Below are 144,179 nucleotides of genomic sequence, written 5' to 3'. Positions count from 1 at the left end.
ATATATAGTAGATATATACCGTAATAGAAGAATTCTAAGGGAAAAAACAATGAACACCAGGAATTGCAATTAGGTGTTGATCAGTTCAAAAGTGCAGCATCTTTCAATGGGTCTGGTCTTTGAAGATACTCAGTGCCCAGTTACCTGTCAAACTACTTCTCTGGAGAAAGTGGGCATGGGCATAACACCAGAAGGAGCTCATCTGACCTTGTTCCCCTAAAATTCGTCTCAAACAGGGGGGGAATGCATTCTACTACGCTGCCACCACAAAGTGGAATGCCTTACCAAAAGCCATTAAAGATGTCAACTCCCTACCCAAACATAAAACTAACCTAAAAGAATGGATAACCTCGAAATAATTGTACTGATACTGTATGTACTGTATTATATGTCTTACTGATGAATTGTGTACAATGGACCGCAAAGGAAACAAGAACCTGTTTTTTTTTTGTGTTATAGCATAACTTTTGACTGCACTACTTGCACTGTTAACAGTCTTGTTGATAAAGTATTCAATCAAAAACACGTTTTTTTCTTGTTTCCCGCCAGACGAAGTGACCATGGAAGAAGTGGGTCAGTCCTCTCAGCTGAGGGCGGGGGAGTGCATCATCATCGTGGTCGTACTGATCATGTGGGCAGGTGAGATCCGGAACGTTCCAAGGTCAACCAAGGTCACGCACGCGCACACATACTGCACAACTCTTTACTCCAAAGAGGGTGAATGGTTGTGGACGTTCGCCATTGGCCTTAAAGCTCCAGTCCGGGATATTTCTCGGAATCTCCATTAATAAATAGATATTTTATTCATGTGGACCATGGAGTCATAGGTTATGTAATACCGACTGGCATCTTCCCCATTGTTGGAGAAATGCTGTTGAAAGGACAAAACGTAACTCAGCTACTGTAGTTAGCATCTTATGTGATTGAAAGACAAACTATATCAAGTATACAGAAACAAAAACGGAAGAGTAGGGCAACAGATGAGAGCCAAATTCAGATATTTACATACCACTCCATATCAGTAGACAACCTTATCAGTTGCTTTAAAAAAAGAAAGTACTTAAAACAAGAAAACATCTCCTTAACTGCTGAAAAAGCAGGTATGAAGAATCCCGTGGTATGAAGAATCATGTCATCACAAGTGGAGGAAGGCGTACATATTGTATTGACTGTACTTGGTATAATATTGGTCTATAAAGCAGTGGTTCTCAAACATTTTGATGACAGGGACCCCTAAATGAAAATGCATATGGTCGCGGCCGGACCCCCCGTCTGAAAATACTTTGTGCCAGGGCGGGACCCGCATACAAGATTTGTGTAGTTAAAATGTTTCAAAAGATGTTCACCTTTTCACCAATCTAAAAAAAAATAGCAGATCTACAAGCTCACAACACATTACATCGCATCACTTTGTGAGCTTGTAGATGGGATAAATATCCGCTGTACTGTACTGTATATAGGGTTACAGACAGTGGTTAAACTGATTTCCGATGCTATATTAACTCATTTTGCTGGGGACCCCCTGGAACCCCCTCAAGACTTTGAGAACCATTGCTATAAAGTACATTGTAAATGTCTAGCATTTGAAACTAACATGCCCTGAGCCATATGGTTAACACATTGACTGCCAGAGTTTTTTCAGAACAGTCTGTAGCCTCTGCCAGGGTTTTGAACGATTTTGGTACCTGTTCGCGTAGCCACAGATTTTTTTCCTCCAGTATGATTGATCCCCAGATGGTTTCTAATCACAGATGAGATTAAGGTGTGGTTTCACAAATGTCAACGAGGTCATTTTGACCTCGTTAACATGTGTTGTCTGATGTTTGAATATAGCTCAAAACCAGTAGTTTTAAACCAAAAAACAATGTGAATTGTTTGTCCTTTTGAATTTTAACATTGAAGTGAATGGAGCAGCAAATCTTTGAACATTTTTAGCTCCTAATCTGTTCGAAATTCGAAAAGGGTTGAAATTATTAAAAAAAAAAAAAAAAAAAAGTGGGTCCATTAGAAATAATGTGCTCGCAGTCCTGTTCCTCTCTTTCTCTCCCCAGGTGTCATCGCCCTGTTCTGCCGTCAGTATGACATCATCAAAGACAACGAACCCAACAACAACAAGGACAAAGCTAAGACCTCCTCAGAGTGCAGCACTCCAGAGCACCCAACGGGTGGGCTGTTGCGCAGTAAGGTATAACCACCCCTCCTCTCCCCTAGGGGTCCCTCCCCCAACGGCGCCGGGCAGGTGAATGGTCCTGGGCTCTTCTAGAAACCTCAGCACTCTCATGCTGTCATCTTAAAGGGATAGTTCACCCCCAAAATGACTTTTTTTCTATCGATTACACACCCTATGAAGCCTTGAATTCATGGCGATTTTTTGTTTTTTGTCGCATTACTAAGCCAATAATTTGATGACCGGCGGTGGCTGCGGTAGGAGACACAAAGTGTCAACTTTGAGTCTCCTACCGGAGACATTAGCATCTTCCCGCCGGTCATCAAATTATTAGCTCAGGAATGCGACAAAAACGAAAAAATCTCCATGAATTCAAGGCTTCATGTGGTGTGTAATTGATAGAAAATAAGTAATCTTTGGGTGAACTATCCCTTTAAAGGACCATACCTCTTCTAGAAACATCATGCACTCTCATACTGTCACCTTAAAAAGGACCATACCAGTGTTACTAATATCATTGTCAACATTTCTCTCCAAATTCTTCTTTTTTTCAGATATTGTGTTTGTTTACGCTTTGTTCTATTAGCTCAAAATCGTTAAAAGCCTTCTTCAAGCTAAACTTTGAGTTTGAAATGTAGCATTGCTTTTTTCCTATTTATCTTTAAGCGTTCTTGGGTTCATGATAGGCGCTATATAAATTCAAGGTATTATTATTTTCCAGACATATTGAATTTGAATATATATATATATTTGAATTAGATCAAATAAATGGTGTAGTGACTTCCACAAGGGTTAAAATCAACTTCAAAGTTTCCACACCATTTCACTGTGAAGGACAGTGAATGCCGTTTAAAAATGTACAGAGATACACAGCATTTTTTTTACCATTTACCATACACTTATGTAAACACCATTTCTTGAAGGCAGGGGCAATCTCTGCTAATGGCTAGAAGTCTAAATTAGACTGGTGTGGTCCTTTAACTTGTGTTTCACACGATTCGGTAACAATAAAACATACAACCATTTCAACATTGTTGTCCTAAAATCCACAGCAAAAACAAAGTATACAGTGACTGGTCATGGTCATCATAGTTTATCTTTTGATCAAGAGACAGCCCTGAATCTGACAGGCCTGTATATCATATTCATTTGGTGTGTTAAAATAAGAAAATAAAAACTCAGAACTAGCTAAACTGTCATACAGAAAATAAAAATGAGACGTAACGATTTGCTCTTGGCTATGTTCATACTGGCAGCCCAAATTCGGCCTATCCAGATTGGAATCAGATTGTTTTTTATCATGTCTGTGTCTCAGTCTGGGCACTCAGGCACTGAAGCCTGATGCACACTTCATTGTAAGAACAGTGTCGATCGCCAGAAATAGCGACGCAACTTATTGTGAGCTTGCAGATCGACTGTTTTCAGAGTAAGAGTAAGTTAAGCATTACTCATGCCTATGTCATTATGTGATCTGATTTGCAAATAACAGTGTGGACAATCAGTCCTAAAGATCGTGTTTGGGAAACAAATGGAAAAAACCTTGTTCCACCACGGTCTCATCACCCATCGAATAGGTAAAACATCTGAAAAAGAACATCCTCATGCTCATTGAAGAACGACTAATAATTCCACCAATCCTCCCATCTTCCTGTCTCTCATTGTTGTCATCTCCCTCTTTTCTTCTAGGACAACGACAACAACAACAACAACAGGATGCCGACGATCAACTTTATCGAGGTGTGACCGCAAGCAAACGCCTTCTCTTCATCCAAAAGACTTTGTCTTCTCAAACAAACAGGCCCCATTTTTTCAGCCCATATCCGCTCGCTGAGCTGAGGCTGCTACTCTGGGTGTGACCCCCCCCCCCCCCACACACACACACACACACACACCCCTTTTGGCACAAGGCCTGATGCTGAGACAAAGCCGCAGGACTCCGGGGGCTGGCTATGACCGACGCTGGGCCAAAGTACAGAGTCTGCAGAAGAGAGACGACTGGCGTGCCTCCACCATGCTTAATCACTACCACGGGTCGTCAGAGATAAGAGGCCAGGTGGCTCCAATTGCGGAGAGACCGCAGATAAACAAACCCCCGGGACCGAAGCCAGAGACCCATTCTTTCTCTTTCTCTCTCCCCTGTGCATCACTTCTTTCTTCTCTGCTGTCTCTCTCCATCTTTCTTCTCCCCATCTCTCAGTGCGATCAATGAACACAAACCAGCCCATTTCCTACTTCTGTAATAGTTTACCACGGAGCACCACAGAGGTCTGTCCACTTTGCAGAAATACGCCCCTGTCTAGTGTACTGTAATGTCCCCTCAACCTCAACTCGGACCTTGTTTTCTTCACAACATCCTATTTCATCTGTTGTACAGTATAATCGTATCCTCACTTTTGTACAATTTCTCTAGTTTGGTCAAATTACTTTTAAAAAGGTCAGTCATTCTAGTATGGTATATCATTATATTTTTTTATATGGATTCTTTTGAGAAGGAGTTGTACCATACTGTGCTGGTACTTGGTTTTTATAGATGTCCTCTTTGACATCCTCTGGGAAATGTTTTCATTCTGCAAGCTCGTTTTTTCCCCCCTCAGGGAATGTAGACTCCACTTCGCTAATTCAGGAGCCATCTCTGACATGAGGCACGATCAACATAGAGCAGCATCAACAAGGATGTACTACCAGTACCATCGGTCCGGCACCACCAGTATCGCCAGTACCACCAGGGCAGAAACATCTCACTTTTCCTGAAAACTCAAAGCTCATCAAATGTGACGGCAGAAGGTCGCAAAGCCCGATTTATACTTCCGTCATATGATAGGCACACATACAAGCCGATCTACGAGCTCACAACGTGACGCATTGTGATCTTGTGGATCAGTAATTCATTCTCAGCATGCAACACCGTCATACGATGGAGTATAAATTAAGCATAAGTCCAAGGCGACTCTAACATTAAACATGCCTACAATAGCATCCTCATTGAGATCAAATTTGGAATTATATTGTTTTATTTGCTTTTTAAATTGGTTTCTAACTTATTTAATGCTTATTATTGATCTGCCTGTAACTTAACATTCCACAATAATTGAAAAAAAGAAAGAAAAAAAAACATCTATGGTGAACCCTTTACTATTTCCTTGTGTCTTGCTCCTTTGTAGTGATAAGCGTTTGAGGAGGCCAATTAATCGGGTGTGGTCATGTAAAAAGTGAACTGTTGGACTCACGTGTGTGAAGTGGACTTCTTGTCAGCAATAATGGCCCTCGGTCAAAGAAGGAAGCAGCAGAAAAACTCAATGAAGTTTCAACCCCAATTACCCCTTTTTTGCATCTATCCACCAAACCTGGCTTCCCCGCATGTACCGGCTTAATTGGGCACAAGAAGCAGCCTTACTTGACGCAGGGCAAACTAAGATTAAGACAGCGGGAGGTCATATTGGGGAATCCTAGGGCGTCTTTCTCTGAACTTTCACTGAAAAGTCGAAAAGACAGTACCGATATCTTCTACGAGGTTTCTGGAGAGGGGGGAGGCTTCACGAGGTTTCTTGGGCCCAACATTCAATGCTTCAATGCTCCCTTTCAACGTTGTCAACAGATGTCACCCCGACAGAAGGGCTTCTACCAAGATGTATTTTCAACTCAATGTCACCATTAGTGCTGACACTCCCTGTCCTGGAAGCAAAATACAATGTTAGTTAAAATAATGCCATATAGTATTGTGCACTGTATGTTGTATGAGGACTTATACTGTGCAGCTTCTGAATGGGCCAAACAAACCCTCCCCACTAATGTGTATTATGGCGGTTAAAGGGTTAAGCTTCATTAAATAAAGAAAACGTGTTTTTGAGGGCTGATTCAAATACAATAGTACTGCCTTAAAGATATCAAAATCTTCCACTTTAGTTTATAGTATGGAATGCCAGAAGCCCAATGTCTCACTTTTTCCATTGTATTCTTTGCATTTCCACCGATGCTAAGCTGTCTTTTTGCTAATAATTGTGAAACATACTAGTGATGACAAGAGTTGAGGTTATTTGCAGATTTGGATGGTTGAATGCAATGTTTCTGGAGAGATTGCTTTGGGGGGCATTGCATTTCAACGTGTAAATACATTTTTATATCGCCATTTTTGTTTGGTGGTGTGAACTCAGAAAGCTTTGGACAAAAAATTGAATGTGAAACAAGTACCCTGGACCGTCGCCTATCGTAAGAGGGCACTGATGAAGGTATATATTTGTAGACAAAGTACTTGGGGCCCATAAAAGTGTGGTTTCTGAGAAAGCTACAAATTCAGTTATTCATAACACTGACATACTCTACTTCATTCTGCTCTATCTAGTATGGAAAGCATTTGTGAGGATAATCTTGTTTAGGGCCGCAGGCTTTATAATCCACCATGAATCTAGCGTGAGAAATTCACGTTCACATTCAAATCTGTGTTGAAATGCAGTATGATTTATGCATTTGTTATTCTACGTGGATCTCATTAAGCACATGCATGAGCACGCGTGTGTGCACGCTAACATCCTGGCCTGCTAATGTGCAGACTTTAGCGTGTGCGTGTGTACTGTACAGTACATGAGTGGGTGGCTAGAGGGGGGGGGGGGGTAGAGATGAGAGAGGAGGTGGTTCTGGTTGAGAGGAGTGGGCAGAGTGATGACTAATGAAATAGCAGGCTTTTATCAGTCCCTCTCTCTCGCTCTCCACTGCCACTCCTAATGAGAAAGAGTGGAGGAACGCCGATTTCATTTCTCCCATAAGTGCGGGTCCGTGTCAGAGACGGGAGTGGGTTTTACGTAGAGAAGGAGGGAGGGCACAAGAGCCAGGGTCAGGGGAGAGTTAGAGAGCCACGCGGGGCCCTGTGATTAATTAACATAGACGTGTGACTGTTCCCTAGACAAACTTGGAGGTAAATGACGTTCTGCTGCATTACCCGGAGTGATCAGCACTTCACTGAAAACTTTTGTGCTGAAGGTTGAAACCATTTGTCCCTGGGACCACTGCACCCCGATCGATCGGCGTCCATCCATCTACACGCAGTAACAGATGATCTCTCCTCCTTGAATGATTCATTTGAACTGCAGCCATGGCTTCTGTTTGCCAGCATTATTATTTTGCCAGCATTATTATTTCTCAACGGCAATTCCGCTACACATTTTTCCTCCGCTCTCCTACGACAGTTGCCGTTGAATGAAAACGTCCACATCTCAACTTTAAAGCCACAGCTCTTTAAAGCTCCCCCTTAGCAACATTAGAAGCTCATTTTGAAAGCCTAATCTAAACGAAGCTCATTCTCAATTAAGAGAAACTAATTTACCAATTATTTAAGACAGTTATCTGTTGCCATTTTAAATATCACATTATTTAATGTTATCATCATTGTAGGGCTAATGTTAAACATATTTCCTTGTTTTGCCATGCAGGGGTGTCTAACTTTGCCTCTAGAGAGAAAAGGTTTCTGCATCAAGGCAATATTATCACACGCTTGAGTGACTATTCCCTGGCAGGGACTGGATTCCAGCTGCCTCAGCTGGGTAGTAAACATGACTCCTGATGGATGTTATTTCAATAAACATGCAAGTTTATTATTATTTCTTTTTACCCCATTATCCAGCAGCAGCACACCAATGTCACAGAGTGAGGATTATATTTGTGGAATTCAACTAGATATTTTACTCTGCAGGCTGCCATGAATGTGGCCTGTTTATATCAACTTCTCCTTATCGTCCAAGCTGTTCGTAAGCTTACAGTAGCATATCCTATCCATTAGACATTTCTTAACACACAATATAAACCTTAGTGCTGAAATGCAAAAATGGAGGTGAAAAACTTATATTTTCTCAATAACAAAAGACATTATGGTGACGACTGTAAGAACTTAACATTCCACTTTGGGCCCTGTGGCAGCAAGCCATGCTTTTATAAGATACTGACAATTTCAGCCATCTTTGATGACTGAGAAGCTGCAGACATTTCATGCATTGTTTGAAAGATGGGTTTTTCCCCCGATAGAAAAAAAGACAAATCACAGCGGGCTTTCAAAAAAGAAGTATACACAAATTGGAGTTTTCAGATTCAGAATGGTAGCCTATTATAGAGAACCTAAAAACAGACCTAGACTAGGTTGTGTAGCCTACATCATCATGTAAAGAATGCAGATATACAGAGAGAAATGTTTCATATTACGGGAGTACGAAAAACTAGATTCACAAAGAAGCATGGTTGAAGCCTTATTTATGCTTTGTCGTCCGACCATGTTGTGGTCGCAAGCTCACAATGCGTCGCATCTGCGACACATTGTCAGCTTGAACTTTAGGCTATTTTTGTGGTGCGCAACACCGTCGTAAAGGTCCTTACACACCTGGAGCGTGACGAATAAACAATCTGAAAATGTGTCGTAAGTATTTCACATCCAACTATTACATTTGCTGATGCCTCATTCATACAGGTTGATGCCTTTATTCGCGGTGAAAAATCGACCTGCTCTGGAAAAATAATTACATCACTTTATCGCCTCGTTATATTCGCATTCGGTGTGGATGTAGGCCTACTTGTGGCACAACAGCAGTTTAAATTAATGCAAATTAATCGCACAAAATAAACGCTCCCGGTGTGTAGACGGGAGCATAAATTAGACAGTAGACAAAGAAGAACTGCTCTATCCATACCATCATGTGTGTTAAGTATAGACATTGCTGTAAGAGGGCTAGCATGGTTCAACTATTATGCACAAGGTTACACAGCTTCAGTTATGAAGAATATGGTGTATGCTTTCTTGTGTATGCTTAAATCAAATAAATATATATAAAATATTTTCCACTAAGATTCACTGTGCTTTTGTTTATTTTATTTTTTTTATCAATCGTGGCTTTGGCCTATAGAGCGTGCCAAAATTCCTGAAAGGGGCGTCAACAAGTGTCTTTTGGTAGCTGTCGACATCTTTGAGGGGTAAAAACCAGGTTGACTTAACATTGCCCAATGCCACGCCCAATGCCAACGCCCCCGTGGTGACGACGTGTTGGCACGCTCTATAAGAATAGGCTTTATTTAGAAGAATAATGTGAAGAACAATCAAGAAAAGGAACACTCCCACTAAAACTGAACTTTATTTGAATTTTCCTCTGAATAATTAATGCATGTGAATCTCAGGCTTCGCCAACTCTCACTTTCCCCATTGAAATCTCCCATGCAATATCCCTTTGAGTTATTGAAGTCGTGTATAGTTCTGATCAAGCAAGACATTAATCCTCATGAAGAATCCACTCAACAGTCGCGTTTAATGTGGTGTCAACAACCTCCATAATAAAACGTGTCGGGACTCCCAATGTCCCAAGATATCGATGTTCCACATAGCATAATCCTACAAATGGCTTTGATCTCACTCAATTCCCACACTAGATTATGTTTACAGACGTCTCTCCAATGTACGCATCAATACGAGTCCAATCCCTGTCCTGATCACATGTTTGAGCAGCACAGATGACAAGTTGACAAGCATTTTGGTTTTCACCTCTCAAACACACCACTATAAAATTCATATTGCAAGACAGGCAAGCATGATCATTTTATCATTAATTTATTTCACTCACAATACCATTCTCATGAGTGGTAAAAGTTACTGGATGAAGCATGATGTATACGTCGGCAACAAAATGTGAGCTTGTAGATCTGCTATTTTCAAATTGCCAAAGTATGCATATGGGTCTGAAGCGGTTTTGTAATAATAATTTAAATCTACAAAGTAACTTCAGTTTTCAAATAATTATAGTGGCGTAAACGTACAATGTTTGCCTTTGAGATGTAGTGAACTGGAGAAGTAGTAAAATTATTGAAAATTGCAAGTACTCCATTAAAGTAAAAGAAATACCTCAAATTGTACTTAAGTACTTGAGTACATGTACTTAGTTACTTTCCTACAGGGTAAACTGTTGCAGCGTTCTATGTCCTTTGTTCAGGGTTGACTGCAGGTGCGGTGGTCTCAAAAATATAAAGGAAACTGTAAAAAAAAAAAAAAAGAAAGAAAAAAAGACTCACTCGCTGCATAAACTATAAGGAAGACTCCTTAGACAGAGACTAAGAAAATTGTATTTCTTTTATTTGTACATGCTCATAAAGTGTTCTCTGCTCAAAGTGAGGGGTGCAAAACAATAGCAAACGTTTCGGTCCTGGGACCTTCCTCGTATAGCACTGATGGTCCCACGACCGAAACGTTCCCTCACTAGTTTGAGCACAGAGCACTTTATGAGCATGTAAAGATAAAATAAATAACATTTTCTTAGTCTTCCTTAATAGTTTATGCAGCAAGCAAGTCTTTTTCTACCAGTTTTCTTAGTTACTTTCCACCACTGATGGCGAGCGAAACCATTGTATGAGGGAGCATACAGTAAACTGGGCATGGGTCCCATAGCGCCCGTCTCCAGTACACGTGCTGCACACAGCCTGCACCACCACAAGGCCCTTGTGGTTGGCTGGCCAGAGACATGGTTGCCCCAGTAACTGTGGAGACAGGCTTTTACTTTAAACAGCCTGCATTATTCAGTGGACGAGGAGGCCACACTGATAAGACCTTCTACGTGGCTTCTGAGTGCAGCCGGTTTTTCATTTCTGACCACCTGGTGTATGCCGTAAGACTGGGACATGCATTCGCTTTCATTACATTGTTGCTATTCTATTATTTCTTCTCTGATTTGTCTCCACTTTTATTTTTGTGAAATGGCTTTGTGCTGTTGTTGGCTGGGAAGGTGCTACTGCACGGTATATAATAAAAATCTGCGGGAAGAAGCAGAATGCAAAATATACATACTGTAAATGATGACAGAGTCAGCTTTGTGAATAAAACATTTTATAGAAAGAACGTAGATCAAAACAAGATTAAAGAACTCTCTGGGCAACACACAATCTCAAACTCTAGGGACAGTGTGGGGTCTCAACGAAAAACACACGCTCCCCCCGAACCCCCTGAGTTGCTGTGAAGTTCCACATGCCGCAGCTAAAGCTGCACCACTGTGATAACGCAACCAGCAGAAACTAGAGCTACAATGACAGATGTGTTCCGTTTGCCCTCAACAAAGTGTTAACATTTGAATTAATAACGGTGTTGTTGCCTAGACCATCTCAAAAGAGACCAAGGCCGATGCTTGTCTAGAACAGACCCGAGGCCAAAATTGGTCGAGAACAACTTCGAGAACAATAATAACTTTCAGATGTTTGATCAGTTTGAAACATTAACAATCTATACATATTTCTCTCACAAATAAACGTATTACGGCAGCACAACACTTATATTAAAATAAACAACATACACAAAAATAGTTCAAACATGCATTTAAGCCACACATTATTAAAACAAGAGCAAACTAAACTAAAATAGTGCAAAATGCTAACGCATGCATTTAATCCACAAGTATATTAAAACAAATAATAACAAAATCCACAAAAACAGTGCAAACAAAAGAGTCCTGAAATGGACTAGTCTGTACACTAGTGAATAACTGGAGTCCTCCAAGTCCGTGGGACTCCGGAAAAGCGTCGGCCAGTCCTCAAGTTCTGGTCCTGCCATTCACCAAGAGAGACTACAGGAGTCCTCTGTTCAAATCGCCTCCGGTACTTTCTGAAAATAAGCATATATTGGAACTAGAGCAGGACTGCCTTCTAACAATACTTCCATGAGCCAGGCCCAAAATTGGGCCAAGCTTACCAAATGGGTGGGCCAATCTTGGTGTGATTTTTGACCTGCTACAGCAAGTCAATCTCTAGTTCACAGTCTGGCATTATGACTATTGCATCATAACGGACCATACTGGTGGCCTGGCATTTAGCCCATTTACTATGCATCACTGTATAGTTGACATTACTGTCGGATGCCGACAATTTCCCAAAACATACAGTGCCGTAGTCCCTTAAAAATGACATCTACCATGTTGAACATGAGTGTGTCGGCTTCAGATGCATTATGATCCGTGCGCAAGATGGTAGCGTGCCCTGATAGTGCCAGACCACCTGATTCGGATGCTATCAATGCATTGAATGGGAGATTATCACGTTTTATCAGACCATTGAATGGGCGAAGTAGGCAACCTACTTACGTGATTTATCAGACCATTCGTGATTTATCAGACCATTCATTGGGTGTTATCAGACATACTGACCTACCAACGGAGATGAAATAGTTCAGTTTCGGTTTTGGTTTTGGTTGTTTTGGTTTCGGACCATGACGGAGGCGCGCAGTCTCAGGCGAGCTGGAGCCCCGCAAAGGACCACCGAGGGAGCTAAAGCGACCGAGTTGCCGTCCTGAGCGGTGCGACGCTCGCCTGAGCCTACTCAGCGCCGTTGGAGTTATGTACCGATAGGCACAGAATCGTAAATATTGTTGTGGGGACTGCTCCTGTTTCTTTGTCCGGTTCAGAAGCATTACAGTTGCTCTTGCTAGCTGTGTTTTTTCCCCCCGTATACTTCATCATCATAATCAATAATTGTGATTAACAATCCAGAGATTACAATATTCAGGAAAAATATAAGGATGACCATTTTAGTCACAACCCCACTCTGATTGAAGCTTGTGTGTACATCAATTCCAGGAGTTACATCAGAGAACGCAGACAAGCCGTGTTGCTTTTCAGACACAGTTACTTTCAGCTCAGAGCCACTGTTGCCAGATTTTGCGAGAGAAATAAGCAACAAGGTCTATGAAAACAAGCCCAAAAGAAGCGACTGGGCCACACGAGCACTTTACACATATACATTGGCTATTTGAAAATCACACGACACGTTGTGCGCTTGTAGATCTGCTATATTCAAAAGAAAACCTTGAGGAAAAAATTCTGGTATGGGGGTCGTGCCAGGGGGTCCTTGACATGACAATGTTTGAGAATCACTGGTTTAAACAACATTAGGAAACCCAAATACGGAACTACACTTTAGTAACAAGCCCAAAAAAGAAAACCTAACCCGCAACTACCAATATTTACAAGCGACTTTAAAGAAAAACAAGCCCAAAGTCTCTTATAATAAGCGGACATGGCAACACTGCTCAGAGTATCCAGTAGTGATGCAAATATGTAGACAACAAACTCAGCCTCAACAGCCTGCAACTCAGCCCTGATGACATGTGCATAACGATAACTTTCCTCAGCGAGGTGAGGATCCCGGTTTTCAAAAATTATGAAAATAGCAGATCTACATGCGTCGAATGGAGGTGATGTGAGCTTATAGATCTGCCATTTTCAATATTCATCGTCCAAGGAAGTATATATATATATATATATATATATATATATATATATATATATATATATAGGGCCTAAGAGGGTAAAAGGAGATGGCAGGGCACAGTCTACGGCAAATTGCCATCATGGATTAATAAAGTTGTATTTGGTAGGGTGCTGCGGCCACTGCAAAAGTCAAAAAAGAGGAGCTTATGTTTCAATCTGGAGATCTTTACCAGGACATGATGAATTTATTCCAACAAACATGCTACATTCATTGCAGAGACATCATTTTGTGGCATGCTGTGGGTGAATAAACTGCTCTCAAAACAACCCTAAAATGTTTGCACATAGTTTTGTGGTTACTGCTCCTAGACACTGATGCATGCGGTTATAAATGGTGAAAGTCAAAGCCATTTAGGTGGACTAAAACTATAACTACAACCTTTCATTCAACTTTTCCCCCCCATGTTGGTTTAGAGCACCACTATCTAAACAGCAGGCATGGATGGTCTCTAAGATGAGAAAATATCAGTCCTAAATAAACAGAAAAGGCTCTCACACTGACAAAAAATGTTGATATCAGTGCTACTCCTACCATGTGATGTTTCTAATTCTCATAAAAGGAAGGCAAGCGTGTACGTACAGTAGAAGGTGTGTGAGGAGCATGTCTATGGACCACCTGCCCAGACTACCATCGTACTCTCTTTGAGTTGGTGTTTTCAGTGTTGCGAGTACAACTAATATCCTACTCAAACAAATTCCCATCTATTATACTGACCACTTTCAACTGTTGGTCTGGATTGGAACAATGAAACAATTTATGATGCAACCCTTATATCTAAAGCTACTACCAATCCAAGTTGGCAGTATGTAAATCCATACCATCATCATCAGAATTATTTTATTTGGCAAATACGCTTTCACAGAGAGAGAATTTAAGATTTTTTAAAATAAATACCTGCATGTGAGGTCAGATGGATGCTGCCATCGCGTGCTGTCAGAACGTGTCTGTCCGGCCACACGGGTCATCAGGTTCTGCAGCTCGGTCTTTACAGGTGTGACTGAGCCTAATCGGGAATAAGAACAAAACATAAACATAGGTACACGTCAAATTCAAAAATAGCAGATCGACAAGCTCGACACACGTCACGCGTTTCGAGCTTGCGGATCTGTTACTTTTGATGCTTTTGGGTGACACTGTAGTGTGTGATCGAGTAGGGAGTTAATTTACAAAGAAATGTACGCGCTGCCATACCCCTTATGCCTAAACCTTTTTGGCATGTTTTACTATTTTGGAAAACATTTTAAAATAGTTAAAATAGCCGATCTACATCGCCACGGTGTGAGCTTGTAGATCGGCTATTTGAAAAATTAGGGCCAAGATAGGGCAGAAAAGGTTTAGAATATGGAGATAGGAGGTTTCTGCTGACAACAGCGATATGAAGTTGCTCAGTTGATGGATAATGACATCTGACTTAATCACCTCATCCCACCAATGGTAAAATAAGTCACAGCAATATGGGAAGATGTGTATCATACTACTCACTTTTTTCATCATCAGGACACTCCTTCATGTGTCTTCTGACCATGGAAATGTAGACACGCTTATGCTCCTCGTTTTCAACTGTTGGTCTGTAAGAGTAAAAATGAATTATGATGCAACCCATACCTAACTTCCAATCCAAGTTGACATTATGTAAAATACCAGAATTATTCTATTCACCAAATATGCTTTCACAAATGGGGATTTTGACTTGGTGAGGTTGGCGCATTGCAGTGAAGAGTAACATTATTATAAATAATTACATTAAGTTATCAGATTAGACAGATAAGAAGGGTAACAAACTAAAGGAAAAAACAGCATAAGATTGCTTAGTACACGACAAGCCACCAGAATAGCTTCAGTGCGTCTTAGCATAGACTGTACAAGTCTCTAGAACTCTACAGGAGGGATGGAACACTACTAACCCAATATGCGAATGGTTAGGGTGCAGAACACATGCACTCTTTGGTTCGATTACCGACGGGCCGGACCATTTGCTGCATGTCACTCCCCTACTCTGTCTATGTGTTTCCTGTCACTCTACACTATATCTGTCAATAAAGGCTGAAAAAGCCAACAAAATGACTAAAACGTGTATTTGCATGAATAAATATGATTGCATTTGCTCATATGATATATGGATGAAATAGTATGATAATAAAAGTATAGTAAAATAACCTAGGCTATCATTGTGGCAAACAAGAGGGACAGTCAGTGACTACAGTGGTTGCATTGGGTTGGCTTATGGACATACAGTACACATACTGTATCATTCACCTCATCAAATGTTTTTGCATTTTTTATCTCACCTAACATCTTTAGTTTATTGTGGAGGTGGATCAATGTGAACCATGGTCACACTGCTCCCTCTAGAGGATGATCAGAGAAACCACAGATGTACATTACCTTGATATGGATTTGTGAGCAGGTTCTTTCTTGGTGGGTTTTGTGTGCGCCGAACTTGTAACTTTGTGTTCTGGCTGCTCTGTCTTGATCCGTTTGTGTTGGTGGGTTGTTGTTGTTGTTGTTGTGGCCACATGATTTAACACTCTTGGACGTAAGGCACCGTTCACTTTTTTCAGACAGATTTCAGCGTTGTTCAAGTTGATCCCACTGTTATAAGAGCGGACCTTCAATGGCGTGCGTGTGTTCACGTTCAGTTCAGACTGAGTGAACTTCACCTTAGCTGTTGGTCGCCGCACTTTTGTCTTAGACTTGTAGGGATGATAGGAGGTAGGGGGGGTCGATGACAGGACATCGGCCTTTGGTGGACGAACTCTCATGGCTGGCTTTACCTAAAAAAAAATATGGAGCACAAAACAAAAAACATGAGGGAGTGCACACATTAACAACCACTGTGAAATTTGAGCACTCTGACACTGTGTTAACGCGCGGAAATCTACAAATGTAAAACCATGAAAAGAACTAGGCCTTGCTAAAGCATCTCCTCTACTCTCAGTCCATTAGTTGGGCTCCTGTTTGGGGAAGAGGAGGGAGGGAGTCTTCTTTCTGGCTCAGGAAAATCTTCTCATGGAGAAGCTCAGGATGGATGCGGTGAGCCTGTCCCAACTGCCCCAACTTGACGGATCACTCAAGGGAACATCACGTTGTTCCCTTGAGTGTGTCATTTAATCAAATCTTTTTGGTGTCATTTAATCAAATCTTACTTTTCTGTTTCATGAATTCGGCTGTCAGTGGAGGGAATTGCAACTTAGAGTTTGGTTAGCCTCTAGTTACTAGTGGCAAAGGGGGCGGGGTGGCGGGTTACCTTGCTTACATTGGATGAGCATGACTTAGTTTGAACCAATGAAAATATTGTCTGGATTGTATGAAAAATACTTATTTGATGTGCCAGGGGGTACTGTAACCACCATAGTGAGATATGGAGCAAGTGAAAAATAACTAATCCTCAGCATGCTCTGCTTTAGGCACATTCGTCAAAGCTTTGGAGGAATAACTGTCAGTCAATGCAGAGGCACACAGAATAATGACTGAGGCAGTGCTGGAAGCATCAGCATCTAGGGTGACACGTGGATTCAGTCTCTAAAGGCTCTTGCAAGGTCTTCCTGTAGTCAACCAATGGTTTATGTAGGCTACCATTCTTTACCTCTACTCTCTTGAAGGTAACCTAGAGACCAAACTGAGATGAGATTAGGAACAGACAACTTCTCTGGTTTAGGTATGCTCTCCATTATTAGACTCCAATATATGACACTGGATAATTCCAAACATTTCTTAATTCCATTATAGCAACAGCCTGGGCCAGATACACTACAAGAGCATGGTCGCATATAGGAACAGATTTGCCTACTTTTCCCAATTTATAACAAATAAACAGATTCATTTTTAAGCAACTGAGGCATAACTTTAGCACTAAATTCTAAGCATGTTTTCAGGACCTGTTAAACTGTAGAACCAATAGAACACATTTTGAGATTGATTTTCAACTGTCAACTAACGTTAATAGGACATCAGCCCATAACTCAAAGATGAATCCATAATCCGTGGTACAATGGTGTCGCTGGCCAAAAAGAACAGTCTATGAGCTCAAATTAATGTTAAGAGATCACTCCATACAGTTGTTGGGAAAGAAAGTAAGACACTTCCAAAACGTAAACAGCACCTCAGTCTAGCTCATTCTAGCCCTGTACGTGACAGTCATGGATGAACTTTGTGTTTGCTTTTTCTCCCTTTTTGACCCGTACATCTACATTAACGTTCAGATTTCAAATATGAAGTGCTTACCCTATGGCCACGGATGTTACAATTATGTACGACCCCTCAGAAGTACACGTATCTTCCGAATTGTTCAATAAAAAGCATTTTAATCCGATTGGTGGCCATTTTCTTTATATGCTTTCAATTACGCGACTCTATCGGTTGGGAGGTGTATTGCACTCTAATACATTATAACTATATGAGAAAATGGCCAACGGTCGGATTAAAATGCTTTTTATTGAACAATACGGAAAATACGGGTACTTCTGAGGACCCGTACATAATCGTAAAATCCATGGCCATAGGGTAAGCTTTTTATATTTTAAATCTGAACGTTTAAGTAGATGTGCAGGCCAAAAAGGGAGAAAGTGCAAACACTATGTTGAAGTTCATCCATGACGGCCCGTCTTGGATCCATGGCTAAGCTCATTCCAAACGGAACGTCTGTAATGCAGAATGCAGATAAATGGTACGTTTACCGATAGATAGACTCAACTTTAACACAAGTTAACTTTCGCCGGATTCTGCATTAAAGCCTGCTAAATGATATCAGCATAATAAAGTTAGAAAACTGCGAACCAACTAGTTAAAAATGTAAAATAATTACCCGTTTCAAGTTTGAACGTTTTCCCACGTTCAAATTCACCTGTCGTCGCTCCCGAGGATGTGACGTCAGCGCGCTGCGCGTTCACATAACAATTAAATTTCAAAATGAAGGCGTGTCAGCTTTGTCCTATGTGTACAGTTTTGCGTCAGTATTTGTCAGTGGTGGAAACTAGTAACTAAGTACATTTACTCAAGTACTGTACTTAAAGGTAGGGTAAGTGATATTTTTTGGTTAAAACAAAAAGTATTTTGTTAAAAGGTTAAAGCACTATATTATGATAGTAATCATTGCTATAGAGTGTTTGTTCAGTAACAGATGTCTCCCCGTCTCTCCAGCTCTTTAATAAACAGAAAATACATTTTCCGGTAGTTGTCAAAATCTCAGTCAATCAGGAGAAAGTAGCCATTTTTAAGCTTAATTTATATAGTGTTCCAGTTCCAATTTTGCCTGCTCATTTCTTTGTCAGTGTCATCACTTCCAATTCCACTTGTTTAATCTATATCCTGATTGAGTTCTCTATCCTTGTAGCTGTCGCCATAAAAGGGTTGTACTTTTTTTAGTATTTTATTTACATTTTGAATGTGGTTTATATGAGTGAAACACTGTATTGATTATTTGTATATTACTGCAGTGCCATCTGCAGTTCAGGACGTGGTCACGTAGTACCAATCACTGAACATTGGGTTCACCTGTTATACCTTAGACTTAGTTAGATCAGTACCACTGAGTTGCTGAAGAGGGAAGGAGCTCTCCTTCAGCTAAAAAGAGTTTCTAAAAACTATAGCAAATCTAATCTCCTAGATATCTGTGCAGAAGGCGCACACGGTATGTTTTTTGTTATGTGTTTCCTTTATATAAAATGTCATTATTGTTGTTTGTATTGGATGTGTTTATGTTTATGTGAAAATGGACATTTCATTGATAATATGGACAAACAATTCATTCATGGACACTTAAAAAGACAGTATGATTGTCAACATGGACATTTATATTTCATGATGTTTATAATTCATTGTTTAAAAATATATATTTTTTTTTTGTGTTACAGTTTTTCACGTTGTCTACATGGGGATACAATAAAGAGCCCTCGTGAACTACACCAGTGAAGCATGGTTTATTCTGCCTCAGAACAATATCATTTAGGAACGGTTATAATCCTGATTGGATAAAATTGGAAATGAAACTGAAACAAATGCATTTTCTGTTTTATAAAGAGCTGGAGAGACAAGGAGACTCCTTTTACTGAACAAACACTCTCTAGTTAAATAGAGCTATTTAACACTTATTTTAACCAAAGAAAATCACGTACCCTACCTTTAAATACACTTTGAGAAATCTTTTTAGTCTTTCCAATTTTCAAAACTTTTCTTCTACTCCACTACATCTCAGAGGCAAATATTGTACTTTTTACTCTGATACAATGATATGAAAACTTGAGTTTCTAGTTGCTTTGTAGATTTTTTAATATTACAAAATACAAACTACTTCAACCCTGCTAAAAAATACTTTGGCTATTTGAAAATATCAGATCTACAAGCTCACAACACATCGCAAAGCGACGCATTGTGAGCTTGTAGATCTGCTATTTTCAAAAGATTGCAATACATTGTATACATATAATACCCTGTGAAATGAGGACATTCTGCATAATGAGTCATTTTACATTTGGTACTTTAAGAATATTTTGATGCCAATACTTTTGTATTGTATTTCATATACAGCATAATTTGGGGAGAAATAAAAAATCAACATAGGCTATTTTAGTCCTTTCTATGCCAATGCTCTGCACGTGAAGTTTTTGAATGATTCATAGACTCATTGAGGAGTAGGATAATATAATGTTACAGTGTAAAATATAATTGATTGGATATGAACGTTATTATTCTATTGTAATGCTCTCTCTCCAGCTCCATATCACTGCATGTCAGAAATCTAGACTGGCAAAGGACAGAATTTGGCTACAAATGCCCCTGTCCAAGGTGCTACAGTAAGTGGATGCCTGAAGATGGTGCATGCAAGTGATGACAGTTGCCTACAGGTATTTCTTTCTCATTTTGTGGCATTGGTCAAATCTAGGAATTGTGTACAGTCAATTGTGTATCATCAGCCTGTCTTCCTGCAGGGAAAATCAGTCTCCTATCCAAGGCTCTGGTTACCACTAGCTAGTCGTTTAACTTCTCTAGCTTGCATTGGCTGTGCAGATTGGTGGGCGCACTGGGCGGCAGCTACAGTAACTGGGATAGACTCCTGCAGATGAATAAGTAGTATGCTCTGTTACAGGCCAACAGATCGTAAGAATATGAATAAATACAACCTACTAATAATAATGATGGGCACCTTGTTGTAAGAGCCAGATCAGTCTGAGCAAACACAGTCAGAAGGCGGTCATCAAATTATTGGGGTGGGAATCTCCATGGGGTGACTAATCGATAAAAAAAAAGGTTATTTTGGGGGTGAACTATCCCTTTAAACGAACACTGCAGATTTTACAGTGTAGGTTGAGAATCCCAGCTCTGTATGGATGACTGTCACAGCCAGCAATATTTAGTTTTTTTTATGTCCACTGAAGATTTGGTGGTAAGTGTTTTAAATAGAAATGTAAGCTGTCATGATACAGTAGTTGATGACTTTGTTGACTGGTGTTTTTACTGCTAAACATCCAAATACTAGGACAAGTTAGAGCAGGGGTCTTCAAGTTTTTTCAGGCCAAGGACCCCTTAGCAGAGAGAGATGGAGATGAAGCAGGGACCCCCAGTACTACATCGTATACCAGGTGTGGGCAGCATTTATTTCCAGAGGGCCATACTGACTTTGATAAAGTGAGTGAAGGGCCACACATTGTACAATTGAAACTTAAAACACATAGATAGTGCTGAATTATGTTAAAACTGCATGCATTTGGTAGATATGCCAGACTATCTTTACAATAACTTCCCAGAATGCAGCAGAAAAATGGCTGTTCGTTATCTGATTAGGAGGAATGGAGGTGCTCATTCAAACAAACATACTCCAGAGAGGAGAGAAGCTCCAAGTTCCACTCCAAGTTCTCCTAACAGGTTTTTGGGGGGACGATTTTGGCCTCCACACTTCCCTCCACACAATGGTGAAAAAATACATTTACTAAGTCCAGAGCTCGATGAATGTTAGGGACCAAAAAATGTTACACTACAAAGTACTACCAATCAACTCTAAATTGCCTGAAACGTACTCCTAACAGGTTTTTGGGGGGACGTTTTTTTTTTTTGCCTCCTCACTTAGTGCTTTTTTCGGATTTAACTTTCGTTTCGGTAGTGACAAACTTTCGTTTCGGTAGTGACATAATGGTGAAAAAAAAATGTACACTACAAAGTACTACCAATAAACTCTAAATTGCCTGAAACGTACTCCTAACAGGGTTTTTGGGGGGACGATTTTGGCCTCCACACTTCCCTCCACACAATGGTGAAAAAATACATTTACTAAGTCCAGAGCTCGATGAATGTTAGGGACCAAAAAAAATTACACTACAAAGTACTACCAATCAATTCTAAATTGCCTGAAACGTACTCCTAACAGGTTTTTGGGGGGACGATTTTGGCCTCCACACTTCCCTCCACACAATGGTGAAAAAATACATTTACTAAGTCCAGAGCTCGATGAATGTTAGGGACCAAAGAAAAAGTCACTACCAATCAACTTTAAATTGCCTGAAACGTACTCCTAACAGGTTTTTGGGGGAACATTTTTTTTCCCGTTTCGGTAGTGACACCATTGTGTCACTACCGAAACTGAAAAAAAATGACTAAGTCCAGAGCTCGATGAATGTTAGGGACCAAAAAAAAAGTCACTACCAATCAACTTTAAATTGCCTGAAACGTACTCCTAACAGGTTTTTGGGGGAACATTGTTTTTTTCGTTTCGGTAGTGACACCATTGTGTCACTACCGAAACGGAAAAAAAATTACTAAGTCCAGAGCTCGATGAATGTTAGGGACAAAAAAAAAAGTCACTACCAATCAACTTTAAACGTACTCCTAACAGGTTTTTGGGGGGACGATTTTTTTTTTGGCCTCCTCACTTAGTGCTTTTTTCGGATTTAACTTTCGTTTCGGTAGTGACAAACTTTCGTTTCGGTAGTGACATAATGGTGAAAAAAAAATGTACACTACAAAGTACTACCAATCAACTCTAAATTGCCTGAAACGTACTCCTAACAGGTTTTTGGGGGGACGATTTTTTTTTTGGCCTCCTAACTTAGTGCTTTTTTCGGATTTAACTTTCGTTTCGGTAGGGACAAACTTTCGTTTCGGTAGTGACATAATGGTGAAAAAAAATGTACACTACAAAGTACTACCAATCAACTCTAAATTGCCTGAAACGTACTCCTAACAGGTTTTTGGGGGGACGATTTTTTTTTTTTTGGCCTCCTCACTTAGTGCTTTTTTCGGATTTAACTTTCGTTTCGGTAGTGACAAACTTTCGTTTCGGTAGTGACATAATGGTGAAAAAAAAATGTACACTACAAAGTACTACCAATCAACTCTAAATTGCCTGAAACGTACTCAAAACAGGTTTTTGGGGGCACGATTTTTTCTTTGGCCTCCTCACTTAGTGCTTTTTTCGTTAAAATATTTGCATATTAATATTAGATTTAACTATAAAAAGTGCTCCACGGAGCACAATTTAGGTTAACAAGAACACAGTATTATGGTATGTAAAGCTTTCTTTTTTTAAATAACAGTACTGTATGTCATTTTGTTTAAACTAACGTATTGCATGACTTCATGTATAGGACACAGTGTAGAATTACTTTTTTTTCATAGGAACAGGCCATGTGATGTAGTTGGCAGGGTTTTACTGAAGAAAAGGTGAAATTGAAAAAACAATTAAACAAATGATCATACATTGATGATGAAGTGCACATTAACATTCGAAGAGTGGGCATTCACGACTACTGGATTTTAATAATGGTCAACTACTAACACAAAGTAGTCGACTAGTTGTGGAGATATATCATATATCTTTTTTTTTCATCCATTAACACTTAACAATTGTCATCAAAAACTTCTCAGATACAACCAGTAAAGGGTTAAATAATCACAATTTAAGGAGTTATGTCTGCTGTTTGAGCGCCCCACACTGAAGGCACAACAGAATTTGACAACTATGATTTGGTTGACAACAATTACCCATGGATGTATAAAGAGAACAATTGTTTCAGGGCCCACAGCTGCATATTTGCTGTAGATATACTGCCCTGATTTATAATTTATTTTAAAATAATAATGTATTATTATTTTTGGTGAAATCCCTAGGCCACACTCACAATGACAGGATCAAAGTTTATTTTCCTTTATTTCTCCATAATGCCTTAGGTACAACAAAAGCGTGTCACACACCGACTTGGGCTGGATAGCCGAAACGTTTGTTGTAACTTAAGGCAGAAAGAAAATAAAATAAATGTTGATCTTGTCATTCTGAGTGCAAATCTTTGAATATATACATTTTTAACTCAAATCTTTGCTTCTGGGGGTGCCTGGAACCACTGATATTATAGCAACATAAGTTTTTCAAAACCGTTAGGATTTAGAAGACATTTGTAGAATCCCCCAGAAGCAAATATTTGAGTTAAAAATGTTTCAAAGATTTTGCACAAATTTTCATTTTTTTAAAAAATTAGCAGTTCTACAAGTTGCGAGGCGTTGCGAGCTTGTAAATCTGCTATTTTTGAATAGCCAAAGATAATGCTGAAAGTGGTTACACAGATGCGCTCCCGGTCTTAATGGGTTAAAACACCTCTGGAATTTATGTTGCTTCATCTCGTTGTTCGATTGCAAAATGTACCTGTAAATTACTACACTTATGAATACACTTTTAACCTGTAAATGCAATCAGAGGGACACTGCAGGGATTTGAACCCTGTCCTAGTGAACCAGGAGAGCCATACCAGTGTCTTTTACCTCTTGACTCATTTACAGGTTCAAGAAAATCACACATAAACTTTCACACTCATTTATATTTAAACTTTTACCTAAAGACACACAAGCTCAAAACATGAGACGTGTTGTGAGCTTGTAGATCGTTTATTTTCACTATTAAAAAAAACCCTATATGACTCAACATTTCTCAGAACTTTGAACATTCATATAAGAAATACCTTCATATGTCTGTTCACTTTTTCAATGGAAACCAGGTGAGAAGGTCATGATCCATCACTGGTAAATAAAATAACATTTTGCTGTTCCAAATTGAATAAATCTCACGTTAAAAACCCTTATATGACTCAACTCAAAGACATTTCTAAGAAAGAAATACCTTCATATTTTCAATGGAAACAAAGTCAGAAGGTCAGTCCATCATTGATAAACATATTATAAAAGTTTATCTATCACTGGTAAACATATTATAACATTTTACTGTTTCAAATTGGAGAAATCTCACTTTAAAAACCCCTATATGTATAAACTCAAAGACATTTCTAAGAACTTTGAACTTTCATCTAACAAATACGATGAGAAGGAAACCAGGTGAGAAGGTCATAGTCTATCACTGGTAAACACAAAAGTGTACTGTTCCTAATTGAATTAATGTCTCTTTTAAATCACCGATACCAGTGATTCTCAACCATTTTAATTTCAAGGATCCCCAGTTTGACATGCATTAGGCTACGGACCCCCATTTAATGGCATTTATACCTCTGGGAACCCAATTCATATAGTAAAATCAATGTTAATTTAACTCTGAGAGTGTACAAATGGAACCAAATGGACCCGTTAGGGTCCATTTGGTTCCATTTGTACACTCTCCATTTGTGCTTCCTGGGATGTTGTGTCATGGACTGTACCATTACTCAGGGACACTAGGGGGTGCCAAACACTACAACAATATAAAGAGCTGTACCATAACCATCACACAGCATTAGTGTAGGTAGGGGTGACAAATAACACACCAAGGGATACAATTGACTGATGGGCAGAACACAGACATTTCTCAGAACTTTGAACTTTCATCTAACAAATACGTTTATATGTCTGTTCACTTTTTTTCAATGGAAACCAGATGAGAAGGTCATAGTCTGTCACTGATACACATATTATAGAAGTGTACTGTTCCTAATTGAATTAAGGTAATCAGCAGGTTGCTTGTCCCAAACACCCCGAACTTGCAGTGTAGTCAAAAGGTCACCGGTTTGATTCTGGTTAAGAAACTTGAGCCACATGGCTGGTCTCTGCTCTGCCCTTTGCTTTCCTCTGTCCTTCTCTACTCAATTGTCGGTCTACAATGACAAATAAATCACCTTAAAATATAGTGCATAGCACTGTCTATACTTTGTCGTCAAAAGAAAACAACATTGTTACACTGTGTTGTTAAAAGATAACTTACAGTATACAAGTTTGTACTTGTATAATGACAAATAAAACCCTTCTTGATTTCTCCAGGTTTAGGGTCCTGGGCTCACTGAAATGGTTAGAGCATTGGTTCTCAATAATATTATGATATATTGTTGTGGTGTTTGGCACCCCCTAGTGTCCCAGTGTAATGGTACAGTCCATGACACAACATCCCAGGAAGCAGGATCCACTGCAATCCACCACAAACAAACATTACTACAGAGTACTAGATCCCAGTCTATTCAGCCAAAACCAGAGCAAGTCCTTGCTGCCATTTCTGTTGGTGTGCCAGGCAAGCATTGTCTGTAAGTGTGACTATTGATTATTAACTCCTTAGACCTGTATTAGTTCATTTTGTTGTGTGAAGGTGATTTGGGATGTATTCTTACAGTATGCTTAGATTTTACACAGCCATACAAATGTCTTCTAAATCCCAACAGTATTCTGAAAAAAACGTATGTTCCTAAGTGGTTTTCAAACTTTTTCATGTCAAGGACCCCCAAAATGATATGTATTTGCCCGCCGACCCCCATCTCAAAATGTTTTGTTCCAGGGACCCCCAGAAGCAAAGATTAGAGTTACAAATGTTGGCTTTAAAAAATATATATTCAAAGATTTGCACAAATTTTCACGATTTTTCAAAAATAGCAGATCTACAAGCTCGTAGAGTGCTGCAATATGAGCTTGTATTTCTGCTATTTTTGAACAGCCAAAGTGTAAAATAATGCTTTTTAGCTCAAATGAAAAAGTGACACAGATGCGTTGCGTTCCAGGTCTTAATGGGTTAATCAGTGTTATTTTTCTCTTGAGAGATTATTGTAGTATGGGATTTGGTACAGTTCATAATGCCTGTGAAATTAATATTTACCTCATTGCTACAGTTGCCTACATATCTTTACCATAACCATAAATGTATCCTACATTTATATTTACATTTACTTACCTCTTCTCATTTTTATAAGCAAGCACTCCGTGTTTCACAGCTACATGCACCTTAAGTCTTCAATAAATATTTTGGAGTTGAAGCTTACTGTACATCCTGACTCTCATGTCCTGTGAATGGAGTTTGGCTTGCTGTCTAATTGTGGTTGCTACACCTCAAGGAGGACGGTACAGTAGGCCTGTCACAATTAATAATCGTCTAATCGCAATTATTTTATATAATCAGAATTATTTTTTGCATAATCGTCATAATCAATTCCATGTTAAAAAATGTAATATTTAAAAAAAAATGTCAAAAAAAGTGGAAATAGCAGATCTACAAACGCGATGCGACGTGTTTTGAGATTATAGATAGGCAATTTCCACTATTAATGTTTATTTTTAAATATAAAGTAATTAAATATGTGTAAAAATACTTTTGTTTACGAAGGCTAAAAGCCAAACAGAATTTTAATTTTTATTCATAATGTTCTATACATTTTTAACAACAGAAACACAATTAAATCGTTAATTGCAATTATGTGAGTGACAATTAAATGTCAACTTAAATGTGTAATCGTGACAGCCCTACAGTACAGTCTGTGTTTCTGGTGAGTCGTATTGTTAGGAACAGTAAACCTTTATTATATGTTTACCAGTGATAGACTATTTATGACCGGCTTCTCACATGGTTTCCATTGAAAAAGTGAACAGACATATGAAGGTATTTGTTAGATGAATGTTCAAAGTTCTGAGAAATGTCTGAGTGACTGTTGAGTCGTATAGGTCATTGGTTCTCAAAGTGGGGTCTGGGGACCCCCAGGGGTACTTGAGAGGGTTCCAGGGGGTCCCCAGCTAAATGATGGACAGGAACCAAATGGACCCTTATGGGTCTGTAACTCTGAGAGTGCACAAATGGAACCAAATGGACCCTAATGGGTCCATTTGGTTCCATTTGTACACTCTCAGAGTTAAATTAACATTGATTTTACAATATGAATTGGGGTCCCAGAGGTATAAATGCCATTAAATGGGGGTCCGTAGCCTAATGCATGTCAAACTGGGGGTCCTTGAAATTAAAATGGTTGAGAATCACTGGTATAGGTGATTTAAAAGTGACATCAATTCAATTAGGAACAGTAAACTTTTATTATGTTTACCAGTGATAGACTATGACCTTCTCACCTGGTTTCCATCTAAAAAGTGAACAGACGTATGAAGGTATTTGTTCGATGAAAGTTCAAAGTTTTTAGAAATGTCTTTGAGTTTAGACATATAGGTTTTTTTTAAGTGAGATTTCTCCAATTTGGAACAGTAAAATGTTATATGTTTACCAGTGATAGACGTGAGGGCTGTCACGATTATGACAATTATGCAAAAGTAATTGCGATTATCTCAAATAATTATTGTTTTGACAGGCCTAGTGATAGATAAACTTTAAAATATGTTTATCAATGATAGACTGACCTTCTCACCTCGTTTCCATTGAAAATAGGAAGGTATTTCTTATATGAATGTTCAAAGTTCTAAGAAATGTCTTTGAGTTGAGTCATATAGGGCATTGGTTCTCAAAGTGGGGTCCGGCCGGGGACACCAGGGGGTCCTCAGCAAAATGTGTTAATATAGCATCACGATAATTCTACCCACTTTAAACTTTTGTACTTTGGCTATTCAAAAATAGATGTAGTGTCAGGGCCCCTGTAGCAACTCATAATGTAATAACGGCTCATAATGTAATAATGGTTCATAATGTAATAATTTAAATGTAATAAAAACTCATAATGTAATAATCAGCTCATAATGTAATAAAAGAATTAGCGCATAACGTAATAACAGATTTTTCTATAATGTAATGTGGGAATCTAGGTGACTGGTGCACCCACTGCACCTGACCACCATGACCAGGAAGTATAAAAGCCAGCTCCTCCCAGTAGAGAGCCATTTGTCTCTGCTGTAGGCAGCATGGTTCATGCAGGGAGAAGGAGAACACATGGTAGGCCAAAAACTGAACCTTGTAGATCTGCTACTTTGTGCGACCCTTTTGTTTGTTGTAGCTCATGCTAATGTTTAGCTTATTGTTTGAGCACATGTTACTACTGGCTTTTGTTTGTTTGGTTGCCTATTTTCTGTTGAGCACATGGAGGCTTCCCATTCTCTTTAGCACTTTAATTTAGCCAACAGCATTGTGTTTTATTATCTTATTTTAATGCATTTATTTATTATTTCAGTTTTACAAATGAAGTGACCTCCTGGTGGTGTCTGTTCTATCTGCCCTACCTGGAGACACGGGTAAAGCAGTATACATTTTATGCATTGCCTCTTTGTGGATTTTAGTGTATTTTAGTTTGTAACATCACTGTCTTTTATACAGCAGCTCTGGTGTTGAGGTTGCCCCCTCGCCTTGGCCTTGCATTGTGTGCACCATTACTGCAACACAAAGTAGGTTTTAAGCTGTTTTGTTCTTTTAATGATTTGAATATAATGTTTTATAGTGTGATACTAGGGCTGGCAACTAATGCGTTTTGTTTGTCTCCTTAAAGGGACCACACCGGCCACTGTTTTCCACTGTTAATTTACTCTTTTTGTTTTGTTTGTTTGAGCCATCTAGCCAAGGTACACTGTAGGCATAGGTTTTAACATTTATCCATATTGGCATATTTTAACTGTTTCTCTGTTACAGTTTAATTCATGTAACCCTGTTCAAGGCCGGGTCCGCCCTGCTGCACACGGCTCTCCTCTCAGCTTGGGACTGCACTGGGGACCCCTTTGGTTTTATTGGTGTGTATTCATATAACCTGGCACTGCATGTTTTGTATTTGAGTTTTGTATTTATATTGCATAATTTCTTTGAGGCCTGTCCCCTTTTCTTTTCCCCTAGTTATTTTGGTATTCACTGTGTGCACCCGCCCTTCCTTATAATGTGAGAGGTAACTGTTAGATTGCCATTTTAATACTAAATACCTTGCCTTAAATACCTTAATTGTTGTCCTAGTTTGTAATAGACAGTGATGTGTTTTGTAATTTTATGGTAATAAAGTTGTTATATTTTTCCACAAACTGCCTCTAGTAAAATAATTGTTCCTGTTTAAGGGAAGTTGAACAGTATAAGGTTTAGGGGTTCCTCCTGCCTCCTCCACAAGCAGGAGGTGGCGTAGTCAGGCATATCACAGTGGTACTACTCAGTTACTACAGTAATAATGTGTTACATTATAAATCTCACGTGGCCGCTTATAATGTAATAAAAGTTCATAATGTAATAATGTCTCATATTGTTGAGAAAAGTAAAGTGTTACATCATAATAATCATTATCAGTATCATGGTCAGTATCATGGTCAGTATCATGGTCAGTATCATGGTCAGTACCATGGTCAGTACCATGGTCAGTACCATGGTCAGTATCAGTATCATGATCAGTATCATGGTCTGTATCATGGTCAGTTTCATGGTCACAATGATACTGGCCATGATGCCGACCATAATTAACCATGATACTGGCCATGATACTGGCCATGATACCGACCATGATACTGGCCTTGATACTGACATTAAACTGACCATGATACTGACACGATACTAACCATGATACGTATATGATACTGACATTATATTGACATGATACTGACCATGATACTGACCATGATACTGACATTAAACTGGCCATGATACTAACCATGATACTGACCATGATACTGACATTAAACTGACCATAATACTGTCATGATACTGACCATGATACTGACCATGATACTGACCATGATGCTGACATTCTACAGACCATGATACTGACCATGATACGTACATAATACTGACATTATACCGACCATGATACTGACCATCATACTTGCCAGGAAACAACAATTTGAACTGTTATTGTCTCCGCCAGGCCGAAAGGCATGGCTAGAGAGTATGTTTTACCCCTGTCTGTCCGTCCGTCCGTCCGTGTGTCTGTTAGCCCGGCCGCTGCGAAACTGTGCACACACACTCCCTGGATGCCAAAGCCGAACATCTGCCCCAAAATTTTCAGATTGTCCTGTTATAGCGCCACCAGGAGGCCGATTTGTGCAAAACACATTTTTGGATATCACTCCTACAGATTTTGTCCAAACCTCACGCAAATCGGTACACAGTATCTATATAGTCATGTGATCAACACGGGTCTCTCCGATTTTTATATTCTATCCTGATTGGTTAAGATTGGCTTCCAAAGTTTGCAGGATTGGTTCGTTTTGAACAAAATGCCTCAAATCATCAACGCAGTGTGCGATTGCCGTGAAATTTTGCGCACACCTTCCCACTAGGCCGAGGAAGAAATGGCACCCTTTTCACATTGGCCTGTTATAGCGCCACCAGCAGGTCTAATTTAGAAAAACACATTTTTGGAACAAAATGCCTCAAATCATGAATGCAGTGTCCGATTGAAAGGCCTAAGAAGAAATAGCACCCTTTTCACATTGGCCTATTATAGCGCCACCAGGAGGCCACAATAACCTCCCTGACCTGGCGGAGACCTGTGCTCCGGGGAGCACTTTTTCTGGTTACATTATGCAGTGTTATTACATTATGAGTGGCTACGCAAGATTCTTAATGTAACACATTATTACATTATGGGCTCATGATTTTATTACATTATGAGCTGATTATTACATTATGAGCTTTTATTACATTTAGTTTATTACATTATGAGCTTTTATTACATTTAGTTTATTACATTATGAGCTTTTATTACATTTCGTTTATTACATTATGAGCCGTTATTACATTATGAGTTGCTGTAGCAACTCATAATGTAATAACTGCTCATAATGTAATACATTTACAGTAATAAACCGGGCTAACGGTGCCAGAGATTAGCTGTTCACAGACGGACGGACGGATGGACGGACAGGGGTAAAACATACTCTCTCGCCATGCCTTTCGGCCTGGCGGAGACAATAACGGCTCAAATTGTTGTTTCCTGGCAAGTATGATGGTTAGTATCATGGTCGGTATAATGTCAATATCATGTACGTATCATGGTCTGTAGAATGTCAGTTTCATGGTCAGTATCATGGTCAGTTTAATGTCAGAATTATGGTCAGTATCATGGTCGGTATCATGGCCAGTATCATGGTTAATTATGGTCAGTATCATGGTCAGTATCATGGTGACCATGAAACTGACCATGATACTGATACTGACCATGGTACTGACCATGGTACTGATACTGACCATGATACTGACCATGGTATGGACCATGATACTGATACTGACCATGGTACTGACCATGGTACTGATACTGACCATGATACTGACCATGGTACTGACCATAATTAACCATGATACTGGCCATGATACTGGTCATGATACCGGTCATGATACTGACCATGGTACTGATACTGACCATGGTACTGGTACTGACCATGGTACTGACCATGGTACTGACCTTGGTACTGACCATGATACTGACCATGATAATGATACTGACCATTTGTGGTATTGCTCTATGACCATACTAGCGGCCAGGCATCAGTGAATCAGGCACGGAAGCAGCTATTCACCTAGAAGGGCAGAACAATTGATGGACTCCCCCCAACACGAGCTGCACTGATTCAACATACAAAGAGGGCAGCCTACCAAGCTGGCCACTGCTGGGGACAGGCGATGGTTGCAGCCCCTGAACTCCCATCCCCAGGTGAATGGGGGTGGAAGAGGAAGGAGACAGGTGAATGCAAATAATTTAATCCGCTTCTTTACACTTGTAAACCTGTGATCTGACAATAAAGCTGATTCTAATTTTGACAGGAGGATGGGAAGTGCACTGGACCACACAGAAGCGAGCCTGGCCTGTCGGGAACTCTTCCGCTGTGGTTGCAAAAAGGGATGCAGTGGACAATGCAGATGTGTTAAGACAGCACTTCAGTGTACTGCCCTTTGCTACTGTGGTGGACTGTGCAACTAACATTGTGTAGATTATCTGGCTTTATTGAATAGACCCCTTAACAGACGACGTCACACTGCTAAGAACCAATATGTGCGGAACCAGTATGTGCGCAATGAAACCCATTCTATCAGGTCTCGCTAGGACGCACCTCACTAGCCAACACACAAGAGGGGGTTGGGGTGTATTTGCGCTGGGTGAAACCAGCGCAAATAATTGGTCTATATGCCATTATGCTATGACTCATGAGTACTCTGTCTTTGTTGTGTCTTATAGTCCATTTAAAATAATTATGCAATGCGACTACTAATAAAAGAGTGAAAACAGTGAAGTACTGCATTCTTGACTCTCACGTGTCAGTTTGAAAACATGTAGGCTACTGTACTACATCATTACATATTTTGATGGGTTTACAATTATTGAATTAACTGAATGCCAGATATATGTAGTTAGGTAGTAGCATGTTGTAAATAGTACCACTGTATTCCTCATCCTTGAAAATGTAGGATTAGTCACCAGAATCAAGATCCTAGGTGGTCTAGCACCTGAGTTATTGGTAAAATGACAGCAGGTGGTGGCCATTTTGGAAAATGGCTGCCATAGTTACCACAGGACAAAACTGCGATGGCCCTATAGCCAAAAATGTTCCTTATGGCATGCCCTAACGGTGTGCCAAATGTCATGCTTTTATCGTAAAGTGTACGATTTTTGCTCGAAACGGCCGGACTAATATTGTGTTGAGTTTATGGACGGTTAGCTTGGTTTGTTATCAGTTCATGAAATACAGATTGAAAAGTATTATAAAAAAATGACAAACATCACTGAGTGTTAATTAGGTGTGTAAGCCTATTAGTGATCTGTTTAATGTTTTGTTTCAAATACACTTTCTTTTCTCTTTTTATCCCACGATTTTTGTAACCCATTTTTTTTCACCCAGTGCCAATTGACTAAGCTGTAATCCTGGGCACTACTCTCCCTCTGCCAGCCTGGGGGAGAGCCCCGAACTGAGCTCAATGAGCTTGTAGAACTGCTATTAAAAAATATATGTATTGAATATGTATATTCTTTTAAAGCGAACATTTGTAACTCAAATCTTTGCTTCTAGGCGGGGGTCCCTGGAACAACATGGTCTCCCCTACGTCCGTGTTCAAATACATATCACTTTGGGGGTCCTTGACATGAAAAAGTTTGAGAACCACTGATATAGCATCATTTTTTAAAACAATTTGTAGACTCCCTCAGAAGCAAAGATTTGAGTTACAAATGTCCACTTAAAAATATATAAATATATATTCAACAATTTGCACATATTTTCACGACAAAGATAGCATATCTACAAGCGCATAGCCAGCCAAGGATATGAAGACTGACAGAGGAATTCCCCCAATCACATGACACCCCTCTACTACTTGCCCCGCCTGTTCTCTGTCTCTGCCACATTCTCTGCTGTGAATCCCTATTCCCACAGAACCAACCTGGCAACCTGCACTGCAGCTGCACTGCAGGAGAGATCACTGAGAGTGACAGAGTCACAGAGCCCAAACAAATTAATACTAATCTAAATACATATGGAAGCCACACAAGACAGCACACACACCTTGCCCATCATCTCAGTCTTGCCAGAGGGCTAAGCGTTCCTTTCTGATAACATTGGTGAGTTGCTACAAACTTTTGTTAGCTACTTTAGCAGCTAAGCAGGTGTTTTGTAGTGATACAAGGACAGGACCATTGCTAAAAATGCATTGCTTGATTTGTTTACCTCTTGTTCAGCATAAGGTATATTGAAGGACTTTGAATGAAAGAAATGTATTTCTGCAACAAAGGAATGTGGTGCTATGGATAATAAGAACAAACTAAACCAGAGTTGAGTTTGCTACTCTTTCTGTAAAGTGTGTTGAAAATGAAAGGTTTGAATTGTACATAGCAAAGGAAGGTATTTGATATGACTGTATTTCATACATTATGGTTAAAAAACACGTCATTATAAGCACTTGAAAAAGGTTAAAAAACGTGTTTCATGAGTTTAAAAACAACTGCTAAAAAAGAAAAAAGACAAGTTCATTAGAATAAGTGATGATGTCGAAGTCATCTGCCTTAATTCATTGTAAAGTAATTATAGTAATGCTGACTGATCGTCAAAGCCATGTTAAAAAGCACTTTCAGTACAGTTTGAATGTTCTATTATTTAAATTTGGAGCTTAAGTGAGCTAGTGTTATGATAGCCACCTGTTGTTCTTACACACAGTATGGGAAACTAACAGAGTCTTTTATTTGTTTTTGTACTGTCTTGCCAGTTCTTACGTTGATCTTTGGATCGTAATCAATTTCAAGTTCAAGTCTTATATCTTTCGGTGGGGACCGCTACACACAACTTGATGAAATTGTCTGAAAATTCCAATGCACTGCATGATTCTTTGATGCCTCTTATTCCACATGATGAACAAGAAAGGCAAAATGATTGGTTCTCAAAGGTCAATAAATATAAAGATGGATTCATTAAAGATGTTGATGCCTGGTTCTCAGTAGCCAGAGGACCCCCAAGCCAACCTCAGCTAGAGGCTCATGACAGGCCTACTGAAAGGCCCCAGCAGCAGAAGTAAAAGTAAAGCAAGTAAAAGTCTGGAATTCAAAATGTACTCGAGTTAAAAGTACAGAAGTATTGGCATCAAAATGTACTTTTTGCAGAAATGTCCCATTTCAAGTTTTCAAAATGTATAAAAATCTTTTGAAAATAGCAGATCTACAAGCTCACAATGTGTCGCATCGCGATGCATTATGAGCTTGTAGATCGGCTATAACTATTTTCAAAAGGTTTTTATGCATTTGAAAACTTGAAAAGGGACATTCTACATGAGTACTTTTACTTTTGGTACTTTAAGTACATATACTTTGGTACTTTATGCCATTACTTTTTTACTTTTACTCAAGTCAATTTAGAATTCTGGTTTTACTTACGTATTTCTATATTGCAGTATTGATTGTTTTACTTAAGTAAAACATTTGAGTACTTTTTCCACTACTGGTCTATCAGGGGCGTCAATTGGGTATAGCAAGGTATGGCATTATTTTCAATCATACATGCAAGCATTAAAAGGATATGCTGCTTGCTATTTTCCAAATTGAATAGTTACAAGACATGTGCTTCATAAAATAAAATCATGAATGTGATCTATGTCTACAGCATTGATTATTATGTTATTAAATTACTGTAAAATAACTACAAATTCAAATTAGAACAAAATGATGGCTTTCACAAGGTATTATATTCTCCACAACACTTGTATTCCCTCTATCTTGACAAATGGTATATTCCCCGGTTCAGTAGGTCAGCACAGGTTAGAGAGTTAGATCCCAGTCTATTCAGCCAAAACCAAAGCATTTAAAACCCTTGCTGCCATTTCTGTTGTTGTGCCAGGCAAGCATTGTCTGTAAGTGTGACTCTATTGATTATTAACTCCTTAGACCTGTATTAGTTAACTTTGTTGTGTGAAGGTGATTTGGGATGTCTTCTTATGCTTAGATTTACACAACCATGTGGGCTACGTAAGTTGTTGTTTGTGTTATTTTTCTTTTGAGAGATTATTGTTTAATGGGATTTGGTACAGTGCCGTGCTGTCTAATTTGTGGTTATGACGGATATGTTGTAACTAATCAACTGCACCACAAATGATCTGTGTTTATTAGTATGGACTATAGTTATTAGTATGGACTATAGTAATCTCCCAACTTTATTCTTCTTCTTCTTTCTTTCTAGATAATCTGTATTTTGCCGCGCTACTCCTCCCACAGTTTGTGCCTGAGAGACTGCACAGTATGCTTATTTAGTCTGCCGATCACATAATCACCTCTGTGTCCTGTATAGACCACCATCGAAGGCCGGTCTCTTGATGTGGGACCTGAGACGAGGGCGTGGCTGCACGTCATTGAGCTGGACGTCTAACGATGACACACGAAAGAAAAGGACGCCTGAGTATCACTTCTGTTTGTAATCTATGTAATATCTGTTTGTTTATGTTTGTAATATATGTTTCATTTTGTTGATTTGCAGTGACCTTTGGAGTTGCATCATGGCGAGGTAACTACACAATCCAAACCGCACACACACACAGGCACACCGGAAAAAGTGGAGTGGATTCCTGGAGCTATCCCCCCCCCCTCCTCTCTCACACAAACACGGTGTACAGCTGGTTGCCTCATTCATTCATTCGCCACCACGGTAAAGGTTGTGGGGCATTTTTATTTTGTCTTTATTTCATTTTGGTTAACCAAGGTTTCAATACATTTGTGAATAACCTGTTTTGAAGGAACAGTGGGTTGTGAATAGTGACTTTCTGTGAACTGACACTGAACTGCGTGGTATTGGACAAACTGTGGACTGGATTGGGGATTATTTTACAATACAAAGTCAAACTGAGGTTTTTTGTGTCTGTGTATTTCATTCATTCTGTTGTTTATTGAGTTGAAGGTATTCTTTTGTGGGTAATCAATCCCTGGTTTCAGGTTTTAAGGTTCATTTGGTTCTACTAATTGTGCATTTAAATCCTGTGTAAGGTTGGCTTTTAAAAAAGTGTTTTTTTTGTCCAGACTGGACTAAATTCGTGTTAGGCTTTGGCCTAACTGGCACCCCAAACAGTAATATCAAAGCTAAACCGTTACATAAAAAGTGGCACCCCAGATGTTTAAAAGGACCTCAATCTCAAGCAAAAACAACTGAGTTCACAGGTGCAAAACCGGATCATTTTCAACAAACAAAGGAACAAACAAGCAAAACTGTGCAAACAAGCTCAGTGGGAAATAACAATTTTATTTATTCAAACGCGATCAAAAAGGGAACATTTGCAATTTCAAAATGGAAAAGTTTGATGGAAACTTGTGGGTCTTTGATGAAATAGAAACTCAGCACCCGTGTTGGTGTCAAACCCACCACCCTCAAACAAATCATCACCACCACCACCACCCTCAAACAATGTCAACTCAAGCTAACCAGCCTCAAATATATGAACCGGATGGAAATTCACCTGCAGTAAGTGAAATAAATCAGATCAATGAACCGGATGGAAATTCACCTGCAATAAGTGAAATAAATCAGATCAATGAACCGGATGGAAATTCACCTGCAATAAGTGAAATAAATCAGATCAATGAACCGGATGGACATTCAACTGCAATGAGTGAGCATGAACTGGAAATTGAAACGCCATACTGAAGTTCTGAGGGTTGTAAATACTGCTCTGCCCCTATTGTACACAATTTGGAACACACTCAATCATCAGTAGCAACATGCTTGAAAAATCTGGAGACCATGAATACAGAAATATTAACACTACTTCAGTGGCTGGAACTGCTGTTCAAACCACACTACAAACCAGTTCTCCTGTCATACCACCTACTGCACCATCTGGTAAGGCGCATCAACATCTGCAGTCCACGCTACGCACTGGTGGAGGTACACGTCGGGAGAACGTACAAGGTGACCTGCGAGGAGGATTTATGGGCAAATCTCCCATTAAACTCCAATTAACCACCTTTGGACAGCGTGAGGACACCTCAGATCTATTGCGTTATTTGGAAAAGTGCCGTGACTTTCTCGCCATGCAGCCCCTGTTGGATGAGGAACTCATTGTGACACTCAGGAATGTGTTTCATGGCACTGCCAGAGACTAGTGGGATGTAGTAGGCCAGGAGACCAACACCTGGGCGTGTTGGTCTATGAGGACGAATTGGCTGAGAGTTCGAACCCGAGTACAGGGTGAAGACGAAAGCCTTAGACATTTTGCCTATATGTACAGGTCTCTGTGCCAACGTTGGCAGCCTCAGATCAGTGAGGAGGACGTCATTAAACTCATTTTAGAGAATGTGAATCCTAAACTCACAAGCCAGCTGCGAAGCAGTGGAGTGAACACGGTGGATTGCGTTGGTTCGACTTGGACAACAACTAAACAACAACTTTATTTTGACGCGCTATTCCTCCCACAGTTTGGGGCTGACAGACTGCAGTATGCTTATGCAGACTGCCTATCACATAATCACCTCTGTGTCCTGTACAGGCCACCATCGGAGGCCGGTCTCTTTGATGTGGGACCTGAGACGAGGGCGTGGCTGCACGTCATTGAGCTGGACATCTGATGATGACACACGAAAGAAGGAAAACGCCTGCGTATCACTTCAGTTTTTAATATATTGTAATATATGTATTATCTGTTTGTTTATGTTTTTAATATATGTTTCATTTTGTCTCTGTTGATTTTCAGTGACCTTTGGAGTTACATCATGGCAAGGTAACGACACAATCCAAACCCCTACCAAAGTGTGTATGTGTGCGCGATTTAGTGTTGACTATAGTAGACTATAGATCTTCCGGGTTTCTTCTTCTTTCTTTCAAGATAAAGTTTATTTTGCCGCGCTACTACTCCCACAGTTTGGGCCTGACAGACTGCACAGTATGCTTATGCAGACTGCCTATCACATAATCACCTCTGTGTCCTGTACAGGCCACCATCGGAGGCCGGTCTCTTTGATGTGGGACCTGAGACGAGGGCGTGGCTGCACGTCATTGAGCTGGACATCTGATGATGACACACGAAAGAAGGAAAACGCCTGCGTATCACTTCAGTTTTTAATATATTGTAATATATGTATTATCTGTTTGTTTATGTTTTTAATTTATGTTTCATTTTGTCTCTCTGTTGATTTTCAGTGACCTTTCGAGTTACATCATGGCAAGGTAACGACACAATCCAAACCCCTACCAAAGTGTGTATGTGTGCGCGATTTAGTGTTGACTATACTGCCCTGCCAAGGCAGAGAGCAGTAACTACGAAAACAAAAATAACTGAAAAATGGGTTTAAAAGTGATTCAACTGGTCAGCCAAATGAGATATTGGCATATAAGTGATATTACACTAATTGTACATCTGTTCTTGAGGTAATTGTTTATCCCCCAACATCACAACGGCTAATTTGACCTTTGGGCAACCCAAAGAAGTCGGTGTGTCCAAAAACGTAGTTACTGCTCTTTGGCTTGGCAGGGCAGTATAGTAGACTATAGATCTTCCGGGTTTCTTCTTCTTTCTTTCAAGATAAAGTTTATTTTGCCACGCTACTACTCCCACAGTTTGGGCCTGACAGACTGCACAGCCTCTGTGTCCTGTACAGGCCACCATCGGAGGCCGGTCTCTTTGATGTGGGACCTGAGACGAGGGCGTGGCTGCACGTCATTGAGCTGGACATCTGATGATGACACACGAAAGAAGGAAAACGCCTGCGTATCACTTCAGTTTTTAATATATTGTAATATATGTATTATCTGTTTGTTTATGTTTTTAATATATGTTTCATTTTGTCTCTCTGTTGATTTTCAGTGACCTTTCGAGTTACATCATGGCAAGGTAACGACACAATCCAAACCCCTACCAAAGTGTGTATGTGTGCGCGATTTAGTGTTGACTATAGTAGACTATAGATCTTCCGGGTTTCTTCTTCTTTCTTTCAAGATAAAGTTTATTTTGCCGCGCTACTACTCCCACAGTTTGGGCCTGACAGACTGCACAGTATGCTTATGCAGACTGCCTATCACATAATCACCTCTGTGTCCTGTACAGGCCACCATCGGAGGCCGGTCTCTTTGATGTGGGACCTGAGACGAGGGCGTGGCTGCACGTCATTGAGCTGGACATCTGATGATGACACACGAAAGAAGGAAAACGCCTGAGTATCACTTCAGTTTTTAATATATTGTAATATATGTATTATCTGTTTGTTTATGTTTTTAATATATGTTTCATTTTGTCTCTCTGTTGATTTTCAGTGACCTTTCGAGTTGCATCATGGCAAGGTAACGACACAATCCAAACCCCTACCAAAGTGTGTATGTGTGCGCGATTTAGTGTTGACTATAGTAGACTATAGATCTTCCGGGTTTCTTCTTCTTTCTTTCAAGATAAAGTTTATTTTGCCGCGCTACTACTCCCACAGTTTGGGCCTGACAGACTGCACAGTATGCTTATGCAGACTGCCTATCACATAATCACCTCTGTGTCCTGTACAGGCCACCATCGGAGGCCGGTCTCTTTGATGTGGGACCTGAGACGAGGGCGTGGCTGCACGTCATTGAGCTGGACATCTGATGATGACACACGAAAGAAGGAAGATGCCTGAGTATCACTTCTGTTTTTAATATATGTATTATCTGTTTGTTTATGTTTTTAGACTATAGTAATCTTCCGACTTTCTTATTCTTTCTTTCAAGATAAAGTTTATTTTGCTGCGCTACTACTCCTACAGTTTGGGCCTGACAGACTGCACAGCATGCTTATGCAGACTGCCTATCACATAATCACCTCTGTGTCCTGTACAGACCATGTGGGACCTGAGACTAGGGAGTGGCTGCACGTCATTGAGCTGGACATCTGATGATGATACACGCAAGAAGGAAGACGCCTAAGTATCACTTCTGCTTTTAATATATTGTAATATATGTATTATCTGTTTGTTTATGTTTGTAATATGTTTAATTTTGTCTCGCTGTTGATTTGCAGTGACCTTCAGATTAATCAAACTGTGTGATGAAGCAAGGGAAAGTCATTCATCATTGGTGGTTTTGCCATTACCTGAGGAGGAAATTGCAAGGCAAAATTCATGGTTTCAACCAAAAATGTATATTCTGGAAGGTTTTGTACAGGATGTACACCTGTGGCTATCAGAGGTGAAACAGCAAATGCATGTCATTATTCAGAAGGAACTACCAATACATGTCACTGTTGAAAAGGAGCCACAAACACCGGTCACTGCTGAAAGTGAAATGTGGAGTGCTGTACATTCGGATGACATTGGACCCCATGACAGTATATCAAATGTATCAAAATCCACACACAAATCCACTCCATCAAAATTATCTTCAACTTCATCTGCTCATCATAGCTCAGGCTGAAAAGGTTGCTCTCATGGAACAGGTGGCTGGCTTACACAAAAATATGAAATTGAAGCATAACAGGGACAACTCAGAATGCAAAAGGAGCAACTGGAAATGGAGACTCAGCTGGAAGCAGCAAATGCAAAGGCCCATGTACTGGAAACCATGGGCCAAGGAACTCATCAAGAGTGTCAAGTGGGACAAACTCAAAGAAAGGAGCTGCTGCTCCAAAGGAAACAACCCCATTCAACCCAAATGCAAATACATACCTACCTACCTAAAAAGGAAACAATGGAAACCACAAAGCCTCCCTCCCAGCCACAGGTTGTGAGACCAAAACAACCACTTCATGAAAAATCTGCCAAAGCTCATTACATGACTCCTCTAATGCAATACTCTCTCCCCAGGCAAAATGTTCAAACCGAAAATATAATAAACCAAAATGTGCAAACTGAAAATGTACAGCTTCATGGGAAAAAGAATGTTCAAGGTCATGTCACTCACACTACACCCCCTGCAGGTGATATTTGTAATGTGCTACGAAGACAGAATGAAAAAACTGCTTTACTGGTTAAGCAAAATCTGTATTCCACTTTACCACCAAGAGACATTCCAGTTTATGATGGTGACCCATTGCAATATGAAATGTTTATCAGGGCATTTGAGAGAGGAGTGGAGAAAAAGACTGACGATTACAGTGACTGCTTACATTACTTTGAACAATATACAAAAGGCCATCCATACAAGCTCGGATAAACCTGGAGGAACAAGGCATGCAAGCTACAGGAGAGGCATGGACATCGTGCTAAGCTTTCTGACCTTGTACAATTCATAGAGAGACAGGTAAAAAATACTGTCTGACCCACTGTTTGGAAACATACAAGATGCTAAGCAAACTACAACTGTCAAAACCTCAACCATCATCAAACCAAGAGACACAAGAGACATTCCAAGAAGCAGTTTTGCCACAACAGTAACACCCATAGAAACGGCAGTGCAGTCAAATGGAGTGGAAAGAAGTGTATTCATCAGCTATCATAATGATTGTCTTTTCTGCAATAAAAGTGGTCACACATTGGAGCGGTGTCCACAGATGAAATAGAGAAGACACAGAGAGAAGATGCACTACTTAAAGGAAAAGGGAGTCTGTTTTTGGCTGTTTGAAAAGAGGACACTTAAGCAGAGACTGCACAAGTCGTTTAACCTGTGATACGTGTGAACAAAACCATCCTGATATACTCCACATTGAAGAAACCAGTGGTGAGCTGTGGATTTTTGAACTAAGGGTACTGTATTTTATGACGTCACGTGCGCAGGCATGTGCACATAGCCACTTACTAATACTGTATTCAACATGTGATTATTAATGTATTTATATTTCTTATTATTTTGTTGCATTGTTAATTTGTTGTTTTTATTTTTGTTTCAATTAATCAATTATTTTATTTTCCTTTTAGTTTTATATAAAAGCCCTTTACATAGACTCACCCACAGATAAGCAGTTAAAATAATCAGACAACTTGTCTTTGTCTTGTCTCAGAGAACTGGGTGCTCTGCTAAGCAATCCCCTTCACACTCTGCAGTGCACATTCAATTCAAGTACATGGCTTTTCTCCAGTAGCCTAATGTTATGCAAAGCAGCCAGGTAGACGCTATTGAGAATGTGTCGCCACTGACGGCGCTAACCTTCAGAGGCTATTGTTTAAACTTTAAGGTGTTAACGACCGCCCCTGACGGTGAGTGCATGTTGAGCACGCGCGAGCCCCCAGCCCCCACAGTCTCATAACTAAGGGTACGCCGTACCCGCCCGTACCCCCTAGAGCTCAACCCTGGAAGAAACGGAAAAGAAATCAATAGGAAACAATGCTGTCGTCTTACCTCACACATGTGGTCATATTGGGGCCGGTGATGAAACCTCCATCTTCTCCATAGTACCCGTTCAAGTGAAGAGCCACAGGGAGACAGTGTTGCAAACATATGCATTTTTGGACCATGGAAGCACATCCACATTCTGCACTGAAAACTTAATGAGAAGGCTAAACATTACCGGACAAAAAACTAATATTCTTCTCCGCACAATGAACCAAGTGAAGCCTGAGACCAGTCACCATATCTCAGGTTTGGAAATAGCCAAGTTGGACAAAAATGATTTCATTCTCCCTAATGTGTTCACTCATAAAACCATGCCTGTCTCACAACACAATATTCCAAAAACAACAGGGCTTGTCACCATGGCCTTAGTCTGGGAGGGTTAGCGTCGGAGCTTGGACAGCAGGGGCGCGGCCACTGCGTTGTGATTCAAATCAACAGCCAATGAAGAAAAGGGGGCGGGATCCACATGCAGTGGGTGATGCATCTAAATAGGATCGACGGGAAGCAATTTCCCCTTGAGAAATTTCGGCCGCCATTGTTGTGTACTGCTGTTTGCCTCTCGTCGGACTTTTTAGACGAGTTGCACAGCTCTCAGACCGGTAAGAGGCGTGTCCGCTCAGATTCAGAGCGTGACGTACATCCCGCCCACAAATACCAGGGCTGTGGCCCAGAAGTTCCTCGCCAGAGCTGGCGAAAACTTCTGGGAACTCAGATTACCATGGCCTTATTTGAAACATATCAAACTGCAAGAAATAGACTCTGGTGTTGACCTACTGATTGGCAGAAATTCTTCAAAGTTATTGGAACCTTTTTGGAGGTGGTTAACAGCCAGGCAGATCGACCATATGCTGTGAGGACCCTATTGGGGTGGGTCATCTATGGTCCCTTGATAGGAGACAACAATGTCAGGGATGAGACTGGCTGCACTGCTGCGGCTGTCAATCATATCATATATCCAGAAAAACAATCAGGACTTCAGTGAAAGAACAAGCAAGGAAATGGAAGCCAAGTCAGGGTAGGATGAAAGATGGACTACTGCGTGAAACGGATCTGTTACGCAAGGTGGCTTGCCTCCCACAAGAAACGTTGGTGGTTATGTCCTCATACCCTTTCGCCATGGTCTGGAACAGCAATATTAAAGGTTACATTTTATTTTTCTTTCAGCTAGTTCCCGTCATGGCTGCACCTTCCTCGATCATCACCTGCTTGTCTCTCTCAGCACACCCTAAATTTGCTATTTGTCTTGCGTTTCAGCATCCTTCTCCCTCCGCCTCAGATAAACCATCTCTACCTCACCTCTCGCTTTATCCACCTCTCTTGCTTTATCGTCTAACCTTCTAACCTGGGCTTATACTCAAATGTAGTCATTTCTGTTCTCATCCCTCCATGTTGCTTCTAATGAGAATCGTAGCATTTTCAATCCGGCCGCCTCTAGTTCTTTGCCCTCTACTAACATGACCACTTGCCCGGTGATTTATTGACTATGGTTCACATAATTTATTTTCTGATATTGCACTAACATGTTTGTGCTGTCTTTTTCAGGTCATGTATGCCAGGGATGTGTGGTTGGAGGATGGAAAGGAGACAGAGGGTACAATTCCTAATAATTGGATCGACAGGGGTAAGGGAACCATTAGATGGCCAAATGCCAAACAAACACAACTTACAAGATGAGAAAGGACCCCCAGGAGGACTGGCTGACGTCCCAGTTAGTCAAGATAAAGATGACTTCAGGCAGGTTTTTGGATCATTTACTCAATAATTCAAGTACAAATAGTTGAATCAATGTTTACAGTTGAATTGTATAACTTCTAGTTAAAGCTTGTGAATGTGACAACTACAACCTGACCAGCCAAGCAGAGGAGGAAGAGGAGGATGTGGATGTGGTGATAAGAGGGAAGAGGAAACCTGTTAAAAGACAAGATGATGACTGATGTAGAGTTCATATGTTTCTCAAGTAACTAAATATGAAATGTGTTAACAGAAACTGGGCCTCACATTGTAGACCATTCATGTTTTATATGACGTTTTGGAGCATTATGGGTAACTTTCTTCTATAATCAATTTATAAGTCCATTGTCAGAAATGACAATCAAATGCTTTAATAAGCCGTATAGGTGCCCTCCTTTCCTATCGCACCAAGGAAGTTGCAGTCCAGCCAGGACAACAATGTGTTACTCAATGCTTGTTGAGTATTGATGTCAATTTATGAAATACCAGTAAGACTCCCTAATCGGGAGATAAGCGACCGTAGGTCACATGTATACAGAAGAGGGCTGTAACGGCGATTGGTTCCTAGTTGTGTGGAGGGATTGTTTGTGGGGGGCAAGCCCCCGAGTTACGGCATTTTATGTGAGCTGCAGTGGCAGGGGGTCCTTTATGTTTCAGACTCTGAAAATCAAGCCCTGGATGGCCTGGTGGATGTCGTGGTGGACACCATGTCTGTCGAGTTGGAGCATGCTGAGGGGTCTTGGCACAGGGAGATGTCTACACACAGTGAGTATGAATCACATTTAAGCAGTCACCTTTTGTATTTGGTATCTAAGAACATTCTTTGTCTTTTCCAGGCTCCCGACATGCAAGTGTAGCACCTCGGAGCAGAGAAATGTCCACACCCCGTGAGTATTCACTTTCTCCATTGCACCAACACATTTTAAGTACAGTCAGTACAAGGTGTTACATGTTGCGCATACTAAAGAAATCATTACCATACCTAATTCACAAGCAATGAGTAAGTAGTTACAGGCTCAATGTGTTGAACTATGTGTATCAGAGGAGATGTGTGATTGTCAACATCTAAGACCAACCAGTAGGGGTAGTCTTTTTCAGTGTGACATGGTGTTGTAGTAGTATTATGTCCAAGTATTAAGTCTTTAGTGATGGCTCCAGCCATCAGGCACAGTGATGGCTCCAGACACAGTGTCGGATACCGGCACAGCATCAGGACCAGCCACGACTCCAGGTACAGCAACAGCTCGGAGGCACTCTGTCAGGTCCAGACATGATGACAGGTCCCACCGCAGTGATGGGTCGAGGAACACGGTCAGGTCCAGACATGACAGATCCAGGGACACGGTCAGGCATGGTGAGTTGTCCAAAGGCCCCAAGTAATCAAAACCTTTACAATTCAGCAAGTAGTATCGTGCACCCCTAATTGTTACAATATGACATATTTATTATTTCTCATCTAATGTATAGTCATCTGTCTTGGAAAGTTTTAATGCAAAAATATCACTTTGTAATTTCTAAAATGTACTTTTGTTCTTATTACAGGTGCTATGCAGTGACTGAGAGGCCAACATGGGCATTCCCATTGCCAGCACAAGGTAAGTTCTGAGCTATTTCAATGAAGACCCCCAACAAACTGGGGGACACTTAATTTGCAACCCTTCTCTCTTCTGCCCATTCTCTCCTTTCTTCCTTTACTGTTCTCTCTGTCTCCTCTCCTATGGGGACACAAAAACTGCTCTTCAATTATATCAGTGTTTTGTATCATTGTAGGGTGGTGTCTATAACATGTCTCTGTGTACACTTACTTATTTTTCAGTATACCAGAAGAAAGTCCTGACCATATCAATATTCACTAAAGAACCTGCCTCTTCAGCAGCCAGTCATGTTGAGAGAATGGAGGACTTCCAGAGAGAGGAGCAACTCCTCAGTGATGTCCAAGCTTTTAATACCCTGGTAGGCTTTTCAAGAGTCTGGAAGTAATGAACAGCATAAGATGCACTCGCACACTTTTTACGTTCCTCTGGGATATGTCAGTGAAAGTTTTCATGGACTTATTCCAACAGGTGCTGCAACTTTCCCGTTATAGAGGGAAGGACGTTAAGGACTGTGTCCACAAAGTTCTTGACAGGTATGTTTCAACATACACTATGACTTAACCCCTGTGTGATGTTTGGGTGCGCTGTGGTTTTCAATGTGTGAACACTTATTTGGTTAATTCTTCTAGATGAGCGCCTGACTGCATGTTTCCATTAATTTGCCTTTTTTTTTTTAGCTTAACACCTGAATCCTCTGTTATGTCATGTCAATGACATAATGGTTGAACATTAAGTGAAAATTAGTAGTATAAAGGGTTTATACCATGTTTTACAATAAATCCTAATCCTACTACATTATCAAATGTAATTTGTTTTTCTTAAGGCTCTTCAGTAACAGTCTGATGGCACAGTTGAACATGAAGGGGGAAAAAGAGAAGACTGCGGCTTTCAGCGCAATACAAGGTAAGCCCATATTTCATGTTGACCAAGGACAAAATCAAAATGTAATTGGGTAAAACATGTCCTTTCCGGTTGACATAAAAAATACAATACAATGCCAACTGTCTACCGTTACCGTTGCTATCATAACATTTTAAATAACTGGTGGTTAGGTGTAGAAGGGAGATGGCTTTGTATTAAACTAGTTGTGGATGTACAAGCATTTTTTGCATGTCAATATGGAGACTCGCAATCAGTTTTATTGTCACTTCCACAACACACACTAGGCAAACAGGGGAGCAAAATGCCATTCTCCTCAACTCATGATGCACATTAAAAAGAGGCAAACATTAAAAAGTAAAGAGCAGACAACATTGGTAAAAAGTGCTGATGCATTCAAAGTGCAATCCATCTTTCAAGATGTTGGTTTTGGGGGCAATACATGGTTCAGGGTTCTGATGGTTTGGGGCAGCTGTTGGATGACCTGCTGGTGCTTCCCCCTGAGCTCTTGAACCTCCTACCAGATGGCAGGAGTTCAATCGAGCTGTGTATTATGTCAGATAGGGACTAGGACAGCATGTTGCCTTTGCACATTTTTTATTGCCTTTTTCTACTATGCAGATGCAGTCATGAAATTCGACCCAGAAGCCACAGAGGACCTCATAAGGCAGCATGCCGCAGACCACCTCAAGCATGCTCCAGCGAGAAGGGGAGGACACACAGCAGGCACTCAGGACTGATTTAACTTGAACTTTCACTGTCCATTGTGGGGGATCTTAGTGTCACAGTATTGTACAGTGTTGTGTAATTTGAACTTGTGTTCTGTTCAACGAAGTAGCTCTGGTTGGACCTTACCCTGGTAGCTCACTGGCTATTCAGTACAGCACTTGTTTAATATGTTTCAGTTGTTGTGGAACCGGCCCAAGCAAAAAGGGTGTCCCTGCAAAGTAAGCTGTGCTATTATGTTTTATTATTATTTTATTTTCATTCGACTAGTGACGTGGACTTGGACTTAGCCCCCCTCGGACATACCTGTGGACTACACCAGGTACAAATGACTTTTTTGTTGCTCTCCCTCATGGAGCTACTTGCGGATTATACCAGGGTCAGTCCACCCTAGGTGGACACGCACTGACCTTTTGCACCTTAATCCCATGTATAACGCACTGACTTTTTTGTCTTTTTTTTTATTGTACTCTTTTTCTCTAAGCACCTTAACGTCATAAGTATATCATGCACAGTATACGTACATTGCTGCTATGCTCAGGCACCTTAGTTTTTATTATCTCAGGTACTTTGTAAATATGTAGATAACTTGTTTGGCCTTCTGCTGTTCTCTTGTTTGATCTCCTTCCCACTTGCCCCCCACCCCTCTTCTTCTTCCCCCCCTCTTCTTTCTATGGAAATTAACGTTGCGCTGGGAACGATGTACAAAAACGAATTTCACCCACTTTTGTACCTTGTAAACCTGTGATGTGACAATAAACCTGATTCTGATTCTGACGTGTAAAAAAAAAAAAGAGAAGTTAACTGCTCTGTTCTGGATCAAGCTTAATCAGCCCTGGTGACTGCTTTGTGTGTGCTTTGTGTTAAGTGGCTGTCCCGCTTCTGTTCTGTCAAAAATAATTCAAAGCTGGCTTGATCTGCTGTTTGTTTGAATACTTAATTAGTCAGATAGGTAAACGTCATGAGGTACGTTAAGGCTAAAAGGATAACACAAGTCCTGGGGACTTGTTTCCATTGTGGTCCTATGAACTAGATTCCATTTCAGGGGGTCTAGTTCCAGTCCACAAATATTCCACAATCATATGGAATATTTGTGGAATACTGTAATTGTGGAACATTTGTTTGCGCAGCTGTGTATTCACAAGAAGAATAAAGAGATAATAAGGAAATAAGTGTGTATTGAATTGTGATTTGTTTGTAAACCTCTGTGTACTGTATTCCCAGTTTTCAGAAGGTGGCATAACCATTTGATCTTGTTCATTTTCCTGTAGCTTTGTTTGATTAGCTTAACAGCATGTTTACTACTAACTATGTTAAAGCTACAGGAAAATGAACAGGAAATGGGGATTACAGTTATGCACCGAGCCTAGAAGAAGTGGATTGTTTGATTAGTTTATTTGAATATTAAAATTCAAAAGGATAAAAAACACAAGAAAGCCCGTAGGCTTGTTTCAATCGTGGTCCTTTGGGAAAGGGGACATAGGGAGCTACAATACAATACAATATAATAACATAAAAAACATAAAACAAGGCCAAATAAAACTTACAAATTCAAAAAGGACAAACAGAAGACTAAACATCAACTAAACAAAAATTAAGATTGGGGTAAAGATGTCTATAATTAGTCTAAATTTGACGTAGAAAAGATGACCACATTTGGACTAGAATAAGCCCTTATGTAGAGGTTTGGACGTTCAGAAGACATCCGACAAAGACGCAATTAAAACTTTCATTCTGCACCCTTCAGGGACCAAAATGGGACGTTCAAAAATGACCTCATTGCACATTGGGAATAAAATAATATACTGTATATGTGAAAACATCTGTTCCATTCCTGTTGTTCCCTGAAGATGAAATGGTCGAGCTCGTTTGCCTGACCCCCAATTGTTATAATTGATCGTTCCTTCCGACCGACCGAGAGGCATACCGGACCGAGGTGGAAGGGCAACACTGCCCTCTAGTGGATACATCCAGTTTGTACATGCACATGTTAACCCAGAGTACAGAAGTCCTGACGTCACTCGTCCATCCCCTGGGTCGTAAAGTCATTTCCCTATGGAGAATAACATTGGGTCATCATAGAATCGTCTCATAAGAATTGTGGTCCAAAAATAAACAAACTGCCTCGGCGATATTGTCAGGGAGGAGCCTCGGCATTGTTTATGATAGTCAGTCACTCATATTTGAAAAAGTCAGTTTCTGGCAAATTTAACTAATTCGGCAGAAGTAACATTAGCGTTTTCTCACCGTCAGTTGATGCTTCATATCCATAAGAGTAAAACCGCCGGGGTCATTTGTTTATGTTTGGAACACAGTTCTTATTTGACGCGACATTAAACACTTCTATGGGAATTCAGAACAGGGGGGAAAAGGTTTTAAAGGTTTACGGTTCTAGAGGTTTTACATCTTCTAAAGCTCTAAGGTATTCTCTAAAATTCAAATGGTAGCCGATATGTCCTAAGTAGGCCGAACGTTGTAGAGTTGGAACGGAGTTTGTAGCTAAAAGTATGAAGGACTAGTTAGGGGTCAAAAAACGGGCCGAATACGTAGTGACAATAACGTCAGTGTGCTCGCTAAGTATATACTGTTAGGCACATACGTGAAATGTGTCCTCTGCACTTTAACAGCCTCCAATCACTCTAAGATTGCCACATTGTTGACCTGACCTGGAATCGTACCCAGCACATCCAGGACCTCTGGTTCACCAGGCAGGCCCACTAACCACTCAGCTAATAGCACTCTGATTAACATCATGTCAGAAAATGAAATGAAACAGAGGTCTGACTATACTGAGTCAGAGTCAAGCTTTACAAAATGTAAGTTGTGTAAAAAAAAGTCTCACTATACTAAGTTGTTATTTGTTTGTTTAAGTCAGGCTATACTCTACTCAGAGTCATAAGTTTACAAAATGTACTAAAGTACAGTGAACGTCTGTGCGGTTTGTCTTCATCACTGAAAATAACGTACATGTAAACAGATATAAAACTGCTGTCATGTGCAGTTGGGGTGAAGAAACACAACCATTTCACTCCTAATAGTACCTATTTGATTTGACATCCTGACTTGCTGCTGTGGCTGAGGCTTGAACCTGTTACCTGCGGCTCACTAGTCAGTGACTCTATCCATTCACCTACAGCTGTTTCCTTGTAATCTGTGGTTCTAAAACGTTTTGTTGTCAACCCCCCAAATTGACATGTATTTGGGCAGTGGACCCCAATGTGAAAAGATGTAGTGTCAGGGCCCCCCATGAAAAAGATTTATATTTATGCTGTAACACATTTTAAAGTTATTTGTCTTGTTTGTTGTTCAAGTCAAAGCACCAGGAAGGCTGTACTTGAGAGCCATCTGTTAGCTCAATGGGTTGAGACACAGTATTCATGATCCACAGGCCATGAGTTCAAATCCCATTGATGTCTTTCCTATGAGTCTTTCCTTTGCAGACTGGCTTCCAGAAGATCAAGTGAAAACCATCAGGAAGGCTGTATTTGTCATCCAACTCTTAGCTCAATGGGTTGAGACGCAGTATACATGATCCAGAGGCCATGAGTTCAAATCCCACTGGTGTCTTTACTGTGATGCTTTCCTTTGCAGACTAACTTCTAGAAAAACAAGTTAAAAGCACCAGGAGACCTGTAACTCTCAGCCAACAGCATAGCTCAACTGGTAGAGCGTCTGTCCAATAACATGACTTAACTTCACTTGAGTGGGTTTGATTCCCACTTGAGTGAAGTTTCCCCGGTATCTTGGGGCAACGGATAAATTGACTGATATCCTTAGTGATGCTTCCCTTTGCAGACTAACTTCCAGAAAACAAGTTAAAAGCACCAAGAAACCTGTAACTCTCAGTCGACAGCATAGCTCAACTGGTAGAGCGTCTGTCCAATAACATGACACTTCACTTGAGTGGGTTCAATTCCCAGTCGAGTCAAGTGTCCCCGGTAACTTGGGGCAACGGATAAATTGACTGATATCCGTAGAATAACTTGTAGGAGTGTGCTGGTTCAAATCCAGTTCAACCCAGGACCGAGCGGTCCTGGGTTCGATTCCCACTAACGTCAAGTCCCCGGTAAATTGGGGCAGCGGATAAATTGACTGATATCCGTAGAATAACTTGTAGGAGTGTCCTGGTTCAAATCCAGTCACCACCTTAGTAACTGAGACCGAATCTGGCCAATTCGGTCTCAGTTACTGAGATAGATAGAGGGTGTGTAGAGTGGGCGGAGTAGAGTAGGGGTAGAGTAAAGAGGGAATGTAGTGGGAGGAGTAGAACTAGGGGGAGGAGTAGGACTAGGAGTAGAACTAGAGTAGGGGGCCAGAGTAGGAGTAGAGGCCAGAGTAGGGGGAGGAGTAGGGCCAGAGTAGGAGAAGGGGGAGGGCCCAGAATAGGGGGAGGAGTAGGGCCCAGAATAGGGGGAGGAGTAGGAGAAGGGGGAGGGTCCAGAGTAGGGGGAGGAGTAGGGCCAGAGTAGGAGAAGGGGTAGGGCCCAGAGTAGGGGGAGGAGTAGGGCCAGAGAAGGGGGAGGGCCCAGAATAGGGGGAGGAGTAGGGCCAGAGTAGGAGAAGGGGGAGGGCCCAGAATAGGGGGAGGAGTAGGGCCAGAGTAGGAGAAGGGGAAGGGCCCAGAATAGGGGGAGGAGTAGGGTCAGAGTAGGAGAAGGGGGAGGAGTAGGGGGAGGGCCCAGAATAGGGGGAGGAGTAGGGCCAGAGTAGGAGAAGGGGGAGGGCCCAGAATAGGGGGAGGAGTAGGGCCCAGAATAGGGGGAGGAGTAGGAGAAGGGGGAGGGCCCAGAGTAGGGGGAGGAGTAGGGCCGGGGTAGGGCTCAGAGTAGGGGGAGGAGTAGGGCCCAGAATAGGGGGAGGAGTAGGAGAAGGGGGAGGGCCCAGAATAGGGGGAGGAGTAGGGCCAGAGTAGGAGAAGGGGGAGGGCCCAGAATAGGAGGGGAGGGCCCAGAATAGGAGGGGAGGAGTAGGGGCCAGAGTAGGAATAGAGGCCAGGAGTAGGGGGATGGAGGGAAGGTAGTTAAGGCCAACATTCCTATTTCCCTCTAGTTGTCCTCTTATTGCAAATCTCCACACACGCGATATTGCAAATCTCTAATAAAATTTCACCTCCATACAGAAACCAAAACCATATCCCTCTCCTGGCTCCCTACTCTGGCCTCTACTCCACCCACCTACTCCTCCCCCTATGCTGGGCCCTCCCCCTTCTCCTAATCTGGCCCTACTCCTCCCCCTATTCTGGGCCCTCCCCCTACTCCTCTCCCTTCTCCTACTCTGACCCTACTCCTCCCCCTATTCTGGGCCCTCCCCCTTCTCCTACTCTGGCCCTACTCCTCCCCCTATTCTGGGCCCTCCCCCTTCTCCTACTCTGGCCCTACTCCTCCCCCTATTCTGGGCCCTCCCCCTTCTCTGGCCCTACTCCTCCCCCTACTCTGGGCCCTACCCCTTCTCCTACTCTGGCCCTACTCCTCCCCCTACTCTGGACCCTCCCCCTTCTCCTACTCCTCCCCCTATTCTGGGCCCTACTCCTCCCCCTATTCTGGGCCCTCCCCCTTCTCCTACTCTGGCCCTACTCCTCCCCCTACTCTGGCCTCTACTCCTACTCTGGCCCCCTACTCTAGTTCTACTCCTAGTCCTACTCCTCCCCCTAGTTCTACTCCTCCCACTACATTCCCTCTTTACTCTACCCCTACTCTACTCCGCCCACTCTACACACCCTCTATCTATCTCAGGTAACTGAGACCGAATTGGCCAGATTCGGTCTCAGTTACTAAGGTGGTGACTGGATTTGAACCAGGACACTCCTACAAGTTATTCTACGGATATCAGTCAATTTATCCGCTGCCCCAATTTACCGGGGACTTGACGTTAGTGGGAATCGAACCCAGGACCGCTCGGTCCTGGGTTGAACTGGATTTGAACCAGCACACTCCTACAAGTTATTCTACGGATATCAGTCAATTTATCCGTTGCCCCAAGTTACCGGGGACACTTGACTCGACTGGGAATTGAACCCACTCAAGTGAAGTGTCATGTTATTGGACAGACGCTCTACCAGTTGAGCTATGCTGTCGACTGAGAGTTACAGGTTTCTTGGTGCTTTTAACTTGTTTTCTGGAAGTTAGTCTGCAAAGGGAAGCATCACTAAGGATATCAGTCAATTTATCCGTTGCCCCAAGATACCGGGGAAACTTCACTCAAGTGGGAATCAAACCCACTCAAGTGAAGTTAAGTCATGTTATTGGACAGACGCTCTACCAGTTGAGCTATGCTGTTGGCTGAGAGTTACAGGTCTCCTGGTGCTTTTAACTTGTTTTTCTAGAAGTTAGTCTGCAAAGGAAAGCATCACAGTAAAGACACCAGTGGGATTTGAACTCATGGCCTCTGGATCATGTATACTGCGTCTCAACCCATTGAGCTAAGAGTTGGATGACAAATACAGCCTTCCTGATGGTTTTCACTTGATCTTCTGGAAGCCAGTCTGCAAAGGAAAGACTCATAGGAAAGACATCAATGGGATTTGAACTCATGGCCTGTGGATCATGAATACTGTGTCTCAACCCATTGAGCTAACAGATGGCTCTCAAGTACAGCCTTCCTGGTGCTTTGACTTGAACAACAAACAAGACAAATAACTTTAAAATGTGTTACAGCATAAATATAAATCTTTTTCATGGGGGGCCCTGACACTACATCTTTTCACATTGGGGTCCACTGCCCAAATACATGTCAATTTGGGGGGTTGACAACAAAACGTTTTAGAACCACAGATTACAAGGAAACAGCTGTAGGTGAATGGATAGAGTCACTGACTAGTGAGCCGCAGGTAACAGGTTCAAGCCTCAGCCACAGCAGCAAGTCAGGATGTCAAATCAAATAGGTACTATTAGGAGTGAAATGGTTGTGTTTCTTCACCCCAACTGCACATGACAGCAGTTTTATATCTGTTTACATGTACGTTATTTTCAGTGATGAAGACAAACCGCACAGACGTTCACTGTACTTTAGTACATTTTGTAAACTTATGACTCTGAGTAGAGTATAGCCTGACTTAAACAAACAAATAACAACTTAGTATAGTGAGACTTTTTTTTACACAACTTACATTTTGTAAAGCTTGACTCTGACTCAGTATAGTCAGACCTCTGTTTCATTTCATTTTCTGACATGATGTTAATCAGAGTGCTATTAGCTGAGTGGTTAGTGGGCCTGCCTGGTGAACCAGAGGTCCTGGATGTGCTGGGTACGATTCCAGGTCAGGTCAACAATGTGGCAATCTTAGAGTGATTGGAGGCTGTTAAAGTGCAGAGGACACATTTCACGTATGTGCCTAACAGTATATACTTAGCGAGCACACTGACGTTATTGTCACTACGTATTCGGCCCGTTTTTTGACCCCTAACTAGTCCTTCATACTTTTAGCTACAAACTCCGTTCCAACTCTACAACGTTCGGCCTACTTAGGACATATCGGCTACCATTTGAATTTTAGAGAATACCTTAGAGCTTTAGAAGATGTAAAACCTCTAGAACCGTAAACCTTTAAAACCTTTTCCCCCCTGTTCTGAATTCCCATAGACGTGTTTAATATCGCGTCAAATAAGAACTGTGTTCCAAACATAAACAAATGACCCCGGCGGTTTTACTCTTATGGATATGAAGCATCAACTGACGGTGAGAAAACGCTAATGTTACTTCTGCCGAATTAGTTAAATTTGCCAGAAACTGACTTTTTCAAATATGAGTGACTGACTATCATAAACAATGCCGAGGCTCCTCCCTGACAATATCGCCGAGGCAGTTTGTTTATTTTTGGACCACAATTCTTATGAGACGATTCTATGATGACCCAATGTTATTCTCCATAGGGAAATGACTTTACGACCCAGGGGATGGACGAGTGACGTCAGGACTTCTGTACTCTGGGTTAACATGTGCATGTACAAACTGGATGTATCCACTAGAGGGCAGTGTTGCCCTTCCACCTCGGTCCGGTATGCCTCTCGGTCGGTCGGAAGGAACGATCAATTATAACAATTGGGGGTCAGGCAAACGAGCTCGACCATTTCATCTTCAGGGAACAACAGGAATGGAACAGATGTTTTCACATATACAGTATATTATTTTATTCCCAATGTGCAATGAGGTCATTTTTGAACGTCCCATTTTGGTCCCTGAAGGGTGCAGAATGAAAGTTTTAATTGCGTCTTTGTCGGATGTCTTCTGAACGTCCAAACCTCTACATAAGGGCTTATTCTAGTCCAAATGTGGTCATCTTTTCTACGTCAAATTTAGACTAATTATAGACATCTTTACCCCAATCTTAATTTTTGTTTAGTTGATGTTTAGTCTTCTGTTTGTCCTTTTTGAATTTGTAAGTTTTATTTGGCCTTGTTTTATGTTTTTTATGTTATTATATTGTATTGTATTGTAGCTCCCTATGTCCCCTTTCCCAAAGGACCACGATTGAAACAAGCCTACGGGCTTTCTTGTGTTTTTTATCCTTTTGAATTTTAATATTCAAATAAACTAATCAAACAATCCACTTCTTCTAGGCTCGGTGCATAACTGTAATCCCCATTTCCTGTTCATTTTCCTGTAGCTTTAACATAGTTAGTAGTAAACATGCTGTTAAGCTAATCAAACAAAGCTACAGGAAAATGAACAAGATCAAATGGTTATGCCACCTTCTGAAAACTGGGAATACAGTACACAGAGGTTTACAAACAAATCACAATTCAATACACACTTATTTCCTTATTATCTCTTTATTCTTCTTGTGAATACACAGCTGCGCAAACAAATGTTCCACAATTACAGTATTCCACAAATATTCCATATGATTGTGGAATATTTGTGGACTGGAACTAGACCCCCTGAAATGGAATCTAGTTCATAGGACCACAATGGAAACAAGTCCCCAGGACTTGTGTTATCCTTTTAGCCTTAACGTACCTCATGACGTTTACCTATCTGACTAATTAAGTATTCAAACAAACAGCAGATCAAGCCAGCTTTGAATTATTTTTGACAGAACAGAAGCGGGACAGCCACTTAACACAAAGCACACACAAAGCAGTCACCAGGGCTGATTAAGCTTGATCCAGAACAGAGCAGTTAACTTCTCTTTTTTTTTTTTACACGTCAGAATCAGAATCAGGTTTATTGTCACATCACAGGTTTACAAGGTACAAAAGTGGGTGAAATTCGTTTTTGTACATCGTTCCCAGCGCAACGTTAATTTCCATAGAAAGAAGAGGGGGGGAAGAAGAAGAGGGGTGGGGGGCAAGTGGGAAGGAGATCAAACAAGAGAACAGCAGAAGGCCAAACAAGTTATCTACATATTTACAAAGTACCTGAGATAATAAAAACTAAGGTGCCTGAGCATAGCAGCAATGTACGTATACTGTGCATGATATACTTATGACGTTAAGGTGCTTAGAGAAAAAGAGTACAATAAAAAAAAAGACAAAAAAGTCAGTGCGTTATACATGGGATTAAGGTGCAAAAGGTCAGTGCGTGTCCACCTAGGGTGGACTGACCCTGGTATAATCCGCAAGTAGCTCCATGAGGGAGAGCAACAAAAAAGTCATTTGTACCTGGTGTAGTCCACAGGTATGTCCGAGGGGGGCTAAGTCCAAGTCCACGTCACTAGTCGAATGAAAATAAAATAATAATAAAACATAATAGCACAGCTTACTTTGCAGGGACACCCTTTTTGCTTGGGCCGGTTCCACAACAACTGAAACATATTAAACAAGTGCTGTACTGAATAGCCAGTGAGCTACCAGGGTAAGGTCCAACCAGAGCTACTTCGTTGAACAGAACACAAGTTCAAATTACACAACACTGTACAATACTGTGACACTAAGATCCCCCACAATGGACAGTGAAAGTTCAAGTTAAATCAGTCCTGAGTGCCTGCTGTGTGTCCTCCCCTTCTCGCTGGAGCATGCTTGAGGTGGTCTGCGGCATGCTGCCTTATGAGGTCCTCTGTGGCTTCTGGGTCGAATTTCATGACTGCATCTGCATAGTAGAAAAAGGCAATAAAAAATGTGCAAAGGCAACATGCTGTCCTAGTCCCTATCTGACATAATACACAGCTCGATTGAACTCCTGCCATCTGGTAGGAGGTTCAAGAGCTCAGGGGGAAGCACCAGCAGGTCATCCAACAGCTGCCCCAAACCATCAGAACCCTGAACCATGTATTGCCCCCAAAACCAACATCTTGAAAGATGGATTGCACTTTGAATGCATCAGCACTTTTTACCAATGTTGTCTGCTCTTTACTTTTTAATGTTTGCCTCTTTTTAATGTGCATCATGAGTTGAGGAGAATGGCATTTTGCTCCCCTGTTTGCCTAGTGTGTGTTGTGGAAGTGACAATAAAACTGATTGCGAGTCTCCATATTGACATGCAAAAATGCTTGTACATCCACAACTAGTTTAATACAAAGCCATCTCCCTTCTACACCTAACCACCAGTTATTTAAAATGTTATGATAGCAACGGTAACGGTAGACAGTTGGCATTGTATTGTATTTTTTATGTCAACCGGAAAGGACATGTTTTACCCAATTACATTTTGATTTTGTCCTTGGTCAACATGAAATATGGGCTTACCTTGTATTGCGCTGAAAGCCGCAGTCTTCTCTTTTTCCCCCTTCATGTTCAACTGTGCCATCAGACTGTTACTGAAGAGCCTTAAGAAAAACAAATTACATTTGATAATGTAGTAGGATTAGGATTTATTGTAAAACATGGTATAAACCCTTTATACTACTAATTTTCACTTAATGTTCAACCATTATGTCATTGACATGACATAACAGAGGATTCAGGTGTTAAGCTAAAAAAAAAAGGCAAATTAATGGAAACATGCAGTCAGGCGCTCATCTAGAAGAATTAACCAAATAAGTGTTCACACATTGAAAACCACAGCGCACCCAAACATCACACAGGGGTTAAGTCATAGTGTATGTTGAAACATACCTGTCAAGAACTTTGTGGACACAGTCCTTAACGTCCTTCCCTCTATAACGGGAAAGTTGCAGCACCTGTTGGAATAAGTCCATGAAAACTTTCACTGACATATCCCAGAGGAACGTAAAAAGTGTGCGAGTGCATCTTATGCTGTTCATTACTTCCAGACTCTTGAAAAGCCTACCAGGGTATTAAAAGCTTGGACATCACTGAGGAGTTGCTCCTCTCTCTGGAAGTCCTCCATTCTCTCAACATGACTGGCCGCTGAAGAGGCAGGTTCTTTAGTGAATATTGATATGGTCAGGACTTTCTTCTGGTATACTGAAAAATAAGTAAGTGTACACAGAGACATGTTATAGACACCACCCTACAATGATACAAAACACTGATATAATTGAAGAGCAGTTTTTGTGTCCCCATAGGAGAGGAGACAGAGAGAACAGTAAAGGAAGAAAGGAGAGAATGGGCAGAAGAGAGAAGGGTTGCAAATTAAGTGTCCCCCAGTTTGTTGGGGGTCTTCATTGAAATAGCTCAGAACTTACCTTGTGCTGGCAATGGGAATGCCCATGTTGGCCTCTCAGTCACTGCATAGCACCTGTAATAAGAACAAAAGTACATTTTAGAAATTACAAAGTGATATTTTTGCATTAAAACTTTCCAAGACAGATGACTATACATTAGATGAGAAATAATAAATATGTCATATTGTAACAATTAGGGGTGCACGATACTACTTGCTGAATTGTAAAGGTTTTGATTACTTGGGGCCTTTGGACAACTCACCATGCCTGACCGTGTCCCTGGATCTGTCATGTCTGGACCTGACCGTGTTCCTCGACCCATCACTGCGGTGGGACCTGTCATCATGTCTGGACCTGACAGAGTGCCTCCGAGCTGTTGCTGTACCTGGAGTCGTGGCTGGTCCTGATGCTGTGCCGGTATCCGACACTGTGTCTGGAGCCATCACTGTGCCTGATGGCTGGAGCCATCACTAAAGACTTAATACTTGGACATAATACTACTACAACACCATGTCAGACTGAAAAAGACTACCCCTACTGGTTGGTCTTAGATGTTGACAATCACACATCTCCTCTGATACACATAGTTCAACACATTGAGCCTGTAACTACTTACTCATTGCTTGTGAATTAGGTATGGTAATGATTTCTTTAGTATGCACAACATGTAACACCTTGTACTGACTGTACTTAAAATGTGTTGGTGCAATGGAGAAAGTGAATACTCACGGGGTGTGGACATTTCTCTGCTCCGAGGTGCTACACTTGCATGTCGGGAGCCTGGAAAAGACAAAGAATGTTCTTAGATCGAAATACAAAAGGTGACTGCTTAAATGTGATTCATACTCACTGTGTGTAGACATCTCCCTGTGCCAAGACCCCTCAGCATGCTCCAACTCGACAGACATGGTGTCCACCACGACATCCACCAGGCCATCCAGGGCTTGATTTTCAGAGTCTGAAACATAACAATCAGCTTGTAACTGATTTCATGTTGTGTGTACCCAATACATCATTATCATATTTCATAAATTGACATCAATACTCAACAAGCATTGAGTAACACATTGTTGTCCTGGCTGGACTGCAACTTCCTTGGTGCGATAGGAAAGGAGGGCACCTATACGGCTGCAATATAAAGTAAAAATAAACATATCCATATCTAAAATAGACAGCCTTATTAAAGCATTTGATTGTCATTTTTGACAATGGACTTATAAATTGATTATAGAAGAAAGTTACCCATAATGGTCCAAAACGTCATATAAAACATGAATGGTCTACAATGTGAGGCCCAGTTTCTGTTAACACATTTCATATTTAGAAGTTACTTGAGAAACATATGAACTCTACATCAGTCATCATCTTGTCTTTTAACAGGTTTCCTCTTCCCTTATCACCACATCCACATCCTCCTCTTCCTCCTCTGCTTGGCTGGTCAGGTTGTAGTTGTCACATTCACAAGCTTTAACTAGAAGTTATACAATTCAACTGTAAACATTGATTCAACTATTTGTACTTGAATTATTGAGTAAATGATCCAAAAACCTGCCTGAAGTCATCTTTATCTTGACTAACTGGGACGTCAGCCAGTCCTCCTGGGGGTCCTTTCTCATCTTGTAAGTTGTGTTTGTTTGGCATTTGGCCATCTAATGGTTCCCTTACCCCTGTCGATCCAATTATTAGGAATTGTACCCTCTGTCTCCTTTCCATCCTCCAACCACACATCCCTGGCATACATGACCTGAAAAAGACAGCACAAACATGTTAGTGCAATATCAGAAAATAAATTATGTGAACCATAGTCAATAAATCACCGGGCAAGTGGTCATGTTAGTAGAGGGCAAAGAACTAGAGGCGGCCGGATTGAAAATGCTACGATTCTCATTAGAAGCAACATGGAGGGATGAGAACAGAAATGACTACATTTGAGTATAAGCCCAGGTTAGAAGGTTAGACGATAAAGCAAGAGAGGTGGATAAAGCGAGAGGTGAGGTAGAGATGGTTTATCTGAGGCGGAGGGAGAAGGATGCTGAAACGCAAGACAAATAGCAAATTTAGGGTGTGCTGAGAGAGACAAGCAGGTGATGATCGAGGAAGGTGCAGCCATGATGGGAACTAGCTGAAAGAAAAATAAAATGTAACCTTTAATATTGCTGTTCCAGACCATGGCGAAAGGGTATGAGGACATAACCACCAACGTTTCTTGTGGGAGGCAAGCCACCTTGCGGAACAGATCCGTTTCACGCAGTAGTCCATCTTTCATCCTACCCTGACTTGGCTTCCATTTCCTTGCTTGTTCTTTCACTGAAGTCCTGATTGTTTTTCTGGATATATGATTTGATTGACAGCCGCAGCAGTGCAGCCAGTCTCATCCCTGACATTGTTGTCTCCTATCAAGGGACCATAGATGACCCACCCCAATAGGGTCCTCACAGCATATGGTCGATCTGCCTGGCTGTTAACCACCTCCAAAAAGGTTCCAATAACTTTGAAGCATTTCTGCCAATCAGTAGGTCAACACCAGAGTCTATTTCTTGCAGTTTGATATGTTTCAAATAAGGCCATGGTGACAAGCCCTGTTGTTTTTGGAATATTGTGTTGTGAGACAGGCATGGTTTTATGAGTGAACACATTAGGGAGTCGTATGAAGTCATTTTTGTCCAACTTGGCTATTTCCAAACCTGAGATATGGTGACTGGTCTCAGGCTTCACTTGGTTCATTGTGCGGAGAAGAATATTAGTTTTTTGTCCGGTAATGTTTAGCCTTCTCATTAAGTTTTCAGTGCAGAATGTGGATGTGCTTCCATGGTCCAAAAATGCATATGTTTGCAACACTGTCTCCCTGTGGCTCTTCACTTGAACGGGTACTATGGAGAAGATGGACGTTTCATCACCGGCCCCAATATGACCACATGTGTGAGGTGAGACGACAGCATTGTTTCCTATTGATTTCTTTTCCGTTTCTTCCAGGGTTGAGCTCTAGGGGGTACGGGCGGGTACGGCGTACCCTTAGTTATGAGACTGTGGGGGCCGCGCGTGCTCAACATGCACTCACCGTCAGCGGCGGTCGTTAACACCTTAAAGTTTAAACAATAGCCTCTGAAGGTTAGCGCCGTCAGTGGCGAGACATTCTCAATAGCGTCTACCTGGCTGCTTTGCATAACATTAGGCTACTGGAGAAAAGCCATGTACTTGAATTGAATGTGCACTGCAGAGTGTGAAGGGGATTGCTTAGCAGAGCACCCAGTTCTCTGAGACAAGACAAAGACAAGTTGTCTGATTATTTTAACTGCTTATCTGTGGGTGAGTCTATGTAAAGGGCTTTTATATAAAACTAAAGGAAAATAAAATAATTGATTAATTGAAACAAAAATAAAAACAACAAATTAACAATGCAACAAAATAATAAGAAATATAGATACATTAATAATCACATGTTGAATACAGTATTAGTAAGTGGCTATGTGCACATGCCTGCGCACGTGACGTCATAAAATACAGTACCCTTAGTTCAAAAATCCACAGCTCACCACTGGTTTCTTCAATGTGGAGTATATCAGGATGGTTTTGTTCACACGTATCACAGGTTAAACGACTTGTGCAGTCTCTGCTTAAGTGTCATCTTTTCAAACAGCCAAAAACAGACTCCCTTTTCCTTTAAGTAGTGCATCTTCTCTCTGTGTCTTCTCTATTTCATCTGTGGACACCGCTCCAATGTGTGACCACTTTTATTGCAGAAAAGACAATCATTATGATAGCTGAAGAATACACTTCTTTCCACTCCATTTGACTGCACTGCCGTTTCTATGGGTGTTACTGTTGTGGCAAAACTGCTTCTTGGAATGTCTCTTGTGTCTCTTGGTTTGATGATGGTTGAGGTTTTGACAGTTGTAGTTTGCTTAGCATCTTGTATGTTTCCAAACAGTGGGTCAGACAGTATTTTTTACCTGTCTCTCTATGAATTGTACAAGGTCATAAAGCTTAGCACGATGTCCATGCCTCTCCTGTAGCTTGCATGCCTTGTTCCTCCAGGTTTATCCGAGCTTGTATGGATGGCCTTTTGTATATTGTTCAAAGTAATGTAAGCAGTCACTGTAATCGTCAGTCTTTTTCTCCACTCCTCTCTCAAATGCCCTGATAAACATTTCATATTGCAATGGGTCACCATCATAAACTGGAATGTCTCTTGGTGGTAAAGTGGAATACAGATTTTGCTTAACCAGTAAAGCAGTTTTTTCATTCTGTCTTCGTAGCACATTACAAATATCACCTGCAGGGGGTGTAGTGTGAGTGACATGACCTTGAACATTCTTTTTCCCATGAAGCTGTACATTTTCAGTTTGCACATTTTGGTTTATTATATTTTCGGTTTGAACATTTTGCCTGGGGAGAGAGTATTGCATTAGAGGAGTCATGTAATTAGCTTTGGCAGATTTTTCATGAAGTGGTTGTTTTGGTCTCACAACCTGTGGCTGGGAGGGAGGCTTTGTGGTTTCCATTGTTTCCTTTTTAGGTAGGTAGGTATGTATTTGCATTTGGGTTGAATGGGGTTGTTTCCTTTGGAGCAGCAGCTCCTTTCTTTGAGTTTGTCCCACTTGACACTCTTAATGAGTTCCTTGGCCCATGGTTTCCAGTACATGGGCCTTTGCATTTGCTGCTTCCAGCTGAGTCTCCATTTCCAGTTGCTCCTTTTGCATTCTGAGTTGTTCCTGTTATGCTTCAATTTCATATTTTTGTGTAAGCCAGCCACCTGTTCCATGAGAGCAGCCTTTTCAGCCTGAGCTATGATGAGCAGATGAAGTTGAAGATAATTTTGATGGAGTGGATTTGTGTGTGGATTTTGATACATTTGATATACTGTCATGGGGTCCAATGTCATCCGAATGTACAGCACTCCACATTTCACTTTCAGCAGTGACCGGTGTTTGTGGCTCCTTTTCAACAGTGACATGTATTGGTAGTTCCTTCTGAATAATGACATGCATTTGCTGTTTCACCTCTGATAGCCACAGGTGTACATCCTGTACAAAACCTTCCAGAATATACATTTTTGGTTGAAACCATGAATTTTGCCTTGCAATTTCCTCCTCAGGTAATGGCAAAACCACCAATGATGAATGACTTTCCCTTGCTTCATCACACAGTTTGATTAATCTGAAGGTCACTGCAAATCAACAGCGAGACAAAATTAAACATATTACAAACATAAACAAACAGATAATACATATATTACAATATATTAAAAGCAGAAGTGATACTTAGGCGTCTTCCTTCTTGCGTGTATCATCATCAGATGTCCAGCTCAATGACGTGCAGCCACTCCCTCGTCTCAGGTCCCACATGGTCTGTACAGGACACAGAGGTGATTATGTGATAGGCAGTCTGCATAAGCATGCTGTGCAGTCTGTCAGGCCCAAACTGTAGGAGTAGTAGCGCAGCAAAATAAACTTTATCTTGAAAGAAAGAATAAGAAAGTCGGAAGATTACTATAGTCTAAAAACATAAACAAACAGATAATACATATATTAAAAACAGAAGTGATACTCAGGCATCTTCCTTCTTTCGTGTGTCATCATCAGATGTCCAGCTCAATGACGTGCAGCCACGCCCTCGTCTCAGGTCCCACATCAAAGAGACCGGCCTCCGATGGTGGCCTGTACAGGACACAGAGGTGATTATGTGATAGGCAGTCTGCATAAGCATACTGTGCAGTCTGTCAGGCCCAAACTGTGGGAGTAGTAGCGCGGCAAAATAAACTTTATCTTGAAAGAAAGAAGAAGAAACCCGGAAGATCTATAGTCTACTATAGTCAACACTAAATCGCGCACACATACACACTTTGGTAGGGGTTTGGATTGTGTCGTTACCTTGCCATGATGCAACTCGAAAGGTCACTGAAAATCAACAGAGAGACAAAATGAAACATATATTAAAAACATAAACAAACAGATAATACATATATTACAATATATTAAAAACTGAAGTGATACTCAGGCGTTTTCCTTCTTTCGTGTGTCATCATCAGATGTCCAGCTCAATGACGTGCAGCCACGCCCTCGTCTCAGGTCCCACATCAAAGAGACCGGCCTCCGATGGTGGCCTGTACAGGACACAGAGGTGATTATGTGATAGGCAGTCTGCATAAGCATACTGTGCAGTCTGTCAGGCCCAAACTGTGGGAGTAGTAGCGCGGCAAAATAAACTTTATCTTGAAAGAAAGAAGAAGAAACCCGGAAGATCTATAGTCTACTATAGTCAACACTAAATCGCGCACACATACACACTTTGGTAGGGGTTTGGATTGTGTCGTTACCTTGCCATGATGTAACTCGAAAGGTCACTGAAAATCAACAGAGAGACAAAATGAAACATATATTAAAAACATAAACAAACAGATAATACATATATTACAATATATTAAAAACTGAAGTGATACTCAGGCGTTTTCCTTCTTTCGTGTGTCATCATCAGATGTCCAGCTCAATGACGTGCAGCCACGCCCTCGTCTCAGGTCCCACATCAAAGAGACCGGCCTCCGATGGTGGCCTGTACAGGACACAGAGGTGATGATGTGATAGGCAGTCTGCATAAGCATACTGTGCAGTCTGTCAGGCCCAAACTGTGGGAGTAGTAGCGCGGCAAAATAAACTTTATCTTGAAAGAAAGAAGAAGAAACCCGGAAGATCTATAGTCTACTATAGTCAACACTAAATCGCGCACACATACACACTTTGGTAGGGGTTTGGATTGTGTCGTTACCTTGCCATGATGTAACTCGAAAGGTCACTGAAAATCAACAGAGAGACAAAATGAAACATATATTAAAAACATAAACAAACAGATAATACATATATTACAATATATTAAAAACTGAAGTGATACTCAGGCGTTTTCCTTCTTTCGTGTGTCATCATCAGATGTCCAGCTCAATGACGTGCAGCCACGCCCTCGTCTCAGGTCCCACATCAAAGAGACCGGCCTCCGATGGTGGCCTGTACAGGACACAGAGGTGATTATGTGATAGGCAGTCTGCATAAGCATACTGCAGTCTGTCAGGCCCAAACTGTGGGAGGAATAGCGCGTCAAAATAAAGTTTATCTAGAAAAAAATAATAAAGTCGGAAGTTTTTATTATTTCCGGACCACACAACAGCTAGGCACTCCAGTTCGCTGGTTGAGTAATTTCTCTCCGCTTTGTTTAGGCTTCTGCTAGCGAAAGCTAACACCTACAGCAGTGGCTTGAGTCCATTGTAAGTTGCCATGTAAGTTGTACTTCACTTCACTCTGACCCACTGGTGTTTTCTGCTCTCCATCGGCCAAGTATATGGGACCCTTAGTCCAAGGAGTCATGTCACCTTTTCCCCTTTCCTTCATTGCTGTCCATAGGCCCCGATTAAGCAGTGTGAAGGAGGAGCCAGTGTCCACAATCGCTCTCCCTTTCCAATGTCCTATCGCTACGGGCACCATCAATTGGAGTGATGGCTGCTTTGAGGTTTGTTTAAGTGGGTGAGATGCGGAAAGCTTCAGGGAAAATAATTGCACAGAAGTTACCGTGTTGGCACCAGCCTGGGGACCTTGTCCTGAAAAAGACTGATATCCCTTACTTTTCTTTCCATCATCCGCAAGGGGACGTGTAGCAGGAGCATGTGTGCCCTTGCAACGCCAACAGAACGGTGCTGGAGCTTTGGAAGAAGTGGTTGTATTCACAGTGACTGTGACTTTTACAGCATTATTCTGTCTTGTTTTTGGTGTTGTTGTCTGTACTCTCTGGTCATAAACACGCCGATTTTCCCTGTCTTTTGCCAGCTGTTGTCCAAGTCGAACCAACGCAATCCACCGTGTTCACTCCACTGCTTCGCAGCTTGCTTGTGCTGAGGCTGCCAACGTTGGCACAGAGACCTGTACATATAGGCAAAATGTCTAAGGCTTTCGTCTTCACCCTGTACTCGGGTTCGAACTCTCAGCCAATTCGTCCTCATAGACCAACACGCCCAGGTGTTGGTCTCCTGGCCTACTACATCCCACTAGTCTCTGGCAGTGCCATGCAACACATTCCTGAGTGTCACAATGAGTTCCTCATCCAACAGGGGCTGCATGGCGAGAAAGTCACGGCACTTTTCCAAATAACGCAATAGATCTGAGGTGTCCTCACGCTGTCCAAAGGTGGTTAATTGGAGTTTAATGGGAGATTTGCCCATAAATCCTCCTCGCAGGTCACCTTGTACGTTCTCCCGACGTGTACCTCCACCAGTGCGTAGCGTGGACTGCAGATGTTGATGCGCCTTACCAGATGGTGCAGTAGGTGGTATGACAGGAGAACTGGTTTGTAGTGTGGTTTGAACAGCAGTTCCAGCCACTGAAGTAGTGTTAATATTGTTAATATTTCTGTATTCATGGTCTCCAGATTTTTCAAGCATGTTGCTACTGATGATTGAGTGTGTTCCAAATTGTGTACAATAGGGGCAGAGCAGTATTTACAACCCTCAGAACTTCAGTATGGCGTTTCAATTTCCAGTTCATGCTCACTCATTGCAGTTGAATGTCCATCCGGTTCATTGATCTGATTTATTTCACTTATTGCAGGTGAATTTCCATCCGGTTCATTGATCTGATTTATTTCACTTACTGCAGGTGAATTTCCATCCGGTTCATGTATTTGAGGCTGGTTAGCTTGAGTTGACATTGTTTGAGGGTGGTGGTGGTGGTGATGATTTGTTTGAGGGTGGTGGGTTTGACACCAACACGGGTGCTGAGTTTCTATTTCATCAAAGACCCACAAGTTTCCATCAAACTTTTCCATTTTGAAATTGCAAATGTTCCCTTTTTGATTGCGTTTGAATAAATAAAATTGTTATTTCCCACTGAGCTTGTTTGCACAGTTTTGCTTGTTTGTTCCTTTGTTTGTTGAAAATGATCCGGTTTTGCACCTGTGAACTCAGTTGTTTTTGCTTGAGATTGAGGTCCTTTTAAACATCTGGGGTGCCACTTTTTATGTAACGGTTTAGCTTTGATATTACTGTTTGGGGTGCCAGTTAGGCCAAAGCCTAACACGAATTTAGTCCAGTCTGGACAAAAAAAAACACTTTTTTAAAAGCCAACCTTACACAGGATTTAAATGCACAATTAGTAGAACCAAATGAACCTTAAAACCTGAAACCAGGGATTGATTACCCACAAAAGAATACCTTCAACTCAATAAACAACAGAATGAATGAAATACACAGACACAAAAAACCTCAGTTTGACTTTGTATTGTAAAATAATCCCCAATCCAGTCCACAGTTTGTCCAATACCACGCAGTTTAGTGTCAGTTCACAGAGAGTCACTATTCACAACCCACTGTTCCTTCAAAACAGGTTATTCACAAATGTATTGAAACCTTGGTTAACCAAAATGAAATAAAGACAAAATAAAAATGCCCCACGACCTTTACCGTGGTGGCGAACGAATGATTGAGGCAACCAGCTGTATACCGTGTTTGTGTGAGAGGAGGGGGGGGGGTAGCTCCAGGAATCCACTCCACTTTTTCCGGTGTGCCTGTGTGTGTGTGTGCGGTTTGGATTGTGTAGTTACCTCGCCATGATGCAACTCCAAAGGTCACTGCAAATCAACAAAATGAAACATATATTACAAAGATAAACAAACAGATATTACATAGATTACAAACAGAAGTGATACTCAGGCATCCTCTTCTTTCGTGTGTCATCGTTAGACGTCCAGCTCAATGACGTGCAGCCACGACGTCCAGATCCAACCCTAGTCTCCCCCAGGGAGGAACCCCAAATTTTGGAAAGAAAGACTAGTGCTGTTATACCTTAAGATGAACTTAATGAAACAGGCATGATTAGTCAAACAGTGGTACAACTGTCTGCCACTGACTAGAAAAAAATCTTAACAATAATGCATTGCACCTGTGCTGACCTACTGAACCGGGGAATATACCATTTGGGTATATACCATAGGGAAAGCCATCATTTTGTTCTAATTTGAATTTGTAGTTATTTTACAGTAATTTAATAACATAATAATCAATGCTGTAGACATAGATCACATTCATGATTTTATTTTATGAAGCACATGTCTTGTAACTATTCCATTTGGAAAATAGCAAGCAGCATATCCTTTTAATGCTTGCATGTATGATTGAAAATAATGCCATACCTTGCTATACCCAATTGACGCCCCTGATAGACCAGTAGTGGAAAAAGTACTCAAATGTTTTACTTAAGTAAAACAATCAATACTGCAATATAGAAATACGTAAGTAAAACCAGAATTCTAAATTGACTTGAGTAAAAGTAAAAAAGTAATGGCATAAAGTACCAAAGTATATGTACTTAAAGTACCAAAAGTAAAAGTATTCATGCAGAATGTCCCTTTTCAAGTTTTCAAATGCATACAAATCTTTTGAAAATAGTTATAGCCGATCTACAAGCTCATAATGCATCGCGATGCGACACATTGTGAGCTTGTAGATCTGCTATTTTCAAAAGATTTTTATACATTTTGAAAACTTGAAATGGGACATTTCTGCAAAATGAGTACTTTTACTTTTGGTACTTTAAGTACATTTTGATGCCAATACTTCTGTACTTTTAACTCGAGTACATTTTGAATTCCAGACTTTTACTTGCTTTACTTTTACTTCTGCTGCTGGGGCCTTTCAGTAGGCCTGTCATGAGCCTCTAGCTGAGGTTGGCTTGGGGGTCCTCTGGCTACTGAGAACCAGGCATCAACATCTTTAATGAATCCATCTTTATATTTATTGACCTTTGAGAACCAATCATTTTGCCTTTCTTGTTCATCATGTGGAATAAGAGGCATCAAAGAATCATGCAGTGCATTGGAATTTTCAGACAATTTCATCAAGTTGTGTGTAGCGGTCCCCACCGAAAGATATAAGACTTGAACTGATCATGAATTGATTACGATCCAAAGATCAACGTAAGAACTGGCAAGACAGTACAAAAACAAATAAAATACTCTGTTAGTTTCCCATACGTTGTGCAAGAACAACAGGTGGCTATCATAACACTAGCTCACTTAAGCTCCAAATGTAAATAATAGAACATTCAAACTGTACTGAAAGTGCTTTTTAACATGGCTTTGACGATCAGTCAGCATTACTGTAATTACTTTACAATGAATTAAGGCAGATGACTTCGACATCATCACTTATTCTAATAAGTGATGATTTTTTAGCAGTTGTTTTTAACTCATGAAACACTGTTTTTAACCTTTTTCAAGGGCTTATAATGACATGAAATAATGACGTGTTTTTTAACCATAATGTATGAAATACAGTCATATCAAATACCTTCCTTTGCTATGTACAATTCAAACCTTTCATTTTCAACACACTTTACAGAAAGAGTAGCAAACTCAACTCTGGTTTAGTTTGTTCTTATTATCCATAGCACCACATTCCTTTGTTGCAGAAATACATTTCTTTCATTCAAAGTCCTTCAATATACCTTATGCTGAACAAGAGGTAAACAAATCAAGCAATGCATTTTTAGCAATGGTCCTGTCCTTGTATCACTACAAAACACCTGCTTAGCTGCTAAAGTAGCTAACAAAAGTTTGTAGCAACTCACCAATGTTATCAGAAAGGAACGCTTAGCCCTCTGGCAAGACTGAGATGATGGGCAAGGTGTGTGTGCTGTCTTGTGTGGATTCCATATGTATTTAGATTAGTATTAATTTGTTTGGGCTCTGTGACTCTGTCGCTCTCAGTGATCTCTCCTGCAGTGCAGCTGCAGTGCAGGTTGCCAGGTTGGTTCTGTGGGAATAGGGATTCACAGCAGAGAATGTGGCAGAGACAGAGAACGGGCGGGGCAAGTAGTAGAGGGGTGTCATGTGATTGGGGGAATTCATCTGTCAGTCTTCATATCCTTGGCTGGCTATGCGCTTGTAGATATGCTATCTTTGTCGTGAAAATATGTGCAAATTGTTGAATATATATTTATATATTTTTAAGTGAACATTTGTAACTCAAATCTTTGCTTCTGAGGGAGTCTACAAATTGTTTTAAAAAATGATGCTATATCAGTGGTTCTCAAACTTTTTCATGTCAAGGACCCCCAAAGTGATATGTATTTGAACACGGACGTAGGGGAGACCATGTTGTTCCAGGGACCCCCGCCTAGAAGCAAAGATTTGAGTTACAAATGTTTGCTTTAAAAGAATATACATATTCAATACATATATTTTTTTAATAGCAGTTCTACTTGAGCTCAGAATCATGGTCAGTGAGCTCAGTTCGGGGCTCTCCCCCAGGCTGGCAGAGGGAGAGTAGTGCCCAGGATTACAGCTTAGTCAATTGGCACTGGGTGAAAAAAATGGGATACAAAAATCGTGGGATAAAAAGAGAAAAGAAAGTGTATTTGAAACAAAACATTAAACAGATCACTAATAGGCTTACACACCTAATTAACACTCAGTGATGTTTGTCATTTTTTTATAATACTTTTCAATCTGTATTTCATGAACCGATAACAAACCAAGCTAACCGTATAAACTCAACACAATATTAGTCCGGCCGTTTCGAGCAAAAATCGTACACTTTACGATAAAAGCATGACATTTGGCACACCGTTAGGGCATGCCATAAGGAACATTTTTGGCTATAGGGCCATCGCAGTTTTGTCCTGTGGTAACTATGGCAGCCATTTCCCAAAATGGCCGCCACCTGCTGTCATTTTACCAATAACTCAGGTGCTAGACCACCTAGGATCTTTTTTTTTTTTTTTTTTTAAAGATTTGTTTTTGGTAGTTTTTTTATTATTTTTCATTGAAGAGGGACAGGGAAAGTAGTCTGACAGGAAGAATGGGGAGAGAGATGGGGGGAAGACATGCAGGAAAGGCCGACGGGAACGGGACGCGAACCCGCGGCACACTGCTATTAAGGATTTTCAACCAGGGTGCCTAGACCGCGACGCCACGGTCTAGGCCAACCACCTAGGATCTTGATTCTGGTGACTAATCCTACATTTTCAAGGATGAGGAATACAGTGGTACTATTTACAACATGCTACTACCTAACTACATATATCTGGCATTCAGTTAATTAGATAATTGTAAACCCCTCAAAATATGTAATGATGTAGTACAGTAGCCTACATGTTTTCAAACTGACACGTGAGAGTCAAGAATGCAGTACTTCACTGTTTTCACTCTTTTATTAGTAGTAGTATTGCATAATTATTTTAAATGGACTATAAGACACAACAAAGACAGAGTACTCATGAGTCATAGCCTAATGGCATATAGACCAATTATTTGTTTACCAACATTGAGACTGGACGCACAGGTGAATGTTTCACGCAATCAATTCTCAACCTGTTGTTTTGGGGTGCGCTGCTTTCAGCACACCCCAACCCCCTCTTGTGTGTTGGCTAGTGAGGTGCGTCCTAGCGAGACCTGATAGAATGGGTTTCATTGCGCACATACTGGTTCCGCACATAATGGTTCTTAGCAGTGTGACGTCGTCTGTTAAGGGGTCTATTCAATAAAGCCAGATAATCTACACAATGTTAGTTGCACAGTCCACCACAGTAGCAAAGGGTAGTACACTGAAGTGCTGCCTTAACACATCTGCATTGTCCACTGCATCCCTTTTTCCAACCACAGCGGAAGAGTTCCCGACAGGCCAGGCTCGCTTCTGTGTGGTCCAGTGCACTTCCCATCCTCCTGTCAAAATTAGAATCAGATTTATTGTCAGATCACAGGTTTACAAGTGTAAAGAAGTGGATTAAATTATTTGCATTCACCTGTCTCCTTCCTCTTCCACCCCCATTCACCTGGGGATGGGAGTTCAGGGGCTGCAACCATCGCCTGTCCCCAGCAGTGGCCAGCTTGGTAGGCTGCCCTCTTAGTATGTTGAATCAGTGCAGCTCGTGTTGGGGGGAGTCCATCAATTGTTCTGCTCTTCTAGGTGAATAGCTGCTTCCGTGCCTGATTCACTGATGCCTGGCCGCTAGTATGGTCATAGAGCAATACCACAAATGGTCAGTATCATTATCATGGTCAGTATCATGGTCAGTATAATGGTCTCATGGTCAGTACCAAGGTCAGTACTGTGGTCAAATGCATTAATCTGTGGGGCTATTTGCCCTTGTTTAAGGAGAATTAAGGAGTCAAGGCATTTCTTCTCCTCAGTTGATTTTATTAAGGAGAGAAGATAATTACTTACATGGTTACACAGGACAGGTCATGGCAGCTTTCAGCAGGAAAAGAGAGAGAACTCAGCTCAGAGTGGATATTTATACCCAGTGTCTATGCACATGCATGCTGTTCCTATAGGTTTGTGCATGTGGTGTGTGTGCTCTGAACCAGATGTCTAAACAGTGTGTATCCTATGTGTGTGTGTGCATGTATGGATGTACTTCAGTGTGCACGTAGGTATGTGTGTTACATCCTCTTGTTTGTGTATGTGTGTGTGTGTGTGTGTGTGTGTGTGTGTGTGTGTGTCCATTGTGCAGAAGAGCAACACCCCAAGATCCTAGAGGTCAGCTAAGGTCAGATGCCCTCTGGGAAGCATCCTTTGAACTGGACATCTAGTGTTCTCTGGAATGTGCTGTAGACCACTCAATATCAGCCTCATGTCTCTGTGTGTGTGTGTGTTCAGATTGGCTCTATAAGCCATAAATGTGTATCAATATTTACCACATTCCCCCCTACGGAGGGCCCAAAAGGTCCTTCGTAAACAAGGGTACAATGAAGAAAATCAAACACAAGTAAGAAAACCATACTTCAAAAACATACTCCTCAAAAAGACAGAACTCATCACATCACAACATCTCATTGGCCCCCCTTGATAGACAAAGTACTGTGACACAATCAGACCAACATAAAACAGGCATTAAGATTACACAGTATTGTCATAAGGTGATTCACATTCAATTTCAAAATAAAACTAGACAAACTGTTTCACAAATCATGCAAGAATATCAGTATTTAGAAACGTGTCGGCTTACGATCACTGCGTAGCCATGGATCACATGACGCTCGTCTGACGATAACCGGCAACACTGGAACTTATTTCCCAATAAAACAAGCTTAAAAAGAAAACAACTCAGAAAATCTTATTCACAGAAAATACATAGGATGCTCACGTCGCATCGAAATGCATTCCCCTTCCAATCAGTGTGCAGGTCTCTCTGTTCCTTAAACTCTGGGAAAAAATGTTAAACATATTCACAACATCACAATGAACCATGTGCTCTCTAGGGACTTTCTACCCTTTCTAGTCACCATGTCCATATGTACTCAACAACAAAAATAAAAAACTCCACATTTAATACAAGAGACCAGAGAGTGAAAAATAATCCTTCACAACACTGCAATAAAACGGCAGCCAAACACTCCGCAGTTTAAATCACCATTATCACAAACATATAACCAACATACATTCAACAAAACACTAGTTGATACAGCTTCGTCGTCACTCACTTACAGAACAATAGATCTGCTGGTTTGTGTGTAAAAACTCTCCCCAATCTTCAAATTTAGGACATGTAAGATAATACATCTGTTTGTACTTTAAATCTCTGTTTTCCAAGGCCAAGAGCTTCCGAACCTCTGTCGGACCCGCTCAATTGAAATGTTAAAATGCCAGAGGTTAGGCCATAAAAACAAATAATCTTCACATTCGTGGCAAATACCTCGTTGACTCTTTTTATTACACATGTCAACTTTCCTCTAATACTCCTCATGTCAATTTAGTCAACTAAATATCAACAAACATATAACATCAACAAACAACCTGTTGAAAAGACAGACAAACATTGAAACATGTTAAACCTTCCATCCAGTCCACAAACACAAAGTCCAGTCACACGGAGCAGAGATGGATCCTGTGGCATAGGCAAAGAATGGGTGGGGGCCATCTGTGCCCCTCAGTGCTGAGTGCTGTTCCCTGGTTGCATCCTTGCTGCAGCTGTCTGTGCAGCTAGCAAGCCAACATGCTGCTGTCCTCTGTCCATACTACTCTGAAGTTTTCCTGTAACCCTCTTTTTACTTATTTTCTTCCATGTCGTCACAGGGGTTGATGCTGTGAGGTTCCATCGTAGATCTGTTGAAGATCAGGTCTTGTCAATTTTCCATAGCCTGCTCCTCTGGTGCATCTGTGTAGGAAGATGGTCTGCATCTGGTCCGGATGAGCTTTCAAAAAAATGTTCTTCCCAAAAGAAAATCACAGCTTGTACTCCTCTTCTCAAGTTCTTCTCGTGTGGAACGGTCACAGACACTCCAGTGTCCAGCACTGTAGTCTAAAAAAGACCAAACCATTTACACGTCCTGGCTGGTTCGCCAAATGTAGTAAAAGTTGCATAGAAGAAGTTGAAAGGTCCAGACCAGTAATGTTCCTCAAGTCGATTTATTGGACAAAACAGAGTACAGAGCACCAGAGCACATGTCAGCCTTGCTGCTACATGGTGTGGCCGGAACAGAACAGAGCAAGAAGAAGAAGGGCAAGGAGGGAAGGGACAAGAAGGGACGGTTTCTTTGTCCACACAGTATTTATAGGCAGACTTCACATGTGTGTGTACTTGCATACATTGGATGTGCACGGAGCTAGGTGTGTGTGCTACATCTCCTCTGTGTGTGTGTGTGTGTGTGTGTGTGTGTGTGTGTGTGTGTGTGTGTCCATTGTGCAGAAGAGCAACACCCCAAGATCCTAGAGGTCAGCTAAGGTCAGATGCCCTCTGGGAAGCATCCTTTGAACTGGACATCTAGTGTTCTCTGGAATGTGCTGTAGACCACTCAATATCAGCCTCATGTCTCTGTGTGTGTGTGTGTGTTCAGATTGGCTCTATAAGTCCATAAATGTGTATCAATATTTACCACAGTACCATGATCAGTATCATGGTCAGTATCAAGGTCAGTATCATGGTCAGTACCATGGTCAGTATCAGTACCATGGTCAGTATCATGGTCAGTATCATGGTCGGTATCATGACCAGTATCATGGCCAGTATCATGGTTAATTATGGTCAGTACCATGGTCAGTATCAGCACCATGGTCAGTATCAGTATCATGGTCCATACCATGGTCAGTATCATGGTCAGTACCATGGTCAGTATCATGGTCAGTTTCATGGTCACCATGATACTGACCATGATATTGATATGATACTGACCATAATTAACCATGATACTGGCCATGATACTGGCCATGATACCGACCATGATACTGACCATGATTCTGACATTAAACTGACCATGATACTGACCATGATACTGACCATGAAACTGACATTCTACAGACCATGATAAGTACATGATATTGACATTATACCGACCATGATACTGACCATACTTGCCAGGAAAAAACAATTTGAGCCGTTATTGTCTCCGCCAGGTTGAAAGGCATGGCGAGAGAGTATGTTTTACCCCTGTCCGTCCGTCCGTCCGTCCGTGTGTCTGTCTGTGAACAGCTAATCTCTGGCACCGTTAGCCCGGTTTATTACTGTAAATGGTCAGTATCAGTACCATGGTCAGTACCATGGTCAGTATCATGGTCGGTATCATGACCAGTATCATGGCCAGTATCATGGTTAATTATGGTCACACACCTGTGGATTATTATACCAGGAAAAATGACTTGGACTTATGAGGAATCATACCAGCGGAAAAAAAAACCTTCAGGTGTACAGTTTGTGACAAAAGCTTTAGTCAAAATGCTAATCTTAAAAAACACATGTTGATACACACAGGAGAAAGGGTTTTAAATGTACTCTTTGTGGCAAAAGCTTTAGTCAAAATGCTAAAGATTACTTTTTGTTGCTCTCCTTCATGGAGCTACTTGCGGATTATACCAGGGTCAGTCCACCCTTAGGTGAACACGCACTGACCCTGCACCTTAATCCCCATGTATAATGCACAAACTTTTTTTGATTTTTCATTATTGCGCTCTTTTTCTCTCTAAGCACCTTAGCGTCTATAAGTATATCATGCACAGTATACATATATTGCTGCTATGCTCAGGCACCTTAGTTTGTCTCTTATCTCAGGTACTTTGTAAATATGTAGATAACTTGTTTTTGGCCTTCTATTGTTCTCTGTTGATCTCCTTCCCACTTAACCCCCTACCCCTCTTCTTTTTCTCTCTCCCCACTCTTCTTTCTACGGAATTTAACGTTGCGATGGGAGTGTTGTACAAAAACGAATTTCACCCACTTGTTTACCTTCTGATTCTGTCAGTACCATGGTCAGTATCAGTACCATGGTCAGTATCAGTATCATGGTCCATACCATGGTCAGTATCATGGTCAGTATCAGTACCATGGTCAGTACCAGTATCATGGTCAGTACCATGGTCAGTATCATGGTCACCATGATACTGACCATGATATTGATATGATACTGACCATAATTAACCATGATACCGGCCATGATACCGGCCATGATACCGACCATGATACTGACATTAAACTGACCATGATACTGACCATGAAACTGACATTCTACAGACCATGATACGTACATGATATTGACATTATACCGACCATGATACTGACCATCATACTTGCCAGGAAACAACAATTTGAGCCGTTATTGTCTTCGCCAGGCCGAAAGGCATGGCGAGAGAGTATGTTTTACCCCTGTCCGTCCGTCCGTCCGTCTGTGTGTCTGTCTGTGAACAGCTAATCTCTGGCACCGTTAGCCCGGTTTATTACTGTAAATGTATTACATTATGAGCAGTTATTACATTATGAGTTGCTACAGCAACTCATAATGTAATAACGGCTCATAATGTAATAAACTAAATGTAATAAAAGCTCATAATGTAATAAACTAAATGTAATAAAAGCTCATAATGTAATAATGAGCTCATAATGTAATAAAATCGTGAGCCCATAATGTAATAATGTGTTACATTATGAATCTTGCGTAGCCACTCATAATGTAATAACACTGCATAATGTAACCAGAAAAAGTGCTCCTCGGGGCACAGGTCTCCGCCAGGTCAGGGAGGTTATTGTGGCCTCCTGGTGGCGCTATAATAGGCCAATGTGAAAAGGGTCTATTTCTTCTTAGGCCTTTCAATCGGACACTGTATTCATGATTTGAGGCATTTTGTTCAAAACGAACCAATCCTGCAAACTTTGGAAGCCAATCTTAGCCAATCAGGATAGAATATAAAAAATCGAGAGAGACCCGTGTTGATCACATGACTATATAGATACTGTGTACCGATTTGCATGAGGTTTGGACAAAATCTGTAGGAGTGATATCCAAAAATGTGTTTTGCACAAATCGGCCTCCTGGTGGCGCTATAACAGGACAATCTGAAAATTTTGGGGCAGATGTTCGGGTTTGGCATCCAGGGAGTGTGTTTGCACAGTTTTGCAGCGGCCGGGCTAACAGACACACGGACGGACGGACACACGGACGGACACACGGACGGACAGGGGTGACCATGATTAATATGATGTAACACTTCACTTTTCTCAACAATATGAGACATTACTACATTATGAACTTTTATTACATTATAAGCGGCCACGTGAGATTTATAATGTAACACATTATTACTGTAGTAACTGAGTAGTACCACTGTGATATGCCTGACTACGCCACCTCCTGCTTGTGGAGGAGGCAGGAGGAACCCCTAAACCTTATACTGTTCAACTTCCCTTAAACAGGAACAATTATTTTACTAGAGGCAGTTTGTGGAAAAATATAACAACTTTATTACCATAAAATTACAAAACACATCACTGTCTATTACAAACTAGGACAACAATTAAGGTATTTAAGGCAAGGTATTTAGTATTAAAATGGCAATCTAACAGTTACCTCTCACATTATAAGGAAGGGCGGGTGCACACAGTGAATACCAAAATAACTAGGGGAAAAGAAAAGGGGACAGGCCTCAAAGAAATTATGCAATATAAATACAAAACTCAAATACAAAACATGCAGTGCCAGGTTATATGAATACACACCAATAAAACCAAAGGGGTCCCCAGTGCAGTCCCAAGCTGAGAGGAGAGCCGTGTGCAGCAGGGCGGACCCGGCCTTGAACAGGGTTACATGAATTAAACTGTAACAGAGAAACAGTTAAAATATGCCAATATGGATAAATGTTAAAACCTATGCCTACAGTGTACCTTGGCTAGATGGCTCAAACAAACAAAACAAAAAGAGTAAATTAACAGTGGAAAACAGTGGCCGGTGTGGTCCCTTTAAGGAGACAAACAAAAGGCATTAGTTGCCAGCCCTAGTATCACACTATAAAACATTATATTCAAATCATTAAAAGAACAAAACAGCTTAAAACCTACTTTGTGTTGCAGTAATGGTGCACACAATGCAAGGCCAAGGCGAGGGGGCAACCTCAACACCAGAGCTGCTGTATAAAAGACAGTGATGTTACAAACTAAAATACACTAAAATCCACAAAGAGGCAATGCATAAAATGTATACTGCTTTACCCGTGTCTCCAGGTAGGGCAGATAGAACAGACACCACCAGGAGGTCACTTCATTTGTAAAACTGAAATAATAAATAAATGCATTAAAATAAGATAATAAAACACAATGCTGTTGGCTAAATTAAAGTGCTAAAGAGAATGGGAAGCCTCCATGTGCTCAACAGAAAATAGGCAACCAAACAAACAAAAGCCAGTAGTAACATGTGCTCAAACAATAAGCTAAACATTAGCATGAGCTACAACAAACAAAAGGGTCGCACAAAGTAGCAGATCTACAAGGTTCAGTTTTTGGCCTACCATGTGTTCTCCTTCTCCCTGCATGAACCATGCTGCCTACAGCAGAGACAAATGGCTCTCTACTGGGAGGAGCTGGCTTTTATACTTCCTGGTCATATGACCAGGTCAGGTGCAGTGGGTGCACCAGTCACCTAGATTCCCACATTACATTATAGAAAAATCTGTTATTACGTTATGCGCTAATTCTTTTATTACATTATGAGATGATTATTACATTATGAGTTTTTATTACATTTAAATTATTACATTATGAACCATTATTACATTATGAGCCGTTATTACATTATGAGTTGCTACACCCCTTCCCGACAAGGTAGCATGACAAGGTCCCATTGGAAACCTGAGGTTGTCTAATCAAATCGTCTAAAAACAATCCCCCCCCTCAAAAAAAAATCATGTGGGGACCCCCGTGGGGGTCCCGACCCACAGGTTGAGAACCACTGTGTTATCATCACAGACAGTCTGTGTGCAGGAGAACCCAGTGCCCCACCCGTCTGTCTGTGTGCACCTAGATCCTCTGGTATGAAGTGACAAGTCCTGAGCACCTCTACTGTAACAGCTTTGGTAGCAGGGCCTTGAAGCACACTATCCAAAACACCACAACACTACTAAACATAGTCCTTCAACTATACATGTCCATGTCATTACAGTTCTCAGACTCAGATAGCATCCATACTCACTCAGAAACCTGTTGAAATGCCTAACACACTCTCTTCTCCTCCAGGCTAGTGTGTTAGTTAGTTAACCTTGTAGTATTAATGTCAGCTGGTGGTGGTACAAATACTGAGTGAAAACCCAGCTGCAAACACACTAACCTTGTTTTAACAGGGTCACACGCTGATATATCCTCACCCTGGAATTTACCAGAATATTGATCACTGTTTTGACCTGTTTCTCTCACTCTCACAGACTGTCCCTCTTCCTCCCTTTTTTAGTCCCACCCCCTCTCAGAACCTTGATTATAGTTGATTGACACCTGGCTCCCCAATGAAATTGTATCCATGAGCTTGGTATAAGTATAAGATGTATAACAAACCCATCAGTGGGCCTTGACTTATAGACAACTGGTTAGTGCTGCTGCCAGTGACATGAAAGACCTGGGTTCAATTCCCTGTGTGCATGCTTGTCTTTTTTTATGCTAGTTTAAGAGCCAGGTAAAACTTAAAGAAATGTCATTACTGGATTTGAATTAAGAATCTTCAGATTGCAAGCCCTATATCTTAACCACTGCGCTACCATGGCCCATACTAGAACTGTCTTCTTGCACACTATACTGAATGATTCTATAAAGGTACAAGAGCAAGGTAAAGTTTAATGAAATGTCCTTGCTGGATTTGATCTGGGAGCCTTGGGGTTTCGAGCCCTCTATCATAACCAGTGCACCACCATAGTTCATGCTAAACCTATTCTGTTAGGGGTGCTCCTTCCATTCCGACATCTCGCCACTCCGACTAGTGGCTTCCGCGTGCGGCTAGGGTTAGGGTTAGGGAATGGTTAGGGTCGGACTTCAGTGCTAAGCCTTTTTAGAAAGGTCATCCTTTCAGAAAAAGGCAGAGCAAGGAATTTTTGCTCTCGCCATCTTATTTTTGAAAGAAAGTCTTTTTGGGATCCTGCTAATCTTTAATTTTAAGGTCCATATAATTTCACATTCTGTTTAATTAAGTATTCCTTTAGACTACATTCTAAATCTTTGCCCTAAGCTCTTTTTGGCTGTTACCCCTTTCCTAGAGGGAGGGGGGGAAAACATTTTTTTCCAATTAGGGTTAACCATTTTACCTTTCTTTAAGGTTTAGGTTTTTGGGCATGTTTACAAACTATAACATGAAATAGAAATGCCAGTGAACTTTGTGAGAAATGTTCACTGGGGACTGTGCATGGCAGGTAAGTCCAGTCATCCTGAGTCCCACCTGGACCGCATACCTGTCTTCTTGCACACTATACTGAACGATTCTATAAAGGTACAAGAGCAAGGTAAAGTTTAATGAAATGTCCTTGCTGGATTTGATCTGGGAGCTTTGGGGTTTCGAGCCCTCTATCTTAACCAGTGCACCACCATAGTTCATGCTAAACCTATTCTGTTAGGGGTGCTCCTTCCATTCCGACATCTCGCCACTCCGACTAGTGGCTTCCGCGTGCGGCTAGGGTTAGGGTTAGGGTTAGGTATAGGGTTCGTTAACGTCGGAAAGGCGACATGTCGGAAAGGCGAAATGCACCCATTCTGTTATCTTCCAGAGTCTTCACTGAAAGATTATGTAAATGAACAAGAGCCAGGTAAAACTTGGAAAAATGTCCTTGCTGGTTTCAAACCAAGGGCATCCTGTTTGCAAGCCCTGTATCTTAACCACTGCACCATCATGGTTCATACTTGAACTGTCCTCTTGCACACTCACTGAACAATTCTATAACGGTACAAGAGCCATGTAAAACTTAAAGAAATGTCATTACTGGATTTGAATTAAGAATCTTCAGGTTGCACGCCCTATATCTTAACCACTGCGCTACCATGACCCATACTAGAACTGTCTTCTTGCACACTATACTGAACGATTCTATAAAGGTACAAGAGCCAGGTAAAACTTAAAGAAATGTCCTTGCTGGATGTGAACTAAGATTATCTGGTTTGCAAGGCCTGTATCTTAACCACTGCGCTACGATAGCCCGTACTAGAACTCTCCTCTTGCACAGTATACTAAACGATTTTATAAATGTACAAGAGCCAGGTAAAAGTTAAAATACTTGCTGGAGTTGAACTAGGAGCCTTCAGGTTTAACTGGCTCTTGTACCTTTATGGTAAAACTTAAAGAAACATCCTTGCTGGTTTTGAAAGTAGGATCTTCGGGTTGCAAGCCCTGTATCTTAACCATTGTACCACCATGGTTTGTACTCAAACTGTCCTCTTGAACAGTCTTCACTGAACTATTCTATAAAGGTACAAGAGCCGGGTAAAACTTAAAGAAACTACCTTTCTGGATTTGAACCTAGGATCTTCGGGTTGCAAGCTCTGTATCTTAACCATTGTACCACCATAGTTCATGTTGAAGCTCCCCTGTTCTCTTCCACACTCTTCACTGAAAGATTCGATAAAGGTACAAAAGCCAAGAAAACTTGAAAAAACTGTCCTTGATGGTATCAAACCAAGAATATTCTGTTTGCAAGCCCTGTACAAAACACCAGCCTAACCACTACTGAACCTATCCCTTCTAGTTAAATATTTCAAATACCCCAAATGTTACAAAGCAAGAGAGATTATTTTAGGGATCTTAACACCTTCTCTGAGGATTTGGAGTACAGAGTGGGGATCAGAAGATAAGAAAGATAAGGACCAAGAACAGATAAAGAAGGAACATGTATCCCAAATCCTTTCCTTAGCTAATCCCTCCTATCCTCACTACAACTACAGTATGAGTCATAAGTTTCACTTACAGTACATGATATGGTGTGCGGTGCATGTACAGCCAGCCGCTTAACAGCTTTCTTGCTTCCTCGTCTGTTCCGCACTGAAGCGGTGAAATCCAGATAGAAGATCTGTTTGTTGTTGTGGTGGTTGGCTGGATGCTTTCCTCAGGACCACAATGGAAACGAGTCCCCAGGACGGTTCTGTGTTATCCTTGTATCCTTAATGTCTGACTGTAGGCCATCACGTGCTGTTTACATTTGGTGAGACAGCAGTATAGAGTTCCAAACTGATCTGGCTTTCGTTCTCCTTCACCATAAATGACCACAGCACTGTGAAAGCTATAGAAAATATAAAACACACAAAAACACAATCAATAACTCCACAGTACCACATAAAATAAAACAACACGTCCCTACACAAAACAGCATAAATGTATTAAACTTATAATTATATAATACTAAACACGATTTGGAACATAAATGAATGACATTAAACATTAAATAATCCTTTGTTAACACAAACCTGTTGATAGAACAACCTGCAGTGTTGCAAAGGTAGGCTATATCAGCATTGTGTGTTTTTGTGGGGTCAATGCATCATTGCACATACTGGTGGGCACCGTCAAGCTGGCAAGGATGAGCAAACATAATGCTGGTGGCAGACTGGCTGACAGACAAGAATAACAGCACAGAGTATACTGTGTAGGCCATAGTAAGTGCTTCCATATAATCTAAACAGAGAATCAAAATGATCCTCAGCTTCGAGGTTCAAGGATTTGAGGATAATAATTAGACCTATTTAATCCCCTCATACTCCATGTGTACTGGATAGTGCATGTACGAAGTCACATATGTAAAGTCCAATTCTGTAACCTGGATGTGACCATTTTTCCTCCTTATGTGAAGCACTAATTCCATGTCTTTTTTTCCAGGATCAAGCTGCAAAATCATTTGCATTTCCAGCGATTGAGGACATTTGGAGTGGGAGCAACGGGGAGCTTATAAGCCAGGGTTCCATATCGCAGGTTGGTGCCTATGAAATACATATACTTTGTAAAGTGCTATATAAATGCAGTCCATTTGCAGTACCTCACTCTCCAATTCCTTGTTAGGTGCAAGACTCTTGTGATCCCCTCCTTGTGATAATACTTACCGCCCTATGTGAGCCTGTCACAAGGCTGGCCACGGACTTTACTTTTCCTTGTGGATCTACCATGCAGATTTTACCTGTGAAAGTTACCGCCCTAAGTGGACTACCATTCCATGTGAACCGGACAGTGCGTTGATACTCTTTTGCACCTTAATCTCATGTACAATGAATGCATTGATACTATTCCGCACCTTAATGTTTAATCTAATCTCATGTACATACCTGCTGCTATGTGGACCTACCAAAGTGTTCTTTTATTTAATCTTTTATGCACCTTATGTATAACCTCATGTACATTACTGTACCTACTGCTGGTATACTACTCTATACTGACATCAGCTGTGTGACATCTATTCTTAGTCCTGTGGTCCTGCAGAAGCTCTGTGGTTGCAGCAAAGCCTGAGATTCTACCCCTGGTGTCAGAGAGGATTGCCACTGGAACTGTTGTCCAATCATGTTCTCTTGTTCCCTCTTCATTCCCCCCATCTCCCACTTTGAGTCCATAGGTTGAATCAGACCTGGCAGTCGTTTTCTGTGGCCTCTTATGATAATCGAGGTTACAGAAGCCAGTGGCGTGCACAGGCATTTTGAGGGGCAGGTGCTCCAGTAAATTATACTTTTTTTTGTTTACTTGGTCTGCTCTTTTTTCCCTCTACACCTATACCTCTTTGCCAAAAATAGCCGATCTACAAGCCCACAACGCCTCGCAGCGCGAGGCGTTGTGGGCTTGTAGATCTGCTATTTTATTGTTCTCCTCAGAAAAGGGATGCTAGGTTTCGAGTGGTTATAGTAAAAAGAAAAATCATATGTGGTATCTTAAAACCACAGACTTACAGGTTTTAATGCACTATACTAATTGCCAACAACGCCATATTGTAAAGTTAGTTTGATGTTCCAGAGATGTGAATGAATGGTGAAGAATGGATGAGACATCACTCCGTAGTGAGGTTCGTTGCTTCGGATTTATTTCATGGAACAAACAGAGTACAAGCAGTTTTCTATGGAGACCCTGAGGTCCACACAGGCGGCCCTTCGGCCCTGACTAGCACACCCCCACTAGCTTACATTTGGGTCAATACTTATAGCAGTGGTCACATAGAGAATAAGAGGAGGTACGTGTTGGGTGTGACAGCCCTCAAAGGTGAACCCCCACCTCCCCTGGCTCTCCACATTTGCAACTGTAAAGAGCCAGGAAAGGAACGGTGTCAGCCTTGATGACAAATGGATAGACGCACTGTCTCCAAGATAAGACAATAGTCAATGCTAATTGTCACCCCCACCAGGCTCCTCTCTGTCTGCTATCTGTACAGGACAAAGTAGACCTATAGTAATTCTAACATATGGCTTAAATGTGTATCTTATGTTATGAAATATACCACACATATCACACAAAGATTTGGCGGACCCCCTGTAGTAACTCTGAGGAGCCCCTAGGGGTCCCGGACCCCCTGTTGAAGACCCCTGCTGTAAACTGAAAAAAGGGCACTTCTGGTCAAGAGGGCAAAGGGCAGGTGCTCTAGCGCCACCTAGAGTCTATCTCTGCACATCCCTGACAGAAGCCACTAGCCATGGAAGTCCATTCAATCTCTAGCTCTCCTACCGGGACAAGATACTGTACATCGACATCCAAGTCAAACACATATGATCACGGTTCCATGCCATGCGTTTAGGCAAAGCCCCTGCTGTGCCCTAAAAATATGACAGAACAGGCGCCAAGATGGCGTCTCCATCGGTGCCCAACTTTTCTGAAAACTCATTCTCAGAATGCTCTGCCTTAGGCACACACATCACAACTGTGGAGGAATAACTGTCAGTCACTCCACTGCAGAGGCGCACAGAATAATGAAGCATTTGAGGTGCTGGGGCAGTGCTGGAAGATAGCACCAGCACCTGACAGGGTGTCATTTGGATTCAGTCTAAAAGGTCTTTCTGGTAGCCAACCAATGGTTTGTCAATTCAAAACCTTTATGGTGTTTTGTGGTATGTATGTATCCGTTCAACCCGATCGCCAGAGGAAACGTTCTCATTGAACGTTTTTCAGCGTTTCTCAAAATCCGTGCATAGACTACTGGAAAACCACAAATTCCGTGCATAGCCGCCTCGCATCTCCCCCATTGTGACTAAACCATTTCGGAGCCGCGCAGTCTCAAGGGAATTGTCGCTTTGTGAAGGACCACCGAGCGCGCTAAAGCGCGCGAGTTGCCGTCCTGAACATAGCGACATTCCCTTGAGCCTACTCAGCGGCGTTTGAGTTACGTACCGATAGGCACAGAATCGTAAATTTTGTTGTGGGGACTGCTCTACTTCCTGGTTTTTCCGGGTTGCGACTGGTTACGCCCACCGTGGGACTCCCCGTACATATGCACGGAATTTGGGTGTTTCTAGGCGACTATGCACGGAATGACGTGCACAAATCCGTGCAATGTATACTAATTCTCTGGCGATCAGGCTGATCCGTTCTTCACCTGCAGACCAAACACAGGGGTCATCGCCATGTTGGCTTGTAGTGGAAAGTTGTCAAAATTGTATTTTTGCCACGGACATACAAAATGAGCAGACAATAATATTACCAGAAACATAAAGAGATAGCCCTGAATGACCATATCAAGTCTAACTCTGACAGTGTACGACGCGATGCGTTGTGTGCTTGTAGATCGACTATTTTCAAAAGTTTAAATAGGCCTGACGTGGTTAATATAGGTTTTGTAATAATTCAAATCTACAAAGTAAATAAAGAGTAAAAAGTACAATATTTGACTCTGATATGTAGTTGAGTAGAAGTAAAATAAAGAAATACTCAAGTAAAGTAAAAGTACCTCACTAATTAGTTACTTTCCACCACTGACACCTTCACAGGGTTGTCCATGTGACCACAGCTTCTGAGGTCCATGTCAGGTGACCTGATGTCATGGGGTCAACAAAATACACAAATGCATACAATTCAACCATGTACAGAATTAGATTTAGCAAAAAATAAAAGCACGATAAGATAGGCCACGCACTGCCAATTTTATTGAAGTTTGTGTAAATGAATCAGTTACTTAAATTAATTTCAAAATATTAAGAAAATGTCAAAGATAACACTGCGACCCATCCTGAAAAAAAATACACTAGCAAAAACATAATTGCAGCAGTATAATTTAACATACTGTAACAGTGGTATATAACCTATGCCTTAATAAGCTTGATGGTATCGAGGGTCATTTCCTCTAATTGAAATATGTGCTTTAGAGAGGGATGTGAGTGGAGTGCAAAAATAGATTTTGCAATACAAAAAAATAAGATTGTCATCTTCATTCCTTTTATCTCTCACACGTTTAGACATAACACACACACACACACACACACACTTTGTTAAAGCCTTATTTGACCATCCAAAAGAACAGGTAGTAACTTTATTCCTCTCCACCTTTTCGCCAAGGAATTCTGCCCATCAAAACCAGTTACCCCATTAAAACCGGGAAAGCCTCCTTATCATTTTAGATTTTTGCGTTGGCCATTCAAAAATAGCAGCTGTACAAGCTCACAGCGCGTCACTTCGTGCCACGCTGCGAACTTGTACAGCTATTTTTGAACATTTTTGAAAAATCTTGAAAGTGTGAGAACTACCGATTCAGAAGGCATTTGTAGAATCGGCCTCGGGTCTTAACGGGTTAAACCTGATTTACATTTAGGGTGAGTTTGGAAGTACGCTCTGAGAATAGGCTCAGAGCGGTCAGAGGAGACACTCATAAACTAACGTTGCCATTTTTATCTTTTAAAATGAACTCAAAACATTCCGTGTATAAACATGATTATGGCCGGTTTTGCTAATTGCTACATACATGTTGAATACTGTCTAGAGTCCTACCAAACAAGCTGCAACCATTGCATTTTTGCAATGGTTGCACTCCCTCCTCCATTGTTCAGACGCTTGAGACAACGCAGGTTTTCAGTCGGAGTGGTCAAGTGTGCTCACGATATGTTCAGCTTGTTTGGTATACTTTCAAAAATGCATCTACTGTATGTTTAACAAAACAGTTCATGTTCATTTGAAATATTAAAATTGGCCAAATCATTTTATTAGCGTCTACTCTGACATTTCATACATATGTATATGAACTGATATCAGAGCACTCTATGATGTCAAAACCAACATGTTCTGAATTCAGGGCAGAATTCTGAACACACCCTTAATTACACGCCAGTGTCAAACACCGAAATTAACAGATCTGCAAGCTCAAAACATGTAGCAGTGCAATGCGTTGTCAGCTTGTAGATCGGCTACTTTTGGAGCATGACATGATGTGCAAGCAAGTATAAATCAGGCATTACACCTCGATAGCCAAGTATAGGAAACAGCACCCTTGCATGTCCTTAATGACATAATAATCTGTGCCAAGCAAATCATCTTTATAGTTCCTTTGCTCTCACTTTGTACATATATACACAAACATACTTGAATATAATGAATAGAAATACACAGGCTACAATAAGCAAACATACAAATGATACAGTGAGTGGGTAAACTGAAAACAAAAACAAAAAAAGTAACTATTACAATGCTGACTGTAACAAACATTAAATGACTGCATGTTCCTTTGATAGAAAATGGATACATTGGTATGTAGTACTGTATTGCTTTGGTCTGTTCTGTGAGCATGCAGCTCATGAGGCCCCCACCTTCTAGCCACATGGATGCAGTAGCTTCCAATAGCCACTAGATGGCACCACCGAGAGGACTTGGCAGCGAGGAAAGGTGGAAAAACCACACCGACGTCAGCAGTGTCCCTTTCAACATTTCTCCACATTTTCCAGTCATGTCTCGTCCGCTTATTCCTCCTCGTCTTTCCCTCATTTTTCCTCTTCTTGGCAGCTACTTCGCCTTAGAAGCCCAACGTGTCCTTTTGCTCTGCAAGGTCTTCCGTTTCCGCTTTGTCCCATTTGCCTGGGGACAGGCACTCGTCTGTGTTGAAGTCCTGAGGGGTCACCCCAATGTCCAAGACCTGGGGGTTAGTGCGAGACTCAGCGAGTCTGCCGGAACACAGAAGAAAAGAGAGGGACAAGTTTCAGTTTTGCACCTTTGCCAGCGGAGAATCAGGCTAACATCTACAAAAGATGAAATGTGAAAATGCATGTGAGAAGTTATGAGCCACATATCTAGAGACCACACTTAAGCATGATTCTAACACACATCCACACACAGCACTATTCCAGAACAAAAACAGTCATTATGAGGAAAACAGAGTCACGGTGGCTCGACAGTGGCAAGAAATGGTTACCTATAGGTGACAATCACACCACACAGCGATATGAGACTTACCCCCACCACAATTAAAACCTTTACAAACACAAGACTTCCCTTTTAAAGCTACAATCCAAGGCTTATTTTCACGAATTAAATTGCATGTTTACCAATCTTTATGGTAGAGTACATTAATACAATATAACTAGCACAACACCACCTACTGGTTGACAAGGTCAATAAAGTAATTTGAAGCAGACGGCACACCTAATTGGACACTAGGCACCATGTTTATAGTTTGTACATTGTTGCAATTAGAGGCATAAAATGTCGGGATTGTAGATTTAACACATCAAAGCTACACATGAACACACACCGTTCTTGCTCACCATGACATCACTCAAATCAACGGTGAGCACAATGCTGATGAGACGGAAAGACCAAAACACAAGACATTCTGTGATGAGAACGTGTACAGAATGGACAGAGCTACGCTACGTTCCGTGGCAGAGAACCTTGCCATATGAAAGCTGAACGGATCACACTATGCAATATCGTCACTGGGGTTTTTCCCCCTCTTTTGATCTGCCAAGTTTGTTGAACAGGGTTCTGAGCCATGTGAACATTATATGGCTTCACAGGGACACAAGAAACTACCATGCATCCTAATATTGTCCCAAAACCAATACTCAAAAGACAGATGAGCAGGCTGCACATGTGAACAAAGACTAAAGTGGAAGTGAATGGTGGTGGGATGGAGCGGAGAGGATGACATCGTTTACCTGAGTAGGATTCAAAACTATCCAGACTGCGGCTGGGGTGGGGGTACAAAGGAAATATTACCAATCAGACAGTGGTTGATATTTCTATAACTGTCCAAATCTCAAATAACCGGGACATTTACAAAATAACATTAACCCTTTAAGACCCGAGGTCGATTCTACAAATGCCTTCTAAATCAGTAGTTCTCGCACTTTCAAGATTTTTTTTAAATGTTCAAAAATAAAAGATGTACAAGTTCGCAGTGCGGCACGAAGTGCCACGCTGTGAGCTTCTATATCTGCTATTTTTGAATATCTAATGCAAAAATCTAAAATTCTTTCGTTTTAATGAGTTAACGTTCGTCTTATCTTTCTCTGAAGGCGCTGATTTCATCACTAGATTGTATTACAGTAGTTTGATCATTAGACATTTCATCATGCAACAACAATCTGCTGCCAGCAGATGGCAATGGCGTCTCACAGCAGTAAAGAATTATCCTGAGACTTTAAAATGGACCTATATTGGTCTCTAGTCGAGGAATGCTGGATGGATGGGAAAAGGGTTTAGGGCCCGGGGTGACAGCAATACCCGTACGATCTATTTAAGTCACAAATCGTTCAAAGAATTAGATTAATTGTCAACAAAACACAAAAAGGAAACCGATTTAAAATTCTCTTTCCAGAATGAAATTATTGGTCATGGCCTGTCTGTGAAATGCAGAATTTTGATTCATGGACTTGCTACAGCCATACATCCCGCTACTCTGCACTGCTCGCTGCATAAACCACAGCATGTTAGGAGGGATGAAAAACAAACACTGGTGCCTGTAAACTGCCTTGTATACGTAGTTCTTTGCTCAACATGAAGAGGAAACGTCTGACCTCAGTTCCTCTTGTTCCCAGAGGAAATCAGAGGAATGCAAAAATATAAACAATAAAACATCCCCGTCAATATCAAGAGTTTATATTTAGCTGTGCTTGGAGGAGAATTTCCACTCCATTCCTCGAGCACTGCCATTACTTCAAGATGCTCTGGTCTGTACGTTAGTAGAGTCTAGTTATTTGTTTTGTTGTGCTATTTTTTCAGTTAAGAAAGGATCTCTTTATGTAAGATGGGAAGACAGACAAGGTCAAGTAGATATTGTTCTCATGTTTATGTACAAATGTTCGCTAAAAAAAAAAAATACAAAAAAAAAAATATATATATATAAAATTGCAAAAAAACCAATCTATTTTTCAAAAATAGCAGATCTGCAAGCTCATAGTGCGGCACTAAAATGACACAGATGCGTTCCCGGATTAAATGGGTTTAGTGTGTGCAATTAGTTTCTCCTGATGTACAAAGACTTTTCACCATTTCATCTTGGCTCCTGACTTTCCTTCAGATCCGCCAAATCTGCATTTCTGGGTCTGCGTCACAGCTCTCGGCGGGAGCCTCCTCGTTAATCACGGAGTGGGAAGATTACCGAACGTTAGGGCGTAATTACAGGGTGTGCGCAGACAAATAATCATCCGATAACGGGGCTAAAATGGCCTCTTTAGGGCGTGATTACAGAGGGGCTGTCGAGCGCGTTCTCCCTCTGCTAAATGAAAGAGAGATACACAGGAAGAGAGGAAGGAGGCCACTGTCAAATTACCAGAGCGGGATCGAGAAGAAGAGCCAGGGAGGGGGGGGGGGGCGGGGGGGGAGTAAACACCAATAAAGCGGTGAATAATACTTCTTGGCTGACTCCAAAATAAACACAGTGGTATCAGAACCTAACAGGCAGCCACCAGTGCTTATCTAGTTCTGCTACTGATACAGGACCAGTGGAATGCATTTAATAGCAGTGGCGTCTTTGACTCTGTGGATTTGGATTAGTTTGTGGCTAGCACGGAATATGTTTGAGGAATGTTGACTAGCACCAAGAAAATACTTTTTTTAAACCTTGAACCTAGTTCACACACACAGGTTTTCCTGGTGGGTGCCACAGCCACGGCCCCCAGGGGTCTGCCAGGGTGGCCAATAGGAAAGTAGAGGATTTTTTTAAATATAGACGATCTATAATCTATATCCGCTATTTTTTTCCTTGTTTTTTCTTCCAATTCGCAAAGGGTTGAAAACCAGAGGCTATGGCTATTTGGGGGTCCTTGGCATGGAAGCGTTTGGACTTCTCTTAACATTTATGGCTTTGGGTACTTGGCAATGAGAGCAAGTATGCTTTCATGTGATTCTGTCACACACACACACACACACACACACACACACACACACACACACACACACACACACACACACACACACACACACACACACACACACACACACACACACACACACACACACACACACACACACACACACACACGGGTAGACCACCTTGAAAGGTTTTTACCCCCTTCTTCCTTTTTGCCTTTGCTCGTCTCTCTGAACAGCAATAATAACAGGGTATTTCATGACATTCTCCCCTCCCGGGGAGCTTCCAGTGGGATCACTGTGTGGATATGGCCTTGCAGAGGCAGCATGACTCAGGACGGCTGGCTGTCTGTCTGCCTGCCGCTACACTCGGGGCGTGTAAACCGAGCCCGTCTCTCTCAGCCGCGTGAGCCGAGCAAAGAGGGAGTGGCCGTGTTTATTATGAGAAGGCCCTAAAACCGTGGCGGCCGGCTATTTCCAGGACGCAGCTTGTGTGACTGCTGGAATAGAGGAGGGGTGGAAGAAATCCAAATGCACCGCTCACCTTGAGAAAGCCTCGTCCAGGCCGTCCTCCAGCTCCTGGCGGAGAAAACAAATAGATATTAGCCCACAGATGCTAGGGGTCACGTCCAGTGGCGGAAAAAGTACTCACATTTTAATTTTAAAAAAATGTAAAAAATCAATATTGCAATGTAGAAATACACTATCTGCTACAAGTAAAAGTCCAGAATTAAATTGAGTAAAAGTACAAAAGTAGTGGTATCAAAATGTACCCAAAGTAGACAGTACTCATTATGCTGAATGTCCCATTTTCATTCAAGTTCAAAATGTATACAAATCTTTTGAAAATTTCCAAATGTCCAAAATGTATATAGGGTTGAAGGGAGTAATGTATGTTTTGTAATAATATTAAAAATCTACAAAGTAATTAAAGTTTTCAAATGATTGTAGTGTCGTAAAAGTATAATATTTGCCTCTGAGATGTAGTGGAGTAGAAGTAAAAGTACTGAAATTTGGAAACACTCCAGTCAAGTAAAAACACCTCAAACTTTTACTTAAGTACAGTACTTGAGTGAATGTGCTTAGATACTTTACACCACTGGTCACGTCCGGACTGAACATAATAGGCCAACAGGGTTTATTTAGTTTAATGCTTGAGTGTATGTGAGGCTTTCGCAGTTGTACCCTCGTGAATTTCACATCTGTGGTTAAGTAGAGCTATAAAATGCAGGGTCTGGGTTATGAGAAGTTCGAGTTCTAGCCTTTCCATCGAGTTTGCATACATTAACCACGTGAACCCCTAGCATCCCTGTTCTGGGCGTCGCACCAGGCATATATTGGCGAAAGTAGGCGATCTGCAAGCTCATGCAACACATAGTTGTGAGCCTGTAGATCGCCTATTTTCAGAGATTTGGTCTAGAGGGGAAAAAAGGAGAGGGCCAAGTATAGACCCAGTCAAATAAGTACATAGATTTAAGTGGTTAATGTAGGCCAAAGGCAGAACCTCGCCTTCTCCTGCTATGTGTTAACATCTGATAAGGCAGGTTCTGTTCAATGCACCATTGTGTTAACTCAAGCCAACATCACTATAAATATAAACTCCATCCCTCTGAATGCAACAGGTATATCACCAGGCATGTTTGACTTACAGTAACGCCAATTCTTTCCCATCTTATCTAGCCCTAGCAGCTGGTTAATAGGGCACCTTACCCATACAATATTGTTGTTTCCAGCGGTGTGGTTGTGTACCATAAAGGGTTCTGGTTCACTCTCCATTGTTTCCGAGTGGACCAATGCCGCGTTGGCACCTTCTGCTAAGTCCAGAAGGTTCCCTGTAGCCACCTCTGCAAGACAAGACAAACAGCAAAAGCATGCATGTGAAATATTACGATAAGATTTGACACAAGACCCTGCCTTTATATAGCGATTTAAATACAATCTAGACATTCGCCTCGGGGTTCAAGTCCCATGGGATTACAATCTTAAGCGGTAGCTAGAAGATAACTTCATTATGAAGATGAATGTGCTCCCAAAACCCATTTCCCAGGCGATTATGATTATCATACACCTGCGCCATGGTAAACAGACTCATAAAGGCAATCATATAAAATCCATCCTTATTAGGCCTCTAATGTGTCTCATCAACGAGACCATCTGTGGATTGTCACTTAGTGATAAGTGAGCAAGAAATAACCCTGTGACTTGCACACCTACCCGTGGAGACACCAGTGGTCTGTAATGGGATCGCTTTCTAATGGCTTAGCTGGCCACAATAGCTTAACCCATTGATACCTGGAACGCATCTGTGTCACTTTAGATTTCATTGGCTATTCAAAAATAGCAGATATACAAGCTCATAGCGCGGCACCGAGTGCCACGCTACAAGCTTGTAGATCTGCTATTTTTGAAAAATATTGAAAAAAATATTTTAGATTTTTTTCAAAAAACTGTTAGGATTTAGATTTTTTTTAAGAATCGCCTCAGGTCTTAATGGGTTAATAGTGTGCACGTGCGTGCATGTGAGCGTGCGTGTTTAATGTAGGTCAGTAGTGTGCAAACCCTAATGTCTAGCTATTCCGTAGTTAGGCTGTTGAAGTCTCTTGAGAAGTGAGAGGTCAAAACTCAGAGTTTTTCAAATCTACCTTATTAGCACAAATCGAGTCTATAAAGTACCCTCTTATATCTCCGCCCTCCATTATCCTAAGATGACCTTTCCCCCATTACGCAACCCCCTCCTCCCCAAAGAGAAAGGCTTGTAAATGGCAGAGTCAGGCTGTAGCAGCAGCAGCTCGCCAACGCCGTTCTCTCCATCAACAACTGCCCGTTGGCATTTACAGCATTTTCCCTTTCACTAAGGAGGCAATTATCTGAAAGAGATTAGTCTTCTGATACGGGGGACCCCTGTTTGGTAAGCTGACCCCTGGAAAGCACTGACCCCACTCTTGGGCGAGTGATATCAGATTCCTGGTTTCAAGGAGGATGGATCCACCACGCTAACCGGAACAGCATACAAGAGCGACTGTATTCCGTAGCCACAAGCTGACTCAGAGGAAGGCATGCAAGCATGCAGGCCAACACCTACACATGCAGCAGATAATGGGACTGGCAGGAAGATTGGGGGACAGTTGGGAGGGGGTATCATGTTTGGTAAATAAAGCTGAATCACCTCCGACAACAGCACTCACTTATCTGACAGTTTGACAGCCTCTCTGATGAAGGAGGGTGAATTCTATCAGCCAGACAGAGAGGTACATAAATATAGCCTTCGGTTAGCGCTTGCTGGTCCCGAAGCAACTCTTCAGGGTCGACTCGACAGTGAAACTATTTGGCAAGAAGGAACGAGTTTCTCAAAAACCCTGCCATACAATTAGGCTATTTGACAGAAGAGCTATGCAGGATTGGCCAAAAGTCATGCTGAATGCTTGACGGGATAAAACTCCAAACATATGATGCCAAGCTTCTCTGCTGGCCTGCTCTGTTTCCAAGGGCCAGTGCTCTGAAAAACATAGCAGATCATCCTCAAACCGCTTTGTCAGTCCAAAATGGTTCCATAGCCAGGATCCTGCTGTGGCAGGGGGCCACCGTGTTAGGCCACAAGTACTAAAAAGTGATGTTTTTAACCACTTGAACCCTATATACTTAGTTGACCAGGGTCCCCAAAGGCTCTACATAAACTAGGCCCGTTAGTATTCCCCTCTACACAGAGTCTCTTAATAGCAGATCTACAAGCACACAACGCGTCACACAACTCAACACGTTGTGAGCTTGTAGACCGGCTATTTTGGCCGAATGTTCACCCCAGAATAGGTGCGCTAGACTTCAATGTGGTTAAGGTTGATCTGCCTGAAATTACAGCCTGCGGCCTTGGGCTGTGCAATATAAGTGTTATTTGTAGTGATCCCAGAAGGGACATTACTTCTCTGCATTGACCCAGCAGTAGCTTGCTCAGACTGAGCGCACAGGGGAGCAGTTGGGCTTAAGTGTCTGGCTCAGGGACACTTAACCAGGTGACACAAAGCCTGGAGGAGTCGAGGATCAACTTCCGATTCCCAGATGGCCGCTCAAGTATACATCTATCGCTTATCATCCATCATTGTAAATGTGTCCTGGAAAGAACGTGAACTGTGTTACAAAGTGTTGTTGAATAAACACTACAAAGCAACCACCAAGTCAGCAACCAGAAGTCTAGTTCGACTTCACCATGCTGTCCAATGGGGTGAACATAAATTAGACAATTAGATTTACACAGATAGTGATATTTATTGATATTATTGCAATATTTATTTAATATTTATATTAGATATCGTATTTAGATATTTATATTGCCTAGCCAGATTAGTGAAAATGGCATTTATTTACACTTGTGAAAGGCTTGTGAATGATAGATTCCTTTATTATCCTGCGTGTTAATGTATGTATTTTTACTATTATTATTACTACCATTATTGCTGCTACAATGTCTGAGGAACCAGAACAAAGACTTTTACTTCTTATGTACCTGTACACGAGATGTAACAATAAAGAAACCTTGAACCTTGTATGTAATGTTTATTTTTAAATCGTGTGGTCCCCAGACACAGGCACACACGGGACAAGCGTGGAGAAAAACAATTGACGAGAGAGGGGGAAGGGACTGTCTAGAGGTAGTGCAGATCCCTTGTACCACTTGGTTAAAAGGATGATTCTCATCTCCTCTCATCTTATCTGAGACCATGGGTTACAGATGGAGTTAATGAGGCCTTAAGGCTATCTACTTCAGTTACCGTCAACAAAATGTCATGCCTCTGGAATCTGTCTGCTAATAGGATGCCATGGAACAGTAACTTGGAAAATGTGGGTCCTCCCAAACAAACGGCACTTCCTGTTGTTAGAGCTGCTGTCATCAGACTGTCAGTGAATTCAACTGTTCTCCTCCACAGCATTCCACAAAAAGCTTGAAGGGAAATGTTAATGATGCAGTCGAGGGGTGAACCAATATTTATTCTTATTGCCACATTAAGCCTTGTGTCCCTATTTTGGGCAAATGTTTTCAAAGACTCAAAAATCTTCGGTATACCTTTTCCAAAGTTGCAAAAAGAGTCAACAAGCTCACGTGTCGCTATGATGGGAGCTTAGTTCTGCTATTTCTGCTGCGCAACACCATCATACGACGAAGATTAAAATAGGGCTTAAGTGGTTAATGAATCTGGCGCTACACGACAAAGGAGCACTCTCTCTTCAAATATTTTGAGAACATCACCGTTCTCATCATTATATCCCCCCCCCCCCAGAAAATAGGCATGAAAGTCCAGTGGCTAATGTCTAGTGACAACAGATCCTGGAAAATAAAGGGCACCGAGGAAATTATCGTGGATTATCGTGAGATGACCCGAGGCAACCAAAAATAGGCCGGACTCACTCCAAGCCATGGTTGAATAGCATTTGTTACCCCCGAGGCAATGATGTCAGTGGGATTGGGGAGGGGGGGGGCAGGGGGAGTCAGAAGATGTGATGACAGGTTGACAGACAGACAGACAGACAGACACTCACCTCCTCCCTTCAGACTGCCCAGACTGGCCGAGCTGTCCGACTGGGAGCTGCTGGCTCCCTCCCCGTCCGAGGAACCAGATTTCACCCGTTTTTCCTTCTCTGTGTTGAAGATTGGGGGGGGGGGATGACAAAGAGAGAAGAAATAAGCGGTCAGTGAAATACAGCACAACGCTAATCATGCGTCCACAACCGCAGGGTTAGAGGTTGAAGCCCCAGTGGAGCATTTGGCTGGAGGATGTGTTTATACTTCTCTAACAGGCTAACAGCTGGAAAAAGGTGAGTATTTATGTGTCGCTGGGCCCTGCTTATAATGCAGTTACACAAATGGGCGGTACTTTGGCAGTTAGTTTGACAGCCATTACTCTAGCGAACTATTCTGTGTTGAGCACTTGGGGCTGGATGTGGCCAGAGAAGAAAAACAACAACTCTGTAACGAGCTATATACCGCCAATTGATTTACATTTTATTTGTGTGCCATGTGCTCACTGTGCCCCAGGCCGCATGACACCACATCGTGGGGCATGAATGAAACATGAATTGTCACATAAACAGAGGCGATTACCACACAAAATGTAGATCATAAACAAAATGCTTTGCCTATACTCCAAGCCCTAGAAATAAAACTTGGCACCAAAAATATTTTTCTTACAGTCAGTAACCACAGAATTTAGATGTGATGAAGTCAAGCGGTACTCAAATTTCAATTTAGGCATTTATTCTAACTTAATAACCTCTTAACCAGAGCGAGATTAGAGTAAATGGCATGAACTCTAGTCAACAAACGACAGTAACTAGGATAACAGTAGATAACATCAAAGATAGGATCTAACATTTTTAGCATTTCTGGTCAAGCAAACAGTATGTCAGTCTATCTATATAACAAAACATATGTTAGTGAGTAACCAACATACAATAAGCATAGTATAACTAGCATCTATCATAAAAAAGGCAACAAAAAGTGATATAAGGAATGAGGAGTACTAGGTGAAGATGTGAGTTTTCAGACTGCGATGGAAATGGGGTGAAAAGCGTAATTTATACTTTGTTGTACGATGTAGGTCTGTGAAAATAGCAGACCTACAAGCTCACAATGTGTTGCATCCGCAACACGTTGTTTGCTTGTAGGTCTGTTACTTTTTACATATGAGACCACCAAACAACGGAGCATATCATTTGGGCTCAAGTCTGCAGTCGTGACTCGTGACTGGGGAGGTTGGTCATTCCACAGTTTGGGAGGCAGGAGGGAGAAGAACTTTGTGTACGAAAGTACTCAGGTCTGTCCCAGGGGACAGCTAGACAGTTCTTGTCCCTCGGCTAACAAGCTGTGTCAAGAGTCATCTCCTCTCACCTGCTGGGAATAGAGCTACCCACACAGACTGGCCAACTGAGACCAACAGACACTAGAGAATTTCCTGCACAATACCACTCTCATTTGTGGTTTCCATTGTTATTTTCAGCTGGAAGGAATAAAACTTTATAATGATGTGTGGATGCACCCAGTCGTGTCTCCAACCATTAAACTAACACGCATACATGCAAAATTTCATGCAGATGTATGCTCACAAAGATTCTTATTATCTCTTGTATGTGCACACACTTGCATGTACACAGACACACACTGATTTTGAAAACTTTTTGGGACATTGTATTCACTTACTTTCATTCCATATCCCTAACTCTTACATTAACCCTAACATATAATATGCCCGACCTTTTTTTGTGTGCCATTTTCACGCTTTATGCAGACGGAGACAGTGACGAGAGAGACAGGAAATGCGGATTTTTTTTTTCACTATTTAAAAAAACATTTATTAGTCGGAATCAAGGCAGAAGTTTGAAATAAATCGGGATAGTGATGTTAAGTCATTATCGCCCAGCCCCAGCACACACACACACAACAATGCCACTACTTAATTGCACTTTCTCCTTCTCCCAGGCGTATTGTGACAGGGCACTCGGGAAAGCATGAGATCTGATATCTGTTCAAAGGACCCGGCCACAGAGCCAGTGTAACGAATGCTTCCATTAATGCAGCTGGAGATTAAAAGCTCATCATAGACTGTCACTCAAGGGCACTGCTTAACTTTTATGATGTCTTAAAACATTGAAACTCCACTCCAAACTAGATTAAAATATTTTTTACCCGATTGCGGCCTTAACAGATTAAACACTTAAACCCTATATACTTTAGTTGACCGGAGTCCCCCAGGGCGTCTATACTAGGCCCCCTCCTTTTTTCTCCTCTACACTAAATATCTTCACCGAAAATAGCCAAATCTACAAGTTCACAAGACGTTGCAACCTAACGCATTGTGAGCTTGCTGACCAAAGCCATCTCTGCATCAAACTAAAGGCAGCTGTAGGAGTGTATTTGGTAGAGGTCATCATCATCTACATGTATATGCCTACACCCCAAACGAAGTTCACGGTTCGATCACCAGCTCTTCCTGACATCATGTCGAAGTGTCCTTGTGCAAACCACCAAACCCCTAACTTAATATGAATGAAAAGCCGGCAGACGATAACGAAGGACCACCACAGAAATAGTTTCTGATAAGTACCACAAAAGGTTTTGATAATAGTTAATTGTAATTACTTTTTTACAACACTTATAACAAGGCAGGCGTCGACAGAGGGGGGCTCGAGCCCCATGACACGCAAACAAGTGTGGTGTCAGTCGAGCAAGTGCCCACGCCGAGTGGTGCAATGGCCAATTTGTCTGGGTAACCGAGATGCATACCGATCTATCTATCCATTTCAAAATTGCACATAACATTTGACAATTGAAGTAAATGAGACACGTGCATGGCATGACAATAAAGGTGGGAATCATGTATAATCTATTTCAAAATTACATGCAGTACTTGACACTGAGACTATGGTTGAGTAGACAATGTTGCATTTAGAAATGTGACCTGAAATGTGTTTCAGCTTCTGAATGTTGTTAAACTTTTAAACTAGTCATAAATGTTAAATGAAATATTATACGGAGCAACTTCATGGCCTATTTCTCGCTTAAAATGTTATCAGAAACAATTTTCTGATAACACAGACGTCAGGGACAGCCGAGTCGTGAAACTGTCTGGGCAGTATATCTGCCTGGGCCACAGACCTGCAGCCTCCATATTCTACAATATTCTACTGTTCAGATGCACTTTCTTACTTCAGTTGAAGTCCTTTATTAAAGCAGGAAGCTGAAGAACTCCTACAATATGTCGATATTCTGTACATATCCATTCATTGGCCATAGATGTATGTTCATATACTGCAGATAAATTGTACATTGTATTTACGCATAGATTGTACATTGTATTTATGCTTATATCTATTCATATAATATACATTATGTTATTAAAAGTAACCCAGTCAGACTAAGTGCAGCTGGCTAGGGCCAGACTTTTAACCCATTAAAACCGGGAAAGCATCTGTGTAATTTTCGATTTTTAGCGTTGGCTATTCAAAAATAGCAGACATACAAGCTCACAGTGCGTCACTTTGTGCCGTGCTGCGAGCTTGTACATCTGATATTTTTGAATATTTTTGAAAAATCTTGAAAGTGTTATATATATGAATATGAATAATATTAATGTATGAATAATTTACGGTTGCAGACGACTTAATAAAATGTTGCATGCACCGATTGGTTGGGAAGATGCACGACTCAGCACGAGACTGCATGAACTTCCTTGTTTACGTCATGTGGCACCGCTGTTGTGTCGGTGAGTCGCAGACAGTATGAATGCTCAAAACTCAGAACGTTGTTAGACACGTCGTGTCTGTCGGTCCGTCGGTCTGTCTGTCTGTCTATCTACATGCATGTATTTATCTAAACACCTATCTACAACATCCACCCATCCATCTAATGATCAGTAGGTTAGGCTGTTAGGATAGAGAGCTGGCTGTGGGCTCATTTTACTCTGTACGTAGTAGGCCTTTCTATACAGATACAAGAAAACAGACTCCACCCTGGATTTGGCCTATTCCCGCAAGAGACCTGAGGTATCTTAGAAATGGCTCCAATCCAAACCCCTCCCTGGGCACTCGCCTCTCCCAGTAGGTCTTACAAACACTTTCACTCTGAGCGGCCACGGAGTCTACTGCCAAAGCACAACTCCCGAAAGGACGTTCCAGTCCAAAGCCAGCTGTGTTGTTTATAGTGAGTAAACCATAAACACATTTCTTATGCTGTGTGTATATAGGAAGATGGAGTTCAGGGGATGTGCGGTGGAGCTATAGGGAGCCAGTGTGGGAGGTCGTAGGAAACCCTGTACGACACATGCAGCTACTAGACGTACAGAGACATGACTCTGTGTTCCTTCACCCCCAATCCTCTGGGGGCCTGGAACTCTCGCTAGAGTACAGACTTCATCGCCTCCCATCTCGCTCCCTCCTTCGCTGTTGCCACAAGAGAACGCCACTAGCTCTTTTTGATTTTCCTTCTTCTTCCTCCATTCCTCCCCCACTCCACCCCACCCCCCACTACGCCTTCGTACTCCCTTCATCAGCTACATTGTTGTCGAAACGAGAGCCTAAACACAGCCCTGCAAATTAGATGGGTTACGCGCATGCCCCCCCCCCCCGAACAATGTGTTGGGGAGGGGGGGGGGGGGGGTGAAGGGAGATGGAATAGTGAGACATGGAGGGGGAAGGGAAGGCAAGTGAAGAGAGAGCAGGAGAGAGATGGAAAATATACAGAGGAAGGTGAAAGAGGGAGGCTGTAGAGAAGCATGTGCGCTAATTTGTAATTCTTGATATTTGCACTCAGAAACTGTCGAGAACCTAAACGGGATCACTCACTGGATCTCCAGGCGTAGGGAAATTCAAAGCAAATAAAGAGGCCATTATCTCAAATTAAAATACTATCAAAATGGCCATAAATGGTACCTAAAGGAGGGGGATATAAATGCGGAAGAGTGTGTGTGTGTACTGTATAAATAACCTCACTCTCGTTTTCTCACCAAGACAGGATCAATGTCACCCGAGCTGCCAGTAGAGCTGAGCGCTCTCACACACACACACACACACACACACACACACACACACACACACACACACACACACACACACACACACACACACACACACACACACACACACACACACACACACACACACACACACACACACACACACACACACACACACACACACACACACACACTCTTTCCTCTCCCCTTTCATGCTTCCTTGCCCTCTCTCCTCCTCCCCTTCCCCTCGCTCTCTGTCTCTTCACCCGTCTCCCTGATGGTGATAAACAGAGACGAGTAATGGTGATGGGGGGGGGGGTATGAGAGCAGTTTAGACAGGGAAAAGAAAACAGCAGTCTGACAGGGGGATTCGGAGCCGCCAGGTGCGGAATTTGACAGACAGCGAAATCGTGCACTACCATGATGCACAGCAGGGTGCAACGTGAGGCGGCGCACTTAGCGGTGGCCGTTGTAATGCCCGATGTATACTCTGCAATACGACGGCGCGGCGAATACAGACGACCGAAAAGCTACATTTTAAAGGACTTTTTAACACATAAAAACAAAAGAAAGAAAAAAGACCATTACTGCATTAAAAGTAATCAACAAACTATGCTTTAAAAAACTGGTAAAACATTGGCCAAATTAAATTGTGAAAATAGCTGATCGAAACTTGCCGATAGAAAGACGTTGCGAGGCGTTTCAAGTGCTTGTCAGGGTGGGGGGTCCTCAATTCAAATATGATTATTTTGGGGCCCCCCGGTTCATAAATTTGATTATTTTGGGGGCCCCCCGGTTCCAATGTGATTATTTTGGGGGCCCCCCGGTTAAAATATGATTATTTTGGTTGGGTCTTAAAAGGGCCTGAACAGGTTGAGAACCACTGATCTATAAGCTCAAATAAGCGGTGCGTTGTGAGCTTACAGTATGGATTGCCTATTTTCGGCAGTATAATTATTCTCCAGTATAATTCATCCTTAAGGCAGGACAGGCAAGGCGATACGATACAGAACCCACACACACCCCTCAGGCCATCACATTTACATAGGAGTCACACATGCAGTAAATTACGTGCATGTTCTGCTGGGCTGCAGGCCCAGGGCTAGTTGCGTGTGACACCTTCCTTCCTTCCTTACGCAGCACTTTGCTGCATGTCACCTATGCGCCTCTTCACTTCACTCCATCCACTGGGGGTTCGCTAGTGGGGACACTCATAATTTCTGTCTCGAAAGGAGACAGAAAGGAGAACGAAGTTCTATATCAAACGAAAAAATGAAACTATAAATACTTGATGAGGCGAGGTGAAAAACAGAAGTGTTTTCATGCGGTATAAGGAGGCATACGAACAAGAGTAGAGGAGAAATACAGTATATCACTGGTAATTCAAAGCTCCCAACAAAAATGAGCCCTCTTCTCAACAGAGAGACGGGCCCCAACGGTGAGGATTTACTCCCTCTGGGTGGAACCACCTGGGTCGTGCCCCCAGGCAGGCATTCCTCCGCCCACCCCTTCCGACCCGCTCTGTCCTGTCCATACGTATACTGTAGGAAGGAGTCTTTAACCATGACCTAATAAAGAGGATGCATTAAAGTAAACCAGGTTTCACTGGTCCCTGGGCAAGAGCTGAGCCACACAGGGACCACTCAATCAATCAGGACAGTCAGTGTGTGTGTGTGTGTGTGTGTGTGTGTGTGTGTGTGTGTGTGTGTGTGTGTGTGTGTGTGTGTGTGTGTGTGTGTGTGTGTGTGTGTGTGTGTGTGTGTCTGTGTGTGTGTACACACGGGGGTCAAGGCTAAAGTCCAGGTTAAGACCAGAGAATTTATTGTTGGCACTTTGTCCAGGACACCTCAGTGTGGATGTAAGTAGTCTTGCGTAGCCAGATGATCAGAGTTCTCCACCTATACCGTATAGGTAGAGAACTCGGATCATCTGGCTACGCAAGACTACTTACGTCTGCGTGGAAACTATTCAGAAATGTAATGCAGACTTTAGGGCGACACTTCATATTGGAACAGTGACCTGACTAGTTTTCAATGCATTGGGCTTAGGTTTGCTAGCGGCCGCTGTTCTAGCCCCAACATCAGCGGTTCTAAAAGTGGGGTCCTAAGGGGGGTTCCAGCGAGGTGGTCCCCAGGAAAAGTAGTTAATATAGCATCACTTTATCTTTATATTTTTATTTAAATGTTATAAAAAAAAACAGATCTACGAGCTCACAGCGCATCACTTCGTGTCACACTGCAACCATGTACATCTGCCATGTTTGTGTTTTGAAAAATGATATATTTTTTTACATTTCTTCTGGGGGTCCCTGGCACAAAACCTTTTCAGATGGAGGTCCTTGGGAAATATATATCAATTTGGGGGTCCTTGACACAAAAAAGTTTGAGAACCACTGCCCTACAGTGAATGTAGATGTCCCCAGACGTATCAGTAAGCAGAGATCTCTTGGTCGTGTGGCTACGCCAGGCTTATGCTGTCCATATAAGGGAGGAGGAAGAATGTGTGGAACTGGGGGACCAGAGGGTGAATGAATGAAATGGAGAGAGAAAGGCGGGGGGGGGGGGTGTGTGAAAGAGAGACAGCACAAAAGAGGACAAGAGGAGGGGAAGGGGGGGGTCTGAGTAGGAGGAGAGGAACGGTTCCGCTCGTGGAACACGAGACATCCGTCACAATCCTCCAGCCATCGGGGGGGGGGGGGGGGGGGGGGTCGACCATGCGTACCTTCCTTGGCAGCCTGCCAAAACTCAAACGCCACTCTGAAGGCCTGAGCCACCGTTAACGTCACCGCCTGAGCCTGATGTCGAGAGACAGAGAGACAGAGAGAGAAGAGAGACAGAGAGACAGAGAGACAGAGAGACAGAGAGACAGAGAGAGAGAGAGAGAGAGAGAGAGAGAGAGAGAGCGAGAGAGAGAGAGAGAGAGAAGAGAGACAGAGAGACAGAGAGACAGAGAGACAGAGAAACAGAGAGAGAGAGAGAGAGAGAGAGAGAGGAGAGAGAGAGACAGAGAGAGAGAGAGAAGAGAGAAAGAGAAGAGAGACAGAGACACAGAGAGAGAGAGAGAGAAGAGAGGAATGAGACAGAGAAGAGAGACATAGAGACAGAGAGACAGAGAGAAGAGAGAAGAGAGACAGAGAAGAGAGACAGAGAGACAGAGAGACAGAGACAGAGAGACAGAGAGACAGAGAGACAGAGAGACAGAGAGACAGAGAGACAGAGAGACAGAGAGAGAGAGAGAGAGAGAAGAGAGAAGAGAGAACAGAGACACAGAGAGAGAGAGAAGAGAGAAGAGAGACAGAGAAGAGAGACAGAGAGACAGAGAGAGAGAGAGAAGAGAGACAGGGATAGAGATTGGCATGGAGACAGGGAGAGAGACAGAGAGAGAGGGAGCGAGACAGAGACAGAGCGAGAGACAGAGATAGAGAGAGGGAGAGAGGGAGAGAGGGAGAGACGGAGATAATAATGAAATATAGAAGCCAGTGCACATATACAGTATAACTCCAAAAAAAACAGGAACCAATGACAAACACAAAAAGGAGTTCCTCTGTGTCTTCGATGGTGGATGGAGTGTCTTCGATGGTGCGGGGGTGGGGGGGGGGGGGGGTACAACTTCTCTATGACATGTTGTTTATGTAGCTCAGAGGATATGTGGCCTTTGTCCAGAACCAAATTAGCCAGGGGAAGGAAGGGAGGCGTCATTCAGTAAACCCCCCAGGGAGCGATGGAGGGAGGGAGGGGCACGAGGAGAGAAAACCACAGGCTCCCCTCCCCCGCTCGCTCCCATCACATACTGCATGTGATACAGTACAGTGGCTCATATTGTACAAGTGAAGGCGTACTCAACACAGGTATTCTTAAAGGTCAGCTTAACCTATTAAGACCGGGAACGCATCTGTATGTCATTTTAAGATTTCTTTGGCTATTCAGAAAATAGCAGATATACAAGGTCATGGCGTGGCTCCGAGTGCCGCGCCATGAGCTTGTAGATCTGCCATTTTCTGAAAATGTGTGCAAATCTTTGGATATATATATTTTTAAAGCAAACATTTTTAACTCCAATCTTTGCTTCATGGGACATGGGGTCCCTGGAACAAAATATTTTGAGATGGGGTCTGTGGCCAAATGCGTATAATTCTGGGGGTCCTTGACATGAAAAGGTTTGAGAACCACTGATACAGAAACATACGTTTTTCACGTTTTTGGGGGATTTAGAAGACATTTGTACAATCTCCAGAAGCAAAGATTTGAATTGAAACAAATGTTTGCTTTAAAAATATATATTCAAAGATTTGCACACATTTTCAAGATTCAAAAAAAAAAAAGCAGATCTACAAGCTCATAGTGCGGCACTCGGTGCCACGCTATGAGCTTGTAGATCTGCTATTTTTTGAATAGCCCAAAGACATAAAAAAATGACACACAGATGCGTTCCCGGTCTTAATGGGTTAAAGGAAGTGTTGAGCTGAGGCTGGCCTGCCTGTCTGTTGCCTACAGACTACGTTTGGCTGTGAATTATCTCAGGTGTCGACAATGAGAAAGAGCTTCAACTGAGCTTTGAAACATGAATACCTGGGTGCCAGCGTGTGTGCACATTCAGTAGGCATAGGGGTAGAAACCCATTATACAGTAAGTGTGTAGCTGTTGACTTACCACTTTCCTCTTTGTGCAAAGGAAGGCGTGACACTCGAGAGTCTCATTCTGTTGGCTCTGGACAATGTAGGCAAACACTTTATCGTGCATCTTGTCTGCTGTGCAGTATGATATTCTGAAAAGGGAGATGCATGCAACACGTTATTATTTTTTTTACAATAAAAATGTTTCCAATAACTCATGCTGCGTTCACACCAGCGGCGACAAAGCAACAGGCTGCAAGTCATTTTCAGTGTAACCCAGCGGCAACGACATCAAGTTACCAAGTGATGCTGATTATTGGCCGCATGACAGGTGTGACGTGCCACAACTCAAAGTTCAGCTGGCCTCAACTTTTTTCAGCGCTGCAATGACGCAGTGAAGCATCAATCAATTATATGTTTTTGTTTCACCGTTGCCACTCCTCTTAGCTCTCCCCACAATTGCTGAAAGAAAAAAAAAGCATTCTTGCCGTTAACCAGTTCCCTGTGCAATTTAACCCTTTACATTTCATTTACGCAGTGTGGCTTGAGCAACACTTCAACGCTGACTCGGCAGCAATACAGCTGGGATCCGGCTCACTTTAGAGTCTAAAGTGCAGGCAAATACATTTACTAAAAAATGATAAAATGTGCAAACAGGCTATGCAATTGCAAGCTGTAAAACATTTCTCCATGATAGCATTGTGACCAATCGTGTCATCATCCTGAGACCTAAAACTGTACCTAAAGTACATTGGCCAGTCGGGTGGGAGACCCAGAACGACAGGTGACGGCCATAATGAATGTCAGCCATCTGCCATTCCTTTTCTCCAAAGCACTCAAACTGTTCATTCCTCTCTGGGACGATGAGACAAACAGTTAAGTAATGACTAAGGGATATAAAAATGCAAGGTGTAAAGAAAGGAAGAGTTTTGGGGGACTTCTAAAAAAAGCCACAGCTGCGCTCTGCACAACGCGGCTGAGATTTACAACAGATGCTGGAGAGCGAGAGAGCGAGGGAGCGTCGGTAAATTGGGTGTCTAGGCAAATCCATTTAATTTACTGCTCGTCCATCTTCTGAGCAGATGCTTAGAGAAGAGGGCTCGGGCGGCGTGTGAGACACGGCCGACTGCTTTATGTCTTAGCACAGTCCTGAGGTCACAGCTGGACGCACCTCACGTCTTCGGCCCTTTAATTGCTATGTAAAAAGCTGTGCGATACGACATGTTTCCCCTTATGTTCCCCATTCCACAGAGGGCCATGTGAGAAGCACTCAATTTAGTGGCGATTTAAATCTGAATTGCCACTCCAGTGATGTGAAGGAACGATATGGAAAACAGAAATGCCTGTGGAATTAACCACATGAACGCTAGCGTCCCTGTTATGAGGGCGACATACAAAAGCTCAAGCTTATGTGCTTGTAGATTGGCTATTTTCAGCAAAGAGATTTGGTGTAGAGGGTAAAAAGGAGTGGACCAAATGTAGAGCGTGGCAGGACCCTGGTAAACTAAGTATACAGGGTTTAAGTGGTTAATTAGCATCTTGACAAATCTTTGCAAGTCAGCTTGGGAATGCACGTTAAATGAAAACGCCACACAAGAGACAACATCTGCGAAACACGTGGATGTAAAAAACTAGTGACACCAAAACAGATACTCTTTGCATTCCAGGTTACATTCCAAGTTGCTGCACGAAAGACATAAAATATGATCAGTGAGACAACTCTTGGAAAACATGACGGAACTGGCTGTTCTGCATCTGCTGGAAGAAATAATTAGACTTAGGCCTACTCCCACCAGATTAAATCCCATTTCTCCTCCCTGATACTGTACTTAAGACTCACGAACACGTTATCTTTGCAGAGTGAGTCAAGCTGTCCCGAGTCACTCATGAAGCTTTAGGCTTTTTTTTTTGGTGAAGAGTCTACTTCATGAGCAAGCTGTGGCAGGCACAGTACACCGCCGTAGTTTCACCTGACTCGTAGGAAAAAGGTGTTTTACTGTGTGTCTGTGTGTCAGCCTGTTATCATAATCGGGGTGAAGGCTCGGACAAACAGCTGTTCATAGCGCGACTCTGGAGAGTTTGGGAGATGGATGAGAAGTGCGGTGGATGCACATTCACACTCTCAATCTCGTGCTTAAGCCAGAGCGCTGCACATCTCCCCACGCCCTGAGCCTCGATGGAGATGGATGAGGTGCGAGAGCAAGGGGAAAAACAACTTTTGTTATATTGCAGGGTGAAAAAGATGAGCCGAGTGTGATGGTATTTCACGAGCACGGGGGGGGGGGGGGACAGGGACGGGGGGACGCCCAGTGCAGCCGGGGACACAGAATTATATTAGGACCAGACGGAACCATAAATAATCGTGCAAGGACACGAAGACTGACCTGTATATGGAGATGTTTTCAATCAGCTGGTTGGAGGCACTGTCGTACAGGATGATTCCCCGTGGGGAAACCGTTAACGTGACTTTCTGGAGCTTTTTGCCACTGGCTTTGGCCTGCAAGATAGGGTGTTTGTTTGTTTGTGTGTGAGAAGGTTGAGAAAGACCAAAAAGCAGTGATTGAAAAAAGCCAGAATATGAATGTGAGTTGAGAGAGGGAGTGAGAGGGCAAAAGATGTGTGCAGGAGAATGAGAGGAGAAATGAGAAAGATGGAGGGTTAGACAAGCAATAAATAAAAATAATAACAATAAATTCAACAAATTTACACATTCTATCAACATATCCAATGCCATCATCATATTTAATGTCAATTCCAGCTAAGACTTGGCATCATAAATCAAGGCAGTCCATCAAAACCCCCGAATGAAAGTGAAACACACACAAAAAAATGAAGTTGCAAAAATTGACTTCCTGTCATTGGACATTCATCAAACTCACATAAAAAAACAAACTTCCCCTCGACCAAAACAGATGTTGAAGCCAAGCGGAAGCCTCTAAAAGATTATCAATCCATAACTAAATTATATGACCCCACATACAGTCAAAACAATCATCTACAAATCAAAGAAAAGTAGAGCACATATTGGTATTGGTAATTATGCAGGCCATGTGTCCTGATTTTTAAACATTTTGAACCTGATGTACTTATTTTGGGCATGTCATTATAGGCAAACATAATTTTTGTATGTGGCACATTGTGAGCTTGTAGAATAGGGCTCAAATAGGTAAATAAAATAAAGTTCAGTTTATGCTTTTACTTTATCTAACAAAAAGATATTCATTTATTTGTGTTCCTTTTTAGTTTTTAAGTTAAATGTTCTCAAATAGAAACTTTAATCAAAGAATTTTGCACATTTTGACAATATACTGGTCAGAACATCGGTAATCAGATCAGACCCAAAAATCAAGCATCGATCTGGCTCTAGATTAAAGGTCGTCAAACAATTGCAAGAGACAGTTACGACAATTGTGGATTAACCTGACAGAGAGATCGACAACGTTTCTTATCCTCTGACCTCGCTAAACATGACTCCACACCAGACCCAGGCATCATCCGATATGAGAGGTTAAAAATATCATCCCATTTAGCAGCCCAGCATTATCCTCTCACAAGGCCATCAAGGGCAGCCAAAAAGTGATTAGGCCCATCGTGAGCTTCTCTCTCCATGCTGTGCCGGTGTCCTGTGCCCCCCGCTGTCCTGTGCCCGCCCCCCCCCCCCTGTCCTGTCCTGCTGCCTCTTAACTTCATTAGCCTCCCGAGCTGCCAGATCTAATAACAATAAGCCTTTTCCACCATGATAGAGCGGAGCCTTGCCACACACCGAGCAGCGGCGTCCTCCACACTAATTGTGTCCTCGTCCCTAAATGCCAGCCTTGGCCCGGAGGAGAGCGGGCAGCCAGCCGGTCGCTTTTCACCTGAGTGTCATTCAGGTCACGGCAGAGGAAAACGACGACATGACTGTTTGGTTTTTGGAGTTGTGAGGGTGTTGAGAAGGAAGAATATATTATTTCCGTCTTGAGAAAATGTCATGTTTTTCTACAATTGGTTTTCTCCGTCGCTGTGTTTTGGAGACAGGTTTTTGATGGTGTGTGTTTGATGTGGAGAGTAAAGTGAGTGTATGTGTGTGTGTCTCACCGTGGCCACTATCCTCTTGACAGCGGCTGCCGACAGCTCTTCTCCTTTGGGCTGCTCCACCAGCGTGACCCCCAGGTACTTGAGTTGGAACACCATGCCTTCCAGAAGGGTCTCCCTCGTGTCTGTCCAGTTCTCTGGAAGCTCTGTGAAGAAGAAAGAGACACACAATAATGACGCTCTCAGATCTTTACACTGGCTTCCCGTCTGTCAATAATTGATTTCAAAATTCTACCGTTTGTTTATAAAGCAGCGTTATATGCACCACATCTGGAACAAACTCCCAGAAAACAGAGGGTTATTTATTTACTATTTATATACATTTATTTCTTGTGCTGCACTGCAACATTATTCTCCCATTTTCCATCCGTTTTATTTTAACTTAATATTTTCCATTCTCTTAGCTCTTTAATAATTATTTGTAGTTATATTTAAATGCCCTTGTATAATGTCTTTGTCTTGCACTTGGCCTTAGAGTTTTGTGTAAAGCACAATGAATTGCCTGAGTTGAATAAACTTGCCTTGAAGTAAATTCTGGTTAATAAAAACAAAACGAGTCAAAGGGCCCGCTAGCAGCCACTAGCAGAAGGGCCAACAAAGTCACAAAAATCTGACTCTGTAGGGTTAATCCCCCAGGCAGCATGAAGGTGCACAGCCAAAATGCACCTTTTAAATCATAAAATATGATCAAATATTACCAAAAGATAATAATGTAAAAAAATATATATATAATCGTGGTGGTATTTCTTTTCTTCGAAACCTTAAAGTAAACACGTTAGGTCCAATTGATCCAAGCGATTGATCGATCATTAAAATAAACATGCTCTGAAAATGCACCCGGCCCACCCTACTGACCACTTAACACGGCAGCCTTTCTTCAAGATTTTCAAGTGGCCCGTGAATGATCCAGAAAAGGTTGAGAACCACTGCTGTGCAGCATCTTGTTCAGGACCAAAGTGATGGACGGACAGACTGATGGATGGACAGATTGACTTAGAGGGCTAAAAGAACTTTGCAAGTACAATGAGCTCATTCTGTCAGACGAGCAGCAGAACTCCAATGATCAGAATCAGCTTTATTGTCACATCACAGGTTCACAGAACAAAAAAAGATCAAAGAAACAAATGATCTACATATTTACACATAGTACCTGAGGTAAGATATAAAAGGTGCGTGAGCATAGCAGCAGATGTATACTGTACGGACTCAGGGGTCTTCAACAGGGGGTCCAGACGGCGGGACCCCTAGGGGGTCCTCAGAGCTACTATAGGGGGTCCGCCAAATCTTTGTGTGATAGGATTTCGTTTTTTTACATTAACCACTTGAACCAGAATTCCTTTTCTGAGGGGAACATTAGCCGAAAATAGCAGATCTACAAGCTCTCAACGCCTCGCAGCGCGAGGCGTTGAGAGCTTGTAGATCGGCTATTTTTGGCAAAGAGGCTATAGGTGTAGAGGGAAAAAATAGCAGACCAAGTAAAAAAAAAACTTTAATCTGAAACACAATTTTATACAATATAGAGTAGGGGGTCCCTGCTTCATCTCTCTCTCAGCTAGGGGGTCCTTGGCCTGAAAACGTTGAAGACCCCTGCTGTACGTGATATACTATGGACGTTAGTTAAGGTGTGAAAGCCAACAAAAATATTAAAAGGCAGCACGTTGTAAATGGGATTAAGGTGCAAAAGAAACGGCCACATCCGATATGAAGACAGTCATTCTTGTAGCTCAATGGGCTGAAGTATACTCCTCTCCTCTCACTGCCACATTGCCACAACTAGCCTGTCACTCCAAAGTAAAAGCTGCTGACAAAGCATAAACGCGATGAAAAGGTAAAGATGACCCAAAAAAAAGCGTTTGTGACATGACAAAGCTTTTATTGTGTTTAGTGACACGACAAAGCTTTTATTGTGTTTTGTTAGCGTTCCATTTACTTTGCAGTCTGCACTGCCGCCGTCCTCCTGGGTGAAATCTTCCCTCATGTTCAGTGAAGCGCAATGTAAAGTGTAAAACGGTGACAGAGCATCGTCATTCCCCATGTCCTTCATTCATCCACAACCCGCCTCAGCTTTGACAGCGGTGTTGCCAGATTTTGCGAGAGAAACAAGCATCCAAATCTATGAAAACAGGCCCAGAAGAAGCGCCTAGAGGCCACATGAGCACTTTAAATCTATATGCATCGGCTATTTGAAAATAGCTGATCTACAAACTCGTGGCGCATCGTAAGCTTGTAGATCTGCTATTTATTTATTTTTATGAAAAAAAAAATCTTGAAACATTTTAACAACACACATTTTGTACGGGGGTCCCTGGCAGAAAATGTTTTCAGATGGGGATACGCGGACAATGACATATTAATTTGGGGGCCCTTGACATGAAAACGTTTGAGAACCACTGGTTTAAACAACATTTAGGAAGTGAGCCCAAAATAAGCAACTAAACCCACAACCACCAATATTTACAAGCAAATGTACAGAAAAACAAGCCCAAAGTCGCTTATAATAAGCAGACATGGCAACACTGTTTGACAGCCTTGAACATCCACCATGTTCCCCTTATTCATGAGCTGAAATTGCAAATCGTCGCAATAAGCTGGAAATCTTGTAACGAAACCGTTACTTACTTATCTTTAACGGAAGAAAGAACCTGTGTTCCAACAGATTCAATTTACTAATTTAGTCAAAAGCTCTTGTTAATATGTGTTAAATATGTAGACTTAACCACTTTCAAATCTTTAATGGCTTGTCCTTGTACCAAGTTGGACTTTGAACAGCACGCTAACAGGCAGAGTACAGATACAACTCCTTGTCTTTTTCGCTCAAAACTCATTTGAAATTCTACCCACTTCACCTAGAAGTATTTTTTTTGTATATAAAGACCTTTCTGTACTCCGTAGTCTGTGAGACAATGGTATCCAGTCAGAATCTAATATTCTAATGTTTCGGTGCGAGCGGAATACTGAGTCGTCCCTTTTCCATTTATTTTTATCTGGAGAATGTTGAAGGTCAGCGTCCGGAGGAAGACATGTTTGTTTACTGTTTTGAATCAGTCACCTTTCACCTTTGCTTTGCCCGGTTCGGATATAAGGTAACCTATTTCCCCACCCCACACCCCCCCCTGTGGGTGGGGGCCCCACCTGCATACCATCTCAAGGTACAGGCAGTCAGGCAGAGGCATGTTCGGCATAAACAGTGAGCAGTATAATGCCATTAATATGATACTGACCAAAAATAAAAAAGTAAAAAAAATATATGTAATATATATAAAAAATATAAGTTTTATTTCTCAGTTGTTTGTCTTCCAAAAAAAAAAAAAAAAAAAAGATTTTTTTTTTTCTTTTTTTTTTTTTTTCATGGGTGCAATTTTCGGCCCCCCCCCCGACGGGACATAGGCACGTGCCTACATTGCCTGTGCGTAAACACGGCCCTGGTCTGTCTCTCTTCACATGGGCGGAGCGAGATATAGCCCTGGGCCCTTCTTAGTGTCTGGTCACAGGACCACAGCACAGCAGGAAGAGGGAGCTAAAATTAAGTAGAATAGCTCCTACAAGGAGATTTTGAAGTATATCAGAAGTCAAGAGGAACTGTGTTGGTAGGAAAACCCTTCTAATTATACTTTATTCATCCTGTGGGGAAATGTATCTATATTTGAAGAATATTGATATTGCAATATCAGTTTCCAGTAGTGTTACCTTACACCTGTTATACAGCAACTGTGATTCTGGGTGCAGATTCATTTTTTTAAACTGTGCATTCTCATAACCTGATTTATTAGGCCTACTGGTGCACGTATTAGTTCTGATGCACGTAAACAACTTACATAGTAAACCATTTATTTTTACTTTACAATTTTCAACTTGATTTTATTTGTTCTACCTTTCGAAATATTTCCCAGTAATCACTGATTCAATCTGCAGGCTTCAATAATCACAAAGGTCTTTTTCATAAATAACACACACACACACACACACACACACACACACACACACACACACACACACACACCCTTGCTCAAGGGCACCAACAGGAGTGTGTCCCTCAGATGCAGGTTTTTGGTACGGGAGGAGGAAACCCCTGTGACCACGGGAAGAACATGCAAAACACCACGAAGAATCAAACCCAGGACCTGGGTTCGGATCCACCGCGTGGTGCATCCGGCTTTGCCTACACGAACACAGTTGGCCCGTGAGAGTTGTCTCTGCATGTAATCCTACAGGCTGGCGGCGGCACCAGCCTGCAGGGAGTGTGGGGCGGGAGGAGTAGGACGAAGGCTCTACGTCCTCCCGGTGGGGGCTCCTCACTGGTAGGTGAGTCAGTATAGGACAGGGGTCTTCAACAGGGGGTCCGGGACCCCTAGGGGGTCCTCAGAGTTACTACAGGGGGTCCGCCAAATCTTTGTGTGACATGATTTTTTTTTTTACCTTAACCACTTGAACCCTAACATCCCTTTTCTGAGGAGAACTTGAGCCAAAAATAGCAGATCTACAAGCTCACAACGCCTCGCGCTGCGAGGCGTTGAGAGCTTGTAGATCGGCTATTTTTGGCAAAGACGTATAGGTGTAGAGGGAAAAAAGAGCTGACCAAGTTTAACAAAAAAAGTTTAATCTGAAACACAATTTTATACAATATAGAGGGGGTCCCTGCTCCATCTCTCTCTCAACTAGGGGGTCCTTGGCTTGCAAACGTTGAAGACGCCTGGTATAGGATACAACAGCAGTGACAACACAGAAATGTGTGCAGGGAGGAATCAATTGGCATAACGACTAAATTGGGGAGAAAAGGGACCTTCTTGCCGTGAGGCAACAGTGCTAACCACCGAGCCACCAGCCAGACAATAATTAGGACACATACACATCATATGTACACACACTAACTTAATTTCACACACACTTACACAATTATAACATCTGAAGCCTTGTGCGACTGTGGTCAGTCACTAAGTCACATTTCGTCATGTGTTTAATGACGAAATGGCGCTTACATGCGCTATGAGCTTGTAGATCTGCAATTTGTTGCCAAATGTCTACTACTATTATGAAATGACCAGAATAGGGATGCTAGGGTGAATTCAAATGTGAGACAGACTTGAGACCAAATTAGACATTCATTCAAATAGATGCAAACTGTGCAACGTGGATATTTAACAACTTTTCAACTATACTGACAAAAAAAACAATACCGGTAATAATAATATGATAAAAGAAAACGTGGAACTTCACACACCGTAGACAAATTTGAAGTGTTACTCCACTTTAGAACTAATTAATAAAATCCTTCCTGCAGCTCATAAAATGTTTATGGACTTTATAAAAGCCCACCAGACGACATGCCCAGGGTGTTTCCTGTTGACCTTTAGGGGTGAGCTGAACTGAGGATAGGGCTACCATGTTGTTTTGGCTCTGCAGGAGTCTAGCCCTCTGTAAAAGTAGCAGATCTACAAGCTAAGCTTTGCAGATTTGCAACTTTTTTTATGCTTTTGTGTGACGCTGTAGTATGATCAAGTAGAGAGTTAATTTACAAAAAAAAACAGAAAAAGTTAGAATATGGAGATGAGGTTTCTGCCCGACAAAAGCGATATAATGGAAGTCAATGAGGCTCATATCAGGCTGAAACCTTGCCCAGATCTGGAGATCCACCTTTTGCAGCCATGCCGTTCCTACAGTATACAGTATGCGTTTTATGTTTTTGTTTCAAAAGGAGAAGTGCAGCCAACTGTAAACGGTTAACCCTATAACAGCCAATCTACAAGCTTACGAGGCTTTGTGAGCTTGCAGATCTGCTATTTTTGAAAATAATACCAGCAGCAATTTAACAAAATGTTAAGAGTTTTGAATTTTTGCCCAAAATAGGGACACCAGGGTTAATGTGGTTAAGTGGTTTGCTATGCATTTATGGCTCATACTGTAGTTTCAAGTGTGGAGTAAATGCCAAGAACATTTCCAAAGCATGATTGAATTGCATTGGAAGAATGATCGGTTCAACCCTCTCCCTGGAGTCACATCCCTGGAGTCACAGTCATGCTATGAAACCCACCTAAAAATGTAATGCACATAAGGTTTCTACAATGAACATGAACAGATCAACTTGATACTGTAAGCAAGTTGGTCAATGATAAGCTACAAACCAATGAAGACACTTCATAATAAACAACGAAATGCAGCAATGATGACGCTCGAGTCAAGTGTCAAGGTAATTGATCTACGCAGAACAGCCACCCTCAACTGTCCAAGTGCATTTGAGATGATACCAGATGACAGTCTCTGGTGAAAACAACATGTAAATGATATTAAACAAAGTGAAGGGCATTTCTAAAAGTCTTTGGTGCACCATAGTGTATAATATGGTCCCAGCTATAGCCTCTATGGCAGGGGTCTTCAACATTTTTCAAGCCAAGGATACCTTGGCTGAGAGAGAGATCCCCACTACATATTGTAGGAAATGATGTTGCAGATTTAACTTCTTCATAGATTTCATAGATAGCTACATAGACTTGTTTGACAGCACTATCAGCAGTGTTGTGGAAATTCATTATATTTTCTATTAATATGTTGGATTCATGTTAATGTGTATTTTCAGACTTTTAAACACTTCAATCCTCAATACATGGTAAACTTGACCGTCGGCTACAGCAAAACTCTGCATAATTTAGATTTTCTTTGTACATAAATCTTCTCTTCTGGGGGTCCCTGGCTACAAACTCTTCAGATGGGGTTGCGTGGCCAAATACATATCAATTTGGGGGTCCTTCCTTGACACGAAAAAGTTTGAGAACCAATGATCTATTCTAAATAGACAAAAAGTGCATAATATGCCAACTAAATAACCAAGATTCTATTTTTCAGTTGGCCACAGCGGCAGCTGGGCTGTGAGTCTACCAGACACTTTGCTGTTTCTCAGTCAGTAGCATTTCTAAATAATAGTTATCCAGGTGCCAAAGTGGCTGGTAGTGCAGACAAATGTGCCAGTTAACAGCCAACATGTAGAATAGTATTTGTGTGGTGACTAGTGTAATGTACCCAACCCTGCTGAGTCACTCTGTTTATGGTAAGAATACAGTGACCATGTTTAACCACTTCAGCCCTATTTTAGACCTTGTCGTAGGACGGCGTGCATGCCACACCAACATTTCACTGCTTGCATCTGTAGGAGTGAGTGACAAATAAGCCCTCTTGAATCTTGAATACTGAATATGGCCATTAAAAAAAACACTTCTAAATGTTGTTTATACCCTGAAGCGATTTGCTTTCTTTTTAACCAATCCGTTTAGAAGAGCAATGGTTGTGGTTCTCAACCTTTTCAGGCCGCGACCCCACCAAAATAATCATATTTGAACTGGGGACCCCCCAAATAATCATATTTGAACTGAGGACTGGGATCCCCACCCTGACAAGCACTTGGAATTGTAGGATCTACAAGCTCGCCTCGCGTTGTGAGCTTTTTTGAGCATTAATACGTCTTTTGAGCATTTTTGAATAATATTGACATGAACGAAAGCGTGAACGTAACAGTTTCAGGAAGTGAACTAGTTCCGTTATTCACATTCATGCCAAAGAACGAGTAATTTTGAACGAATCGGTCATGAACGCCCCATCACTATGGTGTGGCTCAGAGTCAAAACATCTGTGGATGAAGGAGGGTGTCAAAATGGATAAACCAAAGCACAAGGGCGGTGTGGAGGAGTTTCAGGCCAAATGCCGTTTTAAAATCTAGAGGTGGATGCAGGCACATGTGCAAAATAACAGACATGTTTGCTACAGGGGCCACAGTATTGTGGGGCCTTTGTATTGTTTGTTAACATTAGAGAGCAAAACAGGCTTGCAGAAAACAATGCATTGCAATAATCTCTCTCCCTATCCTCATGTCTAGTCAAGCCTGGTTGTTGAGTTGGCAGTAGAGAAGCAGTGTTTCATTGCTGAATTGGAACGTGGTTGCACTCTTATTTTAATGACGTGATGCGCACGTCGCTTAACACCTACACTACAGGTCACACAATAGACAATTGATATGCATCTAGGCTCATTCCCATGTTAATTCACCTGGTGTGAGTCGGGAGCCTTTGTAAACTTTGTTGAGGTGTGAATTTAAAGTTGTTTTAAATCTATGCATGTGCCTGCACGCGCTCCTGGTCAAATAGGTTCCTGCACGGCGCGCAAGGCCGTCCCATGAGCAATGCAACCCTGTAGAGGAGAGACAGGGAGGAACAGGCTGACTGAATCCGCTATAAGCTTCGGCTTCAGCCCATACCTTATCGGCCAAATAGTCATCATGTTGACTAAGTTGTACTGTATGTTCAACTGTTTTGTTTAAAAAAAAAAATCATACTAACTAACTATAATGCAGCCGTTTTTAAATCATCTCCCAAGCAAGATGCTAAAAACCCTGTGGTAAAGAATATTTTCACCAGGGCCCTGTAGTAAAAAACAGGATTTGGGGTTAGTAAGGTAACTTCAGGGTTCACTTCTTACTGGAGAACGCTGCCATTATACCTTTACCCTATGCTGCACACGTAACCTGCTCTGGAGCTATTCATGTCCGGTATAACAGATCAACGCCTATGAAAAGATCACCTAGTAATCAATCAATTCTCTTTGGCATCACCATTCGTAGACGATCCCGTGGAGCTCGGTGCACGGATCGCGAGAGGGTGACTTTAAAGTAAAGTATGGACACTTGGCTATTTCACTGCACTAAAGCCGTGCACTTGTTTTTATAGGTCCCATGATATGAAAGTAAGCCTACTTATTGCTTTGAATTGTGTTTTTATATAAGTTTTATTTAAGTCTATTTTACACCACAGGGTTTGCAGCTGAAAGAATATGGCTAACATACGCAAGAATACATCTAAGCAACGCATACATTTAATTAAATACAATACAGTACCAAGGGGCAAGGCTGAGATATTTACTATGAGGCCAACCCGGATGTTTAGTAAATGTCCAGCGAGAGGCGCTGTTTCACCCGTGCCGACCTGTGAGTTCAGAAAGAATTTATTTTAACGCAAGCCGATGGGTTTTTACCAACTTTCAGACTCGATTTTCTTACTGTAATAAAAATTGTCATAAATTCTATATGCTTCCAGTCGCTAGTTTAAAGTCTCCTTTCAATCATCAGGATATGCGTTTTGCTAAATTATGGTTCTATTTATTATAAAATTGACGATAAAGTAGGCTATTCTCTAGGAGGGGCGGGATGATTTGATTGACACGCTACACAACCAATAGCATTCATTCCCCGCCCCCCGCTCTTGATTGACAAGTTACCCAACCAATAATGGTCTGAACTCATTCTGACGCGTAGTGAAAGATGGCGGAGCCACAGTCTGCAGCAAAGGATTCATTTTCGGTCTGTAGAAAGCAGCGGAGGGGGTTTGTCCATCTCATTTATACAGTCTATGTACAGTACACATAAAAATGAAATTACTCAGATCACCTTTTGCCTGAAAGATAGGGCATTGATATTATAAGCCTATTCATTTACACATTCACACAGTCCACAATTCTTTTGGCAGCTTTCCTTCCTGCATTGGCAGCTGCAACTGTGTTGCTTCTAGCTGGATTGTGCGTTTTGTCTAATATTATAGTTTGCTCTTCGTTTGTGAAATATGTACTCTGCTTCCAGAAGATTTGTTCATGTTTGTGATTGGTCATATGGGCTTTGATGTGAACGTGCTCATGAATAGTTTGGGGAAATCATAGTTTTGCTCTAATCAAGGCTCTGGCCGAATCTAGCCCATCTACAAGCTCACAATACTATTGACTGTAGCTGAGCACCAGTGTTGCCAGATTTTGAGCACCAGTGTTGCCAGATTTTGATTTTGGGGCACAAAATATTTTCAGATGGGGAGTCTGCAGACAAATACATAGCCTAATAATATTCATATAATATTAATAAGCCTTGCCATGAAAATGTTCAAGAACCACTGGTTTAAACTGGTTTAAAATTAGGAAGCAAGCCAAATAAACAACTACACCCAAAACCACAACCACCAATATTTACAAGCAACTTTACAGAAAAACAAGCCTGAAGTCGCTTCTAATAAGCGGACATGCCAACGTCCTGAGCACCCACAGCCAAGGAGGCAATCAGAGCAAGGAAGCACACCTGCTCTACATTTGAACATCACGCTTTGTTTTGTTTTGCATGCCTGGCAAGGCAACCGACTCAAGCATTTTCATGACTGATGAATGTCAGACCGGAGACGTGCATCAGAGAAGAGAAGAGCGTGAAAAATGCATGGCATACAGAAATTGTGCCGAAGCGTATTTTTGCTCAAAAGCTGACATCAACAACCAGCTGGGGGTCAGACAGCAGCCAGCGCACTGAGATCAGGTCAAGGAGAGGTGTCAGTCAGGTTTTGTCACGGGTAGAGGCCGGGGGTCGTAAGAGTTAATGGGGAAGAGGGGCCTAAGCTACAGACAGGAGTAGAATAAGGCTGTATTTACACTGGATGGCAATAGCATCGGCAATAGCCTCAACCATAGACATTTATTTTTTAGCTATAATGTATAACTGTGATGGAGATGAAGTGTCAATAGGAGGCAGAGAGTCTTTGTGATCTTTGCATGTTTCTCCCCAGTCCCCATGTTTGCGTGGATTTACTCCAGTTACTCTGCTTTCCACCTACACAAAAACACATGTATGTTTTTAGGTACAGTACACCTGCCATTGCCCTTGACCAAGGTACTGGCATTACAACTGGAACTGTTCCCTGGGTGCTGCTCTGTGGCTGCTCACTGCTCCTAAGGATGGGTCAAATGCAGAGCATACATTTACCCAGGGGGATAATAAGGTATAGCTTAACTTTTCAGCTTAGACACTACTGATTGGGCTTCATGCAGGGCCAGTATAGAGGCGATTACGATCGAATAATACAGAAGCAAGAAATGTAAAATATCAATCTTGTGCTGTCTGATACCACTCAAATAGTGAGTGAGAGCGGGCTGGGCAATAAACCTAATTATTTTGAATTTCTTGTCACCGAATCGACACAAAAATTATAATTTAGTTGATTCTTTAAAATCAACTAAATCAATTAGTCTGATTAACCACTTGACCCTGTATACACTTCGTTGTACAACAGTGGTGTACAAAAACCCTGTAAGGGTCAATTTGGAACCCCCTCAAGGATACCATGAGAGTCCCTGAACCCCACTTTGAGAACCACTGTCCTATATACTTTTTAAATTACACACTGGTATCGGATCGGTACTCTGTGTCGACCGATATGCAAGTTGCAGGTATCCGAATCGGGAAGGAAAAAAGTGGTGTCGGTACAACTCTATGTTGCACCCCCTAGTCTGTACTCTGTACAGACTGGAACAGAAGACAGTGAAAGGAAATATACTGTACATCAAAGCCAGAGGTTTCAAAGACATAACAGAGAGGGGCAACAGAGAATTATTTTTGCTGTCATCCTCCCTCAGGTCCATCATCCTCTGTTGTTTTGATCAATCTTTTATTAAGCCTTCTGAGCTTTTCTTTTATCTACTGGTTTCACAGCCTCACAGTAAGAGAAAGAAACAGTCTGATAATCATGGAACAGATTTTGTCAATACTGTTCAGACTGAAAACAAAGAGAATTCTTTCTGTGGCCATTGGCCAACAAATCCTCCGGAAAGCTGCGAGCATTTCATCTTCTCCTGGACATGTTTTTGCAGGTGAAATGTCTCTGTTGCACACCAGGGCGTCATTATATTTTACCTGCTTGTAAACTGACAATCATTCAGCCCTTGGGCACTATGACTTTTAAATGCTCTGTAGTTTGTTTAGTTTTTTGTTTTACTTATGTTTGTTTTTTTTTACAGTTTTACACTTAAACCCTATATATACACACACTGTACTTCATTGACCGGGGTCCCCTAGAGGTCTATCCTTGGCCCCCAAATGTTTTCCCCTCTACAAAAAAAAGAAAAAGAAAAGCCAATCTACAAGCTCTAAGTCGCAAAACTGCCTAGATCTGCCATTTTTGCGGAATGTTCACCTATTATGGCATGCCCAGAATGGGCATAGGCTTCATGTGGTTCAAGATAATTTTATTCCGCATTAGTTCTGTGAATTACTCATTCCTTTGTATGTCGTTGTTGCACGTTACCGTGTTTTTCTGTTACAAGCCTCTCCCTACTAATTGTCCCCTACTGGGATTAATAAAGCCTTTTGGAGTTGAAGAGGGTGTGCTCGGGAATGAGACAACACTGACAGCTCAATTATTCCTCAGGATATTTGAGCATACATCTCCACTGTCAAAGTAGCGGCAGACGGGAGGAATGGACACCCACATGTCAACACAAGATGCCCTCTAACAGATGCAGAGAGATTTCCACAGGCTGTCAGGATGCTGCTGACGACTATGTGAAATGGGCAAATGACGGGGGGAAAAAATTGAGGAGCAGGATGAGTAGATAGACATGGAAGTGGAGGCTGCACTGTCACAGAAAAATAACGAATAAGAAGAAAGCCATGCTGGGCGAGATGGCTTTAGGATGAGAGCATGATTGATGCAGAGTGTCTATGAGGTAAAGGTCCGAGACAGATGAAAGCGTAAGAAATGTAGATCCAAGACATGCACAAGTTACTAAAAGGTCCATAACCAAATTCTTCTTGGCACAGCTATTGAGGCCACCCATCAAAGATTTTCTGACACATGGCATTCTTTATGCGGATTTGTCATTTCTGGATCCCAAAAAAAAACTCCCCCTCGATCCGAACCAATGCTCTCCCTAAATCTGCACTTTGAAGACCTCAGCAAATGCCTGCTTAACCAAATGAACCCTTGCTTCCCTATTCTGCGGTGAACATTCAGCAAAAATAGAAAATCTACAAACTCGCAACGGGTTGACCCCGGTCAACTAAGGGTTTAAGTGGTTAAATTTGATAGCAGGACAACGGCTGACAACCTGCAGTCAGAGCTGAAAAGCTTATCAGGCCAGTGGGACAAGCTGAACGAATAACCATTGGATGAATACGCGACCAGGACAGCGGAGGATGGACCCGACATGGAAATCATGAACAAAAGCCGTGCCTCCTGCAAAGACTTTCCACTGTGAGGCTATCAAATTCTCCAGAGACTCAACATGCTCACAGATGCATATCACCTGCTTGGTGCTAGTGTACACGTTCGTGTATACTTTCAATAACCCCAGGTGGCCAGGCTGTGTGGCCTGGCTGGCATGCTACTGTAAAGGACATCCTTATTGACATTATAATAAAAAAAAAAAGACATATCTGCGCTTAATACATGTGGCGTTTTAATTTTTAAGGATTTGTATGGTTCTTTTTTTTCTTCAGTTCTAAGAAAAGCACTTTGTTTTGTTAAGTGCATTATAAAAAAGGGTTATTATTATAATTATATTGGATGTTTATTCAGTGTCTTCTCCAAAGCTCTTTGCTGCGGTCAATAAATAAAGGATGTAATAAGCAGGCAGTGCCAAAGTGATTTTATTTGGGACACAAGGACATTGTCTGTCTCATAACTAACTGAAATAATACATTCTGTCTAAAAATGCAGTCTCAAATTAAATGTTTAGAGGAGCAGCTCCTGGGTTTGGACCCAAGCAGTAGTGGAAAAAGTACTTGAATGTTTTAGTTAAGTAAAAGTATCAATACTGCCATGTAGAAATACTCTATTACAAGTAAAAAAAGCTCACAATGCATGGCAACGCATTGTGAGCTTGTAGATCGGCTAATATTTTTAAATGGCCGAAATGTATATTGGGCTGACTATACGTTTTGTAATAATAATCAAAATCTACAAGTAACTAAACTAAAGTTTCCAAATAATTGTAGTGGAGTAAAAACAACAGTATTTGTCTCTGAAGATGTAGTGGAGTAGAAGTAAAAATATTGAAAATTGGAAATACTCCACTCAAGAGACTAAAGAGACACAAATGGGAACTGGTTTATTTTTCAGATTTTGTTTTGTTTAAGTTCAGACGTATTGATTAAACTCTGTACAGCAGGCCTGGAATGTCATCATTTTAGGGGTAAGGCTTTGGCCTGTGGCATTTTCCCCATCTACGGTCAAAGGAATTAAATATTAATTTGGCTTTAGGAGGTTTTTGATGTTGTTATGTACATTCAAACGGGGTTGTCAAGGCTAACTTGCCTGCATTGCTATAGCATCTCTGATATCATCACCGTCTGGTTGAATCCAGGCATCTGTACATTTCATCTTTTCATGTTTTTAAATGAATTGATGCCCCATTTTATTGACAGAAGCTGATCTACAAGTTGTGACCTTATAGAGGTGCAATTTTATATTTGAAAAATGTCAGAACATGTATGTATATGTATGTATGTATGTATATACAGTATACACACACACACACACACACACACACACACACACACACACACACACACACACACACACACACACACACACACACACACACACACACACACACACACACACACACACACACACACACACACACACACACACACACAATTCAAATCGTTAATCGCAATTATTTGTATGACTAATCAATCGTCAAGTAAAATGTTATGATAAATACATATATTTATAAGTAAATGTCAGTCTGACTCTGAACTACAGTAGCTCTATAAGAGAAACCAGCAATTTCCCCAATTTCACTGTGTATCTTCTTGACTTTGGCCATCATCCCCCCCAGTAAATGCAGTCCTAGAGTTTCAAGGATGCATTTACTTCTCGTGGAAACTCTGTCATTTGGCTCCGCAACAAATAATCTTGAGGAAAATTCATTTCTTCTCCTGCCCAAGCCACTCTGAGTGAACGATGGAGAATGTTGTTTAATGGTCTAAATGTGGCCCTGACTGAACCCATGCTCGCCGACGGTTAATGGTAGTGTCTGAGAGTGAACGCCCAGGATTGAGGTCACGGGCGTTGAGCTTCTCAGGGTGGTAAATAAATATGGCTGTCCTCCTGTGCTGAGCCTGTAGATACATGGTGCTTCAATAAGTAGCCCTCTTACTATAATCTAGTCAACAGAAAGAACATTAGCTAGTAAGTGAACAATCAATTAAAATATGAACAGTACAAGAAGAACACTAACAGAAATGTGTTACATAAATATGATCGCTTCAAGTTAGGCTACATTAGCCGTTTGTGACTTCACGAAAGTGATCAGAGCACAGAGGCCGTGATCTTGGCAACAGCACGAGTCTTGCGGTGTGTTCCAAAGCCTGGAGCCTGGAGTGTTGCCTTCCTGTAAAGTCTGCACCATTGAGGCTCCCGGAACAAAGTTAACCATGCTTTGAAAAGCATGATCTGTGTTAGCCAAAGCTTAAGACACTCTCATCATTCACACACCATATTTATACAAACAAGCTGCCTCCGGACACAGCTGCAGTGCCACGCCTCTGAACGCGTCTCTGGGGCTAACCCCTCTCTTCCTCTGTCTTTCATCTGTCCATACTAATGCCGGCTCTAGATGACTGGAGACCGCCTCTGGGTGATGACCACAAATTCACCCCGAATACACAGCCTTTGGACCAAACCTTCCACCTCCCAAACCCACGCTATACTGAAAGACAGAAGCCGGAAGGTCTACAGGTCAGCCTACTATAAACTGAACAAACGTTAAACAACACATAAAGCAGCTTAAAGCAGCACGTGCGGTGCCCGTGTAGCAGTTTCAGCGAGTAGAAAGACAATTTCATTTCCCTGCCACATCGGCGGTGGAAAAAGGAGAAACTCATAAACCAGGACTATTTTTAGAACAGACCAGCCCATTCGCCAAGAGTGCGGCTGCTTTGTGTGTGGATAATAATGCATTTCCATATTGGACACATTTATATTCATCCCCCCACCCCTGGTCTCAGCAGCGGTGGTGATTAGCGCAAACTTCAAAAGGGCCCCCAGGCTACGCCACCGGAGCCCCTGGTTGGTCAGCAGAGCGGCCGACTCCCTTCGCCTGACCCATTGCCCATCAAGGAGCACCAGAGGGCTGATGTATAATGCGTGGAGCGGGATAGATCAGACGTGGGGATGGGGTGCGGGGTGACGGGGGAGCACTGGGGAGAGAGGGCGGGCCGTGCGGCTGGGGTGAGAGCCACAGCTGTGCCTACATCAGTGGGAGTGAGGTGTGTGGGGGGGGGGGGGGGGGGGGGGAGGTGGCATGGGGTTGGACCGGTCTGTGATCTTCAAACGCCAGCATTGGAAAATGAGGCTGCCGCATTCTTTTCTGCCTTGTTCTGGTCACGGCTTAGTGGGGGGCTCCTAGGGGAGCCCCTGGTTCTTACACGTCTGGTGCAGTGGTACATCACTTAAGCCCTACCTTCTTTGCAAAAATAGCCAATGTACAAACTCAAATCTCAATGCTTTGCGAGCTTGTAGATCTGATATTTTGACCATTTTTGACTAGAATGATATGCCCAAAACAGGGACACCAGAGTTAATGTTTAGGACACACACACACACACACACACACACACACACACACACACCCCCCCACACACCCGCCACACACATGTGTCAAACAATGATAGTAATGCTCATTACTTGCACACGTGAAACAGACTTTAAGAGCTGACAGCTGTCAGATCAGTAGATCAGGACAATAAGAAGGTACTCTACTCCACAGCTGCCAACCTTCAATCTTTGAGATAATGGTGGCTCTTAAGAATAAAGCAAGGGAATCTCTCCCGGGTTCTCATGAATAAAGAATTTGGCACTTTCTTCGCGGCATTAAATAAGATATTCACATTGTAATAATTGAGCATTAAAACGATAAAATGCCAACAAAAGGACTGAAGTGAAAATCCATTCTAAAACCTTCCACTGGAAACCTAAGTTTCACACATGATTATCACTCAAAGCTTTTATTATGAGAAGAGATACTTCCTGAACCAACTGACATTTAATCGTTTTAATTCTATTCTAGAAAACTAGCATCCTACATTTTATTCTGATCGTATCAGCAAAAATGTATATGCACCACAAACATAAATATTAAATCTCTTAGAAAAATCTACTTGTACGCAAGGTGGTTTACAAAGATATTCTCCTGCTTCTATAGGTTTGGTTTGTATATCATGATACCGACAACTAGAAGCAGTCTCAGGCTGTGTACGGGTTGTTGAACTTCACCAACCTAGAATAAACCTTCCACATGTCCTAACAAGACACATCAATACAGAGCTAATTAAATCCACACTGTTTAGCTTGTGATCAAATGGAGGCGAGCAGCAGTGCTCCACATCTAAACCGCAGCGGCACACCATCACCAGATTGTTTCACGTTAGCTGAGGTGCTAGGCTAAATCCCCCAGCTTCCGTGTGCGTGTGCGTGTGCGTGTGTGTGTGTGTGTACCAAGGCTTGTTATCATGCAATCAGTGAAGAAGTCCACTCTGCCACTGATCCGGCAGCCTGTACCTGAGCTCACCCTCCCATCCTCTCTGCTCCGGGGTCATACAAGTCTCAACACACCACTCAGCATAATCCCGGAAAAGAGCAGAGGAACAAAGAGACATAAACTAAATTCAAACATCAGTGCAGCCAGGCCTAAAGTTCAATGTCTGAACACGCCTCAAACGTTCTCATCTCTGTCCCAATAGTCAGATTGGAAGTTGAAACACAAATCATTACAGCCATGACACCTTGAAGTATTTCTGAATGCAAGTAACATTTGTTCAACTATGCACAATTTTAAACACATCTCACCTGTTGTGGTGAACAATTGCATTCTCTTTTTTCAAGGATAAATAGCTCAAATAAGAACTACTACAAATCACGTAAGATCTGTAAGAACAAACAAAAGGTCGGGTCCACATTGTTGATCAGAGAGCTTGCAGGTTATAAAATACTTATTTACACATTGGCTGTAAGTTGTCCGTCAAACAGCTACATCAATCACAGCTAAGTTTGTTTTACACCGTTATTTCTTTGATGTGGAAATGATAAATTGGAGCACAGATGCCAGAGTTAACAACGCTGTAATGCCACCGACTGACAATTTAAACAGCATTCAGACGGGTCAATAGGGCTGTGGAGGTCAGTGGCTGGTCAACAACGCAATCTGACTCCTGTGGAAATTCTGCAATAATCCGATGGAGGAAAACTAACTGAAAAGGTCCTGTCATTAAGATCTGGTAATTAAAGCCTTGGCATTAAGCATGGGACTTCCCATGAGGGTAAAAGCTGACCCCCTCTGATGCAACAGGAGACTTTAGGGATTTAGACACAGGGCGGTCATCGTCATTCTCTTCCCATCAACAGCGACGAAAACTCCTGAGGGGAAAATGTATTCAAAATTTGAAGGTTGAAGATTTTTTTGAAGATTGAACAAAAATCTTCCAAGTAGAGAGCAGAACTGAACGCAAAACTTCCAGCAGAGATGCACGCTCTCACACGCACGCACACACACGCACATGCGCGCATGCACGCACGCACGCACGGAGACATCTCGCAACCCATCTACAGAGCAACTCGTGACATGGTACGTGCGGCGATCTTCAAATCGCCACAGCGGGAGCACTCAGCTATGTGTGCTGAGGCATGGAGGTGGAAGTTAAGATTCTCAGAGAGTCAGTGAGTGAGTGAGGTAGCCTCCGTCTGCATGCAGCGACAGAGACAATGAAAACACAAATCACAGGCCTGCCGTCCCCGACAGCCCACTAGTCTCTTTATCACTTCTGTCAATTTGGGCTCCAGACGTGGGTATTAAAGTACTCCTGACAAATTATTCGCTGCCTTGAAAAACAAACAGTGGTACGAATGGACAATAGTCCAGGACAAACAAAACATGAATAAAATATTGTATAAATGCAACCCTCCTCTTTGTCAATGAGACACTACTCCTCTCAGCCCAAGAGCAGGTGAATGGCAACAAGGCATCTCAGGTTACAGGTGTGGGGTGTGTAGGTGTGGGTGTGTGGTCAAAGTTGCTGTCCGCATGAGGGTTAACACACACACACTGGCATGACATCACACTGAGTCGTGGTTCATCCAGTATCTGTGAAACTCCCTCTCATTGTGACATCATTCCGGTGAACGATACCATACATACCTAAGCCAGCAAAGTCACAAAATACCTGAATGAGCCACTGTTTTGAAATCCTGACTTGAGTCATTCAGTCAGACAGTCAGTCAGTCAACTTCCTCGTTGTAGCCTTGACTTTAGATGGGGGTTTGGGTTGGGGGGCTGGCTTGGTTTTAATACAAACACAAACGAGACCTTTAGCTCAATTAGTAAAGCCACACACCTCTCCACAGTGAGTCAGGCCTGCTGTATCAACAGTTTGTCCTTTGTGGGACTGAAAGAGGCTTGAACGCACAGCTCCGGTGCACTGTGTTGTGCTGTTGCTGAATGAAAGAGTGAAAGGCAGCAGGGGGAAACAAAATCAACCCTGGTACGTTGCTCTGGACACTCTGATCCCCGACAGAATGTCACACTATGAATGGTGCATTGTTCCCTGTTGGCTGGACACTCTGCCCACCTGCATACCTTCCCCAGATAAAGAGCAGATCACCTCTGGGCTTTAGTTTGCCTCAAGCACATGATGGGAAAAAATGCACCACCCTACTTTGGCTGGAGACGTGTGCGTCAGCTCAGGACACAAGGACCAGCTGTGTGTTTCCTGTCTGTCTTCGGTGACCCTTGGTCCAATCAACATTGGATGTTTAAACACGGACAGATTTAACACTCATTTTCCATTGGGGTGGGAGAGGGGGGTATGTTTTTCTTGTCTACGTGCCACTAGAAATACGGTATGATTGTGTGTACATAGACTCGGAACCCAAACAAGAGAGGATCTGGGGACAAATGCCTCATGTTCTGGACAAAACTAAACTGTTTGGGTCCATGCCGCGCACCGGAGCAGACTGGCGAGACAAATCACAACATTCAGCGGATCGATAGCAGGCAATTCCAGTGATATAAAAACGATGTGCTAGCATTTGCCAAAGCAACATTTGTTAGTGTAACTGGCTGGATGGAAGGATGGTGAAGACGTGGGTTGATTCAAGGCCTCAGCTGACCTATCCATCTCTTCTCTCACCTCACAGCGAGGAGTTATAGAGAGAAGAGGGAAAAAAAGACCCATTGCAGCATTATTAGATTCCAATCAAAGCGTTTAGGAACCTGCCAACTCAGATGAATGTGCATGTCTGGAGGGATTACGCCACGCTCGTTCTGAGGCCCAGTCAGCTCAGAAGGCCCCTAGAGCTATAGAACAAGATTACGAGGACTCCATTTCAACTTCTATTTAGCTAAACCTTAAGCTGGCTATTGTAAGGCAGCCATCATCATCAGTGAACCACTTGAACCCTAGCGTCCTTAATCTGGGGGCGAACACTCAATCTACAAGCTCGTTGTGTGAGCTTGTAGGTCAGCTATTTTCGCCAAAGAAATGTGGCGTAGAGGGGGGAAAAAGGAGCTGACCAAGTACAGTACAGAGCCTTGGGGGATTAACAACACTAAGGATTTATCCGTGCATGCTGTACTCTGACATCACCACATGAAGCATTTCAACCCCACTCTGCTTGTAGGGTCGTTGATGCAGTGCTCTGTCTGCCACAACTTGGCACGTACTGGTACCAGAACCAGTGGTAACAACAAGCGCAGTTATCATGGGAGGCAGCCTGAGAGGAGAGCATTGTTAGGAAGGTATAGGGATTGAGAGAGAGAGACAGCATTGTTAAGAAGGGGGAGAGGGGGGGGGGGGGGGGGGGGGGTATAGCGAGAGAGTGAGTGGGAGAGACAGAGGAGGAAAGCATGCCACTAAAAGTGGTGTGACTCTGTCAAGTGTCTGTCCCCACCGGTTCCTTGCTGGCACTGGAACCGATCCAGTTCTGTTGCTGTTGGGCCAAGCAGCTACAGCACACTGGTTCTTAAAAGTTGGGTCCAGGGACCCCCAGGAGGGCCTTGCAAAACATTTTAAGCACCATTTTATTATTCGGCTATTCCAAAACGTTGACAAATCTCTTATGGGGGTCCCTGGCACAACATCTTTTCAAATGGGGGTCCACAGCAAAGTACATATCAATTTGGGGGGGGTCCTTGACATGAAAAATGTTTGCACTGATACAGGGGATCTTTATGGCCCCTCTGAAACCACCATCAGTGCCTCCAACAGAACATAAAGCAAGCAGCTTCCATACATAAAACAGAGATATACTGTACCAGTGTACCTACTACAGCACAGGCGCACTAATGGAGCAGTCGATACAAAGTGAGATTAATGGTCGATGCTGCCGCTTTGTGCCCTGCGGTCAACGTCCTGTTTGCCCTTCCCTGTCCTTAAAGACAGGGCAACAGATAATTTTGAACAAAAAACACTGGATATTCAAATAAGGTGAAGCAACTGTAACTATGTTTAGTAGTACATCATCATTTGGTTTGCTCATAAATAATAAACATGTATATATAAATATATCTACACACATTTTGGATTTTTCTTTTGTTTGAACAGGCTGTGATGTCAGGAGAGGAAGAAGATCCACCCTGTTAAACTCACCCAAGCTCTGTATAAACAAATACAGGGACACCTACTGAATAAATACATTTACTTTCATATTCAAATGCTTCCAGAGCATTTCAAATAGAGCTAGTTTAGTAAGTAGCAACTTCCATCACTTGTGATGTCATGATTCTTCACTTCCAATCTGCTACGTGTAATGCCTCCTTTTCAGAACCTTTTATTTTTATGTTTCATGTAAATAAAATAAACTGACAGTGTCTACATATGGCACAGTAATAAGTAAATATCTTAAGTTGTCCATTATCTGTTATCTGTCCTGCCTTTAAGCCTGATTTATACTTTGGCGTATGATGGCGTTGTGTGGCGAACATAGCCAATATATAAACTCACAAAAGCTCTGGGGGTGAGCTCATCTTCAAGGCTTATATTCAATAGTCATGTATCCACATACCAGCAGGCAGCCTATGGGTTATAAAGGAAGCACTGATTGCATAACTGTGTGTGTTCACTGTGTTGGCATCAGCGTTTCGTTTGGTGACTGTACAAGAACTAATTCCCTGTCGGGCGAGGGAGAGGATTTGTAGGAGATAAGAATCTTATTGGCGGTTTCCAACTCCTGATATTGGGACATGTGCTGTTCGGCGTTTGGTCAGATCCACTCAAAGAAAGAAGAATGTCACAACAGTGAGGGATTAGAGCGCCAACAGCATGCTGCTGCTGGAACACAGTCTTCTCTCTCAATAAGAATCACATTCACAGAGTAGACCCACGCGTGGGAGGACATGCTAGCTTCAGTTTGTTGTTGTTGGGGGGTATTTGTCACTGCACATTTGCATACAATGTGAAATTTGCCCTCTGCATTTACTAGTGGGCGTTATTAATACAACACCCAGAGAGTATTTGGGGGTTAAGTGTCTTGCTCAGGGACACTTAAAGCCTGCCTTGAATTGGGGCTGCATGAAAAAAAATGATGATTATTTTGCACTAAGAACCTGGTGTCCCTACTTTGGGCATGCCATTATAGGCTAAAAGAATTCCCCCAAATACATTTTTATCTACAAGTTGACAATGCACCACAATGTGACACGTTGTGCGCTTGTAGATATATTCTATACCTTTTGATATAAGTATTGGTAATGATCATTTTTGGAGGAAAAATGTGTTATTTTCTTAATGTCTGTTGTTCACTGGAACCATTTCTTTGGTCAAATGCTATGTAATGACCTCTGTGATTGTATTGAGTCTCTGTGCGGCTGATGGATGGGGGCTTGGCTAGTACAATGTTCTGGTTATTAACCATTGTGTAATTGTGAGGAGATGAGAGGGCAAGGTGCAACAGCTGACCAAATAAGATTAATTGCCAAGTTTCACAAGTACGTAATAGTGAAATATAAAATCAGTTGTGTTTTAGACAATAAAGCATCAAACAACACACACACACACACACACACACGTTCGAGATAGTCTCATAACAGCTTTGATTGGGCTGTGTCAAGCGATTTGCCATCAGAATAGAGGAAGCTCCTATTAAGCAACAGGATTTTCTATCATTTCTAAAGGCTTCGCATATCATCACTGTCGGGTGGAAACCTTGCATCTCCATATTTTTATGAAATTAGCCAAGCTTGTAGATTGTCTATTTTCACAAGTTTGGGGAAATGACAGAACATTTTGGCAGCAATGATATAAGCAGTCTCACAGTGACCAGACAATTATAGATGTGTAATGTCTGGGGCACAAGTTCAACTATGTCTGTCTGACCATGTGAGACTTTGCGTACCTCATACGTTGATGTGGGCTGGTAAGGATGACATGTGTACAGCAAAGTGACAACTTTACTTCAAAGTGTTCACAATATTTATGTATTTATTGTCTGAAAGTTGTCATGTTTTGCCCACATTTTTATGAAATCAGACCAAAGGGTGTGCAAACAAGAAGAATATGAATAAATCATTTTCACTTGCGCTAGATATACACTGTAATTTTAATTATATTTATCTATGTCAAATTTGTTATTCTTTCATATTGTCCATTATAAAATATTGTTTATTACATTGGAGAATGCAATATTGCTCAGCCCTAGTCCTCCTGGGAGTTTGAGATTTCGCTAACAATCAGTGCATGACGTGGATCTCTGGGCTCTGTGAGGAAAAGATTACAAGCTGCTGTCAAAGCTCTCGAAGAAACCAGGCTCCGATGGCGAGGAGCTGCCATGAAAGAGCGAGTCGTACCTGAATTACACGCTCGTCCTGCGCTGTCGCATATCTGCTACATCAGCAGCCTGACATGCCGACCTGTCAGCCTGCCAAACGCCCCAAGAAGAAGAGATTTCTCTGCCTTTATGGTCCCGGGTGACAGGTTAAGACAACAGACACCGTTAACCCATTTAGACCGGGAAAGAATCGGTGTCATTTTTTCTAGATTTCTTTGGCTATCCAAAAATATCAGATCTACAAACTCATAGCACGGCACCGAGTGCAGCGCTACGAGCTTGTAGATCTGATATTTTTGAGAAATTGTGATAATTTGTGCAAATCTTTGAATGTATATTGTATATATTTTTAAAGCAAACATTTGTAACTCAAATCTTCTGGGTTTTCTACAAATGCCTTCTAAATCCTAACAGTTTTTTGACAAACGCATGTTGCTTTAATATCAGTGGTTCTCAAACATTTTCACGTCAAGGACCCCCCAAATTATATGTAGGCCTATTTGTCCGCTGACGCCCAAAATATTCCAGGGATCCCCAGAAGCAAAGATTTGTATTACAAATGTTCCCACACACACACACACACACACACACACACACACACACACACACACACACAAATGGTCAAGATTTTTAAAATATATAGCAGATCTACAAGCTTGTAGATCTATTTTTGAATAGCCCAAAGTATACAATATGGATAGAGTGGTTATCGGTTTGAATGGGCTAAGGCCCGTCCAATGACGATGGGTCAATCTGTGACAGCCTGATGCACACAGACCCAACCTCATCCTTCAGATACGCCTTCAGAACAAAAGGGGGAGTTGTATGCGCATGTGTGCGTTCAGGAGGACAGCTCTTACTATACTTGTGAGAACCAGAATTTGACAAATCTCTTGGTCCCTGCTCTGGTTTGTTGTCTCTCTAGTCTCTACACTGACTTATCTTAAAGAATAAACAAAAAAATCTTAAAATGAAGAAAAACGATTCAAGTAATAAAGGTTAGAATCAGGCATTTGGGGGTTAAGGTGAGGAGTTAGGTGTAGGGATAATAAGGTTATGGGTTAGGATTGGAGTCTGGTTAGTTGTGGTTACATTTACTTTTTTAACTTCATTATCAATTCAAGTTTATTGTCACAGCACAAGGTTACAGGTGTAAAAGAGTGTGGGTGAAATTATTGTTTGTGCAAGTTCTCAATGCTTTTTGGTCTCAAACATAGTCATAACAATAGAGAAAGAAACCAAGGAAAACAAAGTCTGATAACAAGACACAATGTCAGATATACATAAGAATAGAAATAAATGAGGCAGACTATGACAGGAGATATAAAATCACAGTCTTGTGCAAGACGAGACAACACATTTAGCAGCAGCTATCAGTGTGCACGGTGATAAGTAATAAATATAGCAGCCTTGGAGTGTATTCAAGGTCAACATTCCGCTGCTTGCACCTGAATGAGTCGAGTCTGTGAGTGAAACCCCTCTTGATTCTGTGACAACACTGTGTGTGTAGCAGCCTTTGTCAAGTCTGACATAGCACCAGGGCTCAGGTCTTCTTAGACAGCCTGATGGTTGACAGGTGGAACCAGCTCCATAGTCTGGTGGAATGGCTTTTATAGGGTTGGGGTTGGGTTAGGTTTAGGGTTGGGTCAGCATAATAGGAATTGCATTTGTTTAAATGAAAAAGTGTTTCTGACATCCTCACAAGTATAACAAGCATGTGTGTGACTATCTGTGTGCATATAAGGCTCATAGGAACAAGTAAGTAACGTGGCTTAGATCGATGATGATCCAGCAGGGCGTATAAACACACTCCTACTTTATTGGGGTCTGTAAAAGCCTTCAGTTTGCCTCAGCCTCAGGAGGTGGTCAATGAGTCAGCAAACACCTCCTTCCGACCACAACAACCCTGCAGAGGTGTTGAGAAACCAGGATGACCATATGTGAAGCCATATGGCTGACGGGGGATTAAATCAATCATTCCCGGCTCTCTGCACACACTGCTATGTCTTACACAGACTTTCCCCGTTGACTGCACAGACTAACAAACACACATGCAAGCGGGTTAAATTAACATTATTAATGGCCACATTCACCACTTTTAGGCTGGCGACAGGCATCCTTATTGTGGGCATGTCATTATAGGCGGAAATTCTCCACAATTGTGATAATAGCCAATCTTCATTGTCGTTGGGGCAAATATATAGGGCTTACTGTAATTGGTTGAATTTACATAATTAAAAGTTGGCCAGATTAAGTGCCAGTGGCCTTGAAGTAAAGATTGCCTATGCCAACTTTTAATTGATTTGACAATAACGTGTGGATTTATTTTTTCCCGCATGAAGAAGATGGAATGCAAACACAGCCAGAACAGATGGTGCAAAACAGATCCCATTATCAGCATCATAAAAAACATTACACTGTAGTATAACTTCATTATCTAGGGCCTTGATAGACCCATCACTGTCATATTTAGATGAATATCTGCTGCTACAGACCCTAATGTTGCCTTTTCTGTCCCCTCAGGATTAGAAAATGCCCTCTCAGTGCAACAGTGACAATGCATGAGTGTGCAGAGCTCTCCACACGCACACACGCACTGCCTAGAGATACAGGCCATCTAACAGGACTATAAATCAATGGGGACTTTACAACTCCATAAAGGAATCTGGCAGGAACCAATCTCCATTACATCCTGGCAGGCCTGTTTTGGATGACTTTGTACAGGGGACATGAGGCTGACCAGACCAGGGCCAGAGGTGGCATGTAAAGGAAGTGGCCGGTGCAACCACCAGAATGGCTACAGGGCAGTCACATGGTGCTACAGTATATAACCTACCTGAGCGGTGTAGAGGTGCACGTTTGTCACTTTAACAAGAGCGATCCATCAATGTGTGACATTTCCCATCCTGACATTTGGGCTGAACAGCTACAGATGTATTATTAAACATCATCACCCGAGCAAAGAACCGTCATTCCAATGAACGACACCGCGGGAAATAATGAAGAAAATGAAAATGAGTCGGCTGCTAGTCTAACCTGCTGCAACTGTATCGATGCTGTTGACCAGAGTCTAATAATGGCGTGGCTTGCTGTGGATCTCTGACATCATGTTGATGCCATGTCAGCCATGCCCAAATATGGAGATATGGCGAGATGGTAGATCTGAGATTACACAAGAAATCTGGCACGGATCCATATATTGAGTAGATCGGGACATGTGATTTTGTGGGGGTCCCCAGATGACAGTAAATTGACAATTTAAGGATTTTTAAGACATTTCCAATAGCAAAAACAATAAAAGCAGACCTTTACTGCATCAAAAGTAATTAATAAACTACACTATACAAACTGGTCAAACATTGGACTAAAATTGTAAAATAATATAGGAAAGAGGCAAATATTTGTTGTGAGCTTGTAGATCTGCTATGTGGAACCGAGTCAAACAGAATGTAATGCCCAATAATTATCTGTGGATTGTGGAACCGAGTCAAACAAAATGTAATGCCCAATATTTATCTGTGTAACCGAGTCAAACCAAATGTAATGCCTCAACTTCTACAATTCCAAGTACTTGTCAGGGTGGGTACCCAGTTCAGTTTTTGGGGGGTCATGGCCTGAAAAGAATGAGAACCACCGTTCTAAAATCCACCCAGGGTGGATAAAGCACTCACCCTGGGTCTTGGGGAAGGTCATGTATATCTTTGGAGGATACAGCACGTTTAATGGCGTCTGCAAGTTAGACACCACCACAATGGTCTGGTCTTTAATCAACACCAGAGGCACTCCACCATCATGGTCATCAGGTCACTCCACCACTGTCATCGTGGGAGATCGTATTGTCCTCTTTGGAGGATATAAAGAAGACACTGATGAACTGTACATCTTAAACTTAAATCCTAGCCTGAAGATGTTATGCAAGCTAGCAGTTATTCAGTACAGTCTGGAGCAGTCAGTAGAACTCCCACACAACATCAGGTGGGAACTAGCAGCCATGAGTACCACCAGAAATAAATCTGTCAACTAAAAAATAAAATGACTCGCAACAGATCACTTCAGCAGTCCTTACTGTTCTTCTGTTTTTAGTGGAACCATTAATAAGAGTGATTTTAGTTTGGTACCTGGACCAAATTAGCACCTTTTGATTTCACAAGAAATCTGGTAGAGTGTTTTGCAAAACACACACACACACACACACACACACACACACACACACACACACACACACACACACACACACACACACACACACACACACACACACACACACACACACACACACACACACACACACACACACACACACACACACACACACACACACACACACACACACACAGAGAGAACTGGGGTCCCACTCTGTATATGATCCATATATATTGGAGGAGCAGTATGCAGCCCCAGGAGGCTCACAGGGACCACTTAACTCTAGGTGTCAAGTGTCTTGCTCAGGGAGACTTTGACACAAAGCCGGAGGAAGACCCGGGGATCAAACCAGGGAGGGCACCTTCCCGTTCCCAGATGACCGACCACTCTACCTTCTGAGCCATTGCAGGCCAAATGTCTCAGGATCACAGTCACTGCCCCACTGACCATGCATGAGTCAATTGGTGAGGCAAATAGACCCGCCTCTTTAACCACTGTCAACCTGGCTTCCCTATTTTGTCCTCATTATAGACGAAATTCAAGATAGCCAAAATACCAGATCTACAAGCTCGCGATTGCATTATTTGCCATTTTTTAAATAAGGCTCTGCCGCTGCCCTGATGAAAACTGAGACATCTTTTTGACCAGCAGTGCTGTGAGAGGCTGATATGACTCCATTTAATGCAGACAGGGATTTCCTGCCGCCCACATTCTTTCAGTGTGATGGAAGAAGGCGGCGTTTGTGACCTAAAAAAAACAAGGGTTGATGTTAAGTATCATTTTTTACCAGTCTCTGCACATGAGAGTGATTTGGATGTAACGGGAGGTCAGTGCAGAGAGAGTCACGCAGTCAGCACACACTGCATTGCTGCCAAACAGAAACCCCAGCCGCTTCAACTCGGCAGGAAATGACACAGGGAGGGGGGTGTCGTGTTCTGTTGTGCACAGACGTGGACGGCTGTTAAGACACAAGCCAAAAGCCAAAGCCTGTGGTTTTGTTCACAGAACAGTACATGAAGTCATGAACTGATAATTTATGTATTGTTGGCTAATTCTACACATGGATATCCCACGCTGCAGCATTGTAACAGTGGGGGAAAAAAGGAATGCAGTGGTGTGATGAAGGCAAATCAGAGAATAGGCTGTAAAGCCAACAAGCCTACGCAACGTCTTTATGCATGACAATTAAAAAAAACTTGGCTTATCGTTATTCTTCTTTATCCTTTATCATATTTGTGTGCCCAAACGTGGTGATGTTGCAAAGTCAAGTGAGCAATTGCTCCATTGGTCTACCAACACAACAATGACATCTGTATGATACAGTAACATCTTCCAGCCCTGAAGACTGTCCACTTACTAGCTTCTTTCCTGTTAAGACAAGATGAAACAAGATGCCTTCCGTTTCCGACTGTTGGCACAGTAGTTCACCAGTGACAGTGCCATGTAAGACCCCAGACAGGAAACTACTGTTTATGTTTGGTAGGGCTGGGCATCATGTGCACAAGCTGGTAATGAGGGGTTTACAGGCTACAGTATATAGAAGCACGAGAATAAGACCAAAGCTGCCAACAAATAAATGAGCATTTTGTACGAAAAACTTCAATCTGATGCTGGAAGCTGTGGGTCTACATCATGGCCACAAGGGAAGAGGGGGGGGGGGGGGGGGGTGGAGGAAACCCAGAACAGAGGCATTGATTCCTCAGCCTGGCACGTGTGGCATGTTGCTGCCAACAGTTGTATTGTCTGCAAAGAGGAAAGGGGAAGGTCCTCCTATTGTGAAACCACAACATGAAGGCAACCACGCAGCTTTGAAAGCCATGCTAGCACAGTATGCTCACGTGCACCCGCCAGGCTGCTGAAAAAAAACTGCAGATCCTCCTCCATATATAACCCTGAACGTCAAAGACCGAAAATTAAAGGGAAGTTTAAATAGCTGAGGAACAAAGTCCCGTTTGATTTGAGCAGAGCTGCGGGTTGATCTGGAGACCCCCCATTATCATTTATGTATTCCTCACTCATTTTTTTTGTTTCCCCATTATGTATCGCCTAGCAACAGAGCGTTGCTAGGGATATGGAATCGTGAATCAGGCTGTCGTCGCTCATCATTCTTTTATACTTTACGTTTCCAGCACTGGATATATTTCTCCATGCAGTTCCCACAATCATCTCTGTATAGCCTACACAGTGACGTGGCATACGAGGGGATTTGAGAAGACCTTCATCAAAACTTTTAATCGGACGGACCGCCTACATAAATAAATCAAAGCAGGAGTTGATCCGAGTGGAGGAATATCCATTTGAAACCAGATCCCAAAAATAGCAGAATAAGATCAAGTAGCCTACTAAGCGGTATCCATTTCTGTCTGAACACAAAGTGGTGGATCTGAAAGATCTCTGCGTAAGCGCAGGCAGCTCCAATGTGTTTTGTGTTGATCAAGTTCAACTCAAAACAGAACACATTTTGGAGCCGCCGTTCTGCAAACAAACAACAATCAACTACAAACAAACGCTTCCTCTGACAGCTACAGTGTTTCCAGATGCACACACACACAGACCTCCTGCATGCCAGCCAGCAGCAGCTACAACACGTTACAAAGTAACCAGAGCTGATCCATGACTGTCATACATGTCTTGGATCCATGGCTGTAAAGTAACCAGAGCTGATCCGTTGAAGCGATCAGCAGCACGCAGCAGCACCTTGTTGTATTTGTAAAGGATAATCATGTATATGCTGTAGTACGACGGCGTCGCTTGCCGAAAAGAACTATCTACAAGCCAACATTACAACCGTCACGATGCGACGCGAGTCGTTAGCTTGTAGATAGTTATTTTCGGCAAGCGACAGCCCTGCGCGATGGATAATGTATTACTATATACAAGCGATCGATACTTACTTTTATGTCTGCCGACACCCCACGACTGTTTGGCGATACTGGGGCTCCGGATGATCGCCCTTCCAGCCGATTTTAAAGCGTCCATGGCGTTAAATCCACAACGGTGGGCAAAAGAGCCCCAACAAGCGTCCGTCTGCTTCTTCTGCGTCTCTCGGCGGCTGTTTAGTCCGTCTCTACCTCCAAACTTTTCCACTTGTTTCTCCCCTCGGCTCCGCAGACTGCTCTGGATCGATGGATTATCATGTCCGTCCCTCTGGGGCGGTGTTATTTATGCAAATTAACCGGATAATGTACGTTGACGCGTGTGGTTGTTTGTGGGATCACGCGAGCCCGCAGCAGAGCTAGTGTCTCAGGCGGGCGGTGCTTATACTGACCAGAGCATTCCATTCAAAACGACACGATATTTTAGGAGCTCTGACGGCTGGGAGATATGATTATTTATTTATTTTTTCCAAATACCTCAATATCATGTGGATTTATTGTGAGGATTACTATCGGGTTTGGTTCTTTCACAAAATATTTATAGTCTAATGATTTAAATAATTAAATAATATAAATATTAGTAATGACTATAATAACTGGGTAAAAAAAGCAAATAATAGAACAACTAAAATGGTTAGGTGAGTTAAGCTAATTACACCCCTTTACTATAATGTAGGGTTTAAAACCAGGATAAAACAACAATTATGCCATAAGATATCACAATATTACAATATCCAAAATGATGATATCTGATGATATTGGCCTTATAGCCTCATATCACAATATTGATACACTATCGATATACTGCCCAGCCCTATAGTGTATATTTGTTTCCACCTGTCCACCTGTGAGTTAATATGACTTACTTACTTGCCTATAGACCAATTATTTGTTTACCAACATTGAGACTGGATGCACAGGTGATTGTTTCATACAATCAATTCTCAACCTGTTGTTTTGGGGTGCGCTGGTTTCAGGTTTCAAACTGATTCGGCTACTCCTCGGATTGGGGCCCATGACCCACCTTTCTCCCACCCATTTTGCCAGCCTAGGCTGGCTCAGGGTGGAAGACAGGGTTAAACAACAAAAAATGGGACTGGCCTTCAAAATTGTAAACGAAAATTTGCCCGATATGCCCCCTATTCCCGCATATCTGAGTAAATACCTCCAAAAGGTTAGTGACACCCACAGTCACAATACCAGAGGGAGCGTTAACAACAATTTGGTACCACCCACCCATAAAACAAACATGGGCAA

General features: G+C 42.0%; 4 protein-coding genes and 3 long non-coding RNA genes across 13 annotated transcripts in view; 3 read left to right on the top strand and 4 right to left on the bottom strand.

Moving 5' to 3' along the window:
• The window catches only part of fndc5a (fibronectin type III domain containing 5a), a gene marked incomplete at both ends in the record, with an annotated part of 78,558 nt that extends 76,367 nt beyond the window's left edge, over positions 1–2,191 (top strand). Inside the window, 2 exons of the mRNA XM_084044953.1 lie at positions 550–639; positions 2,052–2,191. Coding sequence (XP_083901079.1) covers positions 550–639; positions 2,052–2,191 — 230 coding nt within the window. The remainder of the gene's footprint in view (positions 1–549; positions 640–2,051) is intronic.
• An 8,928-nt stretch (positions 2,192–11,119) lies between these two features.
• kop (askopos) lies at positions 11,120–18,286 on the bottom strand. The gene is made up of 5 exons (XM_084044952.1): positions 18,243–18,286; positions 15,824–16,212; positions 14,921–15,006; positions 14,333–14,441; positions 11,120–11,777 (listed from the first exon to the last, which is right to left on the bottom strand). The coding sequence occupies exons 2-5, from the start codon at positions 16,198–16,200 to the stop codon at positions 11,648–11,650; spliced, it is 702 nt and encodes a 233-aa protein (XP_083901078.1). The 5' UTR covers positions 16,201–16,212; positions 18,243–18,286; the 3' UTR covers positions 11,120–11,647.
• Positions 18,287–28,490: 10,204 nt separating this feature from the next.
• Positions 28,491–32,698, top strand: LOC311036243. Of its 3 annotated transcripts, XR_014599826.1 has the most exons (6): positions 28,494–28,526; positions 28,762–28,822; positions 28,905–28,972; positions 29,074–29,311; positions 32,030–32,235; positions 32,316–32,698. It is a non-coding gene; the product is annotated as an uncharacterized lncRNA (long non-coding RNA). The 3 variants fall into 3 exon arrangements; XR_014599827.1 differs by having other exon boundaries at positions 28,905–29,311; XR_014599825.1 differs by having other exon boundaries at positions 28,491–28,526; positions 28,762–29,311.
• Positions 32,699–45,474: 12,776 nt separating this feature from the next.
• LOC311036244 lies at positions 45,475–46,833 on the top strand. Of its 2 annotated transcripts, XR_014599829.1 has the most exons (5): positions 45,603–45,730; positions 45,802–45,852; positions 46,124–46,319; positions 46,508–46,560; positions 46,782–46,833. It is a non-coding gene; the product is annotated as an uncharacterized lncRNA (long non-coding RNA). The 2 variants fall into 2 exon arrangements; XR_014599828.1 differs by having other exon boundaries at positions 45,475–45,852.
• A 10,119-nt stretch (positions 46,834–56,952) lies between these two features.
• LOC311036241 (uncharacterized protein) lies at positions 56,953–63,241 on the bottom strand. Of its 4 annotated transcripts, none has more exons than XM_084044809.1 (9): positions 63,202–63,241; positions 60,519–61,412; positions 60,398–60,448; positions 59,931–60,126; positions 59,690–59,742; positions 59,332–59,468; positions 59,157–59,221; positions 58,788–58,867; positions 56,953–58,191 (listed from the first exon to the last, which is right to left on the bottom strand). In XM_084044809.1, the coding sequence occupies exons 6-9, from the start codon at positions 59,389–59,391 to the stop codon at positions 58,073–58,075; spliced, it is 324 nt and encodes a 107-aa protein (XP_083900935.1). In that variant the 5' UTR covers positions 59,392–59,468; positions 59,690–59,742; positions 59,931–60,126; positions 60,398–60,448; positions 60,519–61,412; positions 63,202–63,241; the 3' UTR covers positions 56,953–58,072. The 4 variants fall into 4 exon arrangements, with proteins under 4 accessions (XP_083900935.1, XP_083900934.1, XP_083900936.1 ...); XM_084044808.1 differs by lacking the exon at positions 63,202–63,241 and adding an exon at positions 61,814–62,244; XM_084044810.1 differs by lacking the exon at positions 63,202–63,241 and having other exon boundaries at positions 60,398–60,469; positions 60,519–60,546.
• A 10,035-nt stretch (positions 63,242–73,276) lies between these two features.
• On the bottom strand, positions 73,277–79,999 carry LOC311036670. Its single transcript, XR_014599876.1, has 4 exons — positions 79,963–79,999; positions 79,624–79,861; positions 73,444–73,649; positions 73,277–73,363 (listed from the first exon to the last, which is right to left on the bottom strand). It is a non-coding gene; the product is annotated as an uncharacterized lncRNA (long non-coding RNA).
• Positions 80,000–87,944: 7,945 nt separating this feature from the next.
• ldlrap1b (low density lipoprotein receptor adaptor protein 1b) lies at positions 87,945–143,221 on the bottom strand. Its single transcript, XM_084044863.1, has 9 exons — positions 142,941–143,221; positions 112,301–112,443; positions 110,608–110,720; positions 108,261–108,375; positions 106,333–106,405; positions 98,645–98,743; positions 94,826–94,959; positions 93,660–93,694; positions 87,945–89,967 (listed from the first exon to the last, which is right to left on the bottom strand). The coding sequence occupies exons 1-9, from the start codon at positions 143,023–143,025 to the stop codon at positions 89,820–89,822; spliced, it is 945 nt and encodes a 314-aa protein (XP_083900989.1). The 5' UTR covers positions 143,026–143,221; the 3' UTR covers positions 87,945–89,819.
• Positions 143,222–144,179: the final 958 nt, after the last annotated feature.

This window comes from Gymnoscopelus microlampas, assembly GCF_963454915.1.
Source record: "Gymnoscopelus microlampas genome assembly, chromosome: 20".
In the NCBI taxonomy this organism is placed as follows: domain Eukaryota; kingdom Metazoa; phylum Chordata; class Actinopteri; order Myctophiformes; family Myctophidae; genus Gymnoscopelus; species Gymnoscopelus microlampas.
The sequence above is the reverse complement of the archived record's forward strand: the minus strand, read 5'-3'. Positions and strand labels throughout refer to the sequence as shown.

What these genes read in the sequence shown, in the direction of transcription:
- ldlrap1b (XM_084044863.1), bottom strand. Translation starts at nt 143,025, where the DNA reads ATGGACGCTTTAAAATCGGCTGGAAGGGCGATCATCCGGAGCCCCAGT. An exon ending in GAAAACATCTCCATATACAG is followed by an intron (nt 108,376 to 110,607) that starts GTCAGTCTTCGT and finishes CTCCCTTTTCAG; the next exon opens with AATATCATACTGCACAGCAG. An exon ending in TTGGCAGGCTGCCAAGGAAG is followed by an intron (nt 98,744 to 106,332) that starts GTACGCATGGTC and finishes TCTTCAACACAG; the next exon opens with AGAAGGAAAAACGGGTGAAA.
- LOC311036241 (XM_084044809.1), bottom strand. Translation starts at nt 59,391, where the DNA reads ATGGAGGACTTCCAGAGAGAGGAGCAACTCCTCAGTGATGTCCAAGCT. An exon ending in GTCCACAAAGTTCTTGACAG is followed by an intron (nt 58,868 to 59,156) that starts GTATGTTTCAAC and finishes GTTTTTCTTAAG; the next exon opens with GCTCTTCAGTAACAGTCTGA. An exon ending in GGCTTTCAGCGCAATACAAG is followed by an intron (nt 58,192 to 58,787) that starts GTAAGCCCATAT and finishes TCTACTATGCAG; the next exon opens with ATGCAGTCATGAAATTCGAC.
- kop (XM_084044952.1), bottom strand. Translation starts at nt 16,200, where the DNA reads ATGAGAGTTCGTCCACCAAAGGCCGATGTCCTGTCATCGACCCCCCCT. An exon ending in GCTCACAAATCCATATCAAG is followed by an intron (nt 15,007 to 15,823) that starts GTAATGTACATC and finishes TTACTCTTACAG; the next exon opens with ACCAACAGTTGAAAACGAGG. An exon ending in CCATCTGACCTCACATGCAG is followed by an intron (nt 11,778 to 14,332) that starts GTATTTATTTTA and finishes GCTTATTTTCAG; the next exon opens with AAAGTACCGGAGGCGATTTG.